The following is a 144,179-nucleotide window of genomic DNA, read 5'->3' as shown; positions in this document are numbered from 1 at the left end:
ACACAGTCTCTCATAGACTTACTGTAAAGTGAACATCAGCTCTCTCCATGGTTTATCCAATAGAGGTGATGGTTGTTGGTTGGTCTTTTCTTTTTGTCCTGTAAAATAATACATGAGAGTGAATTCACTAACATGCATGTCTTTGGACTGTAGGAGAAAACCGAAGCAAACCACACAGGGCGCACCCAGGGACGTGACCCTCAGACTGCTTACTGCAAGGCAGCAGTGCTACCAATGCATCACAGTGGGCTTAATTCAGTGATTATTAATATATTTACATTAACTGTGGCCTTTAAAAATAAGGAAAACATACTCTTTATATGAAGTTTATTTTATCAACACAGTGTGCCTGTAGACTTGGGGTTAGCCAACAGATCATAATATGTAATCTTTGGAGGCAGTTCAGGTCTCTTCTTCAGACAGCAATTGCCTGAAGAAGGGGGACCTGAGTTGCTTCGAAAGCTTGCATATTGCAATTGTAATAGAGTACAAATAAAGACATTTGCATGTATGTGTTTGTGTGTTTCATTTTCAAAATGTTATGTTTGGTAGACATGCAGGTGTTACTGCTGAAATTCTGCTGTCTCACAGATCCACACAGGTGGCACAGAAAACAGTCTGTGTAAATGTATGGTACTTGTAAAAGTTAGCGCTGAAGGGATAAAAACAGTCACATGAATGAGGGTGAACCATTGCTTCTTGGTATCTTGTCGAGCAAACAGACAACACTTTGAATGTCAATAAATCTGTCTCTGCCTTCTTAACTCTCACTCGTGTACGCAAACACACACATCCATGCATGAAAACTGGCTGGTGATGGCTTCGGCTGGCTGAATCGAGGATGGATGAGTAAATGCCATTTGACGCAAATTGACACATTAGCAAAACAAAAGTGTTTAATCAGCTGGACCTACGAGTTTCCTCGTGTATGTCAGGAAAATTAGGGTGGTCAGGTACAATGAAAATTTTTGTAGGCTTTAGGGATTCTAGTGTTAAGTACCCTGTGAACATTTCTTTCATATTTGGATACTTATCTGACTGATCTACTGTCTCCAACTGTCCTCTATTACCACACTTAAAATTCCTTTTCTGTCTTCTGCCCTAAACTAAAAAGAAATGCCCAGAAATGGGGCAAAGGCATATCATTCATTAAAATCAAAAATGTCCACAAAGGGGAAAGAGGAATACCATTAAAAATCTCAGCCCAAAACAAAACAAAGTTCCAATGAAAATTTAGCTTTTTAGTGAAATGATTTTAAAAGAATTGCACAAAAAAGCACAGAAGAAAGGGCAAAAAATAAGTTGGCCAAAAGGCACATCTAAAAGCAAACAAATACGAATTGAACAACCAAAACAGCATCTTAAAAATCAGGAATCAACAATTAAGAAATAAAACACAATTCAAAGAGACAGGAACCAAATTCCAATGCCAAAGCTGCTATGGAACAGCTTTCTTTGTAGCCTTTTAGGAACAATCATATGAATTATATTATTATTATATGTTTGCAAAATTGTGTCAAAAATATTAAGTCCTTCAAGCTAACTCAGCTTTCAGAAGAATCATTTCAAAGTGTACAAATTACTGAAGACACAATGGTAAAGCAGACAAGCAAAAAATGACAGAGCTGTTGGATGATCGTTTATTACCTGATCAATCATCTTTTACTAGTGTTAAGAGCTGATGATTTTGTCCCTTACAATTAAAAGGGGCCAAGATTAGTCAAAGTATATGAAGTATGACTTTTAGTAATTTTCAAAAACAAATCATAAAAAATGAAGACAAAAATTTCACAACACATAAGAAAAGGTTTTTCTCTTTGACATTTCAATTTTAGGGTTTTATATCTGTTATATTTTATTACAACGCTTACTTACTATGTGTTGCTACTGTATATATTATGTTCTGTGTTTGATACAGAACAAATCAGAAAACTGTATGCCCATATACTGTACCTTACCATGCTGAAACAAAGTAGACCTATTTCACTGTTAAGTGCAATTATAACAAGATGAGAGTCTGGAGTATTTCATCTATATAACAGTTAGAAGGTGAACTACACTGAGCTATCAATAATAAAAGTCATTTATGAATTTGACTGAATTATGAGGTAAGTGTAAATTAGACTTCAAGTACTCCTGTCAGACTGAGCTAGGGAGGCATTACGGGTCTGTATACTGCCAGACTAATTGATCTTGAAATGACAATGTTTTCAAGTTACATGCACATGTCGAACAGAATTTCAATCTCAGGCTTTTTCCTCAGCATTCTACACAGCATGCAGCCACCATAATTAACACCCATGCCTACCTTCTGTAATCAAGGAACCTTCCATGTCTGGATGCAATCACAGCTGTGGAGAAGACAAACAAAAAAGAGCTAACTTTTAAATATATTTTCAAGGTGAGTCATCTGAGAAACTGATTGCCACATTTATGAAATACATTCTGTTAGTGCTTGATGCTCAGCAGTTTAAACTTGATTTAGGATTTTGTTTGGTTTTCATTTTTTAGAACGGGTTATCCAAGGAAGTGTAAATACTGTATAACATAGGGGATCCCTTTGAAAAGTGATTAGTTTGGCAGAGAATATGCTTCAAAAAATGGGAAAATCAGATCAGTATTGAAAAATCAGAATCAAAGGAAAACAGTAACGTCTCTGAAAGTTTTATTGATTCAAATGTCCTTATAACCTTATCTGCATTAGGGAGGGTGACAAATGGAAGATGGCATTAAACATCGCTTCAGAGTATTATGGCCTTTTTTATTGCCCTATGACAGTGTTTGACAAACTCTTTTCATGGAAGCTCTCCAAGTTCTTCCATATTTGTTCTTGACACCCCAGTCACACAAGTATAACCTTTATGACACCCCCCCAAGCTATGTCCTGACACCTTGTTTGGAAAGCTGTGCCCACTGAATGAGCTGCTGGTTTATATTTTGACCTTCATTGATTATGATTCAGTTTTGTCCAAGGAATAAAAACCCATGTGGATGAAGCCCTGTCTTGTCTCAGGGAGAACCATTTATTTATTATAATAAAGACGTGTGAATGTGACTTGTTTATTTATACACATTTATAGAATTATCATCATTTCTGTCATTTCCCTGTCAACTCCTTAGAAACTCCTTAGAAAGGCACAGATGACTTTTGAGCAACTGTAACAAATATTTGTATCGGCTCCAGTGTTGTGTCACTAAGATTGCTGTAGGAAGTGGAGACATCTGATGTTGGTGTTGGTGCCAGACATTCCCAAACAATTTCTGTCCTTGTGCCTTCATTCCTAATCAACCTACTTCTTCTTCTTTTGGCTGCTCCTGTTAGGGGTTGCCACAGCGGATCATATTCTTCCATATCGTCCTGTCTTCTGCATCTGCTGTATTACACCTATCACCTGCATGTTTTCTCTCACCACATCCATAAACCTCCTGTTAGACCTTCATCTTTTCCTCTTCCCTGGCAGCTCTATCCTTAACATCCTTCTCCCAATATACTCATCATCTCTCCTCTGCACATGTCCAAACCAACGCAATCTCACCTCTCTGACTTTGTCTCCCAACCGTCCAACTTGAGCTGACCCTCTAATGTCCTCATTTCTAATCCTATCCATCCTAATCACACCCAATGCAAATCTTAACATCTTTAACTCTGCTACCTCCAGCTCTGTCTCCTGCTTTCTGGTCAGTGCCACCGCCTACAACCCATATAATTAAGCTAGTCTCACTATTTTCCTGTAGACCTTCCCTTTCACTCTTGCTTATACCTGTCTGTCACAAATTACTCCTGACACTCTTCTCCACCTATTCCACCCTGCCTGCACTCTCTTTTTCACCTGTCTTCCACAATCCCCATTACTCTGTACTGTTGATCCCAAGTATTTAAACTCATCCACTTTCACCAACTCTACTACCTGCATCCTCACCATTTCACTGACCTCCCTCTCATTTACATACATGTATTCTGTCGTGCTTCTACAGACCTTCATTCCTCTCCTCTCCAGAGCATATCTCCAACTCTCCAGGGTCTTCTCAACCTGCTCCCTACTCTTGTTTCAGATCACAATGTCATCAGCAAACATCATAGTCCACGGGGACTCCTGACTAATCTCATCTGTCAACCTGTCCATCACCATTGCAAATAAGAAAGGGCTCAGAGCCGATCCCTGATGTAATCCCACCTCCATCACTCCTACCGCAGATCTTACCACAATCACACTTACCTCTTACATATCCTGAACAACTCTTACATACTTCTCTGCCACTCCCAACATCCTCATACATACCACAGCTCATCTTGAGTCACCCTGTCATATGCTTTTTCCAGGTCCACAAGGACGCAATGCAACTCCTTCTGGCCTTCTCTATATTTCTCCATCAACACCCTCGAGCAAACATCACATCTGTGGTGCTATTTCTTGGCATGAAACCATCCTGCTGCTCAGCAATTGTCACTGCCCTTCTTAACTGAGCTTCCACTACTCTTTCCCAAAACTTCATGCTGTGGCTCATTAATTTTATCCCCCTGTAGTTACTACAGTCCTGCACATCCCCCTTATTCTTAAATATCGGCCCAGCAGTACACTTCTTCTCCACTGCTCAGGCATCCTCTCACTTTCCAAGATTCCATTAAACAATCTGCTTAAAAACTCCACTGCCATCTCTCCTAAACACCTCCATGCTTCCACAGGTATGTCATCTGGACTAACGGCCTTTCCATTTTCCATCCTCTTCATAGCTGTCCTTACTTCCTCCTTGCACTTCCTGATTCACTATCTCCACATCATCCAACCTTCTCTCTCTTGTTCTCTTCATTCATCAACCTCTCAAAATACTCTTTCCATTTGCTCAACACACTCTCCTCGCTTGTGAGTACGTTTCCATCTTTATCCTTTATCACCATTACCTGCTGCACATCTTTCCCAGCCCAGTCCCTCTGTCTAGCCAATCGGTACTGGTCCTTTTCTCCCTCCTCAGTGTCCAACCTCTCATACAACTCATCATACGCCTTTTCTTTAGCCTTCCCCACCTCTCTCTTCACCATGCGCCTTATCTCCTTGTACTCTTGTCTACTTTCTGCATCTCTCTGACTATCCCACTTCTTCTTTGCTATCCTCTTCCTCTGTATACTCCCTTGTACTTCCCCATTCCACCACCAGGTTTCCTTGTCCTCCTTACTCTGTCCAGATGTTACGCCAAGCACCTTTCTTGCTGTCACCCTTACTACATCTGCTGTAGTTGCCCAGCTGTCTGGTAACTCTTCACTGCCACCCAGTGCCTGTCTCACCTCCTCCCTAAACTCAACCTTGCAGTCTTCCTTTTCAACTTCCACCATTTGATCCTTGGCTCTGCCCTCACTCTCTTCCTCTTCTTAATCTCCAATGTCATCCTACAGACCACCATCCTATGGTGCTTAACTACACTTTCCCCTGCCACCACTTTGCAGTCTTCAGTCTCCTTCAGATTGACTCTTCTGCATAGTATGTCATCTACCTGTGTGCATCTTCTTCCACTCTTGTACATAACCCTATGTTCCTCCCTCTTCTTAAAATACGTATTCACCACAGCCATGTCCATCCTTTGGCAAAATCCACTATCCTCTGACCTTCTTCATTCCTCTCCTTGACTCCATACCTACCCATCACCTCCTCTTCTACTCTGCTCCCTTCACCAACATGTCCATTGAAATCCGCTCCAATCACCACTCTGTCTCTCTCACTTGGGTATTCTGTTCATCACTTCATCCAACTCACACCAGAAATCTTCTTTCTCATCCATCGAACACCCAACTTGTGGGGCATATGCACTAATAACGTTCATCATCACACCTCCAATTTCCAGCTTCATAATCATTACTCTTTTCACCTCCAAAACACTCTTGACATACTGTTCCTTCAGAATAACTCCTACTCCATTTCTCCTCCCATCCACACCATGATAGAACAATTTGAATCCACCTCCGATCCACCTGGCCTTACTCCCCTTCCATTTAGTCTTTTGAACGCACAATATATCAACCTTCCTTCTCTTCATCATATCGGCTCTCTCCCCTTACCAGTTATACTGCCAACATTCAAAGTTCCTACCCTTAGTTCCACTCTTTACCTTCCTCCTCTCCTCTTTCCTCTGGACACGTCTCCCCCCTCTTCTTTTCCTTCTTCGGCCAACAGTAGCCCAATTTCCGCCAGCACCCTTTTGGCTAACAGTACTGGTGGCGGCCGTTGTTAACCCGGAGCTCGACCGATTCAGTATGGAAATCTGCATAGTTTTCCACATATTGATCTGGCAAAATTTTATACCTGATGCCCTTCCTGCCTTAACCCTCCCCATTTATCTGGGCTTAGGACAGGCACGAAGAAACACACTGGTTTGGGCATCCCCTGTGGCTGGGTTTCTAATAAACCTAATTCTATGGAACAAAATTATAAATCCAGAATTAAGTTGCTAATTTATTTGCTGTTAAGATAGTTGCACCAGTGGCTTGAGAGGACAAAACATTTGTTTATAATATTTACAAACCAGTGTGAGGGATTGCCGGCCATATATTCCGTCCAACACCTCCCCTACCTGCAACATAGGGATGCCCCGAGTTCCAGCAGGGCATCATGGACTATGGAGTTTTAATACACAGCCCTGCTGGATAACATCGGGGCCGCCAGGAGTCGCTGCAGGGAGGCTCACAGAGTGATTGTATGAGTAGTGTGGAGTGGAGGGTGCTTTGTGCACGTTATTATAAAATAAATAATAATTGGATTTTTACCCAGTGTTTGAAGTGGTACCTGAGGGTTCAAGAGGTTGATAGGGGCCTCAACTGTGACACCAGATAAACTTAGCTAAAAGCCAAGATACAGGGGACTGCCACTATTTTTTACTGGTTTAATTTTGTAATTACACAATAGGCAGAAAAAAGTTGATACTCTATCTCACAAATAAATTGGGGGAATTAATTCTTTCAGAAACATTTGGAGTGGATCACACACACACACACGAGCGCGCACGCGCACACTGTCACAATGCTAATGCTGTAGTAAACTATACGCTCATACAGATGTTGACTATATGAGTGAGGCACGCCGAATCAGATGGAGAATAGAAGACGATTGCCCACAATCCCGCAGTGAGAGAGAGAGAGAAGAACCATCAGCTCAGTTGTGATCACATGACGCTCAGCAGACAAACTACTCGTACTGCAAGACCTCGCTCGTTTATCAAGTGAAAATTTATTAAAAAATTTTGCTCATCTTGCAAAACACTCATAAACCAAGTTACTTGCAAACCGAGGTTCCTCTGTATTCATTTTATGACCTGTATAGTACATTTCGGAAAACATTGTGGCACAGATGCAACATTATTCATTTTATTCATATTCATTCACATAACATCTTGTGCTTGTAATCAGTGACCGCACGTTTTGTTTTTTTCCTGATCTTGCCAGTCCCCACATGTTGCTGTTTCTTTTGTACTCCAGGACATGCAGAGGAAAGAATAGTACAGAGAGGTCAGTTCAGCGCTATATGCAATCATCACATTCAAGTGTTAACAGTTCACACACACCCAAGGACCGTCCTTCCTACATTTATGACGTGTGTACCTGTTGCAATGCGCACACTTCTCTCTATGCTGTGGTTCCTATTACATTGAAAGGGCGCCTGACGCTGACTCAGTTTACTTTCCTGGGGAAAGCGGTGGTCTTGGAACAGAAGCTTGTCGATGTTTCTTTTTTCATCGCCTTTTCTAGTAAGATGCAACAACGAAGTTCCTCTGCAAGGTGAGCCATGAACACTCTTCTTTTCTCAGTGGCCCCCATACATGCCCTGCACAGTACATGTGCGTTGATTGTACTGGCAGAGTGTCATGTAAAAAACGAGTATGGGGTCATGTGGAATTAAAGCGGACATGGATTCATGTAAAAAATGGGCAGAGTGTCATGTAAAATAGCTCCCGAAGACTCTTTTGGGGTGGGGGGAACTTATAAAATTTGACTGCGCTTTACTCGGGGGACTGCCAGAGATCCAGAGGGGCTGAGGCTGGGCTAGCCGTGCCTGGGGAGAACCGGGGAGCCCGGGTGAAATCCACCTTAGGCTGGCACCCCTCCTGAAGGCTCGTTTGGGGTCGGGACTTAGAAAATTTTTCAGTAGCCCCAGAAATGCTGGACCCTGTCTTGGAATAAAGCCCCCAGTGAAGGTGTGGAGGGAGTTGGACTGGAGGGGGGGGGGGGTCCATCGAGACAGGCCAATTTGCTGCTGGGGCCATCACCCTTCCTGAGCTCCCCACACCATGACTCTGCCCTTCGGGAACCCCTTCTGCCTGCATGGGCCCAAGGCACCCGGAGACACGATTTCTATGGCACCCAAAGATGAGAGCGCAGATCCCGCCCCCTCCCTGCTGGGCGCCTGGGTGCTGTCTTTCCTAGCAACAGGCCTGGTCTCGGAACCTCCTGCATGGGAGCTCCGACCACTACGGATGATGTCTGTTGGAGGTGCTTTCCTACTGCCTACAGGTCTACCTAGTTGATCCTGCCAGCAACACATGCTTGTCTCAGAGATTAAGCCATGCATGTCTAAGTGCACGCAGAAGTGACAGTGAAACTGCGAATGGCTCATTAAATCAGTTATGGTCCCTTTGATTGCTCCACATTACTTGGATAACTCTGGTAATTCTAGAGCTAATACATGCAAACAAGTGCTGACTCCCATCCTGGGAAGATGCGTGAATTTATGACACCAAAAACTCACCTGGGTCCACGCGCCCAGCCAGCTTTGGTGACTCTAGATAACCACGGACCGATTGCGTGCCCCCACAAGGCCGCGATGACTCATTCCAATGTCTGTCCTGTCAACTGTCGATGGTGCTTTCTGTGTCCACCGTGGTGAACACAGGTAACAGAGAATCAGGGTTCAATTCCGGAGAGGGAGCCTGAGAAACGGCTACCACATCCAAGGAAGGCAGCAGGCGCGCAAATTAACCACTCCCGGTTCGGGGAGGTAGTCACGAAAAATAATAATGCAGGCCTGTTCAGGCCCTGTAATTGGAATGAGCGTACTTTAAATTCTTGCACGAGGATCCATTGGAGAGCAAGTCTGGTTCCAGCAGCTGTGGTAATTCCAGCTCCAATAGCGTATATTAAATTTGCTGCAGTTAAAAAGCTTGTAGTTGAATCTTGGGATTGAGCTGACAGTCCATAGTGAGGCTGGCTACCACCTGTCCCAGCCCCTGCCTCTCGCCGACCCTCGATACTCTTGACTGAGTGTCCCACGGGATCTGAAGCGTTTACTTTGAAAAAATTAGAGTGTTCCAAGACTGCTCCCCTGCCCAAATATCGCAGCTAGTAATAATGGAATAGGACTCCGGTTACATTTTGTGGGTTTCCTGAACCGGGGCCATGATGAAGAAGGACTGCCAGGGGCAGAGGTGAAATTCTTGGACCGGTGCAAGATGAGCGAGAGCAAAAGCATTTGCCAAGAATGTTTTCATTAATTAAGAACGAAAGTTGGAGGTTCAAAGACATTGTAGTTCCAACCATAAACGATGCCAACTGTCGATCTGGCATTCTTCCCAGAGACCTGCTGGGCAGCAAACTGGGAAACCAAAGTCTTTGGCCTCAAAGCTGAAACTTAAAGGAATTGACGGAAGGGCAGCACCAGGAGTGGACTCAACAAGGGAAACCTCACCAGGCCCGGACACGGAGAGGATTGACAGATTGATAGCTCTTTCTCAATTCTGTGGGTGGTGGTGTATGACTGTTTCTAGTTGGTGGAGCGATTTGTCTGGTCAATTCCAATAACGAACGAGATTCCCTCCTGCTAAATAGTTGTGTGGCCCGGTCTGCATCAAACTTCTTAGAGGGATAAGTGGCTTTCAGCCACATGAAATTGAGCAATAAGAGGTCTGTGATACCCTTAGATTTCCGGGGTTGCACGCGTGCTACACCCTGCCCTTTGTACACACTGCCTGTCGCTACCACCGATGCATGGTTTAGTGAGGTCTTTGGATTGACCCTGCCGTGGTCGCTCGTGACCTCTGGTGGAGTGGCGATAAGACGATCAACTTGACTATCTAGAGGAAGTAAAAGTCATAACAAGGTTTCTGTAGTTGAACCTGCAGAAGGATCATTACCGATGCCTCTGTGATGGAACCCCAACCTTTTGGGCCCGCTCCCCTCTCTCACCGGAGCAGTGGGGGGGCTGGGGAGAACGCCCTTCCCCATCGACTCTCTGCACCTGACCTGATCCCCCGTCCCTCCGGTGAGAGGTGGGGGGGAGGGGGGTTAGTGGCCTTGAAGCACCTGGGTGGCAGGTGCTACCCTTCCAGGATGGTCACAAAGTTGCCTTAACCACCCGGCAGGGTTAAACCGGGCACCTACCTGTTCGCTTTGGCAACACGGTTCAATGACTCGGTATGCCTTCACTCCCAGCCCGGTGCGAGGGGAGACCAACTCCAGGCACCCAGGCTCTTGTGCCACCCCACCTCAGTCCCTCTTGTCCTTCCTTTACAAACAAGGTAGTAAAGTTTTATTTATTTTGTTTATTTTAGATTAAACAGTCCTCAGCAGTCCAGAGGTAGAACAGTAAGTGGTCGACAGCATAAGGGTTCATTAATACAAACAGTGCAAGTGGAGAGCTTATAAGAAAGAGGAATGCAAAGGTAGGAGAAGAGACAGAGAAAAGTAAAGTTAACCTCATAGTAAGACAAACAGCAGGCAGCTGAGAGGGAGAACAGCACAAGAACTTAAGGGGAAAAGGTGTAAAATATCTGTAGCAGATCTTAGTGTTACCATTTAAGTTAAGGAGCAGCCGAAAGAAGGAGAAATTGAATTTAAAAAAAAAAAAAAAACTTAAGGCAGTTTACTAATCCCAAATCAAATTTTAATAATGAGGCCTGTGCAATGCAAGTCCTGTTGGATGTTGGACTTTTTAGATGATGGTTTGGAAGAGCCAGTTGTCTATGAGGGCTACATCTGCAAGAGATGTCAGCTGATCCAGCACCTCGAGTTCAGGGTCGCTGAACTGGAGGAGGAGTTGGCTGACCTGCGTTGTAATAGAGAATTGGCGGAATTGGCCCAGGTGTCCTTTAGAGAGATAGTGTGCACCCCCAAGGTGGCGCGGGAGGAGATTCCAGACCAGACAGGTAGAAACAGGTGGGTCACGGTCACAAGGCGTAAGGCAAAGGGTGCACACTGTCCGGGGGCATCAACCCCAGAATTAGAAGTGGTAAACCATTATCATGTCCTTGCGGAGCTGGATGGTGTCTCTGATAATTCTGAGGTGGTAGGCAGGGATGAGGAGCCCCAAAAGGCCACCTCTAAACCAGTTCCCAAAAAGAGAGAGGTAGTGATAGTTGGGGACTCAATCATTAGGGGGATTGAAGAACAGGTGTGCTCCAGAGAGAGAGAGTCTCACACGGTGTGTTGCCTTCCGGGAGCACAGGTGGGGGACCTCCCTGGAAGGGTGGATAGGCTCTTGGCCAGAGCGGGGGTGGATCCAGTTGTCATTGTCCATGTTGGAACAAATGACATACATAAGGGTAGTCTGTCAGTTCTGCGATCCAAATTCAAAGAGTTAGGTGCTAAGCTGAGCAGCAGAACTGACAAGGTAGTCTTCTCCGAAGTTCTGCCTGTGCCACGCGCCAGTCCAGGTAAGATTGAGGAGATTAGAAGGCTTAATGCATGGCTCAAATATTGGTGCAGGGTAGAAGGGTACAGGTTTATGGGGCATTGGGACTCCTTTTGGAAAAGATGGGACCTGTTCCGCCATGACGGGTTACATCTGAACTGGAGGGGCACCAATGTATTGGGGAGGCGTATGTGTAGGCTAGTTCAGGATTGGGGGGGCAGTTAGTTTAGGACAGACCAGGTTTAGATCTATACATGGAAGAACAAACAATGGTGTAGAAACAAGAATGCATAGTAATGTAAATTCTAAGCAAACATTTAAATGTAGAAGGAGTAACACATTAAAAATAGCTTGACTTAATGCTAGAAGTATCAAAAATAAGGTAAGTGAGTTGGAGTTATATGTAGCAGAGCATAATTATGATATTATAGCAATAAGGGAAACCTGGCTAAATAACAAAGATGGGGATGAGTGTAAAATAGAGGGATACACATTTTTTAGGAAGGATAGGCAGAACAGAAAAGGAGGTGGGGTTGCTGTTTATGCCAAGCAGGATTTAAATGTAAGTCTTCTTCAGTTGGATGATGAGCCCCATCTTAGTGAGGACATGTGGCTTCGCCTGGAAAATATTAGGGAAAGGGGTCTTATTTTAGGAGTGTGTTACAGACCACCAAATGCAGACAGTAATTTCAACACACATCTGGTTAGTAATATCAAAAAGGCAAGTTTACAGGGAGATATTATAGTCATGGGGGACTTTAATTATCCAAATATTAACTGGGATAACCTTACAGATGGCGGAGTACAAGAGCAGGAGTTTTTAGAAGTAATCAATGACTGTTTGTTAACACAGCATGTTAAAGCACCAACACGGGGTGAAGCCTGTCTGGATTTAGTATTTTGTAATAATCAGGATAGAATTGAGAGTGTAGAGGTGATTGAACCACTAGGGTCACGTGACCATAATGTAATACAATTCTCAGTATTTTGTAAGAGTGCAGATGCAAAGACTAAAATTGTTAAGTTGAACTTTGTTAGGCTAATTTTGAGCAGATGCAACAAAGTCTAAGTAGGATACACTGGGATAAGATTTTAAGTGTAGAGACAGTCGAGGAGCAGTGGAACAGGTTTAAAAATGTGTTACATGTAATGCAGGACAGATACAGACCTAAATCTGGAATTAACAGGAAACTAAAAACAAACCACGGTGGATTAATAAAGATTTAACTCTTTTAGGGCTAATTTTTTTTTTGTTTCTTTTCTCCCAGGGCTGAATATTTTTCCAAAAACTAACATTTTTTAAAAAAGAACACAAAGCAATTGTTTAACATATCAAATCAACAAAAAATATTTACTTTTGACAAATGTTACTGTCTTGCATGTTGTATGAGCCTGAATTCTCTATGTGTTGTTTTGATGCCTATTTTTCAATTGTCTGTTGCTGCATTTTCTAACATATATTGTTAGTGTGTACTGTAGAGAGACAAGTCACCCATTTGCCATCGTGCCATGCCACTGCCACCAAGTTTTCTGCCTGCATGAAAACCGTATTGTCACCTCTTTTCATCTTCTGAAACTTTATGAACTTTATGTATGGCATTATAGCCTGGCTCACCCCATGGGATTTGCTTCTGTTTATTACAGAAGTGAATAAAACTTTGCAGCAGCACGTACCTAAGCCACCAGGGGACAAAACACGTTTGGACCAATGCTCCCTGAAGTTATATCACCAGTTCTGTCCCATCTCTATTTGTAATGCCACAGCACCCTTCATCTCGTCTTTCGTTGTGGGTTTCCACTTTGAATAACGAGAATGCGATGCAAACACAGCCCGCGATTCAAAAAAAATCTCTGCCTACCTGTTTGTCTCGTCTGACAGTAGCTGAAAAGCAGCATCAGGAGAGAGCAGCCTGAAGTACAGCAGCTGGTGATCTGTCGTGTCCAAAAGCAAGCCATGCCGTCTTGTAAACTCCGGTAGCCATATCGGCTCTCAACGGATCAATGTATGTGTATTTATCCCACGCGAACCTTGCCGTAGATGCATCGGCTGCGCAAAGGCACTCAACTGGCAGCAGATCCGCTCGCGCGGCATCGGCTGGTGTCTGATCAGCTGATGCCTGCTTCTAACTCTCTTGCTCGATCTCCTGATCACTGCCAATAAAGTCCGATTCTGAAAAATCAAGAGTCCGACTCCGCGGTAATGCGCAAAACAACGTCTGCCAAGTGTTTTCTTTTCTGCACTTGCTTCGCTGCCTTTTCACATGTCGGTGCCATCTTGCCTTTGTTTACATTTCGCAACTCACGCACACGCAATGTTTATTTGCCGAGTCAACGAGTCTAGCATTCCTCCAAGCACAGAGGGAATGCCTGTGACGTGACAGTGAGATTTGTCGCCATTAACAGCTGATTGTCGCCCTTTATCCCTGGATGTCGACTTTTGTCGACATTCGCCTTCAACCCCTCCTGTCGACAAAAGTCGACATCCGCCCTAAAAGAGTTAAAAAAGAAGTTGCAAAGGAAAAAACTGCTTTATCTATACTAATAAAAGGCAAAGCCCTCACTGACTCACTGACTGACTGACTGACTGACTGACTGACTGATTCACTCATCACTAATTCTCCAACTTCCCGTGTAAGTAGAAGGCTGAAATTTGTCAGGCTCATTCCTTACAGGTTACTTACAAAAGTTAGGCAGGTTTCATTTCGAAATTCTACGCGTAATGGTCATAACTGGAACCTGTTTTTTGTCCATATACTCTAATGGAGGAGGCGGAGTCACGTATCACGTCATCAAGGAAAACAAGGAAGAGATTTACAGCACGAGTCAAACGCGGGAACGAAGGTAAATGACGTTAATTGTTGAGTGTCTTTTAATACTGTGTAACCATACATATTAACACATGTGCAATTAAACGTGTGCATTTACAGGGTGATTTCTCAGGCTTAAAAGCTCGCCTTTTATTAAAAAGGTAAATGCTGTTTTCATTCTGAAGGGCACAAACCACGTTAGATTTCATGCTCAAGAGTAAGCTCAGCACACAGCTTGGTCATATTACAACCGGAAGGGTGAACTGACAATATGGTATACAAAGAGATCCTTAAGAAATAATTATTGATTCATTTTCCCTCAGTTTAAAAAGGTTTACTTTTCTTCTTAATAAAAATTTTAAAGTGGTACTTCGCCGCTGCAAAGCGCGGGTATTTTGATATATATCGAAATATATCGCGTCATCACGCCTCCCATGTAAGCACATGAACTGACCCGCTGCCGTTTGCAATGCCATATTCGCGAGATACAAGTTTAATGACAAGACACGAGGTATAAACGACAGTTTGGATCACTTTGGGACAGAGTTAAAATTGCTGTGGCCAGAAACTTTTAACTGCCGGGTCTTAGCTAACATTAAATAAACCCGTGGACATCGCAACATCACACAAGACAGCGGCTCACGTGAAGTGACTGAACACAGCAGGAGTGATCACGTCAATGAATCAAACCTATTCAAAAACACATTTCACAATTGATAAGGTACGAAAACAATAGATAGATAGATAGATAGATAGATAGATAGATAGATAGATAGATAGATAGATAGATAGATAGATAGATAGATAGATAGATACTTTATTAATCCCAATGGGAAGTTCACAATATGAAACCGATTGTGGATTTCCGTACAGCCACTGAAACTTTGTGACGGCACGAGACTTCAGGTCACGTGTCTGCAAAAGAACCTCATTCAGGCAACTATTTTTACTGGCGGTGGCTCAGGGGAGAGAGTTTTTATTCCTCGCATCCCCGTTATACCCTCTGATCTCCAATTTCAATTCAAACGCCTCCAATTTACACTAAGGCTCTGCTTAGCAATGACAATTAATAAGTCTCCGTTGTTGAGTGTCTTTTAATACTGTGTAAGCATAGATATTAACACATGTGCAATTAAACGTGTGCATTTACGGGGTGATTTCTCAGGCTTAAAAGCTCGCCTTTTATTAAAAAGGTGAATGCAAACTGTTTTCATTCTGAAGGGCACAAACCACGTTAGATTTCATGCTGAAGAGTAAGCTCAGCACACATCTTGGTCATATTAGAACCGGAAGGGCGAACTGACAACATGGTATACAAAGAGATCCTTAAGAAATAATTATTGATTCATTTTCCCTCAGTTTAAAATGGTTTACTTTTCTTCTTAATAAAAATTTTAAAGCAGTACTTCGCCGCTGCCAAGCGCGGGTATTTTGATATATATCAAAATATATCGCGTCATCACGCCTCTAATGTAAGCACGTGAACTGACCCGCTGCCGTTTGCAATGCCATATTCGCGAGATACAAGTTTAATGAGAAGACACCAGATATAAACGACAGTTTGGATCACTTTGTGACACAGTTAAAATTGCTGTAGCGAGAAACTTTTAACTGCCGGGTCTTAGCTAACATTAAATAAACCCCTGAACATCGCAACATCACACAAGAGATCGGCTCACGTGAAGTGACTGAACGCAGCAGGAGTGATCACTTCCATGAATCAAACCTGTTCAAAAAACACATTACACAATTGATAAGATACGAAAACAATATGAAACCGATTGTGGATTTCCGTACAGCCACTGAAACTTTGTGACGGCACGAGATTTCAGGTCACGTGTCTCCAAAAGAACCTCATTCAGGCAACTATTTTTACTGGTGGTGGCTCAGGGGAGAGAGTTTTTATTCCTCGCATCCCCGTTATACCCTCTGATCTCCCATTTCAATTCAAACACCTCCAATTTCCACTAAGGCTCTGCTTAGCAATGACAATTAATAAGTCTCAGGGACAGACCCTACAAAAGGTTGACATTCATTTGATATATATATATATATATATATATATATATATATATATATATGTCAATGTATGTATGTATATATGTATGTCTAGATATATGTAGATATGTATATATATGTGTAGATATGTATATATATATATTTGTATATATATGTAGATATGTATATATATATGTGTATATATATGTAGATATGTAAATATATATATATGTGTGTGTATGTATGTATGTGTGTATATATATATATATATATGTATGTGTATGTATGTATATATGTATATGTGTGTATATGTATGTGAATATATATATGTGTGATATATATATATATATATATATATATATATATATATATATATATATGTATATATGTGTATATGTTCATATATGTATATATATGTTTATGTGTGTGTGTATATTATATATATATATATATATGTCAACAACACTCATAACAGTGACAACACAATTACATATATATATATGTACATATGTATATATATATATATCTGTCAATGTATTTTTGTATGTATGTCTAGATATATATGTAGATATATATATATATGTAGATATGTAAATATATATGTATATATATGTGTCTGTGTGTATATATATATGTGTGTGTGTGTGTATCTATGTATGTATGTGTGTATATATATGTATGTGTGTGTATCTGTATCTATGTATGTGTATATGTATATATGTGTGTATGTATGTGTGTATATATATATATGTTGATATATATATATATATACGTGGATGTGTATATGTATATATATGTACATATGTCTATATGTAGATATGTATATATGTATATATATATATGTTTATGTGTGTGTGTGTGTGTATAGCAACACTCATAACAATGACAACACAATTACATTGACAATCACGTTACATTATTTTTAAAATGTTTCCTTTTCTTTTTCATAACCTCTTTAACACACTACTTCTCCGCTGCGAAGCGCGGGTATTTTGCTAGTAAGGCATATAAGACTAATGACTGCAAAGTGAATTGTAGAGCGTATGAGAACATGAGAGTAACCATTAAGAAGGATATCAGGAAGGCTAACAGACAGTTGGAGAGGAATAAAGCAGATAAGGTGAAACACGACCCTAAGAGATTCTTTCAGTATTTTAGTAGTAAAAGAACAGTCAAGGAAGAGGTCAAGTGCATCAGGAATAGTAAAGGGGAATTAAAAGATACAGACAGTGAAATAGCGGATACCTTAAACTTACATTTTTCTGAGGTGTTTACAAGTGAGCAAGTGGATAACCTCCCAGAGGTAACAGGGACTACTAAGGAGGTACTGAGGGATTTGGAGATTGTAGAGGGAGAAGTACTGCTCAGATTAAATAAGCTGAAATCGAACAAATCACCAAGACCAGATAATATTTATTCTCGTGTTCTTAAGGAGTCTAGTGAGTACATATATAAACCCTTGACGCATATTTTTAGGGAGTCACTGCGCACTGGAGAGATTCCGAAGGACTGGAAAATGGCAAATATCATCCCATTATATAAAAAGGGTGAGAGGGCAGATCAGAGCAACTATAGGTCAGTAAGCTTAACATGCATCACAGGAAAATTAATGGAAGGAATTATTAAGGATAAGATCGAGCAACACCTGGCAAGGACAGAAGTTATTCTAAGCAGTCAGCGTGGGCTCAGAAGAGGGAGGTTGTGTTTTACTAACATGCTGGAATTCTATGAGGAGGCAACAAAAGGATATGAACAAAGTGGAGCTTATGATATTATTTATCTGGACTTTCAGGAAGCATTTGATAAGGTGCCACATGAGAGGTTGGGCATCAAATTAAAAGAGGTGGGAGTTCACGGTGATGTTTGTAGATGGGTGCAGAATTGGCTCAAACAAAGGAAGCAGAGGGTGATGGTGCAGGAACCTCTGTTGATGTTAAGAGTGGTGTTCCACAGGGGTCAGTGCTAGGGCCGCTGCTATTTTTAATATATATAAATGATTTAGATAGGAATATAAGTAACAAGCTGGTTAAGTTTGCAGATGATACCAAGATAGGTGGATTAGCAGATAATTTGGAATCCGTTATATCATTACAGAAGGACCCCATAGAAAATCACTGCTCTAGAGGAGATCTGCATGGAGGAATGGACCAAAATACCAGCAACAGTGTGTGAAAACCTTGTGAAGACTTACAGAAAACATTTGACCTCTGTCATTGCCAACAAAGGGTATACAACAAAGTATTGAGATGAACTTTTCTTATTGACCAAATACTTTTTTTCCACCATAATTTGCAAATAAATTCTTTAAAAATCAGACAATGTGATTTTTCTGGATTTTTTTTCTCATTTTGTCTCTCATAGTTGAGGTATACCTATGATGAAAATTACAGGCCTCTCTCATCTTTTTAAGTGGGAGAACTTGCACAATTGGTGGCTGACTAAATAATTTTTTGCCCCACTGTAAGTGTGCCTCCCGTGTCTGTCTGTGTCGAGTTAAGCGCTGGTATAGCGCCATCTATTGTCACACCCTGTATTACAGTATATTGATATTAAACCTTGTAATTATATAAATATATTGCAAGATAGGAATTCATTTTTGAATCGATAAAAACAGCACATGTTTAGCTTTAATCATCTTTTGAAGTTCTCTCCAATAAAAATACAAGGGACATTCAAAAAGTTTCAGCACTTTTATATTTTCGTTGGAAACGGTGAAGGCGGGAGTGAGGAGTAGTAAAATTGGAACAACGCAGAGGAAGGTGACTACGAAGAAAAGTGATGTCATGTGTTTTTGAAATTCTTAATAATAATAACAGAGTTTAAAAAAAAGTGCGGAAACTGTTTGAACTTCCCTCGTATAAAATAATTGTAATGATAGCAACATGCAATAGTTGTACAGTTGCCTAATTTAAATGAAGTGTTTCACCAATTAAATAACAAAAAACATACTCTGGCACTGGCCAGATACAATACACTGTTTGTACTGTGTACAGTAAATCATCATTTTTTCAAAGGAACCTTTGATAATATTTTACATTTCTATAAAATTCTTTGATTTTACTTGTCAGAAGTGCCCAGATATGTTATTGTCAATAAAAAGTGTTGGATTCACTTAATTAAAAGAGCAAAAGAAAAACAACTGTTCATTATTCAAACATAACAGAATGACAACAGAATACGGTGTCAAAAAAAGACAACACTTAAATATATCAACGCTAATTTATTAACTAATAATAAATATGATATCTCATCTCTCTGTTATATAAAAAATCTTGGGATGAGATGAGACTTTCTTAGAGAGACGCTTTCACGTCCCGTGAGACAAACAGTAGATGACAAAGTAGAACGTCGTAAAGAATTAAAACACGTCGGCGCGATACATGTGCAGAGCGGGTCAAAGGTAATGGAAGTACGAAAATTTGAAAGTCTCCAAAAAATTATAGTAAAGATCACATTAGTGCAAACAAGCAGAAATTATTACTCGGTGAAATAACGGAACAGCAAAAAGATCAAATATATGGACAGAAGTGATAGGACAGAAGTATGTAGATATTGATCGGATTTAAACTTTAAGTCGGAGACTTGTAGATCGTCTAATTCGTGTTGCTGTCAGGGAAAAGTCGTGTTTCTACCCAATGAAGAGGCGTATCCACGAGAATTAAACGTTTTGTTGTTTGGTGAAAGTGAAATCCACTTACGCAAGCGGCAGAGACGCGAAGTAGCTGGCCGGGGGGGTTGGCAAGCAAAGCAAGCAGGGGGAGAAGCCCCCCAGTACAACTGATGAAAAACTCAAAAAAAACAATACTGTTGAGTCACAGAGTTGTGCAGATACAGGAGATTTTAAAGACAGAAAGGTTATCAGACACTTCAAACAAACATAAGTGTCTTTCAGGAGTGAATCGAGCTCCGTGTGAAGTCGGAGGGGACAGTTCCATCTCTCAATGGAAAGAATAGAAAATCTTCCTCTTCATAGGGGTGCGCCTTGGGAGCGGGACCCCCCAACAGGAGCAGAGGATATCTTGGGGAGAAGAGGAACAAGGTAGTGAGACTAAAGGACACATCTTGTGTCCTGGACATGACGTTAAACTGCACTTGGAGAGGTCCTCAAACCTGTAGGGAAATCAAGGGGGTTGGTGGAAGGATTTGGCTCTCCAGCCACCATAAAAAAAACTTCACGCAGCTCTGAGACAACAGACAGGACTCCATTCTGATCTCTGGGTGAGTAACTCCACTGCAGACAGCCATAGGAAGGCTGATCACTTTATGAACAGGATGGGGTTAGGGGTAGGGTTAGGGTTAGGGTCAGGCCTGTTGGGGATCAGAACTGGTGTGGTACTGAGGCGTCACCCACTGCACGGCAGCACTTGGGTCCCAATTTGAGGCGAGTGTATTATGAGACTCATATTACGGCACTCCCTGGGTGCCTTGTCTTTTGTCTCGGTGTTTGCTTCAACCGTGGTGAGTAATATCTCAGTGAAGGAGACATTTTATTCACAATTTTGCTCGGTGGTTGATGGGTGCCCCCGAGGTGACACTCCTTTAGTCATGAGTGATTTCAATGCAGCCACTGGCACTGACAGGGCTGGCTATGATGGTTGTGTTGGTCCCCGTGGGTCTGGTGACCGTGGTGACAGTGGCTCCATGTTCTTTGAATTTGTTAAGGGTGAGGGGCTGCGGATCACTGGATCCTGGTTAAAGTGCCCTGAGCTGGATTGTTGAACTTGATGTTTGTGAATTCTGACCACAGATTTATTGTTGCTACTCTGAAGATCCATGTTAGGTCCAGTAGACTGCCACCTACTAAGAAAATGAGCCTGAACTGACCATAAACCAAGATCAGGTTGTTTCTAATGAGTTTGCATGCAGTTTGTGTGAGGAACTTACAGACTTGCTTGCGACTACCGATCCTAATGTGGTGGGGGAGACCCTCCATGACAAAACCCTGAATGTTGCTGAGGGTTGTGTTGGTGTTACCGGTGTTCCCAGAAGGAGATGTTTGTGAGCAAGTGACACACCATCTGTGGTCTAGCAACCCATGTTCTGCTTACAGAGGAATCGAAGCATTACGCACATCCAAATCTGTTCCTCAGAGAGTCGCAGTCAGGGCAGCTGATGGAACGGTCCTTACAGATGACACTGCATTTGTGACCCACTGGGCTGGCTACTTTGAGCAGTTGTTCAAAGCTGATCCTCTGGCTAAGACGCTGGATATCTCGGGGTCCATGGTCCTTGAGGTTGATCCTCCAATTAGCTGTGAACCACCCAATCTCACTGAGATTGCACAGGTGGTGAGACAACTTATGGTAGGAAAGGCTGCCGGGGTCTGTGGTATCTGGGGTGAATTTCTCCAGGCTGGTGGTAACGCTGTCCTCCTGGCATGGCAAGCAATCTTTGCTTCCATTTGGGAGACTGGCATCATCCCAACTGACTGGAAAACGAGACTTGTCATCCTTATCTGGAAAGGGAAGGGGGATCGCCTGGATTGCAGCAACTATAGGGGGATAACACTGCTCTCAGTGTCGAGTAAGGTCCTTGTTAGGGTCGTTCTCAATGGGATCCGTGATCACTTGCTCACCTACCAGCGACTGGAACAGTCTGGTTTAACACCTAAGAAGTCGACCATCGACTGCATCCTGGCACTGAGGGTTCTCATGGAGCGTAAACATGAATATCGGCAGAGTTTCTTTGCAGCCTTCATAAAGCATTCAACTTAGTTGATCGAGCTGCCCTGTGGGACATTTTGAGGGTTCACGAGATCCCCTTGAGGTTGCTGGATATCATGGCCGGCCTGTACACTGGTACTGTGAATGCTGTGCAGAGTGGAGGCAGACCCTTTGTGTTTTTCCCAGTTGATTCTGGGGTCCATCAGGGGTCTGTTCTGCTCCTACTCTGATCGATGCTTGTATGGACTGGGTGTTGGGGGGGTCGTGGGGTCCAGCGGCTGTGAGGCATCTGTTGGTGAAGAAAAATTCACAGATCTCGACTTTACATTCCTTCAATTTTACTGCCCTCTGTGAATTTCTCAAGTTTGCTAACAACATCAGAAGAGTCAGAGTCAATTGTGTCATATGCTTTGTTTTTGTCAGCTATTCCAGTTTCCTGTTCAAATGTTCATAATATGTTCTTGAGTAAATGTCTACTGAGAAGAAACAATGAAACTCACTATATACATGTACTCATTCAAAAATGGTGTCTTTAGTTCTTGTGGCCAGTAGGAGGCATTGCAGCACCCCACACCTCAGACACCGCCACACAGACACAAGTCCTGGGTTCAAATGAGTGATTTGTTAACAATAAAACCTTAACAAGGCCTCTTCCAATACACACAATTCCTCTTTATTTCTCTCTTTCCTCTCCTTCACACCTCCAGGTGAGCTTTGTCCTCCTTCCACCTGACTCCAACTCACCCAGATGTAGTAAAGCAGCTCCTTTCATCTTGGACCCAGGTGTACAGTAATCCCTCCTCCATCGCGGGGGTTGCGTTCCAGAGCCACCCACGAAATAAGAAAATCCGCGAAGTAGAAACCATATGTTTATATGGTTATTTTTATATTGTCATGCTTGGGTCACAGATTTGCGCAGAAACACAGGAGGTTGTAGAGAGATAGGAACGTTATTCAAACACTGCAATCAAACATTTGTCTCTTTTTCAAAAGTTTAAACTGTGCTCCATGCCAAGACAGAGATGACAGTTCCGTCTCACAATTAAAAGAATGCAAACATATCTTCCTCTTCAAAGGAGTGCGCATCAGGAGCAGAGCATGTCAGAGAGATAGAGGAAAGCAAACAAATCAATAGGGCTGTTTGGCTTTTAAGTATGCGAAGCACCGCCGGCACAAAGCTGTTGAAGGCGGCAGCTCACACCCCCTCCGTCAGGAGCAGAGAGAGAGAGATAGATAGAGAGAGACAGAGAAAAACAAACAACTGAAAATCAATACGTGCCCTTCGTGCTTTTAAGTATGCGAAGCACCGTGCAGCATGTCGCTTCACGAAGCAGCTGCACAGAAGGTAGCAACGTGAAGATAATCTTTCAGCATTTTTAGACGAGCGTCCGTATTGTCTAAGTGTGCGAACAGCCCCCCTGCTCACACCCCCTACGTCAGGATCAGAGAAAGTCAGTGCAAGAGAGAACAGTAAGTTGGGTAGCTTCTCAGCCATCTGCCAATAGCGTCCCTTATATGAAATCAACTGGGCAAACCAACTGAGGAAGCATGTACCAGAAATTAAAAGACCCATTGTCCGCAGAAATCCGCGAACCAGCAAAAATCTGCGATATATATTTAAATATGCTTACATATAAAATCCGCGATAGAGTGAAGCCGCGAAAGGCGAAGCGCGATACAGCAAGGGATTACTGTACTTCCAGTGCCAGGCCACAGTCTGACAGAAGTATTTCCGGGTCAATCAGAACTTCTAAAAACCAAGGAGCACAGCTCCTAGCAGCACCCCCTGGTGGCACCCAAGGACCACAAAATGGCTGCTCTACACCACTACATGCCCCGAGGGTGTCCATTGGAGTACCGGGGTCCAGAGTTGCTGCCATCTAGCAGTTTGGGGGAGCACATAACGTGAAGCTCCCCCATGTCCTTACTTTAAGCAGGCCTCACAACGGCCATCCTGACGAGATGCCAGCGTACCCATTCATCAGATGGCATCTGATGTCCAGATCCTTGTGTAAGCAGGGAACCTCTTTGTCACCTGGGTCTCCCAGCCAGGCACGGGAAGGGAGTCTACTCTGAGGGGACGCCAGCCATCCATTACATTCCCTTATGACCATGTCCTCCACAAGAGCGACTGAGCATGGGCTATAACGTTTGCTAACTGGCATGTGCCACTTCAGTCTGTTTCTTTCTCTATCTCATAATCTGCCCTTTTCACTTGCCTGCTACTTTTTATCATGTACTCACACAACCACAGGAAGTCCGTAATCCTGAGAGTCCATTGGTGCTGTGCACTCAGGTGACCTTTGGCTCTTTGAAATGGCTAATTTGATAAAAATACAAAATCAGTGTAATCAGTTCAATTCAGATTTATTGTTATGCGTACAAAGTACAGTGAAACTCCACAAACACACAGCACGCTGTCACTGGATATAAATCTCACTCTGCATGCCTTGTAAGAAATAACAACGCAAGGTAGGAGGTGAAAAGGACCCCCTGGCACAAGCACCCCGGACCGCGTGTTCTGCAGCTGAGGACTTCAGTTTGGCAAAGCCACATATAAAACCACCGGGAATGGCATCACAATGGAGAAAATGGCAGAGAGTTGATGACGCAATCTGGTTATGCAAAATGCTTATGGCAGACTCAGCAATTTATGAAAATGAAACAAAAAACAGACAGTTTGATTTGTCGGGTGATTTGAGCGTGCAGCTGCCATTAATCCATTGCATATGTAAGTTCAACCATAGACACTTGGAATAAGCGACCAAGTAGTGTGGTAGACAGTAAGACTTTGGGGACTTTCAAAACTCACTTGATTTTATTTGGAAGAAATAAGTGGATAGGACTGGCGAGCTTTGGTGAGCCGAATGGCCTGTTCTCGTCCAAATTGTTTTAAAGTTCTAATTCAATTCAATTTAATTCTGTTTATTTTTGCACAGTGCTGTTCACTGAGCTCTGGCACAGACTGCTGAAGTGCCTTAGTGGATCAGAATGAATTGTGGTGATGTTATAGAAAGAAGAAAATTAGCCGACATGTTTTGTTCATACAAGTGTAGCCCGTCTACTCTAACTGTGTGTAGAAAGGGGCCCTGAGTTCTTTATTTTAATGTCTGATTTGTTAGGATTCTACTTACTTTAATATTTTACATCTCGGGTTACATTGAACAAAAATAGTTTATTTTACACCAACTTATAATAAACACCAGGAAACTGGGTTATAAAACAATAATGAACTCCCCATTTAATTATAAGTCAACAAACACAATTACTAAACTGAAAATAATCAGGAACTATATTACACTAAAATAAAACACATTCAGTCTTGTCACTCTATTTGAAACAAAACGTTGCAGGCCTGATTCGTGGCTTGGGAGCGTTGCGACTAAAAACTTATCGGTCCTTTCACTCCAACCGGAGCAACAAAATAAAATGAAAAAGGTACCTTACTTGGCAATGTTGTTATCAGTCCAACAGATCCTTCTGACCTCTCTGCCTCTGTCTATGCGCAGGTAGCCACTGTTTAGTGAATCCAAAAATGTCTCCGTCATCCAAATAAGCAAATGTCCATTAGCGTGTTGAGCTGAGTTAACTCCTGCCTCTGGTAGTTTGCTCCGTTACTCCCCTCGTTGAATTAACAAGTTGTTCCTCACCAGATAGACCCTGCGAATATCTAATCAAACTTCTTCGTCTATCTCAGCAGTTCGTATCCTGGTAAATTATCTGGTTGATAATTTATCTCTCAAACTTTCTGCTACACCACCTTGGTGTCACATTCTCTCTTTTTCTTTCTTCTCTTCTTTCCCCTCCTCTCCTACAGCCCTTCCGTTTTTACTACCACTTCCGGTTATCAACATAAAAGTCTTCATAACTACATAAATGAACTATTACACTAAAATTAACAGTTTACAACACAACATTTACATTTTTACATTAATTAGTGATTTAAACACATTTCTACCTGGGCTACACATGGATTATGCTAACTTACATTCTCTGCACTGCACTGTTTTTACACTTTATGCAAATGAAGGACACAGCAGCAGTGATTGACAGCACTACTAACCAATAAGGTGGACAGACGACTGAAGATGAGGCAGTGTCCAGGACAGACAAAAAGAGACAGGATGACGCTGTGAAATGGAAAGAGAAAGTGCAGCGACCCTCAAGGAAGATATAAAGCTCAATGGATAGCAAGTGCTGTTTTTTGCTGCTGGCTACCAGCACTCTTATCTGGGCTCTTGTCTGCTCTGTCGACCCCCAGTCCCAGTCCCAGTGCTGAAAATCAGTGAAAAAATCAACAAAGTCCAAGGAAGAAACACCAGTCTTAGATAGCGGCGCTCCTGGCTATTCACGTTAATATATCACATAACGGCACTTATAGAAATTCTCTTCAATAATTGTTTTGTGTATACGTTCACATCTGTTGGGGGGGGAGGGTTCACATCTCTCTATTATAATAAAAAATTCCTGCGATGAGATGAGACTTTTTCAGAGAGACACTTTCACGTCTTGTGAGATGAGACTTTGTGCCAAGAGATTTAATCACACCCAGGGCTGGAAATAAAAGACAAAGAGTAGATGACAAAGTAGAACGTCATAAAGAATTCAAAAACATTGGCGCGATACACATGCAGAGCAGGTTAGAGATAATGGAAGTATGAAAATTCGAAAGTCTCAAAAAAATGATAGTAAAGATCGCAGAAAATATTACTCGGTAAAATAATGGAACAGTGAAAAGAGATGGAATATATTGTTCGGATTTAAACTTTGAGTTGGAGACTTGTAGATCGTCTAATTCGTGTTGCCATCAGGAAAAAGTAGTGTTTCTTCCCAATGAAGAGGCGTATCCATGAAAATTAAAAGAGCTGTTGTTTGGTGAAAGTGAAATCCACATATGTGAAGTAGCTGGCCGGGGGGGTTGGTGAGCAAAGCAAGCAGGGGGAGAAGGCCCCCAGTACAACTGATGAAAAACACAAAAAAAACAACACTGCACTTGAATGAAGAGCAAACACAAATGAAAATCATAAACATCTAACGGTGATAACAATCTATACTGAACTTCCACATTATTCCTACTGATTACCCTTTTCAATTCAAACGTATGCACTTTCTTATACAATTGTGTTTTGCAAAGACTGTTGACAAAAGCCAAGTCACTAGGAAAAGCAGAAAAAAGTGGGAATCTAACGCAGGAATGTTTTCCCCCATGAACACTTGTGTAAAGAGTGTTCAAGAGTGAGCAGCTCTGGTGACCTTATAATATCATGATTATCTAACTGATACCAAGGCGACTTCCTTGGATCAAACAAGAAAGAAAGAATATGCAGGTAATTAAGCTGTAAACTGCCTTCTGGAACCCGCCTTCCAACATGGGATTTCTTCCAGGCGCTCCAAGCCCACACAAACTGACAGAATGCCTCCGTGATGTCCCACTCCGGTCTGCTCTCTGCCTCCCCATTACAGATGGTGCTCTTCTTATCTGATTTAGCTGGGTCATAAATGGGCCAACTGCGTACACAGTACAGCATCCTTCCCTTTAAAATTAAACATTAACTTTCCTGCCTGTTTAAAAAAATGTTAAAATATAAAAGCATCATTATCCTAAGTGCTATGCATCACTCTCCTTTGCAGTAGTGTAGTGGCGATGCTGTGCAGAAAAGGTGGGCACAGACAGAGAGATCAGCTGACGTCGACAGTGTGCGGCTGACTAAAGGAGCTCTGATGTTAGCTCAGGCTGACCGCTGGCAGCTCACCACAGTGCCTCCTGGTGCTCAATGCACCACACATTTGGCCTTATCATCTACAGTAATACGTTAAGGGAGTTAGAGGACTCCATGATACGCCACTGCAGCAGGCAGAGAGACGCTGATGTGACATCCTGCTTCTGGAATCTGTGCTGAAAAGTCGGTAGGGACTCACGTAACCCACCATACCCTTTGCTATCTGTTGTGATGTGAAATTTTGCATACAAGTTGATAAATATTTTGGATGCCTTTATTTGTAAATTAGACAAAGTAATGTAATATTAGTGTTTCATTATTGATAAGAACAGCTTATGGTTTGATAGTTTAAGAACCCCTTTTAGGAATGAGTCTCTTTGTAATTTTGCGACAGGGTTAGTGGAAGTGCCTAAAACCAGTTTGGCTAACATTTCTCTGCTAAAGTCTCTCAGTCAACCCCCTCAGGAAAGCCAGGCCGCCCAACTGCCATGCTTTACCTTAACACATTGTTTGGAGGGTGGCAGGTGTGAAGGTATTCTGTCCCCCCATTGATTTGAAGTATGGCTGTTTGGAACTGCCTTGGCTCAGAAACCTTTAAGTACCACGACACCCAATTGGCTGGAGGGGTTGGACAGAAGATCTATAAATTTTCTTGCTTAACCTCACTCTCTATCTCTTACCACACTGATGAAGGAGCATCTCACATACCATGAACTGAGAAGGACAACACAATGAAGAGCACAGCTTGGCAGCCATATTGAGACAGGCATGCGGCCTGTTCTGAAGAAAGCGGACCACAAATGAGGACTTAACTGGAGACATTTAAAGTAACTAACAAGTCTGTGTGCCACCTGAAACTACACATCAACATTTATCAGGTTGTATGGTTGCCGACATTCAAATGTATTTTGCATATTGTTATTATTTATGAATATTATCAGTAATGCATTATTTAAATTGTAACTTAACTCCTGCATGTCTTTTACTACACCTAATTGCCTGAGACTATAAATATAGAAGGGAAAGTGGGGAGAAGGGAATCCTGGACAATGGAGTTTCTATTCCCAACCCTGCTGGATACCGTGGGGCCCACCAGAGGGCGCTGCAGGGAGGCTCAAGGACTTGCATGTGCACTATAACCCGGAAGTACGTCTTAGTCACAACGACAGAGGAAATGATGTGCTTCCGGTATGAAGAAGGAGAGTTTAATCCGACCCGGAAGTGCTAAGAAGTCACTTGGAGAGGGGTTCAGGAGCACGTCCGGGTCATGGACTAGAAAAGACTATGAGAAACCCCAGACGAGTGAGCTGAGCTGGAAGGAAGGGTAGCAACGCATCTGGGAGTGGAGGATTGTGTATTGATTATTGATAGCGTTGGTTATTGTACGAGTAGTGTGGAGTGGAGGGTGCTTGGTGAACGTTATTATTATAATAAAAACAATAATATTGGACTTTTACCTGGTGTTTGGCGTGGTACCTGAGGGTTCAAGGGAGCGATAGCACCTCCTACTGTTACAGCTACATATTAATAATACAAAAGGGGAAAAGAGAGGAATATAATACTCTATCAAGACAAACACTATCCAAACCTAATCTTTTTCTAAAAATGTGTCTGATGGTAAAGATTAATGGAATTAACGGAAGTCTATATTCCAATATATGAGAAAATAATAATGCAACCCAGCTCATCCAAAGTCTGTTGAAGTGAACACCTTTAAACACTTGTGTTACAGTCCATCAAGGATTTCTGCATCATGTAAAGCATGAAGGACACCAATGACCTACTTCTACAATACTTCGATTTTAAACACAAGGTCAGTATAACACAAGTCCTGTTGGATGTTGGACTTTTCGGAGGGTGCCTTGGATGAGTCCATTCTCCCTGAAGGTTGCATCTGCAGGAGATGCCAGCTGATCCAGCATCAGGTTACTGAATTTGAGGAGGAGAAGTGGGTGGACCTACATTGTAGGCCCAGGTGTCCTTTATGCAGATGGTGTGCACCCCTCAGGTGACGCAGGACCAGACAGGTCAACACACTGTGGTTGGTGAAAGTCGAATGTAGGTGTAAGGCAAAGAGTACACACTCTTCGGGGGCAGAGAGTGAAGAAGCCTTTTCATTTTAAGCAGAGGGAGATGAAGAGGAGACCTGACTGAAGTGTTTGAAATTATGAAGGCAATTAGTCCAGTGGATCGAGACTGACACTTCAAAATGAATTCATCAAGAACACAGCAACACGATAGGAGACATGCTAAGGGTAAAATTTACACAAACATTAGCAATTAGTGTGGTGGACAGGAGGACTTTAGGGACGTTCAAAACTCGACTTGATGTTACTTTGGAGGAATCAGGTGGACAGAGCTGGTGAGCTCGGCTGGGCTCAATGGCCTGTTCTCAGTTTGTATGTTTAGTTGAAGTACAAAAGTCAACACAACAATACTGTCCAGTTTGGGATACCAATTACGTCTTCTTCTATACTGGAATGGGCTTGTAGTGAAATATGAAATAAAAAATTAAATCACGTAATGATTGGATATAACGCTTAGCAAAATAAAATAAGGCTAAAAGAAAACTGAAGAACTGAACTGCATGTGGGTGTCGAGAGGAGTGAATGGTGTCAGCGTAGTTATTGTATCCTCGCCTTGTCTTGTAAACACTTTCATTTCACAAAGCAGCAAACATAACAATGAAAAATCAAAGGCCGTAACACTTTTAAAGAACAGGAGCAGGTAAGACAGTCCTAGACAGAGCTGAGACATGCCTGCCTGTAGCGCCCCACACTGGTGGACAGTCCAAATGGGGAGTGGGATGAGCTTTTACATTTTTTTGGTTTCAGATTCAGAATGTGGGGCTTTTGATGTGGATAATAAACTTTGAATTCAAACATTCAACAGTTGTAACAGTGAATTTCTGGATGGAGAAATTACAAATAGCAAATGATTTGGTGTACAGTCACGTAGTAAACGCTGGTTGAAGTGTGATAAATCTGTAAATTTTGATCGATATTTTCCTTATATTTTGCTCAAGACAAAACTTAAATACTGGACATTTGCATGGACAGTTAACATCAAAAGGCAATCTGCTTTCCTGAATCACAGGACCACCTGTTGGATCTGAGCAGAAATCCAGGAGACCCTCAAGCTGTATTGATGGTTTTATCACCTGTGAAGGGCACCAGGACTACATTGGTGCACAGCTTGGGAGAGAAAGACTTGCTGTGGTCCAAGCTGTCCCTGAATACTTCACAACCTGTAAGCAGAAGGAGATGCCATGGGACTGGAAATTACAGCTTGAGACAGGAGATTGTTAAAACATTAGGCACTTCATTGCTTGAAAAAAACGGACGTAACTCAAACACGATGAGAGAGTCTGAGAGAATTCATCCGTCATATTGACAGCCAGCCAGTCAGGTGTATGTAGCAGTCAAGTCAAGTCAAGTCAAGGTGGGGAGCATGAAGTGGTACAGCATGTTGACGCACCCACTACCTGACGAAACAACTTGGGATCTCGCTTTGCACTCACATCTTGCAAAGCCCGCTGGTGGAATTTTATAATAAACTAGGGGGCTCCGCTCGCCCACCCCCGGGTTTGTTTAACCAGATATACAATTTAAAGAGATTATTATTTTCATGGGAATTGTTACATATGCATTATTTTCACTTTTACTTTAAAACTTTAGTTAACACAATATTTAGAATTAACTTTTCTTCAAGATCGCATTGAATTTTGATTCCATGTTTGGACTTACATCGTGACAACTCCACGTATAACTGCCTGTGAGTGAATATCGTTTCTTTCTCTCTAATAAATAAAACGACTTTCTCAAATGTTTGTCCCCGCACTTTCTTCATCTAGAACGTATAAAATTATTGTCCTGATAAAATTTATAAGAGCTGAGAGTCCATGGAAGTGTGTCTGACAAAAGTATTCACACGACTGAGTTTCGAGGACGGCGGTCTTGTTTGAAAATAGGGCGTGACTTGAAAGAATCTCACGTTAAAAGTCTCCATCTCACGGGACTTCATACTGTGCCAACATTTATGGAATTTATGGCAACACGAATTAGACGATCTACAAGTCTCTGACTTAAAGTTTAAATCTGAACAATACATTTGATCTTTTTTCGCTGTTCCGTTATTTCACCGAGTAATAATTTCCATTTCTTACCGCTAATGTGATCTTTACTATCCTTTGTTTGAGACTTTTGAATTTTCGTACTTCCATTATCTCTAACCTGCTCTGCATGTGTACCGCGCCAACATTTTTGAATTCTTGAATGTCTTTCTCTGTTCCCTACAGACCTTTCCCAGGAAATCCTGTAAGATTCCGGCGCCTCAGAAGACATCACTTCCGGTGCCAGACCCTTTGCTGACGTCACATCCGGTCCAGAAGACATCAATACCGATTCCGGGACTTTTGCTGATGTCACTTCCTGTATGGGCCCTTAAAGCCTCCAATTTTGTCTATGAGAATGAGTTCTGTTTTGGACTCTGTTCTATGCACATCATATGCTTTAAAATTCAAACTTTTGCAGCTGGAAAACAATATACGGGTGGCTGCCCCAATCCTTTATGATGTCTTGGTCTTATTATTATCACAGTGCCGTAGTCACCAACATTTTTTAATTCTTTACAATGTTCTGCTTTGTCATCTACTGTTTGTCCTTTATTTCCGGCCCTGGATGTCGACTCGTCTCATGAGACGTATAAGTGTCTCTCTGAGAAAATCACGTCTCGTCTCCTTCCAAGATTTTCTTTATTTTGTTTTTTATAATACAGTAATCCCTCGCTATATCGTGCTTCGACTTTTGCGGCTTCACTCTATCGCGGATTTTATATGTAAGCATATTTAAATATATATCACAGATTTTTTGCTGGTTCGCGCATTTCCGTGGACAATGGGTCTTTTAATTTCTGGTACACACTTCCTCAGTTGGTTTGCCCAGTTGATTTCATACAAGGGACGCTATTGGCAGATGGCTGAGAAGCTACCCAACCACAGCGCGTATTATGTATTAAATAAAACTCCTCAAATATATTGTGAGCACGGGGGCTGTTCGCACCCCTAGAGGACACGGCCGCTCCTCAAAAAACGCTGAAAGATTACCTTCACAGTGCTCCCTTCTTTGCTGGGCTTACATGTGGCTGCTTTGCAAGCGATATGCTTCCCGCATGGTGCTTCGCATACTTGAAAGATCAAACAGCATGTATTGATTTTTAATTGTTTGCTTTCCTCTCTCTCTCTCTCGATCTGACGGAGGGGGTGTGAGCAGAGGGGCTGTTCGCACACTGGCCTAGAGGATACGGACGCTCCTTTAAAAAATGCTGAAAAATGCTTGCTCCCTTCCTTGCAGCTACTTTGTCCGGCGGTGCTTCGCATACTTAAAAGCCAAACAGCCCTATTGATTTTTGACTGTTTGCTTTTCTCTCTCTCTCTGACATTCTCTGCTTCTGACGCGCACTCCTTTGAAGAGGAAGATATGTTTGCATTCTTTTAATTGTAAGACGGAACTGTCATCTCTGTCTTGTCATGGAGCACAGTTTAAACTTTTGAAAAAGAGACAAATGTTTGTTTGCAGTGTTTGAATAACATTCCTGTCTCTCTACAACCTCCTGTGTTTCTGTGCAAATCTGTGACCCAAGCATGACAATATAAAAATAACCATATAAACATATGGTTTCTACTTCGCGGATTTTCACCTTTCGCGGGGGGGGTCTGGAACGCAACCCCCGCGATGGAGGAGGGATTACCGTAGAGAGCTATGTCTCGTCTGAAGAGCGACAGAAGAGAAGAGAATGACGTCAGGAGAGCCTCAAGTGCCCGTTTCCATCTGATCCTTAGAAGACTGGCGTCTTTCAACATCTGCAATAAGATGCTGCAGATGTTCTATCAAACGGTTGTGGCGAGCGCCCTCTTCTACGCGGTGGTGTGCTGGGGAGGCAGTATAAAGAAGAGGGACGCCTCACACCTGGACAAACTGGTGAGGAAGGCAGACTCTATTGTAGGCATGGAGCTGAACAGTTTGACATCCGTGGCAGAGCGATGGGCGCTGAGCAGACTCCTGTCAGTTATGGAGAATCCACTGCATCCACTGAACAGGATCATCTCCAGACAGAGGAGCAGCTTCAGCGACAGACTGCTGTCACCGTCCTGCTCCACTGACAGACTGAGGAGATCGTTCCTCCACCACACTATGCGACTCTTCAATTCCACTGGGGGGGGGGGGGTAAACGTTAACATTATACAAAGTTATTGTCTGTCTGTATACCTGCATTGTTATCACTCTTTAATTTAATATTATTTTATATTAGTATGCTGCTGCTGCAGTATGGGAATTTCCCCTTGGGGATTAATAAAGTATCTATCTATCTATCTATCTATTATATAGCGCCTTTCTATCTGTCCATCTATCTATTATATAGTGATTTTATCTATCTATCTGATCATCAGGAAAGAATCTCATGAACAACTTTGAGAGCTAAATCAACGCCGCCCCTGGACATTCATCCTTGACACCTTTGACATTTTTTCTAAGACTATATGAATATCCAGACTTTGCTATCCACATTTTCGTTTATGCTTCTCTTTACTGGTATTATTATTTGTGTAATTAATGCCACACTGCTTTTAACTTTCTATACTTTGCCTTCATACTTAGAGGGATTGAGGTAATAAGGTCATTTTTTTAAGAGCACCTCACACAGTCAGAAGTGCCATATGATCCAAACTGCCAGGATTATCGAGCTGTGGACAAAGAGCTCAGTCCAGTGTGTTAAAATAAAACATTCACTGGTTGATAGATGGCAGCTAGCCAGGGATGTTGAGTCTTTGTATGTCTGACTGTTTTCTTGGGGACCAATGGTAACATTTAAGGTCTGAGGGTCATCACCATGCCCATGATAAGTGAGTACCAGGGAAAGCGCACTTTGTGTGTGTTATTCATACGGCACTCGTGTGGGTTAAAGTGTTGGGAATGACGTGCTGTGTATACGTCTTACATACGGGACTTGTGTGGTGAGTGTCTGTGTGTGTGTGTGTCTGTGTGTTAATCATAAAGTGTGACAAGAGACCAACCCGGTAATGAACTTGACGAGTACAATGACCCTTAAAGAAAAGAGGTAAAGGGTACAGAGAGGGAAATACCACAATAACACAACGCTCCCAGAGCAAAGTAACAGGTGAGAACAGTAAAATATGACTTGACTTTCTAGGGGGGCACAGACGGCAGATCAAACAGAAAGGCAGAAACAAAAGCAGGGCAGTCTGCAGACACAGCGAGCACAGGGGGATGTCACCTGAGAAAAAAATCAAAGTCCACCTGTGAAGACCGCTGTGGGCAGACAAGACAACAGGAAACAAATTCTAACCTCAAGAAAATGAGTCAGCGATAAGATTTATTGCCTTCAGTTGACTTTTACTGTCACAAGCAGGTCTCAGAAAATTGGAAAACTTATTTCCTGAAGTCAAACCTTTGGACGTTTTCAGTCAGTTTTCAGGCCTTTGCTTACACATTTGGACTCCGACCGCATTCACTGACACTTTAATGTGTAATGACAGGGCAGGTGTTTGTCAGAATGTATAAAAGATGGTTCACTTTAGAACGCATCTCCAGGTGGCAGATCAATCTACAGTATACCACGACTGTGAAGGAATCATCTTGAGGTGGAAATGACAGAACGTATCCTTAAAAGCGGAGACGGTGAGAGTCACAACCCCAGCTAGATGTCCTCGCTCGACTCCCAGGGGGCTCAGTGACCTCCGACCAGCTTTCTCATGTGCAGAATGTGTGTAAAGATTAACCTGCTGGAGCGACCAGTGGCGTAGCTAGGGGGGAGCAAGGGGGGACATCTGTCAATGGGCGCAGCATCCAGGGGGTGCCGAATTGATGTTCCCCATTGCACTTTTGGCAAACAGGAGGGGGCGCGAAATCTTCAGTTGTCCCCGGGCACTGAAAACCCTAGCTACGCCTCTGGGAGAGAATCTTCAGAGTGACTCCTTTCTGGTTTTGTTCACTTTGGTCTTTTTCCCAACCCCTTGTATGGCGCTGCTCATGACATTCAAGCTGACCTGACTGAGCTACGAAGCCACCACTGCTGTCACTCTGACATCGGCTCCTGTTCTGATTTCTGTGCCTCTCTTCCAGATATGGTGACACATTTTCCACCTTCATGTGGCTCGTGTCTTTGGTAAATGTGTGTTTATTCTGAGGATTTGCTATCACGGATTAAACTCAATAATTCAAAGCACACATCATGCGTCAGTGATGAACGTCTCCACGCTACACGTCGAGATCTGAAAGCAGATATCGATGAGCTGCCTTCATGAAGGCTTCTGCCCAAAAGAACAGATGGATACGTAATAAGATTACCGCAATACTGAACCCAATCCAGTACAACTATATCTAATATGTCAATTATTTGGTCCATTTTGGTGTTTTATTCCCACTCACTTTGACTTCCTAAAGGCTTATTTTTGCCCTTCAATAAAACTAAATTTGACACCCTGGACTAAACGATCCACAAGCTAAAATTAAAATAAAAAGCCAGAAGGGAAAGTGCTGCCCACAGCCAGCGTGTGACAGAGCAGAGGACGATGACAAGCTGGACAGCCAGAGCCCCCCCCCCCCACAAGACCCCCGGTCACTCACCTGCTGCAACGTCTCTCACTCCGAGGCTGAGCTGCTCTGCTCTCTCTTTATGTAGCCAGTGAGAGATATGTGGGTGGGACGAGGTGCGCCATGCCATGTGTGCCAGGGGAGCCGACTGAGGGTGAAAGTGAAAGTAAAAGGCACCACCGCTGTCTTCCTGGTAAGAAGAGCTGATTTGCGCTTTTCTGTGAAGGTCCTGCTTTCCCAGATCCCCTGAGGTGTTTCATTCACTTCTACTGTCTATAAAGTTTTCTCCCCCCACAGAGGTTTTCATTTTTTCTTGTTATACAACATTGGATCTCATTTGGCGTTTATGACCAAGATCAGCAGAAGACAAACCTCCGTGATGTCAAAGTGTAAGCAGATTAGAACACTCTAGACGAGAACAGGCCATTCAGCCCAACAAAGCTCGCCAGTACTATCCACTTATTTCTTCCAAGAAAACATCAAGTCGAGTTTTGAAAGACCCTAACGTCTTACTGTCTACCACACTACTTGGTCGCTTATTCCAAGTTTCTATTGTTCTTTGTGTAAAGAAAAACTTCCTAATGTTTGTGCGAAATTTACCCTTAACAAGTTTCCAACTGTGTCCCTGTGTTCTTGATGAACTCATTTTAAAGTCACCGTCTTGATCCACTGCACTAATTCCCTTCATAATTTTAAACACTTCAATCATGTCACCTCTTAGTCTTCTTTTGCTTAAACTGTAAAGGCTCAGCTCCTTTAATCTTCATAACTCAACCCCTGTAGCCCTGGAATCAGCCTAGTCGCTCTTCTCTGGACCTTTTCTAGTGCTGCTATGTCCTTTTTGTAGCCTGAAGACCAAAACTGCACACAGGACTCCAGATGAGGCCTCACCAGTGCATTATAAAGCTTGAGCAGAACCTCCTGTGACTTGTACTCCACACATCAAGGCGCTATATAACCTGACATTCTGTTAGCCTTCTTAATGGCTTCTGAACACTGTCGGGAAGTCGATAGCTTAGAGTAATCTACGACTCCTAAATCCTTCTCATAAGGTGTACTCTCAATTTTCTGACCGCCCATTGTGTATTCAAACCTCACATTTTTACTTCCAGTGTGTAAAACTTTACATTTACTAACATTAAATTTCATCTGCCACAAATCTGCCCAAGCCTGTATGCTATCCAAGTCCTTCTGTAATGATATAACGGATTCCAAATTATCTGCTAATCCACCTATCTTCTACCTACCTACCTAATTTTGTCATAATGTTCTTCATTATGACACAATTAAAACTGTCAAAATGAAATGCACCACATGTATAAACATTACATTGCAATATAGTTAGCATGTTGGATTGCATTTCATTTGGGCACAAATAATCTTCTGTATGGTACTTTTGGTCAACTGTTCATAGTGTGAACATGCAAAGCTATGAGGAGTTTGTAGCTGTTAGGAAACATTCCTCAATATCTTATGATCTGATATACGATTGTGAGGCACTCAGATTCTTATTGTCTTCAAATGGTGATTTAATTTATTGCATTTAGAGGATATGCACCCAACCTCTGTTTTCACACATTCACATTCAGCAACACATAACACAGTAGTTAAAGGATAGGTTCAGTATTTTTGAAGTCAATCTTATTTCTTCTCAAAAATTATATATTGTGATAATTACCCGGACACCATCAGTCGGAGACCACATATTCATCCAAATACCTTTTATTTTCTCTTCTTAACACACACAAGTCAGTCCCGCACAAGTCCCACAATGCTTCTAGCCTCAGTCTCCCTTCTCCTGGGCCTTCTCTCTCCTTGTCCCTGGGCCACCTGCACTCTCTCTCCAGGAGCTTCATCCTGCTCCTGCTCCTGACTCCAGCTCATTGATTGGAGGGAGGCGGCCCCTCTTATCCTCACCCGGATGAGCTCCAGCTGACGTCACGTCCTGGTGTGGCGGAAGCATCAGGAGAGTACCCGGAAGCACTCCGGGTGACCCTGGAAGGATCGTTCCCCATTGGTGTGGCGGAAGTAAATAAGTCCCGGGCTCCATGAGGCTCGGGGCGCCCCCTGGCGGTGACCAGAGGCCCCAACGGTCTTGAGCCTCCCTGCTCTCCTTCCGTGGGCCTCTTCTACTCCAGGGCAGTTGCCCCCTCGTGGCCTGGAGGACAAATATGCCACAGTCTCGTCCTTCCAGGCGTCCCAGCCAGGCATGAGCTCCATCCGTGTACGACAATATATATACTAGTTGATTACCCAGTGGCTTCGCTCACTGAGTGCAAGGGAAAAAAATAAAATGTAGTCTATAAGTTATTAAACAGTAAAACATTAACATTTAAGAAGTAAAGATACATTGAGCACTACTGGAGTGGTTTGGGGTAAACTACATTTTAAAGGCGCTATAACACAACAGGTAAGTAGTACTAACAGCAGGTAAAATGTATTTGGATCATCTCTCGGTAGTAGATCCCTTTTGAAAGGCGCTACACGATGGCTGTGGTATAGAAATTACATTATCTATGTGAACGTCCAAATTTCTGCCTGTGGTAATGTGCCTTACTGGCATTACCAGCAATTAAAGAAAATTAGTTTTGTGTCCTCTGCAGTGTTAAGAGAAAGGCTTTGGTTTGGGATAAAAGGAAAAAAGGTATAAAGAAAGGAAATTTGCCTTTTTCTTTTATATAGGGTAGAGAGACATCTTCACTGACGATATGAGCGCCTTTTGGGGAGTGTCGCCGCAGGTCTCGTGTAGACTGGAGAGACGGCCCTGCTATTAACCGGCCGGGATGGCACTGTTGGTCCTCCACCTCTGTGCATGCCTCCCGGGACCTCATAACCCTATACATGCAAAAGAAAATGCGAAGCGCCTTAAAATTAGTTTGCCACGGTCTAGAAAATTGATCCTGTGTTTGTAGTTGTCTGGGCTATAGCTCAGGGGAAGGAGGAAAAAAATTAAAAGTGCTTACTTTCACTTAAGGCAGAAGCGCAGTCACCGTCTCAAAGGCTGGCATGCGCTGGCTGATCGACTTTTATAGTATTTTTGCAGGGCAGGAGACTCCACTTTTTGCAGACACGATCGCGTGCCTACGGAGGGATGATGTGGAACAGGTCAATTGGTCAATACAAAAAGGAATTACAGCACCTGACAACCTTGCACTACGTGCCTGTGATTCAAGAGAAAAATAATTCTGATAAATGTGGATGCTGCCTTTCCGTGCTTAACGGGCAGAAGGCCCAAACAATTTCCAAGTCCAACACTTTACATGAAGAAGTCTGTACATCTTCTTAGATGTAAACTCTCCATCTTCTTAAAATAATTGATTACAAAAGGCAATTTACAAACAGAGTCCTGCTTCGATGGTGCCGATTACACTCATTCGCAAAGATTTCCACTCTCCCAGGAGCAGACGGGACACTTGAAGTGTTGCAAACAGTGCGAGAAGAGAGGACGCTGCCCGAAACTGTGAAGCTCTCGACCCAGCGGAGCAGCGTGACATTCCATGCCTCCCAGCATCCACTTTGTTCTCAACATAATTTCCATATCGCGTGGTCATACGTAATTTCCATTTCAAACGCGAAAAGAATTTTATATATATATATATAAATATGTATATATGAGGGGTGTTCAGATATAAACAGGAATTTATGAACTACACTTATACAATGAAATGACTTACACACTGTTTTTCTATGTAGTCTCCTGCCACTGCAATACACTTGTTCTAGTGCTCAAGAAGCTTTTTACTCCTAGAAGAGTGACTGCATGTTGACTCGTTCTTGCACAGCGTCAGTAACCTCCTCATTCGACTTGAATTTCTTCCCTCCTAAAAATTCCTTAAGTGGACAGAAGAGATGATACTAGCCCTCTCTGAATGACTTGCACCAATTATACACTCTAGACTGAGAGAGACACTCATCTCCAAACTGATTTTTAAGTCTCAGATAAATCTGAGATAGAATGACTCCTTCGTTTGTCAAAGATGTAATAATAATTCGCTGCCCAACACTACTGTGTACTTCCTACTCTGACAAGTTGATTGCAACTGACCAGAAGAGGAGAAAAGAGCAGCTAGCACTACTAACGACAAGTTCAAACATGCATATGTTTGTCCAATGAGTCATGTCTACCTTGTACTTTTTATAAGAACACAGCATGAAAATTCCTGTTTATAATTGAACGCCCCTCATATATGCATTTGCCACGTAAAATTGTGTTCTAAAGTTAATCGCTTTCTATAAGTTGAAAAAAAAATCACTGGAGCTTTACATTGCAGTTCAAGAGGCATGAAGGAAAATCTTAAAAACTTAGCAAATACATCCATTTCTCAAGCCCAGACAATCAATCAAGAAGAAAGTCCATGGCAGTGAAATGATTGTAAAGCCTGAGAAGGACGGTGAATTGTTTAAGTTGCAGCAAGAGAACAGTTCACTATGTCGCATTTCTTAGAAGAAATATTATGATTGGGTTAGAAGAAATATCGAGGAACACCAATTACAATAAATTTCTGGTAGGTTTGCATGTTTGTACTTTTTACAGCATAGCATAAGTAATATAATTTTCTAGAGATAAGATAATCAAGTGATTACTGATAATGAGCTTAGTTATATTTAGCCCACTGTAAAAACAGAGATTTGGTGAAATATCACATTACTCTTCAAATGACGAGAGTACAGAGGGTCTCGCCCAATGGTCTCTCCTCATGAGTGATGCCTTCCTCCAATTTGTACAAATATTTCAGTTCAAATTACATCATTAACTGTGAGCAAGCAGCTGAACATCTGATATCATAATTTCAGAGACAAGTGTAGTGTAGCCCACCCTTTGTGGAACCAAAGTTTTAACAGTTGTAACGGCCGACCCCTTTACCCAGCCGGCAGCTACACCTCCAAGACCTGTGGCCTGGATAATTTACTGAGAAATAATCTAACTATCAAGCCGTACTTCTAACCAATTAAACTTTTCCCCACAATCGACGGTGTAAATATAAGTACACAAAAGCAGTATGTAAAATTAAACGGATTAAATGTATTAAATGAAACAAGACATGCAAAAAATAGAAAACAGATATAAATATAAATATCCCTCCACCCCAGCAACAACAAGACACCACCAAATATAAATACAACAAAAACCCTCCCTTGCCCCTGTAACATATAAACACACAACACGAATAACAAAAATGACTGATAAACTGAATGATTGTAAACTTGAGTCCGGTTATAAAAACTGTCCTGAATACGGATGACTGAACTAGCGGTAAATGCGTTGTTTGATTTTCCCGGCGATTGGAGCAACCTCACCGTGATTCCTCGGCGTATGGTGGATGGCGAATCAACCCCGGGGTCTCAGCAGATGGAGGTTGAAAGACAGTCCGGCAAAATGAAAAGCAAACGGGTGAAAAGGCACGAAGTGAAAAAACAGCAAGTAAGTTGATACGTGGTTAAAAAAAATGGTCTTCTCCTTCTTCTCTTCTCTTCTCCTTCCTGATTACTTAAATAATTACTCAATCACAGCCGTCACATAGACTAAGAACAGGTGTTTTCCAGGTTTGCGGCTGTGGTCTCCTTCCATCATCTGTCCCCCTTTACAGGGACGGCATTAACCGATACACATACAAACAGCAAATGGGACAATGAAACGAGACGCACTCAGAACTGACATTTAACAACACTAACTATATGGCCCCGCTACACAGTAAATCCTGTAGTTTAATTAAAGAGACACCATAAACATCACAGTGCAGGAGATCTGAGTGACACCAGCACTCCTAATGGACGTCATGAAGGTAACGCCTGTCAAAGCAATGCTCTGGCAATGCCTACGTTATCGGTGACATAATTATTGTATTGAGACACATTGTGTATTGATATTTTTTCTTTTTTAAAGAACAAACAAGTCTCATCTCATATAAATCTGGAACATGTCCTTGAATGACACTAATGACATCGTCCACATGGATTCCCTCTTCCTTGTCACTGTTTCCATCCAGTCCCATGGTGTCACATAGAATGAAGGGCAGCTTCTTCCCACATCTTCCATCTTCAACTGGATATGTCCTGTACTGTGTACCATTCACCCTTTTAAATTTAAGAAGACCTTGATGTGTGTATTGATGAGCAGATTCAATCTCCAGAAAAAAATATCATAATAGAGTATGCAGGAATTATAATAACACTTTTAAGTTGACATTGACAATATCTGACTGGATGAGACACAAAGCTCACATGGGTGCGTTGCCAGTCAACCTTAGAAGAGATGTCAGCAGAATATTTGGCTAACAAGAACGTTCCATCTTCTGGATCACTGAGTATTTACTTAAATGGATATTTAGGATGGGCGGCACGGTGGCGCAGTGGAAGCACTGCAGTAAGGAGACCTGGGTTCTCTTCCTGGGTCCTCCCTGCATGGAGTTTGCATGTTCTCCCCGTGTCTGTGTGGGTTTCCTTCCACAGTCCACAGACATGCAGGTTAGGTGCATTCGCGATTCTAAATTGTCCCTAGTGGGTACTTGGTGTGTGTGTGCGTGTGTGTGCCCTGTAGTGGTCTGGCCTTCACATTCCTGCCTTGCACCCTGTGTTGGCTGGGATTGGCTCCAGCAGACCCCCGTGACCCTGTAGTTAGGATATAGCGTGTTGGATACTGGATGGATGGATGGATAATCGGTTGATCAATAAAATAGACAATAGATAAATCATTTACAAAATAATCATTTGTGGCAGTCCTAATCTGTGCAGTAGACATGCTGGTTTAGAGTGACCTCGACATCCTCGACAGCCCTTGATTTCTGTGGTCGTCAGGTTCAGTCTGTAAACAGTCAAGTCTGTGTGAAGGTGACGTTGTACTAAGTGACCTGTTTTCAATGGCACTTGTCATAACCTTTCAGTTGGTAAGTGCAGTTTGGATGCTAGTGTTGTCTCTCACTCTCTCCTACTCCGAGTCCATTCAGTCCCACCCGTGTCCATTCTCTGCCTTCTTTGCTCAAACATGTCCTGTACTAAGACGACGTCAGTCAATACAGTACAGTAATCCTGTGTTGAGACGGGGCAACCAGATGCATCATCATAACCGCTCTAATTTAGTAAAAGCATTGACACAATGAAGCTTTGTCCAGGTCTTAACTAAGTTTAAAGAGCCCAACCTGCTTCATGTGCTCATGGCTCACTTCCTAGAGGGCTACTTTTTTATGTACCTGTTTGCTCATGCTGACCAACCCATGTCCAGCCATGGCCTGGAATGTTGCACGTCCTTTGAAAACAGCGTTGACTGAATTGAAGAAGCTGCTTTTTCTGGCGCCAATCTGTCCAGTCAGTAGGATTCTTGGCTCTTCCACCATCTCTGTGAGGCTCTGGTAGTTTCTAATGAACTCCAGCAGATTATTTCTTGTGCTGCAAAATGAGACACAATTTTACTACTTTTAAGTAAGTAGGATGCATAGTCAGTAGGAGAAGAGTACAAAGCTGTCCTGGAAAAAAGTCAGCAAGAAAATCGACAGATGAATGTTATTGCTCTTTTACTTTTATTATTTTGTTGATATATGTTTTTAAATCCCAAGAGGAAATTGCTTTTCATATGACCTTTCTGGGTCAGTGCACAGGGTCACCCATTGCACAGCACCCCTGGAGCAACTTTCAGGTTAAGGGCCATACTCAAGGGCCCAAAGGAGTAGGATCCCTTCTGGTAGTAACAGGACTTAAACCAGCAAACTTCTAGATATCAGCTATTATGGAAAATAAAAATCTATGTTGTGACAGGTGGCCGGGTCCCATGCCCGGCCGGGACGCCCCTTCTGTATATGTTCCAGGGGAGCAGCTATGGACATCTCACTACCTCCCCCGGGACGCTTGGTGGCGGCCTCCCTGGCTGACGATGGTGCCTCAGTTTCCCGCAGGGTTTCCTGGGAGATGGAGTTCTCCACAACCCTGTGGGGAGCTGGGGTGGCAGCCAGGGGGTGCTGCATGGAGCCAGGAACCCGCCTGAACATCTTTGCAGCCCCACCCGGAAGTGCAATTAGCCGCAGGTGATCAAGTACCTGGAGCACTTCCGGGTGGGCTATAAAAAGGGCCAGCATCCACCACTCAGGAGCCAGAATCAGGAGGAAGAGGACGAAGTTGCCTGGGATGAGTGGTGGCGCCAAGGTGGAGGGAAAAGTGTAATTTGTGCTATAATAAGTGCATGTGGGACTGTGTTGTGGCTGGAGGGATTACAGGGAAGACATGCCCTCCAGCTGAAGAAAAATAAAGAAACTGTTTATTGTACACGTGCCTCTGCGTAAGTCTGTGCCGGGTCGGGCGCTATATAGCGCCTTATTACAATGTATTAGTATAAAAGTAATTAACAGCTTCTGAAGCATTAGATTTAGCATAAATTAGAATATCAAGCAAATAAGATATGTCAAGCAAATTGTTAAATAAAAAACATTAGTCATATTGCATTTCTAGTTAGGCTTGAAGCAAAATTACCAATATTGGGAAAGGAAGGACAGAAAACAAAGAGAATGATGCACAGAAACTATCGAGGACAAAAGAAGGGGGAATATGAACACAAGGAACGATACCATGAGAAATACAGAAAAATGGTCATGGTAGGCACGTGAGAAGCCAGCTGGAATAGTGAGTCAGCAGAAACAACAAAGGCATTGTTACGACGAGGTCAAGATGATGTAATGTATGGAAAATAAAATTAGTGTATTCATGTATTAGCATAAATAACTATAGAAAAATATATAAGCATTAACCTTAGTGCAGATATTAATGCAAGTCAGGCCTGCCAAGAAAATGGTTAAATAAAGGCACATGCCATATTTCTTTTTTAATTAAAGCTTAGCTTTAGCCATCTATCCATCCAGTTTCCAACCCGCTGAATCCAAACACAGGGTCACAGGGGCCTACTGGAGCCAATCCCAGCCAACATAGGGCACAAGGCAGGAACCAATCCCGGGCAGGGTGCCAACCCACCGCAGGACACACACAAACACAGCAAGCACACACTAGGGCCAATTGAGAATCGCCAATCCACCTAATCTGCATGTCTTTGGAAGGAAACCGGAGTGCCCGGAGGAAACCTACGCAGAGATGGGGAGAACATGCAAACTCCACACAGGGAGGACCCGGGAAGCGAACCCGGGTATCCTAACTGCGAGGCAGCAGTGCTACCACTGCGCCACCGCGCTGCCCGCCATCCATCCATCCATTATCCAACCCGCTATATCCTAACTATGCGTATTTGATAGCTTTAGGCACCAAATACAAAATAGCTTGAAGGCCAAGGAAGGGGAAATGATAAGAAAAAGCCCAAAAATGGAAGAGGGAACATCTGCTCGGCCGAGGCCAATCAAAAATAAGCAAAACAGAGAAAACAAAGATGAATAATAGACAGTAAAAATACCGGTGGCCAGCTGCAGAAGGAAGTCAGGAGATAATAATGGAAGAGAAGACAGCTAGCCAGGTGCAGGAGGGAGTCAGAAGGGAACAGCGAATGAGCTAATTTGAGCGAGGTCAGGATGATAAGAAATGGTTGTATAAACTTTGATTATTGAACTGTTTGGGGCTCAGTCCGATTTAGCTGAATTGGGTTGAGTCCGTGTTATTGTTTTATTGCAATAAAGCTACAAACTCTGTTTGCCTATCCTATGTCTCCTAATAGCCTTCATTTCAGGTGAAAACCTCTTGGTGCGTCTTTGCTCCGAAATTTTCGCCACGACATCTATCAGCACAGCCATCAGCAGTGTTCTTAAATTCCCTACATAATGTTTCAATGGAATGTAACCGAACCATTTAGAGCATCCAAACTCACACTTAAAAAGACAGATTGTGATGGACCCCAGGGTCTCTGCTGCATTTACTCACATGTTTTTGTTTATGGAAATGCACCACAATACAAGGATTGTGTATTTGTGTATTGGTTTGTCCGTCTGGGTGCTATATCTCTGTTTTTTGTAAGGGATTCGTAAAAGCAGTGCTAACATGTGTGATGTGTCATCTGTTGGAATGAAAATGAAATGCATTTTATTGCTACCAGCAGTACAAAATTCATTCCAATTAATGATGCACTGCAAACGTTAACACTGAATATGCTTAGATCTACATTGATTACTTTAATTTCAACTCATCTTAGATGGGTAGCACATCAAGTGTGTAGGGTTGTAAGAGCACAGAGCCAATCTACAGCAAGGCAGGGGCAAACACTGAGTGGGGTCACCAGTTTGTCACAAGGCCCTCTCTTGCACTCATCACACACTGAAGACCATTTTAGAGTCACTACTATAATTAACTATATACAGTCGACCCTTGATATACGACCGGCCTGACATGCGAACAACTTGATTTACGCCCAAAATTTTTGTTTTGAATTACGACCAACATCTTGCGTTATGACCTGAATGCGGTCACGTGTATCCGCTTCTGCGATTGTAAACAAACAGCCGAGAGCGTTTGTAAGCGTCAGTCAGAGCCCAGATACATGTGTTTGTGGACGTAATTTCGGTCAGTGCAGTGATTTATATCATTTATTTTGATAATTGCTAAAGAAGGAAGAGAGGTAACAAAGGTAAAGAAAGCAATCACAATCGAAACGAAGAAGGAAATTGTGCGGAAATATGAGAGTGGTGTTCGTGTGACCGATCTCGCTAATATGTACAGCATGTCGAAATCCACCATCTCGACAATTTTACAAAGAAAAGATTTGTATAAGGAGGCTCCTTCCAAACAATAACCACCTTCCATTTCATTCTCCTCCTCCTCCCTTCCTGCAGCCCAAAGATGTCAAATTAAATGGTGAGTACAGTATGACATTGTTGTTTCTGGTAGGCTAGGCACTTTTTATAACTTTTTGGTTAGTACATTAGAAAAATTATTGGTGTTTTGGTAAATTATGCACATTATACAACCCTTTTTTATTATGAAAAGGTTAAGCAAGTGTTGCAGTGGGAGGTTCAGAACACATTATGGGTATTTCCATTATTTCTTATGGGAAAAATAGTCTTGACTTACAGCCAACTGGAGTTACAACCAGCCCTCGCGAACGAATTGAGTTCATAAGTCAAGGGTCCACTGTAGTTGAATATAGTTGGACAAAATCATGGTTTTCCTAGAAAACACAAGAGGATCTGAGGCAAGTACACCAATTCAACATTGTAAGTAATGAGGCCATAAATTGAAAACTGGAGAACTTGCTACACTCATTAATGCACCACCATAATGCACGTATCTGTTCAGAAGTGGAATTATACAGACATACCACACCTCCAGGTCTGAGATACCAGAATGTCACCCAAGGTATCTCACATGGCAGCAGACTCACTTTGGGGTACTTTTATCTTTTGACAGGTTCATAGAAAACTGAACAAATGACATTTAAAAGAACAACTGTTTGGATCCCATTTCCTACATCAACTATGATGGGATGAGAATTACTGTATTTCAGCTTATTTGTCCCTAAGGACCTGGTATGAAATTAACAGTTTTACGGAGTCCAGCTCTGGACAAAGAGATAATGTGGTGAAACAGAGAAGTGCAGGATGTGATAAAGGCAAAGAAGGAGCCAAAGAAGACATGGTACCAATTGAGGGAAGGGGGAAGATTGAGACAGCGGATAGAGAAGCATTGAGAAAAAACAGAAAGGTTTGCATATGGTGTATATGGAATTGGAGAAGGCTAATGATCGAGTGCCACGTCAAGAGGACTCAGGTTTAATGATGATTAGGAGTCTGAAGTTAGGCTGCAGGGAGAGCTACTGAAAAGAGTGGATACATTCAAATGTCTAGAGTCAGTGGTGGACCAAGATGGAAAACTAGATGCAGAGATAACCCATAGAGTGCAGTGTAGATGGAATAATTGGAAGAAGTTGTCAGGAATGTGATTGAAGAATTAAAGCGAAGATTAAAGGTGAAGTTTTGAAGACACTGGTAAGACCAGCAGTGATGTATGGGGCTGAGACATGGACAGTAAAGCAAGTACAGGAGAAGAAGTTGGATGTGGCACAAATGAGAAGTCTGAGAGATGTGTGGAAATACAGTAAAGGACAGAATAAGAACTGAGGCAATCAGAGGTACAACAGAAGTAGGGGAGGTATCTAAGAAAGTTCAGGAAAGTAGATTGAAGTGCTATGGACATATGATGAGGAGAGACAAGGAATTTGTGGTCAAAAGAGTGATGGGAATGGAAGTCCAGAGGAAGAGAAAGAAAGGGAGGCCAAAGTGGAGATGGATGGATAAAGGAAAAGAAGATCTGAAGGAAAAGGGTCAGACTGTGGAGGAGGTGCAGGACTGGACTGTTTGGAGAAGATTGATCAAACACATTGACCCCACACAGAAGTGGAATAAGATGATGAAGAAGAAGATTTTTAGTGCAGTCAGCCAGTCAGTGTTTGGTGTTACCAAGTGAAACAAAAATGCAATTGAAATATAACAAAGACACAAAAATTAAAAAGGGAATCATTTTGGTCCGAACTGCTCTTGTGTTTCTCTTCTCTATATACACAAGTTGACAGTCTTACTCAAAAATACACAGACCTGCATTTGAGTTTCTTTCTACCAGCAGTAAGCATGGCTGCCATAACACTTCAGTACAAGTTCCTAGTTCTGATTGTTGAATCTCCATACCCTCTCTGTGAAGTACAGCCTTGCCCCTGACCATTGGGTTTGACCTTTTGCTTTCTCTTTACGTGTTTCCTCCTCCTCCTCTTCCTCTGTACAGGTGACCCATCACCCTCTAATCACAGTAAGATACTCACGATGTGTTAAATTCCTGTTTCCTCCAAGGCCGTTTGAGGAGAGGGCTGGGAGGAGGCTTGACCACCTCTGGTTCTGAAAAACAGTCAAATTATAGAGAGATTGTGAGATTGTGTTTGTGTAGTGACATGTCAAACAGACCTCTGGTTGGTCAGTCCCAAAGCATGTCATGTCACCTCAGGCTCAACTATGCTTGAGGTACCATCAGGAAATAGAGATGAAGAAAAGACACCATTGATGATGCTTGAGTCAGCCTACCAGAACGATGTTGTGAGGACGATGAATAGCACAAGAAAAATGGAGCTCCATATTTAGAGTTACACCCAAGGTATGGACAGTAGGGGTGACATTGGCCTCTTTGGATTCATTTGACGTTGCATTCTTATTTGATTTCTGCATCCCACCAGTCTGTTGAGCCCAGTGTTTAACAGTAGTTTGTGTCTCTTGCAGAATGTCACCGTTAAGATGACATTTTCTTGTGCCACTTCTTTTGCACTGAGTTGTCACTTGCACATTTCTTGTGTGATCTCAGGAGACCTTTCATCACATTGTTCTTATCATTTTATATCCTTACTAGTGGAACACGTGGACCTCTGGTTCTCAAATAAAATCGAATGGAAAACATAGTCAGAGGTGGTACAAGGATGAAATCCGAAACAAAAGAAACGTCTTATTGAAAAAGTAAAGAGCTTGGAAAACACAAACGTGAGCTAATGGTAGAATGTGATGAAACATTAAAGAAAAAGCCAGAAATGAAACATAGCAGGTGATGTGAAAACATGTAAGTCAAAGTATAAAGAAGAGAGAAAGATTTTCAAGACTTCTTTGTAGACCAGATTAGTAGTGTAATAATAGTTGTCCAGTTTCCCTTGAAGATAAGCCGTGTTACATCATGACTTTAATGTCTTCATATCATGGGCACTATGGGGCGCCACTGAGCCCCAAACCTCAGTCACAGCTATCACAGACATAGCGCTGGGTCAATAAAAGGCTTTTTATTTGCACAAACATTGGACCTTTTACAAACTTCCTTTTCCAATTGCCTGGCACATACAGAACCTTCCCATTTCCTATTCTTTGCATTCTCCTCCATTCCTCCCAGTCAAGTGTTGCCTATCCTCTCCCAGCTCTGACTTTCAAGGCCAAGTGGAGGTGTCTCTTTTTAAAGCCCAACCCAAGAGTACTTTCTATTTCCCCCAGAAAGCACTTCCATGTCAGGCAGAACCATAATGGTCCTTGTGTCATCAATATTTGACAGCAGCCCCTGACAGCCATCGCAGAACCCAACAGGCAGCCCCATGGGACCACAACTCCTTTTCTGCCCTGTGGGTGTCCATACAGGGCTCTGCAGACGAGATGCTGCCACCCAGACTATAGGGTGATGCTGTGCCCATAGCAGGCAGTCATTCACTGTCCTGTCCTTCCTGCATCCCAAGCCCATCAAATATGCTCTTTCCTGGACGTTGGGAGGCCAACCCGGGTGTAGCTACTGCAGCAGTGTCTTTCTGTAACCACGTTTTAGTGTGGAAAGGAAGTATCGCAGCTCCCTCACCGACCTTCTTTTATCAAGGTCTTTTAGCCAGGCCAAGGAGTAGGGTCCATCCCATCTGAGACTCCGATCTCTCCATGAAAATTTGTAGAGATTCTTGAAAATTCAATGCATACAATGTCCACGAGAAAAAAAAAAGAAAAAACAACAAAACGGGCAAATCCATTAAAAGACCAAATTTCTGGAATGTTTGTCTTTAATCCTAGTCACTCTGTCAAGTTTGTCACCACCCTCGTGAGTTAACGATATATGGGGAGTGTGTGATGGATACGATCAGATGACCTGTGCAACACAGGCCACCATCAGCATCTGTCATCGTGTTTCTTTTCCTGTCAGGTTTGTCATGTGACCACACATCAGATCAGGTGGTGCCTGCACCTCTCATGAAATACAGCACCCCCACAGTTCAATTGCCGAGACTGTTTTCATTCCAGACATGTGATGTGATCGCTCGGCCACTGTTTTCATGTAATCTGTGTGAGCAGCATGTGCATCCATGCATCTCCTGTCAGCCAAGGCACACAGCAGGGCCACATCTCTGATTGCCATGAGAAGGAGTCCAATCCCAATAGGACAACTATGACCCGCACGTCCTGTTCATGTGGCATGTTGCGTATGTCACAGCACAAGTTGTTGATTGAGACCAAGATGAAGCTTCAAGGGCTGGTGAGCAAGATTGTGTGTGACATACAGACCACCCTTAGCATTTTGTATATAGAGATTAACACCCTCACACAAGTCCCTAGTATTTTGTGTTTTATGCTCTCCATGTTTATTATGTGATCTTCATGAAAAAGAGAGTTTTCCAGTGATTTTAAGTCATAGCCTTCTTTTACATAATCTCAGTGAGTCATGACATGTTGTGTGATCTCTAGTCATGTAGTCTGAAATCAAAGGTGACTCGGTCACTCCTGTCTGTGACTCACCCCAACAAAATCAAACAAGTTAAATGGTAGGGATGGCATGATTGTGTCCAAGAGCTGACCACCAATGACTGCTCACTCAAAAGTACAATGAATACAGAAGGGACATGGGTGTGATGGAGCACGCAAACAGTAAAGAGGCTTGTCTGACTGATGCCTTGTGTTTGTTGTACCACAGCAGAACCAGAGAAGGAAAATATCTGGAAAGCTTTTGTACAGCACCGACTCTGCCAGACAGCACAATTATGGCCATCAGAATATGGAGATATTGGGATTGTGAAACTATGCTTCAGAGTCGTCATGGAGTCATGTAAGTTGTCATCTCGTGTCATTTCTACTTCTGTAATCTGACATCCTCAAGGAGAGAAGATCCAGCAATTGAATTCATTGTGTTTGACATCCCCTCGGACTAGAAGTCATGTCATTTGCTGCCTACAGATAGACTTTGCTGAAATTCAGTCATGTGAAAAGCATTTGCAGTTTAACATATATGAATATAAAATCTTATAACAGGAAATACAAATATTATACCATTAAAATAATCTCAAAAAGTCAGAAGAATACAAGAACAATAAGAAATGTGACACTTCAAAAAAGACATAACAGCACCAGGGGCCTCATGTATAACGCCGTGCGTAGAACTCACACTATAACATGGCGTAAGCACAAAAGCGGGATTGTGCGTACGCACAGAAAAATCCAGATGCAGGAATCTGTGCGCACGCATACTTTCACGTTCTTCTACTACATAAATCCCGATTTGCGTGAAAAGTAACGCACGTGCACGCGCCTTCTGTCCCGCCCCAACTCCTCCCAGAATTACGCCTCTTTGAATATGCAAATCAATATAAATAGCCTTCTGTGAAAAGACAATGGGAAAAGCACGGGAGAAAATATAAGAATTTCAGCGAATACCAAGTGGAGGCAAAGGAAAAACGTACTATTTGTTGGTTTAAACAGTGGTATAATCAACAAAAGAAAGCTGATCGAGTGACAGTGTGTCGGAGAAACTCGAAGGCTCAACTTCACAAAGTCGCACAGTGCCCGAAATAAAAAAGAAATCACATATCAAAGTCGCCGTGAAAAAGCGAGTCGTAGCCCACCGTCTGAGTGTCATATGAAAGCTTATTAGGGTACAGACAAAAAAAAAAGGCACACAGTGGGGAAAAAAGCACGAAATGTCAACTTTAATCTCGAAATTTCCACTTTAATCACGTAGTTTATTTTGCCATTAAAGTAGAACATCTTAAACTTCATCTTAAAATCGTTTAATTTACTAGTTTCTCAAATCCTATTGTAACTAAAGTGGCATGTTAAATGCTTTGTTCTGTATTTGATCTTCTATGTGCTCTGTGTGTATGAATCACTACCTGCTTTTTAAACGGGCTTTCTCTTTCTCCGACAGGACACATACTCCATTACATTCTTGATATTACAGCTCTCTGAATAATTAAAATACTGAGATGTATACGTGATATCTTTTTCATGATGATAGGAATGAAAGCATGTTATTAAACATGGGAACACGGTGGCGCAGTGCTTGTACATGTCTCACGCAAGAGGCTTGCTGCGCCATGCGCAACCTTCAATGAAATAATTTATCACAGCAGTACTGTCTCTTTCAAACATACTAACCTCCAATTCCTGTCCTTACTTATCTTTCTCCAAATACCCAATCGCCACACAATCAGCTCTGTAATAGACGTGAAGCCATCTGTCAGCTTAGAACTTCGATTCTTCAAAACTTTTAAGGAACATTGAAATATCTTAGTAGTACATGTTTAATTATTATATCCGTCTATCTTTCCAGTGTCGCGTCAGCACCAGCAATAATACAGCGCAAGGCAGGAACAATTACTGAACTAGCTAGCGCTGCGGCACCGTGTCCTCACATGTTTAATTATTAACAATACAGATTATTTAAATGAAGTTAAAGTTTTATCTGTATAATATAATCAACATGTTTTGCTGCATTTCGTCTTAGAAATGAATACCGTCATCACATGTAAATACGCGCTTTATAAAGTGGCGCAGGTTGTGCAATATTATAACTGTAGTGCAAGTTTACAGTGAGGTAATTGTACTTATAAGTAAACAATTATATAAGGAGCAGTTGATGGACTGATTTAGTGTGTTTAGAGTTCTTGGGATGAAACTGTTTTCTAAACCGCGAAGTCCGTACAGGGACTAAAGCGTTTGCTGTGGCTCAGGCAGCATCTGCTTCATGCTGTGTACCGATAATTCTCTTTCCAATCAGCTGCTGCTGTGATTTCCCACTCAGATACAGTGATATAAATACTCTGAGTGGTGCAGTGAGAGTAATATGGAAAAAGATGATCTGCTGTGGCAACCCTTAACGGGATCAGCTGAAAGAAGATGCAGTGAGAGTTACAACGCTAAAGCAGTTATGGTATTTGGAATACTATGGCTATTCCCTGGACCATTATATTGCTACAGGTTAATTACAATCAGATGCATTACACTAATAAACAATATGCAGTTAATTTCAGTGTATTTATAAAGCCACGCCAGGAATGTGGATTTAAGAAAGAAAGAGTGATCACACAGGAACAGTAGCACTGCTTTGACACTGGGGGCCGCCAGTCTGCAAAACCGGGCGGATAAATTGCGTACGCCAAGGAATGAGTTACCGTGGAAATGTGCGTGGCTTTACGCCAAGTTTAGGTTTTATACATCGCGATTTGAGTGTGGAAACGGGAGTACGCAACATTTCTGTGCGTACGCACCGTTTATACATGAGGCCCCAGAAGTGCAAGCAAGTAAATCCAGGACTTGTCCAGTTCTGAGAGACCCATGCAGTTTAATCTCTCAGCTGTAGACCTGAAAACAGAGGACAGCATGGGGACCTCATTCAGGTTGTTAAAATTCCTAAAGGCTTTGATAAGGTTAACCCAGCAGAATTCTTAGAATTAACTAGTAAAGTTGGACCCCAGAAAGTACAGAAAGGGTTTATTTGATTAAACTGTTGTGGGAATTCTTTTCAGACTACTGAGTCATAGAGTTGAAGTAGAAACCTGGTCAACTTTTTAAAGTTTCTTAATGAGGTTTTGAGACAGTTTGACTATTAGATTAGTAAATGTTTTGCTGACATTTTTCACTGAAATGTCTTTTCTTTTTCATGAATACTAACAGGACATTGCATTATACAGCCAAGCTTAAGATTGGAGGAGTTTAAGTCCAGGACAGCTATTCTTAGTCTGTACAATGTCATTCTCATCTGACATGTAGAATATTGTATGCAGTTTTAGAATCCATGATACTAAATAGAAATGTCAGCCAGGGAGAGACTGAAGAAGCTAAAACTTTCTAGTTTGAACAAACAGAAATTAAATAGTAACATGACTGAGTGGATAAAATGAAGGAAGGAGTTAGGTGTGGTGTCCATTTTAGGACATCTCCCTCAAAAACGCCATCTTTCTTCTGTACTTCTGGAAAAACTCCATCCTTCCTCCAAAGTCTATGAAAACAGCATCTGTCTTCTGACAAGTCTCTCGCCGGTCATCGACGTTCTGCTGTTCAGCCAAACAACATTCTCCCCCCTGCCTCCTGGCCCCAATCACAGTCTCTCCCTTCTCTCTCCTCCCTCCTACCCCAAACAAAAAAACACAACAGATGGACGCAAGTGCCTTTGAAAGAAGTGGAAACAGCAGCCATCAATCACTTTTATGATGAAGGCACTTACATCCATATTTTGTTATGTTACAGCCTTATTCCAAAATGGATTAAATTAATTTTTTTCCTCAGAATTCTACACACAACACCCCATAATGACAACGTGAAAAAAGTTTACTTGAGATTTTTACAAATTTATTAAAAATAAAAAAACTGAGAAATCCCATGTCCATAAGTATTCACAGCCTTTGCCATGAAGCTCAAAATTGAGCTCAGGTGCATCCTGTTTCCCCTGATCATCCTTCAGATGTTTCTGCAGCTTCATTGGAGTCCACCTGTGGTAAATTCAGCTGACTGGACATGATTTGGAAAGGCACACACCTGTCTATAGAAGGTCCCACAGTTGACAGTTCATGTCAGAGCACAAACCAAGCATGAAGTCAAAGGAATTGTCTGTAGACCTCCGAGACAGGATTGTCTTGAGGCACAAATCTGGGGAAGGTTACAGAAAAATTTCTGCTGCTTTGAAGGTCCCAATGAGCACAGTGGCCTCCATCATCCGTAAGTGGAAGAAGTTCGAAACCACCAGGACTCTTCCTAGAGCTGGCCGGCCATCTAAACTGAGCGATCGAGGGAGAAGGGCCTTAGTCAGGGAGGTGACCAAGAACCCGATGGTCACTCTGTCAGAGCTCCAGAGGTCCTCTGTGGAGAGAGGAGAACCTTCCAGAAGGACAACCATCTCTGCAGCAATCCACCAATCAGGCCTGTATGGTAGAGTGGCCAGACAGAAGCCACTCCTTAGTAAAAGACACATGGCAGCCCACCTGGAGTTTGCCAAAGGCACCTGAAGTACTCTCAGACCAAGAAAGAAAATTCTCTGGTCTGATGAGACAAAGATTGAACTCTTTGGTGTGAATGCCAGGCGTCACGTTTGGAGGAAACCTGGCACCGCTCATCACCAGGCCAATACCATCCCTACAGTGAAGCATGGTGGTGGTAGCATCATGCTGTGGGGAACTGGGAGACTAGTCAGGATAAAGGGAAAGATGACTGCAGCAATGTACAGAGACATCCTGGATGAAAACCTGCTCCAGAGCGCTCTTGACCTCAGACTGGGGCAACGGTTCATCTTTCAGCAGGACAACGACCCTAAGCACACAGCCAAGATATGAAAGGAGTGGCTTCAGGACAACTCTGTGAATGTCCTTGAGTGGCCCAGCCAGAGCCCAGACTTGAATCCGATTGAACATCTCTGGAGAGATCTTAAAATGGCTGTGCACCGACGCTTCCCATCCAACCTGATGGAGCTTGAGAGGCGATGCAAAGAGGAATGGGCCAAACTGGCCAAGGATAGGTGTGCCAAGCTTGTGGCATCATATTCAAAAAGACTTGAGGCTGGAATTGCTGCCAAAGGGGCATCGACAAAGTATTGAGCAAAGGCTGTGAATACTTCTGGACATGGGATTTCTCAGTTTTTTTATTTTTAATAAATTTGTAAAAATCTCAAGTAAACTTTTTTCACGTTGTCATTATGGGGTGTTGTGTGTAGAATTCTGAGGAAAAAAATGAATTTAATCCACTTTGGAATAAGGCTGTAACATAACAAAATGTGGAAAAAGTGATGAAGCGCTGGGAATACTTTCTGGATGCACTGTAACTCGACCAACCTGTTTCTACTGGCCAGTCGTTAGAATGGAGATATGAAGTTGCCAGTCTTTATTTTATTCTCCAACGCCTCTCTGCATTTACGTGGGCTGGATTAATTTTAATAATTATAATAATTCTGTACATTTATATTGTGCTTTTCTCACTACTCAAAGTGCTTTACATAGAGAGGACAGAGACACTTTAACCACCAGTAATGTGTAACATCCATGGCAGCCATTTTTGTGGCAGTACGCTCACTATACATTAGCTGTTAGGAGGTGAACGGGTGAGAGACACTTAGACAGTTAGAGACAGGGGATGATTAGGGGGCTAGAATAACTTTGCCATGGTGGGCAGTTTAGCCAGAACATCAGGATACACTCTACTCTTTACGATGGATGCCCAGGGATCTTTTATGACCACAGAGAGTCAGGACTGTGGTTTAACATCTCATCTGAAGGATTGTGCCATTCTGACAACACAGTGTCTCCATTACTGCACTGGAGCATTGGGATCCACATTCAGACCATAGGGTAAGCGCCCCCTGCTGGCCTCACCAACACTGCTCCCAGTAGCAACCCAAACGTTTCCTCATTGGCCTCCCATCCAAGTCCTAGCCAGGCCCAAACAGGCTTAGCTTCAGCTTCTGAAGTGCAGGTAGAATGGCTGCTGGTACGCTGCTTTTAGACAGCCAATCACATTCATCCCCTGAATGTCTCCTCTTTGATACAGAGGATGACAAGCTGGGTTTTTGTCAGAGATGGATGCCATTTTTGCAGAGGGAGGATGGAGATTTCCTAAACAGAGCAGAGGCCTTTGCCAGAGAGGCTAGCGTTTGGTCTGAGATTGACAGGTAGGATGGCGTTTTGTGGGATGGAGAGGAGAATTTTGCTAGATGAAGGAGGATGACCTGAAATGGAGAGGGTAGTCAGGAGATGGATGCTAACTGGCACTTTGAAATTAATTCAAGAATATGGGAATACAGCTGAGTTCTGGGTAATGGTAAATTTCATTCAAATATCATAAATAATTCTTCATACAGCAAACTGTACATACATTAAGTGTGTCACCACATACAGTACAACAACACCCCATGACTCTTCGAATGTCGACTTACAGATATTTGTGAAAAGTTGATTGGATTGGCAAGTTGTATTTAAGAGCAGTGAGACTCACCGGGCATTGAATTCCAGTTTCCCATTTTCAGAGCCTCAGGGACCTGTGGACGGCTGATTGTTGGCTCTTTTGCTTTTCTTCTTCTTGGTGTTCCTGCATGTGAAGGAAAAAGAAAAAGCATGTCTGCCAACTTAGATTAAGTGAAGGTCAATGAGATGAGGAGTGATGCACATAAGAGCAGAGTTTTGTTTCTTATTCACATTTGTGAATTTGCAGCAGAAATTTGTTTTGCATTAGATTTCATAATTTAAAAATGTAACACCCAGTAAAATGAGTTTTTTTGGTGGGGTGGAAGGAACATAATATTTTTCCCTATGGGCTTTCCTTGACCAAAATCACCGTCTCCTTCTTCAGCCATCCTCCAATACTCCTGCTGCCACCCCGATCTTCCATGGCTCCTTCCATGTTGCTCCTCATGGTCTTCTTTGCCTGGAGAGGTGCACATTCACACAAGACGATCTTCTCATTGCTTCTCCTGAGGCTCTATAATGAAGCTGGGGTGGTGTAACATAAGACAGTGATGATATGACTGAGCAACAGGTACAGTGCAGACAACGACAGAGAGACGGTGACTTTAAAATGAGTTCATCAAGAACACGGGGACACAGTTGGAAACTTGATAGGGGTAAATTTCACACAAACAATAGAAACAACAGCAGACACGTGGGATAAGTGACCAAGTAGTGTGGTAGACGGTAGGACTGTAGGGTTCATCAAAACTCAACTTGATGTTGTTTTAGAGGAATTAGTCAGATAGGAATGGCAAGCTTTGTTTGGCTGAATGGCCTGATTGCGTCACACTGTGACTGCCCCAGCCCACTGGCCTCGTGAAGACAGCATGGCCACCGCTGCCCACCTGCCGCCGCCCTGTCTTCACACAGCCATGCTGCCACTGCCACCAGAAACAGAGACACCCACCTGAAAGCACTTGCCCTACTTTGAGTGTCTTTGGCAGTTTGAAATTGTATTCATGGGGGCAGATTTATTTTCAAAGATGTGACTTAAATTTCCTAAACTTTAATTTTACAGGAAAGCTATTGCTAATTATAAAGATAGATAGATAGATAGATAGATAGATAGATAGATAGATAGATAGATAGATAGATAGATAGATAGATAGATAGATAGATAGATAGATAGATAGATAGATAGATAGATAGATAGATAGATAGATAGATAGATAGATAGATAGATAGATAGATAGATACTTTATTAATCCCAAGGGGAAAATTAAAATTAGGGAACACTAATTAACATAGAATTAAAGTAAGGTCCGATGGCCAGGTAGGACAGAAAAAACAAAAAAACTCCAGACGGCTGGAAAAAAAAAAAAAATCTGCAGGGGGTCCAGGCCACGAGACCACCCAGCCCCCTCTAGGCATTCTACCTCAAATAAAAGACCTCACAATCAGTCCTCATTATACTTGATGATGAATTTCAAAAGATATCTGGTCTCAGAATTAATCTGAATAAAAGTATACTCTTTCCAGTGAATTCACAAGCATACAATATTAGATTAGACACCCTACCTTTTACCATAGCAGATCAGTTTAAATACCTAGGGGTAAATATCACAAGTAAACATAAAGCTCTTTATCAACAAAACTTTGCCGTCTGTATGGAAAAAATTAAGCAAGACTTGCATAGATGGTCAACCCTTCATCTCACTCTAGCCGGACAAATTAACATTGTTAAGATGAATATCCTTCCTAAACTTCTCTTTTTATTTCAAAACATTCCAATATATATCAATAAATCATTTTTTAAACAGTTAGATTCAACAATAACCTCATTCATTTGGAACTCAAAACACCCACGTATCTGAAGAGCGACCCTACAAAGACCTCAGGCAGAAGGTGGCATGGCTTTACCTAATTTTCAGTTTTATTATTGGGCAGCAAACATACAAGCCATAAAAACCTGGACACAAATAAACGAACATACACAGGCTTGGTCCGCAATAGAAGTAAAATCCTGTAGTACTTCTTTATATTCCCTGCTCTGCTCTCCAATAAATGAAAGTTATCGCAAATATACTAATAACCCAATTGTGCTTTACTCACTCAGAATATGGAACCAAATTAGAAAGCATTTTAAGATGGAAAATCTTTTATCAGTGGCACCTCTGCAAAAGAATCACCTCTTTCAACCCTCGCAAACATATCCAGTTTTTAATACATGGAAAAGTTTTGGGATTAAAATGCTCAGAGATCTTTATATAGACAACATATTTACATCTTTTGAACAATTACGTTCAAAATTCAAACTCCCAGCTACACATTTCTTTCACTATCTTCAAATTAGAAATTTTGTTAAACAGAAATTGCCAGATTTCCCCCACCTTGCACCCTCCACAATGCTGGAAAAAATACTGCTCAATTCCGAGGAACTAAACACCATTTCCGCATTATATAAATTCCTATTAGAGTCCCTACCTTTCAAAGATCCAAGAGGACATTGGGAAGAAGATCTCTTAATCAATATATCAGAAAAGGAGTGGAAGGTAGCAATGCAGAGAATTCACTCAAGTTCTATATGCGCAAAGCATAGAATTATTCAACTAAAAATTATATATCAAGCTCATCTGTCTCGCTTAAAACTGTCCAAAATGTTTCCAGGGCAGAATCCAACCTGCGAACGCTACAACCAAGCTCCTGCCTCACTGGGTCACATGTTCTGGGCCTGCACCAAACTAACATCATTTTGGACAAAAATTTTTAAGTGCCTCTCAGACAGCCTTAGTATCACAATCCCTCCTAACCCATTAACAGCTGTGTTCGGTGTTCTTCCAGATGGACTGGAATTGGAGAAGGACAAGCAAACGGTGATTGCATTCACTACACTTTTGGCACGCAGACTTATTCTGTTAAATTGGAAGAATCCTAACTCTCCTCTGATAAGTCAGTGGGAAACCGATGTTTTATATTATTTGAAATTGGAAAAAATCAAATTCTCAGTTAGAGGACCTGTACAAAATTTTTTCAAAACCTGGCAGGATCTGATCAATATTATTTTAGAATAAGAGAAATAACTATTATTGCATTTAACTCCCTTCTCCATCTCTTATTTACATAGATATTTATTTCTTCCTTTCTTTTATTTATTGTTGCCTTATTAAAAAGCCTTAAGCAATTCTCCTTTAGCTAAGCTCTCCTTCTCAGCGGTGGGGTTTGATTTGTCTTCAATTTTGTTTGGTTATAAATTGATCTGTTTGTATGGAATGATTACAATGAAAATTAATAAAATAAAAAAAAATTAAAAAAATAAAGAGTGATAACAATGCAGGTATACAGACAGACAATAACTTTGTATAATGTTAACGTTTACTCCCCTGGGTGGAATTGAAGAATCACATAGTTTTGGGGAGGAACAATCTCCTCAGTGTGTCAGTTGAGCAGGACGGTGACAGCAGTCTGTCGCTGAAGCTGCTCCTCTGTCTGGAGATGATACTATTAAGTGGATGCAGTGGATTCTCCATAATTGACAGGAGTCTGCTCAGCGTCCGTCGCTCTGCCAACAATAGAGCCTGCCTTCCTCACCAGTATGTCCAGGCATGAGGCGTCCTTCTTCTTTTTGCTGCCTCCCCAGCACACCACCGCGTAGAAGAGGGCGCTCGCCACAACCGTCTGATAGGACATCTGCAGCATCTTATTGCAGATGTTGAAGGACGCCAGCCTTCTAAGGAAGTATAGTCGGCTCTGTCCTTTCTTGCACAGATCATCAGTATTGGCAGTCCAGTCCAGTTTATCATCCAGCTGCACTCCCAGGTATTTATAGGTCTGCACCCTCTGCACACAGTCACCTCTGATGATCACGGGGTCCATGAGGGGCCTGGGTCTCCTAAAATCCACCACCAGCTCCTTGGTTTTGCTGGTGTTCAGTTGTAGGTGGTTTGAGTCGCACCATTTAACAAAGTCCTTGATTAGGTTCCTATACTCCTCCTCCTGCCCACTCCTGATGCAGCCCACGATAGCAGTGTCGTCAGCGAACTTTTGCACATGGCAGGACTCGGAGTTGTATTGGAAGTCCGATGGCTGAACAGGACCGGAGAAAGTACAGTCCCCTGCGGCGCTCTTGTGTTGCTGTCCACAATGTCAGACCTGCAGTTCCCGAGGCACACATACTGGGGTCTGTCTTTAAGATAGTCCATGATCCATGCTACCAGGTATGAATCTACTCCCATCTCTGTCAGCTTGTCCCTAAGGAGCAGAGGTTGGATGGTGTTGAAGGCGCTAGAGAAGTCTAGAAACATAATTCTTACTACACCACTGCCTTTGTCCAAGTGGGAGAGGGATCAGTGTAGCATGTAGATGATGGCATGATGATGAACACATCATGCACAGTACAGTATGTGATAAAACTAATCCAAAGAGTGAGTCACCTCCTGGGAGGAGACCCCCCTGTAATGTTCCACCATTTTCCTTTATTTTCCGGGCACACATTGCATTTTTTTTTTGAAAATGTGCTATAGAAATAAATGGTGCTGTTGTTCATTGTGTTAACCCCAAATAATTCTCTGGATGGTATTCTGCTGCCATCTAGTGGATGAAATAACATCATGCTACAAAAAAAAAATTCAATGCGTTTTGACACTCAAAGGTGACTCTAAGGTAACTTATCAATATTCATGAAGGGGCAGAGACTGCAATGGAAAACACAACAGCAAATGAAAAGCCATAAAGGCAATTTTAGAACAAACTGAAACTGAACCATTACTCGATTCAATGATGTGAATTGGTCATTGGACGTTTGCATGGAAAGTGATAGAGCACGGTACGACCGAACCACAGTGATATATGGCTGGTGAATTTGGTGATGTGAAGCTTCACCATGGTGTGACAGTAGCTGTGTGACAAACAGGCAAAATAATGGCAAACAAGTGCAAGAACAAGAAAGATGTTAGCCTCCTAAGTACTGTGCACAAGGCAGCAACTCTCAATGTTCATTTCAGAGGAAATGTAGAAGTCGCTAAGCCTTGCTTTGGGGTATCCTACAATAACATAAGGGGTCCATTGATCGAGCCTATCAGGTGCTGACATTCTCCCCTCTCAAGTGCAAGCAACAGAAAAATATAAGAAAAGTACGCAAAGAAACACTCGACTGTGACATCAGGCTGTGCGTTGGGGACTGTCACACAAAGGACGTGTGCTAAATCTGCATCAGTGCAGCACTGGACACTGGACTGACCTTTTCGATTGTATTTATGTTGAGATGTCGATTTTCACCTGTTTCTGTTACTCTCATTTTTCCTGCTAAGGACGTTCAAAAAACAATCAAAGAAAAAAAGCTGCCATTTCAGTGAACGTTTAAACCGCGGGCCTACTTCTCAGAAGTGCTAATATGGTGTGTCTTCTTCACATTGTGAAATATCAGCGTGGATTTGGAAATAAACCAACCTCATCTGCAGCAAAGAATCAATAATGAGAAATGAAAGGGCAAGTCTACACACTCACACCGGGAAGTTAACAACGGGCAACTGAGCAGCAATGTACAAAATCCACAACTTTAATTTAATATCTGAAAGAGATTTATGTAAAATGTACTAAAAGATATGTCACTGTTTCAATCAAGAATGCTGAGTTGCTTTGAAGGGAAATAACTTGAGAAAATGGAATTGTTGGCAGCCCACTGACTGACTAAAGACGTGACGAGGAGAGAACAAGCAGTGAAGAGGGATATATAATTAAGGGATGAAAAGTCCTTAAATATAGAATTTTTTCTTTGAGTTTCTAAACTGCAGTCCGTTGATAAAGTCAGATGGCTTAAGTGGACAGAAAAAAATTTAAAAAAAGCAAATCTGCAGCATTTCAACAGGAGAGGGCCAGGCGAGCGCCAAGCCCGAACTGGGCATTCAGTCTAACATAAACGTTCTTACGTCATTCTTTATTGTTTTTTTTCTTAGAGAATTCAACGCTGCGGGTCTTAAACCATATCATTACACGTCACGTCACGGTTCAAATGTAATTGCATAACATTCTGAGCCTGAGTCCCATTTGGGATTAATGCCAAGGAGGACAGTGCATTGATTTCTACCAGCATAGTTTCTGGTCTTCTTTTTGTGACCACTAAGAGGTGTTTCAGTCCCCCGAACCCCCAGACACAACTTCACCGACTCAAGTCCTGAGTACAAATAAGAGGTTTTATTGTGTGAAATACCTTACAGAAGGATTCTTTGTAGTCAAAACTCAACCCAATTCTTCTTCTCTCTGTTTCTTCTCCTCCACACCTCTCAGGTGAGCTTTGTCCATTCTCCAACTCCAAATTTCCTGACTGAGGTTGAGCGGCTTCTTTTATCTTGAACCCGGGAGTAGAGAGGTACAGCCCTGTGGAAGCCCCACAAAGTAGGGATCAAAGGTTCTTGTAGCACCCCCTGGTGGCACCCATGGAACCTGACAAGGCTGCCTCATGGGACTACAGTTCCCAGCATGCTTTGTGGTCACCCAGGGATGCTGCCACTTAGTGTATCGGTGGAGCGTGTATTCCTGATCGGTTGTCTTGCAACCATCTGTCTTCCCAGCCAGGATGCTCACCCATGTGTGTCATGTGTAAGTAAATTAAATAATTCTTTTTTATATTGTCTTTGAGACTGTTCTATTACTTTAAGTTAAAGTTATTATTGGACATTTTCACCCAAATGTAAAGTCACCCAGTCAGTTGTTGACTTGCTTTGGTGAGTACACAGTTAATAATAAATAAAGTAGTGAAGCTGTATTTGTATCCAGTGGGCTCGGGTGTACTTACGGGGTTTTAACTAGCGATGCTCTGATTGATTTTAACTGACTGACTTTCACTCCAAACGACTTGACTGGTGATCACTAAACTGGCCAAACTCAAAACACGACTTTTCAGTCCCTGCTTTTCTAAGCTTTATGGTAATTAGTTAACTTTCTGCTTTGTTCAAAGTATTACGGTACTTGAGGAGCCGTATGTTGATGTGGCCAGAACTTATAAACAGAGAGCAGGGTGGCAGACTTTAGAAAAGGGAGAGAAGTTCACAACATTATTAAAAAGGGAGATTATCTTCAAGGTTGCTGGTTCAAATCCCTTTACTTCCAGAAGGGATCCTACCCTGTTGGACCTTTCAGAAAGGCCCTTAACCTGAAAATTGCTCCAGGGTTGCTGTTTAATGACTGACCCTATGCTCTAACCTCCAAAGTTTATATGAAAAAACAATTTCTCACATGGGGAGGGAGGTTAACAAAGTACATCAAATAAAAAAATTAATTAATTAATTTGATTAAATGAAAATAAATAAATTGTGAAGTCTGTACAATTAGAATGTAAAGTCTGTTATGCATTTAAAGTGCCAACAACTGGTAGCAGCAGGTCACCAGGAAATGACCAGAATGCCAAAATGATTGCAGAGTCATCACACCTGCTCTGGCACGGAGCTTTTATTAACGCTAGAGGACACATTTTTATTTTATTTCGGCTTTGCCAGCAATGATCTCAGACAGCCAAATCAAATTATTATGAAATTATTATTAATGAAATAAATTATTATTTTTATTATAGTCAGTCATTGTCTAACCCTCTTAATACAGACCAGGGTCATGGATGAGGCTGGAGCTTATTCCAGCTAGAATAGGGTGAAAGACAGGAGCAAACATTGCAATGGGCGCCAGTCCACACACACACACACACACACACACGGGCTAATTTAGGATCACCAGTTCACCTGACCTGCTTGTCTTTGGACTGTGGGAGGAAATCTATGCACACATGGGAAGAACATACAAACTCCATACAGGTAGGACTGGGACATGAACCGTGGTCTCTTTACTGCGAGGCAGCAATACTATTACTGCGCCACCTTTATTGTTACTATTACTATAATTAAGATAATTACTAAGTAATTACATTTATTTGAACTTCAGATAAAATATGACATGTAACATCCTCAAGTCAATGTGGAGGAGTCTGTGTTCAAGGCAGAGCCAATGCTGTACACGGTGCCAGTCTCTAGTGCCCTCTGACAATATGACATTAGCTGTAATCAAACAAACATGTCTGTCTTTGAGTTATGGATAAAAACAGTTTACAGACTCATGTTGGTTTAGTGTGGAATTTTTACTTGCGTGTGCCAGTCAACTCACACCACATCACACCTGTCCAGTGCCATAATTAATAAACAGAGCTGCCATACCGGGAAGCTTCTGTCTTTCCATCCATCCATTATCCAACCCGCTATATCCTAACTATATGGAGCAAATCCCAGCCAACACAGGGTGCAAGGCAGGAAACAAACCCCGGGCAGGGCGCCAGCCCACCGCAGGGCCCACACACACACAATTTAGAATCACCAGTTCACCTAACATGCATGACTTTGGACTGTGGGAGGAAACCCATGCAGACACGGGAAGAACATGCAACCTCCACGAACGAAGCGAACCCGGGTCTCCTAACTGCGAGGCAGCAGCGCTACCCACTGCGCCACCGTGCCGCCACTTCTGTCTTTCTTACCTGAAAAATCACACAACACATCATTGCCTAGCAGTGAAGTGAAGAGAAAAGACGCTTTGAGAAACTCAATAAAAGGTGTTTGGTTTTGCTTATCCATTGGTAAAGACGCGCCACTGACAAGCTTATTCCACTTCTCCACTCCTTACAGTGCCAGAGAACCGATGACGAATGAAAAATAAGGATAACGGTACAGAGGAATCGCAGAAAAGTGACAATGACAGTCTCCTTATCAGATCAAGCTCATCATTTCAAAAAAGATGACAAGTCAACGGGCCACCCCGCTTCTCCCGAGAGGTGGTGACTCGTTTAAAGACGGCTGAATATGTCGCGTGTGCGGAAGTATGGCGACCGTGAAGTGACAACGCCAGTCGGTCGGCCGCTCTCGTTTACAGCGTCCTCACCTGCTGCCACTCGGAAGGATCATAAAGCTCGAGGAGAATCCACTGTCACTTCTCACAATGTCAGAAATCCTGGGAATCCCGACTCGCTGTGCCAGCCGCTCCTGTCTGCTTGTCATCCGCTGAGTCTCCGACTGTCCCGCTTCAGGCACCTTTCACTTTCATTTCAGTGATTTGTTTTTCATTTCTGTACAAAGTACAAAGTATATAATAATAATAATAATAATAGCATTTGTCTACTGTTAAAACGAACACGGGGCACTGGAGTCGCTTCTTCGGGCGCTTTGTGCCTCACACCTCATTGCTGCCAGCATAATCGCCTGTACAGGCTGAGTTAGAAAATGGATGAAAGGATAAAAAAAACTACTTCTGTTTTCTTATTTGTTGTCAGTTCGTGCTTGTAAGCTGATATACTCGACAGCTCACGTCTTTTGGGGGTTTTCAGATTTGTGTTATGCTGCTGAATTGTGACCGATGTATTCCTGAGATTTTCAGGTAAAAAAGACAGATGTTTCCAGGTGTGTTACTTCTCCTCTCTTTAATGATGATGCCGGAGAGTGTTGCATGTTTATTATAATATGAGTCAGTACGAATTTCAATCTTATATTCGACTTGCTCGCTGAGCCACTCGTTAAACTTGCTGTTGTGGTGGCAGCCAGTGGTCGACAGACAGAGCACATTAAATTCACGTCATGACAGCACTCTGAACATTTATAATCCTAAGATTAACACTTTAGATGATATAATTGTGATGATGAAATGCATTAAAGCAATGGAGGGCCACAGTAGCTGCAGGTTTTTGTTCCAATCCAGTTGTTTAATTAGAAAACAATGACAGGTCTTATTTACTTTAGTGGCTTGTAGTGTTTCAGCCGTGTCCTGTCAGGTCATCCTTATGTTGTACATTTTTTTCCTTTCCAAAAATATCATTACATCTTGCCTGAAGAAGGGGCCTGAGTTGCCTCGAAAGCTTGCATATTGTAATCTTTCTAGTTAGCCAATAAAAGGTGTCATTTTGCTTGGCTTTTCTCTACATTCATAATGGCTAACACGGTACAACACCCTAGTACTACAAAAATATCATTTAAATGATTTGAAGGCTAAAATGAACTGAATATAATTCTCAGTCCTTCATTTTCCTCTCTTCAGTTTCCTTCCAGTTTGAATCCATATTTGAAGTTGCACAAACTGTTCCTCTTTCTTTTAGACAGATGGGTTCACAACTCAGCAGAGCTTTTCATGAGGAGACTTTGAAATATAACAAATGTGTACAGTGCACTCTATTTGAGATAGCTCAACAAACATTGAACCCCTAAAAAAGAATCAAGCCATATAATATTTTGTCTGTAGAAGTGAGGAGACCTCCTGCCTTCAAGATCAGCCTCCTATGCACAGGTAATTCACGACATGGCTATCAGCAGTCATTATGGTCTCTTGTTGAGTCTCAAATTATCTTTTCTGCCCTTGCTTGGGAGAGTCGTCCAGCATGGGAAATCAGTCAGGACCCCTGGCATGCTGACATGGCACACTGAGCCACTTTGACCTGGCATGTCATTGTCATACATACAAAGAATGCTTTTGCCAGTCCATCCACATTTTAAATGACATTTAATGTTTATATATCTAGGCTCATCAATACCTTAGGTCATCAAGTTTTAGAAAAATCCATTATGTTAGCTAGTTTGAGTTACAGTATATACAGTAGGAATTTAAGAGTTGATTATTAAAGGCGGATGTCTGTGAGCCTAAGGCCACTTGCTTCCATTCCCAGCAGAGATACTGTGTGTGTGTCTGTGTGACACTGTCTAATGGCGCAGCTGACTGCCGGTGTTCACAGGCATTCACATTAGCACACATACATAGATTTTAGATAGCATTTAAGTTTATATGTCAATGCTTCTTTATGAAGCATTATAATAATAAATCAAGTTACAGCAGAATGTATTAAACTGGTTAGATTTAAGCTATGTATGAATTAATCGTTTCAGGCTTGTGTTTTTTTCCTTTCTTCCAAGCAGTTAGGAAGCACCAAGCTTGTCTACTTAAGGCTGTCCACAGCTTAGCCCTGATCAGTGAATCTGTACACTGCCACTTACTGGCACAGATGCCCTATGATTTTATCCTTGAAATAAGTAATCATTAATTGAATTATTAATTGAGCAGTCCAGCTTTCACATGTGGCTCCTCCTGATTCCCACTTAATGGTGAGAACTGATTAACCAAAAGGCCATCAATCTTTAACAGGCCAGCATGAGGGACATGAGAATTAAAATACTGCCGATGGTTTACAAAGCCTTAAATAATCTGCTCCATCCTATATTTCAGAATGCTTCTCACCTTACACTCCAAATTGTAACCTTACATCTTCAAATGAGGGTCTGCTTAGAATTCCAAGAGCTAAATTACAATTAAAACAGCCTAATGCTGTTATGCAACTAAAATCTGGAATAGCTTACCAATAGCAACTTGCCAGGCTAATACGGTGGAGCACTTTAAAAACTGCTGAAAACTCATCATTGTAACATGGCTTCCTCAAAGCTTCATTTTAATGTAACCCTGATATTCTGTATATGCATTTAATTATCATTTCTGTCATGGCTCTGCAATCCATACTAACCACTACTTTCTCTGCTGTTCTTTTCTGTTCAATCTGTGCCACCACCACCTGATCAGGGCACCAGGCCAGAGGTCCACATGATCATCATTAGAACACCCGAGACGAGAACAGGCCATTCAGCCCAACAAAGCTCGCCAGTCCTATCCACTTGTTTCTTCTAAAATAACATCAAGTTGAGTTTTGAAAGTCCCTAAAGTCTTATTGTCTCCCACACTACTTGGCCTCTTATTCCAAGTGTCTATCATTTTTTGTGTAAAGAAAAACTTATTAATGTTTGTGTGAAATTTACTCTTAACAAGTTTCCAACTGTGTCCCTGTGTTCTTGATGAACTCAATTTAAAGTCACCATCTCGATCCACTGGACTAATTCCCTTCATCATTTTGAATACTTCAATCAGGTCTCCTCTTAGTCTTCTTTTGCTTAAACTGTAAAGGCTCAGCTCTTTTAATCTTTCCTCATCACTCATCCCCTGTAGCCCTGGAATCAGCCTAGTCGCTCTTCTCTGGACCTTTTATTGTGCTGCTATTTCCTTTTTGTAGCCTGGAGACCAAAACTACACACAAGACTCCAGATGAGGCCTCACCAGTGTGTTATAAAGGTTGAGCAGAACCTCCTTGGACTTGTACTCCACACATCAAGGCGCTATATAACCTGACATTCTGTTACCCTTCTTAATGACTTCTGAACACTGTCTGGAAGTCGATCGCTTAGAGTCCACTATGACTCCTAAATTCTTCTCATAAGGTGGACTCTTGATTTTCCGAACACCCATTGTGTATTCAAACCTCACATTTTTACTTCCTTTGTGTAATTCTTTACATTTACTGACATTTCATTTCATTGTCCACAAATCTGCTCAAGCCTGTCTGCTATCCAGGTCCTTCTGTGATGATATAACGGATTCCAAATTATCTGCTAATCCACCTATCTTGGTATCATCTGCAAACTTATATTCCTATCTAAATCATTTATAGATATTAAAAATAGCAGCGGCCCCCGCACTACCCCCTGCTGGTCACCACTCTTAACATTTGCCAGTTCTGATGAGGTTCCTCACACCATCACCCTCTGCTTCTTGTGTCTGAGCCAATTCTGCACCCATCTAAAAACATCACCCTGAACTCCCACTTCTTTTAATTTGATTCCCACCCTCTCATGTGACACCTTATGAAATGTTTTCTGAAAGTCCACATCAATAATATCATCTGCTCCACTTTGATCGTCTCCTTTTGTTGCCTCCTCATAGAATTCCAGCAAGTTAGTAAAACGCTCATGTTCTCACACGCTCTACGATTCACTTTGCAGTCATTAGTCTTATATGTCTTATAAAGCAGATTTTTTCTTTGCAACTTCTTTTTTAAATTTTTATTAATCCACCACGGAGTTTTTTTTTTTATTTCCTATTAATTCCAAATTTAGCTATGTATCTGTCCTGCATTACATTTTTAAACCCGTTCCACTGCTCCTCGACTGTCTCCACACTTAAAAGCTTATCCCAGTGTATCCTACTTAGACTTTGTCGCATCTGCTCAAAATTAGCCTAACAAACTTCCACTTAACAATTTTAGTCTTTGCATCTGCACTCTTACAAAATACTGAGAATTGTATTACATTATGGTCACGTGACCCTAGTGGTTCAATCGCCTCTACACTCTCAATTCTATCCTGATTATTACAAAATACTAAATCCAGACAGGCTTCACCCCGTGTTGGTACTTTAACATGCTGTGTTAGAAAACAGTCATTGATTACTTCGACAAACTCCTGCTCTTGTACTCCGCCATCTGTAAGGTTATCCCAGTTAATATCTGGATAATTAAAGTCCCCCATGACTATAATATCTCCCTGTAAAGTTGCCTTTCTTTACTAAATTTACTAATATTACTAAAAAGATGTGTGTTGTAATTACTGTCTGAATTGGGTGGTCTGTAACACACTCCTAAAATAAGACCTCTTTCCCTAATATTTTCCAGGTGAAGCCACGTGTCCTCACTAAGATGGGGCTCATCATCCAACTGAAGAAGACTTCCATTTAAATCCTGCTTGGCATAAACAGCAACCTCACCTCCTTTTCTGTTCTGTCTATCCTTCCTAATAATGTGTCTCCCTCTATGTTACACTCATCCCCATCTTTGTTATTTAGCCAGGTTTCCGTTATTGCTATAATATCATAATGATGCTCTGCTACATACAACTCCAACTCACTTACCTTATTTTTGATACTTCTAACGTTAAGTCAAGCTATTTTTAATGTGTTACTCCTTCTATGTTTAAATGTTTGCTTAGAATTTACATTACTATGCATTTTTATTTCTACACCGCTGTTTGTATCTCCATGTATAGATCTAAACCTGGCCTGTCCTAAACTCCCTGTCCCCCCCAATCCTCAACTAGCCTACACATACGCCTCCCCAATACATTGGTGCCCCTCCAGTTCAGATGTAACCCGTCACGGTGGAACAGGTCCCATCTGTTCCAAAAGGAGACCCAATGCCCCATAAACCTATACCCTTCTACCCTGCACCAAGATCTGAGCCACACGTTAAGCCTTCTAATCTCTTCAGTCTTATATGGACTGGCGTGTGGCACAGGCAGAACTTCGGAGAAGACCACCTTGTCAGATCTGCTCCTCAGCTTGGCACCTAACTCTTTGAATTTGGATCGCAGAACTGACAGACTACCCTTATGTATGTCATTTGCTCCAACATGGACAATGACATCCACCCCCGCTCTGGCCAAGAGCCTATCCACCCTTCCAGGGAGGTCCCCCACCTGTGCTCCCGGAAGGCAACACACCGTGTGAGACTCTCTCTCTCTGGAGCACACCTGCGCTTCAATCCCCCTAATGATTGAGTCCCCAACTATCACTACCTCTCTCTTTTTGGGAACTGGTTTTGAGGTGGTCCATTGGGGCTCCTCATCTCTGCCTACCACTTCAGAATTATCAGAGACACCGTCCAGCTCCGCAAGGACATGATAACAGTTTGACACTTCTAATTCTGGGGTTGATTGCCCTCAGACAGTATGCATCCTTTATCTTATGCCTTGTGACCGTGACCCACCTATTCCTACCTGTCTGGTCTGGTGTCTCCTCCCACGCCACCTTGGGGGTGCACACCATCTCTCTAAAGGACACCTGGGCCAAGTCCGCCAATTCTCTATTACAACGCAGGTCAGCCACCTCCTCCTCCAGTTCAGCGACCCTGAGCTCAAGGTGCTGGATCAGCTGTTATCTCCTGCAGATGTAGCCCTCATAGACAACTGGCTCTTCCAAACCATCATCTAAAAAGTCCAACATCCAACAGGACTTGCATTGCACTGGCCTCATTATTAAAATTTGATTTGGGATTAGTAAACTGCCTTAACTTTTTTCTGTTTTTTCTTAAAATTAAATTTCTCCTTCTTTCGGCTGCTCCTTAACTTAAATGGTAACACTAAGATCTGCTACAGATATTTGACACCTTCTGTCCCCTTAAGCTCCTGTGCTGTTCTCCCTTTCAGCTGCCTGCTGTTTGTCCTTCTATGAGGTTAACTTTACTTTTCTCTGTCTCTTCTCCTAACTTTGCACTCCTCTTACTTATAAGCTCTCCTACACTCGTGCTGTTTGTATTAATGAACCCTTACGCTGTCACCCACTTAACTGTTCTACCTCTGGACTGCTAAGGACTGTTTAATCTAAAATAAACAAATAAATAAACTTTACTACCTTATTTGCTCCTGCAGCCCCTTGTGCCTGATTGGCGTCTTAACGATGGCCGCTGACCTGCGCACTGCTGAGCCTTCACCTTTTACTGCTGTGAAGTCAGCCGCGGCCTTTTTTTCTTTTCCTTTAAACTTAGGAATTGCTGTTACGAGGCAATTATTTGCTTACAAATGCTGAAATCAGTTACTGCTCTACTTTAATGACAAAATAAACTACGTGATTAAAGTGGAAAGTTTGAGATTAAAGTTGGCACTTCGTGCTTTTTTTCCCACTGCACCCCTATTTTTTTTTTTCTCTGTACCCTAATAAGCTTTCATTTGACACTCAGACGGCGGGCTATGACTCGCGTTTTCACAGTGACATTGATATGTGACAACTTCTTTTTTATTTCGGCACTGTGCGACTTTGTGAACTTGAGCTTTTGAGTTTCTCCGACACTCTATATCACTTGATCAACTTCCTTTTCTTGTTCACACCACAGTTTAAACAACAAATAGTATGTTTTTCTTTGCCTCCACTTGGTATTCGCTGAAATTCTTCTATTTCCCCCAGTGCTTTTGCCATTGCCTTTTCACAGAATGCTGCACTTAAGGGCTATTTATATTGATTTACATATTCAAAGAGGCATAATTTGGGGAGGAGTTAGGGGAGTGGCAGCAGATGTGTGCATGTGTGTTACTTTTCACACTGACCGGGACTTATGGAGCGGAAGAACGTGGAAGTTGGCGAACGCACAGATTTATGCATCTGGATTTTTTTGTGCATACGCAAATTTCCACTTTTGTGCTTACGCCATGTTTTAGTGTGAATTCTACGCACTGTGTTATGCATGAGGCCCCAGGTGATTTCCAGATCTGCTGTGGGACTGAGAAGCAAATGACAATAAGGAATGCTTAGGTGACATGCTAAGGTGACAAGGCTTGGTGCCCTCTACTGATTCCCAACTGCAGCAAATGAATAAACTGGTGGACTTTAAAATTCTGCTTATGGTTTATAAAGCCTTAAATAATCTCGCCCCATCTTATATATCGGAATGTCTGACACCCTATATTCCAAATCGCAACCTTAGATCCTCAACTGAGTGTCTCCTTAGAGCAAAACTTAAAAGAAGTGGTGAGGCGGGCGGCATTCTGCTGTTATGCACCTAAAATCTGGAATAGCCTGCCAGTAGGAATTCGCCAGGCTAATACAGTGGAGCACTTTAAAAAACTGGTGAAAACACATTATTTTAACATGGCCTTCTCATAACTTCACTGTAATTTAATCCTGATACTCTGTATATACAATTCATTATAATAACTATTCATGGTGGCTCTAAAATCTGTACTAACCCCTACTCTCTCTTCTGTTTCCTTTTCCGGTGTCCTTTTGGTGGTGGCTTGCACCACCACCATCTACTCTAAGGACCATGATGTTCCAAAAATGATGGATGGATTAAAAGCCAGAAGTCTGTATGACCATCAGCATCAAGTGACTCCATGAGAACCCTAACTACAAAGAGGACTATTTCATTTATGTTAGGTAGAATGCCCAGAGGGGACTGGGCGGTCTCATGGCCTGGAACCCCTACAGATTTTATTTTTTTTCTCTAGCTCTCTGGAGTTCTTTTTTGTTTTTTCTGTCCACCCTGGCCATCGGACCTTACTCCTCTTCTATATGAACTAATGTTAATATAGGATAACAGGATACGGTTTGAAACTGTGTGCCCACCATGCCTTACCGACCGACTCTAAGGGAGATCATAAACTGGGACTAATCTGTGGTCAGAGGGACAAGAAATAATTAGCTTGTGGGGCTATTAAAGAACCTCCATACATTTTGCATTAATATATAGGCTAACATTTTAACATAAATAAGAAAATGCTTGTATCAGCTTAACCTAGCCTAAATAACTAACAAATGGCTCTTATAATATATGTGCAATATTTTAAACAGCAGTTCTCTAATTCTATTAATTATAAAAACTTACAAGAAAAAGTTCACATAGAATGACAGAGAGATAAATTACAGGAGGTTTGGTTTCATGAACTAATAAGTGCTTTATAAAATTAATATTACAGCTCTTGTCCAATATGTTAACTCCATTTAAAGATAATGAGAAAGTGTCTACAATGGTGTGACTGCTTTTAATTAAGAAAATAAAACCATCTGAGACAGAAATATTACCAAATTTTAAACAAAAATCAGAATAAGCACGCATATAATGATTATGATGAAATAACTGTTGAATCAATAAAATATTGTTATTAAACTATCTAAGAAAAGTGTATTTCTTTTGTGAGTAATGTCTTAGATTTTTTCTCTGGAACAATCATGTGGAGAACAATGATTGTCTGTAAACGTCTCCAGACCTTCCCTTCTGCGTCTATAACCTCAGGTAATTACAGGTGCTGGTCATAAAATTAGAATATCATGACAAAGTTGATTTATTTCAGTAATTCCATTCAAAAAGTGAAACTTGTATATTAGATTCATTCATTACACACAGACTGATGTATTTCAAATGTTTATTTCTTTTAATGTTGATGATTATAACTGACAACTAATGAAAGTCCCAAATTCAGTATCTCGGAAAATTAGAATATCAATTAAGACCAATGCAAAAAAAGGATTTTTAGAAATGTTGGCCAACTGAAAGGTATGAACATGTAAAGTATGAGCATGTACAGCACTCAATATTTAGTTGGGGCTCCTTTGGCCTGGATTACTGCAGCAATGCGGCGTGGCATGGAGTCGATCAGTCTGTGGCACTGCTCAGGTGTTATGAGAGCCCATGTTGCTCTGATAGTGGCCTTCAGCTCTTCTGAATTGTTGGGTCTGACGTATTGCATCTTCCTCTTCACAATACCCCATAGATTTTCTATGGGGTTAAGGTCAGGCGAGTTTGCTGGCCAATCAAGAACAGGGACACCATGGTCCTTAAACCAGGCACTGGTAGCTTTGGTACTGTGTGCAGGTGCCAGGTCCTGTTGGAAAATTAAATCTGCATCTCCATAAAGTTCATCAGCAGCAGGAAGCATGAAGTGCTCTAAAACTTCCTGGTAGACGGCTGCATTGACCTTGGACCTCAGAAAACACAATGGACCAACACCAGCAGATGACATGGCACCCCAAACCATCACTGACTGTGGAAACTTTACACTGGACCTCACGCAACGTGGATTCTGTGCCTCTCCTCTCTTCCTCCAGACTCTGAAACCTTGATTTCCAAAGGAAATGAAAAACTTACTTTCATCAGAAAACATAACTTTGGACCACTCAGCAGCAGTCCAAAGGCGAGACGCTTCTGACGCTGTCTCTTGTTCAAGAGTGGCTTGACACAAGGAATGTGACAGCTGAAACCCATGTCTTGCATACGTCTGTGAGTGGTGGTTCTTGAAGCACTGACTCCAGCTGCAGTCCATTCTTTGTGAATCTCCCCCACATTTTTGTTTCACAATCCTCTCCAGGGTGCGGTTATCCCTATTGCTTGTCCACTTTTTTCTACCACATCTTGTCCTTCCCTTCGCCTCTCTATTAATGTGCTTGGACACAGAGCTCTGTGAACAGCCAGCCTCTTTAGCAATGACCTTTTGTGTCTCGCCTTCCTTGTGCAAGGTGTCAATGGTCGTCTTTTGGACAACTGTCACGTCAGCAGTCTTCCCCATGATTGTGTGGCCTACAGAACTCGACTGAGAGACCATTTAAAGGCTTTTGAGTTAATTAGCTGATTAGAGTGTGGCACCAGGTGTCTTCAATATTGAACCTTTTCACAATATTCGAATTTTCCGAGATACTGAATTTGGGACTTTCATTAGTTGTCAGTTATAATCATCAACATTAAAAGAAATAAACACTTGAAATACATCAGTCTGTGTGTAATGCATGATTCTAATATACAAGTTTCACTTTTTGAATGGAATTACTGAAATAAATCAACTTTGTCATGATATTCTAATTTTATGACCAGCACCTGTACATAGAGTAAAAGACGGGCAGGACTTAAGTTACAACTTTAAAGAATCTATTATTGGTAATATTCATAAAATAATAACAATAAGCAAAGTACAAGTGAATATTGGCAACCATACAACCTGATAAATGCTGATGTGGAGTTTCAGGTGGCACACAGATACTTTAATTGTCTCTAGTTAAGATATCATTTCTAGCTTTCTTCAGGACAGGCTGCACGCCTGTCTCAATATGGCTGCCGAGCTGAGCTACTCAGGGTGGTCTTCTTTTCAGTCCATGATGTGTGAGACGCTCCTTCATCATGATGGTGTGGGAGAGAGAGAGGGAGGGGTAAAGCAAGCAAATTTCAACATTCTTCAAATCCTTACACCAATAGGGCATTGTGCTACAGAATGGCCTCTGATTCAAACCAATCACAAACAGTCATACTTCAGACCAGTGGGGGGCACACAGTACCTTTCACACCTGCCCCCATTTGTTGAGCTGAAGCTTGCCAGCCAGGTAGTTTGGCTTTCTTCTGGGGGTTGATTGAGAGGGTTCTGCAGAGAATCACTTGCCAAGCTGGTTTTAGACCCCGTGCTGCACAACATCTGCTATTCTGGCTTTGTCATAAATCTCTAACTGTCATCTTGCTATAATTTATTTTGACTTTTGCATTATTTAATTTTCTGAACCTTGGAAACAACTTTTTTGACTAATATATATATATTTTTTTGCCTGCTTGATCATTAATGAACCGTCTGTTTTTGACTACTCCTTTACTTTCTTTTTTACCATTCTTCTCAAGACAAGCCTGCTTTTTACTTGGAAGGCAGACTACAAAGATGGAAGGTAATAAAAAAGAAAAGAACAGAATGAGGCAGAAATACCAAAAGCTCTAAATAAAGAAAGGCAAATGAGGGAGGACGTGAGCTGGAGGAGCAGACGGTGAGGTGCGGCCGAGTCTTTAAAGCAAGTGCTGTTTCTGCCAAGGTTTGTTCCCTGGCCTCTGTTTTAGCTCCTCTTTTGTGTCTTCTTGGTTTATTTTTAATTATAATAATAATACTTCTTTGCCTTTATATGGCACTTTTCCCACTACTCAAGGCGCTCAGCAATTGCAGGTTTAGAGCCCAACAGAGCAGAGTCCCTATTGGCATTTATGGGATTTGAACCAGCAACTTTCCGATTGCCAGCGCAGATTCCCTAAGCCTTAGAGCCACCACTCCACCTTATTTTCTATATTTATGTATTTTCTGTTAATATTGTTCCATTTACATATTGTTCATTCTATACATGTAAGCTCTTACGTCCCGTGTGCTCTGTGGGTGGTCACTGCAGCTGAGACCTTCCCTAGGCTGTTTAAGTCCTGGAGAAGAGGATCTTGGGCGTTAAACTAATGTGACTAGCAAGGAAAATGTGGAGTAGGACTGGGAGATACGATGTAGTCAAAAATTCAGGAAAGGGGTAAAAAAACCTGAACCGAGAGTCAAAGGTAATGGTCACATATATCAAAGCAAGGGGTCAACACCAAGAAGACTTTAAATAGATAATATTTTGAAAATGAATATGATTGGCCAAAAGTACTTTGTATCCACAAACTCAGATGAGGAAGCCCACTATAACTGATTACCAAATGTCTACGTTAAGCAATGTGAAATAACGAAGAGAGCTGAGTGAGGCAACGAATGTCTCAAAAACAGAAGAACAAACATCAGACAATTCCCTGCCCCTCCACATTAGTACGTCACACCACTGACATGTGGGCACATTGGGGGGTCGATTTGCCTCATGGCTGCAGAGCACAAGCTGGATTTTCAAGGTCTCTGTGAGGTTTCTTCAGGTCCCCCCCCCCACACCCTTAGACTAATCGGTGTGTGTCTGAAATGGCTGGTGTGGTGTGAGTCAGTGTGTGTGTTATTTTAATATGGATTTCTCACAGCTACATTTTAACTTCACATGTATTAAATTTTTGTTTTCATCGTGGTCCACAATCCCTACTAATCTCTGCTGTTCTCTGCTGTTCTTTTTCCATTTTTTCTGTTCGGGCCACCAGCTGATCAGGCCACCATGCTATCCCTAAATTGATAGATTGAAGGCCAGATGTCCACATGACCACCATCCTCATCTAATTCTTCCATGTGAAGCCTGAAGACCCTGAGGACTGATTGACATCATTGATGTGAGTTAGAATGCTCAGTGGGGGCTGGCCAAATGGTCTCGTGGCCTTGGAACCCCTGCAGATTTTGTTTTTGTTTTTTTCTCCTGTCCTGTAGAGGTTTTTTTGTATTGTTTTTTCTGCCCTCCCGACCATATGACCTTACTTTATTCTTTGTTATTTAGCATTGCCTAATCTTATTTTTGTTTTTATAAACTTTATTTGTTCATTTTGTAAAGCACTATGAGCTGCACCATTTGTATAAAAATGTGGTGCAGAAATAAATGTTGTTGTTGTTTGTGGAATGGAGTTCCCTTTAACCACTCCTGTCATGGGTCAAGTTATTTTATAAAATTAAAAGGACAAATGAAATCAAAATATTAAACCATTGAGGAATAAAAGCATCAGGATCTTCTTTTTTGTTCAAAACCAGGTGAAGCGCCTCATGTTCATTTCATCAAAGTAGGCATCAGTGGCTCTCAGCATCTGCTGCAGGGCCTTCAGGATCAAAATGTCCATATTGAGATTGAGCTCCGTCTCTGTTGCATAGTTCTTAACCAGGGAGATGGAGGAGACAGGAATGTTCAGCATCTGTCCAAGCTGAATCACCTGGAAGCAAAACAGAGGAACAGATGAGGTGATAGGGACGTCAAGATGAAGAGGACTAGAGACAAACCCAGGTGAACCTTGCGTTACGAGAGATGGAGCTGCTGGCTGAGTTTCCTAACATCTTCAAATATTTAAACCTAAACAGACACTGGTAAAGTTTTACAATGATCCCACCGCTTACACTTTAACAGCACAGGTTGGTTGAGTGACTTACTCATGAAGACACAATTGTCAACACTGAATGAACAAGCCACACATTGACTTGGGTTACCACCTTAAACGTCCATGAGTCAAATGTAACTGAATTAATACTCGTTTGGCCTGGATGCCTTTTACCATTGGAGGGAAGAAAATCGGTCTGAACTGTGAAAAGTGAAAGTGTTAGGGCCGCAACTGTAAAGGTTCAGGGAACAGGCAGAACTAGCGAGAGACTTGCTGAACCCTGTGACGGTGACACTAATTCAGGATGATCTGTACAAATTTCATTGGGTGGCGGACAGAGTGGGTGTTTCTCAGTGAACCTCAGATTAAGTGACTCCCTGGGTGTTTTTGTGAAGACATGCAGACAGACTGTCAGTGAAGGCCGTGGTTGGGCCCGTTATAGGGACACATTTTTGACTGATAAAACAGAGATGGGCAGGCCCAATAAATCCCCCCAATGCTGACTCTCCTCTGTCTCTGTGTTGTGGGTGGGTTTCTTTATTGAACTTATCTAGCACCTCCTTGAAATCCATCCATCCATTTTCCAACCCGTTGAATCCGAACACAGGGTCACGGGGGTCTGCTGGAGCCAATCCCAGCCAACACAGGGCACAAAGCAGGAAACAATCCTGGGCAGGGTGCCAACCCACCGCAGACCTCCTTGAAATGTTTGCTTCAAATTATTTACGTTGTTTATGGGGTTTTAATACTCAAGGAATTCATTTTGATATTTATTTTGTGATCCAAATCTTACCAAGAAAGTTACTTATTTTAACCTTTATGCCATTGACGCCATTTTGTTTTTCCAGGTGACATTGCCACATTAAAGACAACGGTCATGGCAGTGGGTCCTAGAATTCTCCGGGGTTACAATATGTGAGACATGAATATAAATTTTGGAGTACCTTTACATCAGCATTTCTCAGCCTTTAAGTATTTGCAGCCCGAGTTTTCATAACAGTTTTAATTGCGCCCCCCCCCCTAACGTTTTTTGAAAGGAGCCCACTAATACCTATTTGTTCTTTTTTAATTAATGATATATCATAGATGCATAATTTATTATACCTACTTAACTTTTATCACCATTTGTCTAACTCTATATTTATTTAGTATCAGAATGTAGTTTAAGTTAATTTATTTTGGTTTCAATAGAAGGATTTTTCATATTTTCGATTCTTGTTTTCTTTTTTCACATCTTCGCACCCCCCTTTTTGTTACTTCATGCCCCCCTAGGGGGGCCCGCCCCACAGTTTGAGAACCACTGCTTTACATTGTATGATGAATTAAACCTTGCTAAAGTACTTGTGAAGCTTTTCTTTGGTGCTTTACTGGTTTCAGACTTATTTTACTCTGAACTCTCAACTGTGATTCTAATTTTGCGCTTCTTCTGAGGAAACATCTGTTTAATTCCAGGTTTTCAATCCTTCCGTATCTCCAGTTTATGGCTTTCTTCTGGACCCCTAGCCGTCTTCTGCACAGACCACTCTGGGGAACTATCATATGTTTGTCATATGGTGTTATTTCTGGGATCCAAGCGGGTACTTGAGTAAGGATAGACTTTATCACTTAAGACTTTAATTTAATAATATCAAGCAACAAAGAGACGCTGATAATTAACATTGAACACTGAAAATTTCTAAAGAGTCCATTGCCACATTCTTGCTTGTTGGGCTGCCATTACACTTCTTATTACTCTACTTCTTATGACCACATCCCCATTATCTTCATTCAGGTTCATGCCAGCCTGCCTCCCATTTGCCCCTTTAGACTCACCTTCTCATGCAGGTAGCGGCTCCTGTACACTTTAGTGAGGTCCTTTTGAACTTCTATGCAGGCTTCATCTATCTTAGTCACCAGCACAAGCAGAGGAATCCCTGCAGGAGAAGAGAAGAACGTCTGTGTGAATTTCTTAATCTGCCTGCCATTTGTCTCACTGAATGAAGACGACGCAATTGAAATGTTAAAGGGCTCTCAAGAACACATGATTTTTAGAAGATTATTCATTATAATTACATACGATTATTAGATTGGTGCCATTTTTTAAACAGTCTGATTTGTCTCCAGGGCCGTGACAGACCTCAGACAGACATCCTTCACTTGATTCCTCACCTGTGTTTGCTCTGCAGAACCTCACAACAGATCTCACCCCAGATTATGGGAAGGGTAACCGGGGCACTTCACAAAAAAGCAGACAGTGCCACTAATTGTGCCAAAGAAGCAGCAGTGCCTGGACAACAATGTCCTTTGTGCCACTGGGCCAAGTAAACCGAGCTCAGTGGTCGATTCTCAGTGATCTGGTGAGACTTGCAGATTTTTTAGAGATTTTGCAACTCCATTTGTGTCATTATAATTACCAACATTCGAGTTTTCATTATGCAGAATTGAAGTGTTTCATGTTATAAGCACTGAGGACTGCGGATGTTGTTTGAGTTTCTGGGTCGTTAGTTGTTCGGGTATTGGATTTGCTGCTAGTATTTGCTGTTTATTTCTGCTTTGCGTTTCTTTTCAATTCACTGTAATGTTTGCCTGTTTTACCCCTCAGCAGAAGAAGCAGAGGCATGGTAAGAGGAGGGTTTCTTTTTAAAATAAATGCAATTTCTTGGTTAATGTACCACAAAGAATGTAAGTAGTGTGGTAGGTTGCAAATTATGACAGGTGATTGGGCAGAGGTGTGCACTGCAGAATGTCAGGCAAATGCAATCAGACGCCCCCTCAGACGTGCATGTTGTGCAGCCCCTGGTACCTGCTGCTGTCCGCAGCACCAACTCAACCTGCACCAAACAGTTCAGTCTTGGAGAGACGCCACAGTGAATGTGAAGTACATTTTATATATTTACATCTCATAAGAGGCAGATCAAAACACAAGAAGGCAGGAACCAGAATGAGGCAAAAGCATCTAAGGCACCAAATAAAGCAAAAGTAGACATCGGCAGACTAAGCTGGTGCAAGACATGAGGTGAAACAGAGCCATAAAGGCACCGTGAGATGAATGGCCACAGGAGATCCTGAAGATTATCGCCTTAGCTTAGCAACTTTACAGCTGTGCACTTTCATTTCTCTGATGGCCCAGTAATTATACAATCAGTCCAACAAAGACACAAACTGTTAAATATATTTAATTACAGCATTCTTACATTCTAGCAGTTTTGATAAGAACAGGCCTTCAAATCCAACAAAACTTGCCAATCCTGTCCATCCAATTCCTCCAAAATAACATCAAGTTGAGTTTTGAAGGTCCCTAAAGTCTTACTGTCCACCACTCTACTTGGTCACTTGTTCTATGTGTCTGTGGTTCTCTGGGTCAAGAAAGGCTTCCTAATGTTTGTGTGAAATTTACCCTTAACTGTGTCCTTGTGTATCCATGTCACCTCTTAATCTTCTTTTGTTTAAACTGTAAAGGCTCAGCTCTTTTAATCTTTCCTCATAATTCAATTCCTGTAGCCCTGGAATCAGCCTGGTCGCTCTTCTCTGGACCTTTTCTAGGACTGCTATGTCCATTTTGTAGACTCAAACTGGACTCAGTACTCCAGATGAGGCCTCGCCAGTGTGTTATAAAGCTTGAGCTGAACCTCCTGTGACTTGTACTCCACACATCAAGGCGCTATATAACCTGACAGTCTGTTAGCCTTCTTAATGACTTCTGAACACTGTCGGGATGTCGATAGCTTAGAGTTCACTGTGACTCCTAAATCCTTCTCATAAGGTGGACTCTTGATTTTCTCACCTCCCATTGTGTATTCAAACCTCACATTTTTACTTCCTATGTGTAATTCTTTACATTTACTGACATTAAATTTCATCTGCCACAAATCTGCCCAAGCCTGTCTGCTGTCCAAGTCCCTCCATGATGATTCAATTGATTCTCCTTCTAGCTTGGCATCATCTGCAAACTTAACCAGCTTGTTATTTATATTCCTATCCAAATCATTTATATATATTAGGGCTGGGCAAGTTGATGCATTATTATCGTGTTAACACAGACAATTGTTTTATCGCATGTTAATGCAGTTTTTGTTATTATTATTATTTTGAAAGCCTCAGTCTCGCTTGCGATCGATAGAGATCAATGATCTTCTTGTTACAGTGCTTTTTGAAACACTTTTGCTAGAAGGAAAGTTAACTTTGTTGATTTGACCGCGATTCCCTGCACGTGCGTGAGTAGCAAAGATCAAACAGCTTGTAAAATGGCATGTGGAGAGATACCAAAGTGAATTGACCCCCTTCTTTTGACACCCACTGCACGCCCAATCTACCTGGAAAGGGGTCTCTCTCTGAACTGCCTTTCCCAAGGTTTCTTCCATTTTTCCCTACTAGTTTTTTTTGGGAGTTTTTCCTTGTCTTCTTAGGGAGTCAGTGCTGGGGGGCTGTCAAGAGGCAGGGCCTGTTAAAGCCCATTGCGGCACTTCCTGTGTGATTTTGGGCTATACAAAAATAAACTGTATTGTATTGTAATGCTCAAAGCAAAACTTTTTTCGTATTTTCACTCAAACAGACGCTGATTTGTCAGACTCTGATTTTGATGCAAGTGATCTGGAGATGGAGATCAAAAATGAAAGTGAAGTACCGGCATCGGCTGATCGGTCCCCAGCTGATAGTGGTGCTGAACATGTTTATGTAGCTGATGCACTGATGGCAACATTTGCCTGGGAGGACACACACTTATGATGACAGGAGATACAAACTGCATTGCGTCTCACTGCAACTGCCACCCCCATGCAGCTCTCTCACAAAGACAGCCAGGCAGCCAGCTCACCGTGAATTCCTGCTGGCCATCAAACCACTCCCCGCAAAGCTGCTGCTGCCGCAAACTGCAAACAGGCGCCAACAGTGGGCACAACAGGCAGCAACAGAACTTTGATGTTGATTTATGTGTCAAACCATTGCTTTGTGCGCTTTTCAGAAAACTGAGTTTTTTGGAAAAAATATTAGCCCTTGAAGAGTTGCTACTGAACATATGACTGTTTATGCTGCCCCCTGATAAAAGAAAATGCTTCTGCTGGTAACTGTTCAGATAAAAAAGAACACAGATTTAGAAATGTTAACTTGCTGTTGTTCGGAAGGTGCCAGTTATAATGCTGTGATCGTGACTCTGGACTCTGAGGGTGACTTGTTTTTCTATAACAAACCAGATAAAATGTTAATGCCCTGGCAGTGGCAAATAGCTTTGGTTTTATATTTGATTTGATTGCATTAATGTTTAATTTGAGATTTACAAGAAATATTTTAACTGCAACTATGTAAAGGGAATACTGCTGTTAAAAAGCACTTTATTTGTTTAAAGTGTTTGCAAACCAAATACACACAATTAACTACTTTTGAGTTAATTATTGAATTTTGCAGATAACAATGTGATTGTTGTGATTGTCTGTGACAATGGCAAAACCACAGGGTAAAAACAAGAATTTGAGCAGGAAAAACATACTCTTTGTTGGCATAAGCAGTGGTGTAAACAGCAAAATGAAGTTGATCGAGTGATACAGAGTGGTGGAGAAACTCGATAGTTCAAGTTAAGAAAGTCGCACAGTGCCCAAAATAAATAAGAAGTGGTCAGATATCAAATTCGCCATGAAAAGGTGAGTTGTAGCCCACCTGAGTGTCATATGGAAGCTTATAAGGGTACAGAAAGAAATAAAATAGGGACACAGTGAAGAAAAAAAGGTCTAAATGTCAACTTTCATCTCATAGTTTATTTTCTCATTAAAGTAGAACATCATAAACTTCATCTTAAAATTGATCCTCAATTTACTAGAACTTCTCAAATCCCATCGTAACTGAAGTAGCACGATAGGCTTTGTACAAGGGGGGCTCCGCCCCCTGCTCACTTTGCTCTGCGCCTGCGTTCATTGATCTTATCCAGGTGGGCTCGTGTTTGTATCATTGAGCTGTATTGTGTTTGAATTCCGTGTAAAGCGTTCAGCGGTTTGTACAATCCCAAGCAGCACATTATTCCTAACTTCACTCCGCAGTAGTGCCACTCACAATATGGCGGTGACGCCTGCGCTCTCCGCTCTATCTTTGTGGACCTGTGGGGCCGCCGTAGCCTCTTCCGTTTGAATCTGGGCTGCAGCGCAGAATCCTCTTTTTTGTGTGGCTGTGTCGTTAGTCGTTAGCTATGGGCGCGTTGTTGCTTCATTTCTCATTCACGTCAGTTGAGCTCTTTTGTTTTTGGGCCATGACTCCTTCATGCGCGGTGCATACGACTTCGCTTGCGGTGTATGAGACGTGCGCTGTACGCGCCTGCGCAGTACATCTCATGGTCCCATCGCCGTGTACCTGCGTCCATGCCATCCGTTTTACCATTCTCGGTTAGTAATATGGATTCTATGTGTTCTAATGTGTGAATCACTACATGCTTCTTTCTCTAAGGCCACAAGAGCACACAGACAGTGATCTCCACAGAGAATACACTACATTACATTCATGATATTACAGCTTTGTGAACATTTTAGAAAACTAAGATGTATGAACATTGTTCCTGCCTCCTGCAAGATGCTTACTGGGATGTGCGCGACCCTCTTTAATAAATGTCAGACTAGCTGTAAGCTTAGAACGCTGATTCTACAAAACATTTAAGGAACATTGAAACTCTTTGTTATACATGTTTTATTATTCCATCCATATATCCATCCAGGGTTACTCCAGTTCCAGCTGGCATACAGCGTGAAGCAGGAACAGTCCCTGAACCGGGCGCCAGCTCATCACTACTGCTGTGCCATAATGCCCACACGTTTAATTATTTATTTAAAAGTATAATGTGATATACATACTTTAATGCATTTCATCTTAAAAATTATATCAAGTATACATCCTAGTATTTCAACAATACACAGCTCCAAGAGGATAGCGCTCGGAAATCTAAATCTATTTAGAAGCCAGTCAATCTCCCTGCCTCCCTTGACACTCTTCAATTTGCATGCCGCTCAAACAGGTCAACTGAGGATACCATATGCTCTGCCCTTCACCTCTCCCTGACACATCTGGATAAAAAAGATACATATGTCAGGATGCTATTCATAGACTTTAGCTCTGCCTTCAACACAATCATCCCTAAAAAGCTGGTTGTAAAACTGAGCAGGTTGGGCCTAAGCACCACCCTCTACAATTGGATCCTGGACTTCTTGACAGAGAGGCCTCAGTCAGTTCGGATAGGCTGCAACACTTCCAGCATCATCACACTGAGCACTGGAGCACCGCAGGGCTGCGTGCTTAGTCCACTGCTGTTCACCCTGCTGACTCACGACTGCACAACCACGCACAACACCAACCACATCATCAAGTTTGCAGATGATAGGCCAGTGCTGGGACTGATAAGCAGAGATGATGAAAGAACATACAGAGATGAGGTGGAACGGCTGTCTGCATGGTGTGAAAACAACAATTTATCTCTCAATGTCGACAAGACAAAAGAGATAATCGTGGACTTCAGGAAATCACGTCCTGCCCACATCCCACTCAGCAGCAACAGTTTAGATGTGGAGACTGTTAGGAGTACCAAGTTCCTCGGTGTGCACATAACTGAGGAACTTATGTGGACACATAACACCTCATCACTAATCAAGAAAGCCCAGCAGAGACTACACTTCCTGAGGCAGCTGAAGCGAGCGAGTCTTCCCCCTTCCATCCTCACCATGTTCTACTGAGGCACCATTGAGAGTGTTCTGAGCAGCCGCATCACTGTCTGGTATGGCAACTGCAACATATCCGACAGCAAGCACCTGCAAAGGATAGTGAAGACAGCAGAGAACATTATTGGGGTGCCTCTCCCTTCACTACAGGACATATTTTACAAACGCAGTGTCCGCAAGGCCTGCAGCATTGAGCAGGACCCCTTACACCCCTCACATGGACTTTTCACACTTCTGCCATCCAAGAGAAGATACTGCAGCATCAAAGCCAGATCTGCCAGGCTGCAGGAGAGTTTTTACCCCCAAACTGTCAGACTCCTTAACACCAGGCTGCCCCCTGCCCTTCCACACGGCCTCAACCACCTCTGAAAACAGAACTTTTATACATGCGAGCCCCTGTCCTGTAAAGACGAGTGTACAGGTAGAGAAGAACTGAAAATCTCATACTGACCTTTAAGTAATTTGACACTCTTGATATCCTTCTGACCTGTCATTGTTTACACATGTCTTAAACAACTATTATCATACACTGATCATTTCTGTATTATCTATATCTATTATTTATTATATTATATATCTTACACATCGATATTGCTGCTACTTCTTTGTCTTGTCTTTACACAATGTCTTGTCTTGTTTATGTTTTAATTTTAATTTTAATTCTATTTTTAAATTATTATTTGCACATCATGTTGTTACACTTTGGACCCTGAGCCTCGCAATTTTGTCTATCTGTATACTTGTATATGGTTGAGATGACAATAAAGTTCACTTTGACTTGACTTTGACTTGATCATCTGTAAATATGCACTCTCTTCTATTGAATTGAATTCCTTTATTGTTATTGTATGGTACAATGAGATTCGATATGCAAAATCCTCCATTAACTTATTTTCCTATAAAATCATATAATAACAATAATAGTACGATAAAAAAAAACAATGAAAAATATACAAAATGAAAGGATAAGTACAATTAATGGACTGATTGAGTAAGTTTAGAGCTCTTGGGATGATACTGTTTCTGAGCCTCGAGGTACATGCAGGTAAAGCTCTGAAGTGTTTGCCAGAAGGGAAGTTCAAATAGACTGTGTGCATGGCTGAGTGGATTCCATGCAGATGCTAGCAGCTTTCCTGAGGCAGAGTATGCTATAAATGTCCTCTAGGACTTTCCAATCAGCTGCTGTAGAGATGTGATTCCACACTCAGATACATGGGATTAAAATACTCTGAGTGGTGCACTGAGAGTAACAACACTAAAGCAACTATGGTATTTGGAATAGCTTGGCCATTGCATGGACCATTATATGGTTACAGGTTGATTGCAATTAGATGCCTTAAATTTATAAACAATATGTGGTTAATTTCAATGTATTTGATAAAGCCGCGTCAGGAATGTGAATCTAAAAAAGAAAGGGAAACATCACTGGAACAAAAGCACTGCTTTGACGCTGGGTGCCGCCAGTTTGAAAAACCGACCGGGTAACTTGCGTATGCCAGCGTTTGAGCTACCGTGGAAATGTGCGTGGATTTACGCCAAGTTTAGTTTTTATACATCGCAATGTGAGTGTGGAAATGGGTGTACGCAACATTTGTAAATGAAGCCCCTGGAGTTTAGGTTTGCACGAATACCTGAGGCCTCCAGAGAAGGTTCCATACTGGGATGTTAAGCTGCTTCTGTGTCAATGTGTGTGGCACATTCTGAGGACATGCATGTCTGACCAGACTTTCTGCATATGTCAGCACACTCCTTTGCACCAGTCCCACTTTGGATGTCTTGACATCTTCCTCACATATCTTTATTTTTCTTGTAGATTTCATGCGGCTAAGTACTGAATGCATTCAATTAAGCAGATGCTATACGGCACACATTTTGTTTGTTGCATGGGGCTAGGACTGTGCCTCAGTGCACCACATTTGATCACAATCAATGAAATGAAATATGAAATACGCTGCAGTCACACAGTCACATCACATCATTTACTGGATGAGGTGTGAAGTGAGTAAATCCGACATTGTACTTACACCAAATGGAACGAACGGCGTGACTGAAGGATTACTCGAGCAGCCCAGGTAGCGCGTGTCAGTAGAGGTTGCTGCAGAATGGCCAATCTCATTCAACGTGCTGAGAGGCTGCATTGCTGATTAACATCCCATCATTCTATGCCAGGCTACATGTACTCACCCAAGCTGTTCACTTCAGATTTGACTTCTTTAAACTTCTTCAACAGTGAAATTTCCTGGAAGTTAACGATTTTGTTTGCGTCAACTACAAAGACAACGCAGTGCACCTTGTCTTTCAGAGAGGGACTCCTTTGGTACTGCCGGTCTTGACAGTTTATGGCTGCCCTGGAATTAAACTGGAGAGACATGGTCAGTTTAACAAGAGATGGTTATACCGCCCCCCCCCCCCCCCCACACCATACACACACTTCTACAGTACTTCATGGGTGCCCACCTCTTAGTTATTTCCAAATCTGCATTGTGTAACACAAACCAGGCACTCAATAGCTTTCACACTGATCCTGTGGTGGTCACCTGTTGTCCACACTTGTTCTATGCCAGTCAGTCCCCTTACACACACAGTTGTAATATTGTTTCTACCTACAAGGTGGAGTGGAAAACAAACTGAACAATTTGGAGCATACCTGTGTGGTCACAAGAGCTGGCTGTAGTGGTCACCAGTATGACACAATTCTTATTTTCTTACAACAGGGGTTCACCTAACTAAGCCTAAAGACACTGGATATTCTGAACTGTGGTCAGTGCCCCCATTGGAGGTGCCTCCTTCTGATTTTGCCATCATGAGACACGTGCCAATGCATTTCCCAAAGGGTTATTTTTATTCTGCCTGTGGCCACAGCACTAAGTGAAATTCTCCAGCTAAAGGGAGAAAAAGTGGACAGAGGACGCCTGATCAGCGCTGTAAAGCTCCATTTTAGTGCTCTCTCAGTCTCCCTTCAAGTCCATGATCTTCCTTACCTTAGTGATGCACTTTGTGCCAAAGGGCACAGACACCATCTTGTGGTGACCATCTTCACTCCACTCTAAGGATGTCACACACGTGCACATTGGGGGCAGCTTAAAGGCTCATATAAGTGATACTGTTTCTATTCCTCTCTCTGCAAACCAGAAGACTGCCTGGACCAGCCTCTTCCTGCCAGGAGATGTTATTTCCAGAAGCTCAGCCATCTTGAGGCAGTCTATTTGGAGTCTCATATCTGCATGACTTTTTACACCAGTGTTTTGTTTCGATTATACTGGGTTTACCTTTGACTGCCCCAAACACTTCATAGTTGTATGTGTAGTGGTGCAGTTTACATCTACTAAAACATATTTGTGACCAAGTGCAGAGAGCTGTAGGGGTCCTATAGTATTGACCACTATCCGTTCATTCACATGGTCCTCTGGAGGAATCTGCTGCAGCTGACACACCGACAAGAAGAGCAAAAGTGGCAGACCTCCTTGTTTATTCCCGGCCAATAAAATCAAAAAATAATCCTCTCTAATGTCTTTTCTTTTCCCCTGTCTGCAGACCTGAAAACTGATGATGTCTTCTGAGAAATTAATTCATGCATTTATCTTTAGTAGGATTGACTACTGTAATGCGGTTTTCACCGGATGTTCAAACTGTTCTTTATACAGCCTCCAGTTAATCCAAAATGCGGCTGCAAGAATTATTACAAGAACAAGAAAATACAAACACATAACTCCAGTTCTTAAATCCTATCATATTATTTTATATGGCGCCGCCGAGAGTGGTAGCCTTTCTAGCAGCTCCGTGTACAACTTTATTTTTCTACTTTTTTCTCTATTTTTCTCTTTTTTATTGATCACTCCTATCACTTTCTTTTATGTGGACTCGTTCCCCTGACACTTTTACTATTTGGACATGGATTTTTACACGCCGAGACTCGTCTATTCAGGTAGTCATCTTCAAACGCTGAGAACAAACGCCTGTGTCGGTGTGGTTCCCTATTTACCCGACGAGGTAAGAAGGCGGTATCGTGGCAGCAGAGCCAGAGCTAAGCTAAAGGTTAAGCATCTTTCGAGAAAGTGGCGATACAAGCCTTTGGTGCCTTCTGTGATCCTGGGAAATGTGAACTCACTACCAAATAAGATCGACGAACTGGCTGCACTGGTGAAAAATGTCAGGACCTACAGAGAATGCAGTTTGTTGTGTTTTACTGAAACGTGGCTAACTACCACCATCCCAGATGCTAACATGGAGCTACCCGGGTTTAGCACAGTTAGAGCGGACAGAGACGCAAGTACCTGCAGGAAGCAGAAAGGAGGAGGACTCGCTCTCTATGTTAATACAAGATGGTGCAACTCTGGACATGTAAACGTCAAAATCTCCACTTGCTGCAGGGACATCAAACTGTTGGCCTTAAGTCTGCGTCCCTATTACATGCCCAGAGAGTTTGGACACGTCATTGTTGTTACTGTTTACATCCCTCCTCGGGTGGACGTGGAGATAGCGGGTGACATTATCTACACCGCTGTTACTAAACTACAAACACAACACCCTGAGGCACTTGTGCTAATCACTGGAGATCCCAGTATGTGGATTGTATCACCCGGGGAAATAGGACTATTGACCTACTGTATGCAAACATTAAAGACGCATACAGCGCCACCCCTCTGCCTGCGCTTGGGAAAGCAGATCATAACCTGGTTCTGCTTCAGCCTCACTACAAACCCAGAGTGAGGGTCCTACCTACAACCACATGCTCATTCAGGAAGTGGTCCACTGAGGCAGAGCAGGCTCTGAGAGACAAGAACTACAGACTGGGATATCCTGCAGGGATCACATAGTGAGAACATTGAGGAGGTTGTTGACTGCACTACTGATTACATCAACTTCTGTATGGACATTGTAGTTCCAGTAAGAACTGTAAGCTGCTATGCTAACAACAAGCCATGGATTACAAGTGACATCAAGGGCCTTTTGAATCAGAAGAAAAGGGCTTTTAAAGGTGGTGATCAGCATGAGCTCAGGCACGTGCAGAAGGAACTCCGAGTCCAGCTCAGGGCAGCGAAGGAGCAGTATAGGAGAAAGCTGGAGCAGAAGTTACAGAATAACAGCATAAAAAAAGTGTGGGGTGGGATGAAGATCATCACTGGCTGCAGCTCGAAGCGGGGTGCCACCATCGAGAGAGACATGGAGAGACCAAACCTGATGAGCAACTTCTTTAACAGGTTTGACCACCCAAACCTACTCTCACCTCGGAGTACTGCACCCTCCACCCATCCTTCTGCTGATACCAGCATAGGAGAGAGTTTCCCCCCATCCACAATTACAGCAGCCCAGGTGAGCAGAGAGCTGAGGAGACTTCGTGCCAGCAAAGCAGTGGGTCCAGATGCTGAAGGCCTGTGCGCTGGAGCTGGGGAGTCATCTACAGCATATCTTCAACCTGAGCCTGGAACAGGGGAGAGTCGCGAGGCTTTGGAAAACATCTTGTATCACCCCAGTCCCAAAGGTATCACATCCTAGTGAGCTGAATGACTTCCAGCCTGTCGCTCTGACGTCACATGTGATGAAGACCATGGAGTGGCTGCAGCTTCACCACCTGAGGCCACAGGTCCGTCATGCCCTCGACCCTCTGCAGTTCGCATACCAGGAGAAGGTGGAAGTGGAGGATGCCATCATCTGCATGCTACACCGATCCCTCTCCCACTTGGAGAGAGGCAGTGGTGCAGTAAGAATTATGTTTCTGGACTTCTCTAGTGCCTTCAACACCATCCAACCTCTGCTCCTTAGGGTCAAGCTGGCAGAGATGGGAGTAGATTCATACCTGGTGGCATGGATCGTGGACTATCTTACAAACAGACCTCAGTATGTGTGTCTCAGGAACTGCAGGTCTGACATTGTGGTCAGCAACACAGGAGTGCTGCAGGGGACTGTATTTTCTCTGGTCCTGTTCAGCCAACATACATCGGACTTCCAATACAACTGGGAGTCCTGCCATGTGCAAAAGTACTCTGATGACACTGCTATTGTGGGCTGCATCAGGAGTGGGCAGGAGGAGGGGTACAGGAACCTCATCAAGGACTTTGTTAAATGGTGCGACTCAAACCACCTACACCTGAACTCCAGCAAAACCAAGGAGCTGGTGGTGGATTTTAGGAGACCCAGGCCCCTCCTGGACCCCGTAATCATCATAAGTGACTGTGTGCAGATGGTGCAGACCTATAAATACCTGGGAATGCAGCTGGATGATAAATTGGACTGGACTGCCAATACTGATACTCTGTGTAAGAATGGACAGAGCCGACTATACTTCCATAGAAGACTGGTATCCTTCAATATCTGCAATAAGATGCTGCAGATGTTCTATCAGACGGTTGTGGCGAGTGCCCTCTTCTACGCAGTGGTGTGCTGGGGAGGCAACATAAAGAAGAGGGACGCCTCACGCCTGGACAAACCGGTGAGGAAGGCAGGCTCTATTGTATGCACAGAGCTGGAGAGTTTAACATCTGTGGCAGAGCGACGGGCGCTGAGCAGACTTCTGTCAATCATGGAGACTCCACTGCATCCACTGAACAGGATCATCTCCAGACAGAGGAGCAGCTCCACTGACAGACTGAGGAGATCGTTCCTCCCCCACACTGTGCAACTCTTCAGTTCCTCCTGGGGGGTGGGGGTAAACATTAACATTATACAAAGTTATTGTCTGTTTTTACCTGCACTTTTATTACTCTTTAATTTAATATTGTTTTTGTATCAGTATGCTGCTGCTGGAGTATGTGAATTTCCCCCTGGGATTAATAAAGTATCTATCTATCTATCTTACACTGGCTCCCGTTTAAGTTTAGGGCAGATTTCAAAATCCTCCTTTTAACATATAAAGCATTAAATGGTCGAGGTCTGGCTTACTTGTCTGAACTTATCATGACTTACAAACCTGAGAGCACATTAAGATCTCAAGATGCCGGTCTGCTTAGGATTCCAAGGATTAATAAAATAACAATGGGAGGTCGAGCTTTTAGTTACAGGGCCCCTAAATTGTGGAGTGGTCTGCCTGCTACTATAAGAGATGCCCCTTCGGTCTCAGGTCTCAAATCCCAGCTGAAGACTCACGACTTCAGTTTAGCATATCCTGACTAGAGCTGCTGATTAACTGTACAGACTGCATCTCTGTTGTTAGTCATTAGCACTTAAACATAAGTAACATGATAGTTATAAATTGTTACTAACCCTCACCTATTCTGTTTCTCTTCTCGGTACTCAAATGTGGCACTTGGTGCCACGGCCCACCTGTCAAGTTGTTTTGCCTGCCTAAAGTAAAGTCATCCCAGATGGAGGATCGCAGGAATCGTGAGAAAGAGGGGTCCTTTCATCGGATTGGCTGGCCCAGCACTGTTTCAGCCGTGGAATGGCTAATAGGGGGAGGCAGTTCGATGGCTGAGGTCTCCAGGAGTCTAAAATTATCCAAATCTTATTATGTGATATCATCTACTGTTAAATTCTGCTACGTACTTCTAAAATTTTTATTTTATACTGTATTAAGGATTTGTTCTGTTCTGTGTATTGTATTGTATTGTATTGACCCCTTTCTTTTGACACCCACTGCACTCCCACCCTACATGGAAAAGGGTCTCTCTTTGAACTGCCTTTCCTAAGGTTTCTTCCATTTTTTTCCCTACAAGGTTTTTTTTTGGGAGTTTTTCCTTGTCTTCTTAGAGAGTCGAGGCTGGGGGGCTGTCAAGAGGCAGGGCCTGTTAATGCCCATTGCGGCACTTCCTGTGTGATTTTGGGCTAAACAAAAATAAATTGTATTGTATTTAACGTCCATAACATCACCTCTGGTGTTCACATGCTTGGACCACCTCTTCCTGCCAGGAGTCCTTATTTCTCCACCATCTTGAGGCAGTCTATTTGGAAACTCGCATCTGCATGACGTTTATACCCGCGTTTTGTTTCTGTGATATGGGGTTTGCCTTCAGGTGCACCAACACTTCATAGTTGCCTGTGTTTTGTCTTTATAAGGCATAGTCTATGTTTACTAAAATATATTTGTCACCATGTGCAGAGGGCTCTAGGGATCCTACAATACTGACTCCTATTCGCTCAAATGGAATGTCAATGAGTGGAATAGGAACAAGAGCAGCATAGTCTTTCCAAGGAATCTGCTGCAGGTGACACTCATTTATCGTCTACTTGTTTATTCCCAGCCAATAAAATTGGAATTTAATCCGTTCTAATGTCTTCTCGGTCCCCAGATGGGCTCTTTAGAAATGAGAGTGAACAAGTTTACAAACCTGACACCAGTCGGCTCGGAGGTCTGAAGAGAGAGGAAGAGAAAAGGTATCAGCTGAGAGCACCCCCTTGTGTTCTGACAGGAGATAACTATTATCTGAGCCTGTAAACTGTCCCCAATGTGTATGTGTGTAAAAAAAGGAGATCCCTAAGCCCCCACTGCTACCACTTCCAAGATTTCACTTTTTTTTCCCTCCAAAGTAACACATGGGCACATCCACTGCCTAGAATTATTTGTTTAACTGGACAATGCCTCCGACTCTTTAAGTTTGATCTCATGGGCTTGCAGTGACATCAGTAAGATGACAGGCGAGTCTCACCTCATACATGTCTGAGATGTGTCCTTTAATGACACTGATGATGTCTTCTACCTTGATCCCGTCCTCACTGCCTGTCCTTTCCATGCCCATGGTGTCACACAGGATGTATGGCAGTCTTCCACCTTCTCCATCGGAAAATGAATATTCTCTGAACTGCATGGGAGAATGATGACAATGTTTATTCCTATTGCACAGTTTCATACAAATGAGTGGCTCAAAGAGCTTTGCAATTATAATAGAAACATCAAAAAGTTCATCAGAAAATACTCTAAGTAAAAAAAAATAAACTTTTCTATAAATTACTCAATTTATACAGCCTCAATTACTCCAATTCTGAAACAACCTGATTTAGACCCAAATATCCTGAACAATTATTGGCCTGTCTCAAATGGTCCATTCATATCTAAATTTCTTGAAAAGACAGTTGCCTCCCAACTTCAGTCCCATTTTTCTAAAAATACCCTTTCTGAAAACTTTCAATCTGGGCTTCGTCCTAAACACAGCACAGCAACTGCCCTGGTCATCACAAATCACAAATGATCTTCTCCGGGCAGCTGACATGAGACTTTATCAATTCGTGTACTTCTTGACTTCAGCTCTGCATTTCGCATCATATCCCATCAGATATTTTTGAAACAACTCGCTATTTTTGGAGTCTCTGGTGGTTTTCTTCCTACCTCACTGACAGGAGGCAATTTGTTTAAGTAAAAGGCTTTAAATCTGACAGTGCAGTCGTCACTCAGGGAGTTCTGTTTTTCTCATTTATATCTTCCCAATAGGTAATCTCTTTCGACATCATGGTATTAAATTTCATTGTTACGCTGATGACACACAGCTATATCTATCCACTAAATCCACTTCTGTTTTCCCACCAAATACTCTTATGGCATGTCTGCAAGACATAAAGTCATGGATGACTGACAATTTTCTACAATTAAATAGCAATAAAACTGAAGTGCTCCTCATTGGTTCTAAATCTACACTTGCTAAGGTTTACCGTTCTTCCATTTTAATTAACAACATTAACACAAACATCTCTTCTCAGGTTAAGAGCCTGGTCATCTTTCTAGACAATAATCTCTCTTTTTCTTAACTATATAAGTAACATTTCTCGGACTGCCTTCTTCCATCTCCGAAACGTTCCTAGATGTCGCCCTGTTCTTACACAACACAGTACTGAAAAATTGTTTAATGCCCGAGTCACCTCACATATAGATTACTGTAACACTATTCTATCTGGCATCCCACAAAAACGTATCCAGCACTTACAACTTATTCAGAATTCTGCTGCCAGGATAATAACCTGCTGTTCTAAATCAACTGAACACATTACATCTTGAATATGCCACATGGGCTGGACGGACATCCCGGCCAGGAATGGAAGCAGACTCGGAAGGAAGTAATGGATGGACAATCCCTATGGAAGCAGAGAGATCATTAAGGAACTGTTATTCCCCAGCACGCTAGATAGCAGCAGTCCCGGATATCCCCACCCATTGGGAAGCCAGCAGGGCATGCCGGGAAATGTAGTCTGGCAGGGCAGCCCTGCTGGAGTCACGGGGTGCTGCAAGAGGGCGTTCCAGGGAAACACACTTCCTACTCAAATAATGGACTTCTGTATGATCCGGAAGTACTTCCATCGGGCAATTGTCCTGGCACCGGAAGTACTCCTGGGTCTGCAATAAAACGGACCGCACTCCCTTATTCAGGCGTGTTGGAGCTGGGTGGTAGAGAGGCAACACTTGACTGGAGGAGGAGGGCAGTGCGGTGGTGAGAGAACATATTGTGGAGAGAAATAGACCAGTGTTTTGTGCGTATTGATAATACTTTTGGAGGTATTTAAGTAAAACCTTTGTTTATTTTTGATAAAGGAATGTGTTTTGTGATCGCATTGGGGTTTGGGGCTCACTGATGCCCGGGGTTTATCATAACTTATTCTCTCTCAACTTCACTGTCTCCCTGTTTATTACGGAAAACAATACAAAATACCGCTCTTAACATTTAAAGCTCCCACCAACCTCATTGATCTCCTACAGTCTTGCAATCCTCTCACTCACTCAGATCCTCATCTGCTGCTCGACTTTCTGTACCACACATCAGACTCAGTGCTATGGGAGCTCGAGCGTCTCTTTTTCAACAGAGCACAAACAAGCAAACCTCGTGACCTCTTCTAAGTCACATGTCCCATAACCTCCATACCCCAAATGACTGGCCTGAGAACACAAGTGACCCACAGTAATACATAAATGAGGTGACTGCAGGGCCTGTAGGAGATGAGCAAAAGGCTGGCAGGGTCTTCACAGTTCAACTTTTCTTTCTGTCCCTCACTTACCTTTTTGCTTACACTGGTCTCTCCATACCCAGTTATGGCCTGCATAACCACATGACCTCTGAAGACGCTGTTCAACGAGTTGAAGAAGCTGCTTTTACCGGCTCCAATCTGCCCGACCAGGAGGATTCTGGGCTTTGCTACTGACTGAGTCTCGTAATTTCGGAGTTCTGTGAGAAGTTCATCCTTTACCCTGCTCATGATAAAAGACGACAGAGCAGTTGGGAGTTCAGTGGAAAACGTCAGGATCAGATACTTCATTTCAAAGATACCCACTCATGTTTGTCACTTTAGCACCCACAGGCCAGAGCCGGCCATGCTGCCCTCCCATCGTTCTGTCAATTCTCAAAATTAAAATTTCAGTGTCAGTTATTCAACACTTACAACAGTGGTTCTCAAACTGTGGGGCGGGCCCCCCTAAGAGGGCGTGAAGTAACAAAAAGGGGGGCGCGACAATGTGAAAAAAAGAAAACAAGAATCAAAAATATGAAAAATACATCTATTGAAACCAAAACAAATTAACTTAAACTACATTCTGATACTAGAAAAATAAATATAGAGTTAGATAAATGTCGATAAAAGTTAAGTAGGTATAATAAAATATGCATGTATGATATATCATGAATTAAAAATGAACAAATTGGTATTAGTGGGCTCCTTTCAAAAAAACGTTAGGGAGGCGCGATTAAAACTGCTATGAAAACTCAGGTCGCAAATACTTAAAGGTTGAGAAACGCTGACTTACAATGTACCTTCAGATACTCGGCCTCATCAGAGTTACAGAAAGATGTGACAAGTTACAGACACAAGTGACAACTGGCTGAAGGAACAAAGAAGAGGAGCCAATGGTGCTAGGCGAGAAAAGTCAACTATTACATGGAGCGCTCGGGCCTGCCTTTGATACGTTTGATCGTTCAGAGTGCAGTCGGCTCACTGAACTTCACATTTTATCTGTTCATCCTGGTGAGAGTCACAGTGGGAAGAAAATAATGATAAATAGACCAGGCCTGTAAGTGCCCCCAAGTATGGAATACCATTTGTGTCAACATAAATAAAATGAAATAGGAATTTAAAAATGAATAATCACATGAAAAAGTACAGCAATACAGTCATGTGAGGAAAAACACTCAATTAAAGGACATCTAATTATTCTGAAACATAAAGTCATCATTGGAGTCCCGAATGAGGCACATTACCTGCATTGTGAGGGAGCGACAGTTATGGCACTACAGCCATGTGGCACGATTCCCTGACGGTGATCCGGCTCGCAGGACCCTCATTGTTGAGGACTCGAGTGGCTGGACCAGGCCAACGTGACACCAGATAGAGGCACGGGCAAGCAGGCTAAAGCTAAGAAATGGAAACCTGTAGTGCAGGTAGAGAAAGCAGAAGCTGAGCTAAGCATGACACAAAATGGAAGGGGGCTGGAAGGATTAAAAGCAGGAAAACAGAGATCAGGTTTAAAGAAGACAGCTGCTGTTACAAGAGGTTTACTATTTTGTATTATTGGTAATAAGGAAGATCAGTATGAAAAAGAAAATAACAAAGTGGATGAAAATGGAATGTTGTGTGAAAGTTTTGAGAGATGTAACAGATGGTGTGAAGAATGTGAAGTGTTAGCATGTAGGACACCCACTGCTAAAGTAGAAAGCAGTGAAAGCAGGAGAAGAAAGTATAAACCACCCATGGTGAAAGTTAGGGCAGTAGTAATGGGATCTGACTAGAAACCTAAATCATGGGTGGGTGACTTACTTGAGACAGATGAGTGCTCAGATAAAGAGTGGGAATGTGAGTGTGAGGAAAAGGAGAGAGATGAAAGGAAGGGAAAACAGAAAGGGTGTTACCTTCCATTATTCTCCACTGCACCACAATCTCCAGGTGATTCTGAGGTCTGTCCAGTATTTAAAGAACATGCTACACCCATATATATTTCACCACTGTTAGGAAAGGTAACCAGTTCTGCATTGAAATTTGATTTAGGACAAAGAAATCAGATGGAAGGCAGAGAAGCTGGCAATTATTGACTGAAGGGCATGAAGTGGATAATGGAATAAGGATACTGAGTGAAGAAAGCATGGAATTAAAGCAAGGAGCAGTGGAAATAAAAGAAATTTCAGTGCGTGTGTGTGAAAGGTCTGAAAGTGGTAGTGCAAGAATGACTGAGTTGGAAAGAAAGTGCACCAGTTTAGAAGTTGTTTTGAATGAAACAGGACAAGCCAAAGAACAAAGGATGGTAGACGGTGCAGCAGGAAGGTTTACAAACTCAGGAAGCAAGTCAAGAATGCACAGGGGTGTGAAGGTCCTAACAACTCTGTTAGGCCCTTCAGTAATTAAAAAGCACACACACTTAGGTTCAGTAATTCAAAACCTGACTGACAAGTTGTTTAAAAAGACAGTCTATGAAACTCCATGTAATAAAATGGAGAAAAGTGAGCTGGTCTTGAGTAAAGAACAAAGGTCAGTTTTAGGAGAGATGCTGGATCTGGCACTTGGATTCTGGAGAGGTTTTAGCCCACACTTTCAGGTAGCAGTTACATAAAATAAAAAAGGACACACAGGCAATGACAAAAAAAAATAGAAGGGTAGCACAGGAAGACAGATAAGGAAAATAGTTATTTCTGTTTCAATTTCCTGACCTTTTGCTCTAGTGCCACTTCTACTGTGAGGTTTTATGGACTTTGGGTTGGTGCAGGTAATAAATAGTGAAGGCAATTAGCAGAGTAAAATCCATGCAGGAGATCGGGTTACAACTAGAGCATTGGAGTGGAGTGGCACCAGTGGCCATGCTGTTCCAATGAATGCTCAGAAGCAAAGTTTGAGTGTTGGCACCAAGTCGACAACCAAGAAAATGAGATGGACAGAAACTGCTTTGTCACCTTCCATTTAGCAGACCTGCTTTAACAGCGGTAAAGAAGCTAGGAAAAGACGGCAAAGACATCAAAAAGAAGACTAAAGACATAGACATGAAGAAGAACTGAAGAGACAGCAAGGAAAAGTCACTTACTGGGGTTTAAGTGAGTAACAAGTCCACAAGTCACATAACAATAAGGCTAGTTACAATAGCTATAGTTTAAAAGGAAAGGTTTGTTCATTACTGCAGCAAGTTTATATTCCAAGGGGTGGAAACTGAACAAACCAGCTAGAAATGCCAAAAATAAGGACATTCATTTTGGGCTCATAAAGTATACATTCTGGGTATTAATTAAGTAGGATAATTAATATAATTAACACTATTATTAAAGAAAAGATATACTAAGAAAATTGGTGAACTTTTCAGAAAAGTAGGTGCAGCTGGTACATTTGCTAGTCATATGGGCTCCGATGTTTAGGTATAATATAATTGGGAAAATATGGAAGCCCTGCTGTAATTGTCAGATGTGGTACAAGCAGAGGACCAGTCGGCCAATTCTGAACCAAGGTGTTTAGCACAGCAAGTATGCATATGGTGAGCAAACAACTCGTCAAACAAGAGTTGCATAGCTATGATGTCTCATGGTGGTGATGCCAGCCTAAACTGGTAAAGGCTGATGGCAGTCAAGGGTTGCGCCATGGGTAGAAAAGCACAAGGGGCAAATAAATTAACCCCAAAATGCATGAAGAGGGGCCAGAAATGTTGGTTTGTGAACAGTTTATGCAGTGGCACATGTGCTCTCACTTGGGCAGTAGTGGTTGTATTGGCACCTGTGGTATGTTACCTTTCAAATTTTGATATTAATTGTACAGCTGCGTATGCTTAAACAGATATTTTGGGACAGGTGTCTAATTAGCAGTTAGACACAAAACCAGCACAGATTAAGAAAAGAATTCACACAATAGACTTAAATTACAGTGAGCTAGTTTAGTGGAAGGTGTGGACTTGTCTCATTTTGAACCACCAGATCTGATGACATATGAAGACTGCAGAAAGCTAAACAAACAGTTGAAGCAAGCAGATACAAGTCATCAGGAGCACATACAAGTTCTTCAGATTGTCTTTGAAATAAAGAAGATATGTAATGGACAAATGTTCACGCACAACTTTTAACACTGGGAGAGCAAATACTGCAAATCAAAGTACAAGTTGTGCAACAGACTCTTCGAATTAAGACTGTTTAATTCTAAAGACATTGTAGAAAAGATTTATCGGGGTGGAGTGTTGTGATGTGAGATTTTGTAAACTACTTGATCAATATTTTCTACATCTTTATTTGTAACTTAGGCAAAGCAATGTAATTTAGTGTTACATTAGTGAGAAGCATTCATGTTTACAACCACCCCACCAGGACTGAGTCTCTTTGAAGTTTATGACAGGATTTGGGGGAAGTGCCTCAAACCAGTTTTTCAAGAATTTCTCTGCTAAAGTCTCTCTCTCAACCCCTCGCAGGAAAGCCAGGCTACCTAACTGCCAAGCTTTACCTTGAGCTATGGTTTTGGGGGCAGGTATGGAGGTGTTCTATTTCCCCCATTAGTCTGAGGTATGGCTGTTTGGAACTGGCTTGTATCAGAAGCCTTTAAGTACCATGACATCCTATTGGCTCTAGGGGTTGGACAGAAAACCTATACATTTGCTCACTCCCTCACTCTCTCTCTCTTATCAAACTGATGCATGAACTGAAAAGGACAACACAATGAAGAGCACAGCTCGGCAGCCATATTGAGACAGGCATGCGGCCTATTCTGAAGAAAGCTGACCACAAATGAGGACTTAACTCGAGACATTTACAGTAACTAACAAGTCTGTGTGCTGCCTGAAATTGGTTGCCAATATTCAAATATATTTTGCATATTGTTATTATTTTTTAATATTATCAATAACTAGCAAAATACCCGCGCTTCGCAGCGGAGAAGTAATGTGTTAAAGAGGTTATGAAAAAAAAAGGAAACATTTTAAAAATAACGTAACATGATTGTCAATGTAATTGTGTTGTCATTGTTATGAGTGTTGCTGTCTTTTATATATATAATATGCACACACACACACATAAACATATATATACATAAACATATATATATACATATCTACATATACACATATCTACATATACATACGTATATACACATCCACATAAACATATATATACATATACAAATTTACATATCTACATATATATATATATATAGACATAGATATATACATACATACATTCACATTTATATACTATATATATACATATCTACTTATTGGCTCCTGTATTTAGGATATAGCGGGTTGGATAATGGATGGATGGACATTTGTATGCATAGCCCCATTTGCCTGTTTTCGTTTTTTTTCTTTCTTCAGTAATATTTCAGCAAACCCGGAGCTTGTCAGTTCAAATCCTGGTACTGACACCACTGTGTGACCCTGAGGAAGTCACTTCACCTGCCTGTGCTGCAAAAAACAAAAGTAATGTAACAAATTGTACCTCAGATGTTGTAAGTTGGTGGAATAAAGGCATAAGTCAAATAGATAAATATGTATTATACACATAGGAACTATTCATTTATTTTCAGTTAAGTCATCTGCAGCAAACTTTTATAAATGAGGGTTTCTGATTTTTAGATAGTGCAAACTGTTTCTTCTTCATTGACGTTTTCTCTTGGAGAGCTTTTTTCATTTCATTGAAAATGAAAGCAGCAGCTGCCAAAATATGTAACTTTCTTATTAATTTTTCAACATTGTGTAAAATAAATGTATAAAGTAACATAAAAGGTTTAAATACTGGTTATTCTTTTACACTAAAATATTACTACACAGATACAAAAAAAGTAAAATGGATATGTTGTTTTTCTTTAAGGAGATTAAATATTAGTGAAGAAAGAAAAAAAAAATTAAACAGCCAAATGGGGCTATGCATACGAACTTAAAAGGTTTAAATAAAACAGAAATATATATTTTATTTTTACTTGGTTAACTTGTGGAGGGTGTATCCTGTAGCAAAGCCCTAACTTTTTTTGTGAAAGCCCGTTTCAGTCAATAAGTCTTATGTGTGTGTTTATGTATGTGTGTATATATATGTAGATATGTGTATATGTAGATATGTATATATATGTATATGTATATAAATGTTTATGTGTGTGTGTGTATATTATATATATAATATATATATATATATATATATATAAAAGACAGCAACACTTATAACAATGACAACACAATTAAATTGACAATCATGTTACGTTATTTTTAAAATGTTTCCTTTTTTTTTCATAACCTCTTTAACACACTACTTCTCCGCTGCGAAGCGCGGGTATTTTGCTAGTATATATATATACATACATATACACACATACATGCAGTTTCAATAACATAGAAATCAATATAAACATTAACATCATTATCATATGAGAATATGAAGTAATATATAAGAAGCACATTTCATATAAATATAAATTATTAAACAGTAAAATCTTCTTCTATAATTTGCTACCGTGGCTTTTCGTTGGTCTGTCCAGGATTTTAAATCACCTGTAGCTCGCAAACCGTTTCACCTATTGACTTGAAATCTGGTACACATATAGTACGTCACGTCTACTATCCGCTTTATGGGTGATGATTGTATTACTCTTTTTATGTTTATTTTATTTTATTGTACAATCAACTCCTATCTGCGCACACCAGGGCGGCCGTGGGCGGATGCGTATGGTGTATTCACTCCATGTTATCGTGCATTGCGCTGTCACTGGTATTTTGATAAAAGAATTTGAACAACATATAAGAAGCGTATAAATTATTAAACAGTAAAACATTAACATTTAAGAAGTAAAGTTAGATTAAGTACTACTGCAGTGCCCTCGGGTATACCTCATTTTTTGTTTGTCCATTACATGCTTAAATGTATACATTTTTTGGTGTACCTACCCGAGAACACGCGACATATAACCGAGCGTGGGAGAAGCATGGATTTTAAACACGCGTTGAGTTCATCTGCTGGTCTCCCTCGTGGAATAACTGGTAATGTTTGACTAAAATCTACAGCGAGTAAAACGACATTACCTCCTATTTTTTTTTTTACGATCTCTGAGATCTTGCTTTTTTCGGTTGAAGGCTTCATAAGCTCTTTTATGTTGTATGGTGTACTTATCCCAAACCATCATCTTTGAATGTTGCAAGACTTTCGCCTTGTATGTAGATCGGGGTAATTACATTCATTCCATTCCTAGTCTGAATCACATCTGATTGTATGGGTGGTTACCTGGCACTGTAGGGTTGCCACCCGTCCTTTAAAATACGGAATCATCCCGCATTTGAGAATGAAATTGCGCGTCCTGTTTTGAATCAATACTGGACGGGATTTCTCCCGTATTTTTTTTATCATTTTTTTTAAAGCAGCGTCTCATGCAAATCATCCCACACGCATTTTATGAAGATGCCTCCTTTCCTACTTTTGATTGGGTAATACTTGATGTCATCGTTACCTTGATTGGTCTTTTTAACTGTCCAGTGAGGAGGGCGTGTGTTTTAAGTAGAGTCTGGAAAGTGTTGGCACTGAGATGTGGCGTCAGCGCCAGAGTTGAAGCCCCTAATGTTGCGGTCAGCAAGTCGGCTAACATCCGCCATGTGCCGTCTTTCAGTTGCGAGAAGCAGATCATAGAATGGTTGAAACTGTTGCCCCTAACGTTGCGCCACGGCGTGTGGTTCGTTTATACCTCGCGTCTTCTCATTAAACTTTTATCTCGCGAATATGTTATTGCAATCCGCAGCGGGAGCGTTTCTATAAACTTAATTTAAACTTACGTTTAACACCGTGCTTTGTTTCCCTTATGAACATGCTTGTATGCTTAACTCGCTCCGTTCTCAATTGTTTAATTAATTTTTTGCTCTTCGCTGTTTGCGGCTCTTCCGTCATTTCCCCCTACTTCGTTCTTTTATCTCGCGAATATGTTATTGCAATCCTTAACGGGAGCGTTTCATTAAACTGATTGAAAATAGTTTTGCATTTACCTTTGTAGCGGTCAGGAGCCGCTAAGATTCACACCGCCAACGAAGACGGTGATTTATTTATTTTAAAAGCAGAGATCCCAGGAACGTCCCCAGCCTTGGATCGACCCACACACTCTCACCACAGAGACAAATAAACACACTGGGAATGACAAACAATTATAAATATAATGACATGAATTGAGAAATGAAAACAGTAATACCACCCCTGACCCCTTCGGCGATTATTACACATACACAAAATAAACACAAACACCACACAGCCAAGTCCATATATAAGAAACAGGTTGAAAGATGAATAGTGACCAAGTTATGTCCAGCGAATCTGTAAGTTGCAATGGAGAAGGGAAAATACAGTCCTACCGGTATTTACTGATGAGGTTGATGGTTGATGGTTGATTCGGGAGCGCTCCACTGTTCCGAAAAATCCAATAATCCAATACAGCTCTCAGTGAACAAGTAGACAGACAATCCAGTCCCCAACAAACGAATACAGTCCAAGACAAAAATGATCACAGTTCAAATAACAGCAGGAGAGACGACAAATAATAGCAACAATACAAACCAAAAACAAACTTTTTTTTCTTCTCTTTGCCCTCTGCCCTCCTTTTATCTGCCTGTGGCTACCTTTGACCCCAGCAGCCCCAGCAGGGCCTGCTGGGAGATGCAGTTTTTAAGTAGCACTGCTACAATCCCCACCCCCAGGCCGTGGTGTACGGCCGAACCAAGGCTTGAGATTGGAGATGTTTACCGTGTCTATTTTTTTAGTCCCTGGCAATCCCCACTCTATTGCGTAGGTCACAGGTCCCTTCTTTTGGACAACCGGCAAGGGAGGGCAAAGAGAAGAAAAAAAAGTTTGTTTTTGGTTTGTATTGTTGCGGTTATTTGTCGTCTCTCCTGCTGTTATTTGAACTGTGATCATTTTTGTCTTGGACTGTATTCGTTTGTTGGGGTCTGGATTGTCTGTCTACTTGTTCACTGAGAGCTGTATTGGATTATTGGATTTTTCGGAACAGTGGAGCGCTCCCGAATCAACCATCAACCATCAACCTCATCAGTAAATACCGGTAGGACTGTATTTTCCCTTCTCCATTGCAACTTACAGATTCGCTGGACATAACTTGGTCACTATTCATCTTTCAACCTGTTTCTTATATATGGACTTGGCTGTGTGGTGTTTGTGTTTATTTTGTGTATGTGTAATAATCGCCGAAGGGGTCAGGGGTGGTATTACTGTTTTCATTTCTCAATTCATGTCATTATATTTATAATTGTTTGTCATTCCCAGTGTGTTTATTTGTCTCTGTGGTGAGAGTGTGTGGGTCGATCCAAGGCTGGGGACGTTCCTGGGATCTCTGCTTTTAAAATAAATAAATCACCGTCTTCGTTGGCGGTGTGAATCTTAGCGGCTCCTGACCGCTACAGATTTTGGCGAGCCGGGTAGGAGCCAGGTTAATTACGTTCCCTTCTGACCGACTTTACATACACATCCGACAGAAGCATGTCTGTTGTAAGCGCAGTGCAGGGCGAGGAGCTTGAGCTAAGTGGACCGCTGGTGGACGTGCGTCCGCAGCCTAGGCCACGTCACGTTACGGTCAGAGCCCCGGAGGAAGAATTGAGCCTGCTGGATTCCCTGTGTGTCTCCAGTCCGGAGCAGCCCGAGACGGATGAGGGACGGCTTCTGCATGACCTGACGTTGCGCTTTGAACAGCTAGAGACACGGGTGGATCACATCGCCGGCAGTTTTCTCAACCGAGATGAAACCATCCATGAGCTCATCGATGCCACGGCCGCCCGAGTTTCCGGTGAGGCGGTTGTGAGGGTGCAGCGTCTGGAGCAGTCCTTCGCGAAGTGTGTGCAGCGCCTGGAAGCCAATATGAGGGAGGATATCAGGAGGCAGGTGCAGGATAGCTGGCGTGCCGTCACGCAGCCACTGGGGCAGTCGACGCCTTTAGCGGGAGTGGGGATCAACTGGGGACAGTCGTCCTTGTCCGTTGCGATGCCGCGGATGGAGTTCCCTAAGCTGGCCCCTCAGTGTACACCCACGGGCATTGTCGACTTTGTGGAGGAGGTCGACTTGTTTGTGGAACTGCATCCTCTGAGTGGAGCCGAGCTGCGGGGATTCCTGAACACGGCACTCAGCGGGCCGGCGCGCTCTTGGTGGTTTGCTGAGCGGCACAAGTGTAACACCTGGGCGGAGTTTCGCGCTGCCTTCCTGAAAGCATTCCTCTCAGATGAATACCAGGTGCTGTTGGAAGAAAAGCTCCGGACCTTTGTACAGAGGCCATCGCAGAGTCTCAGGGACTTTGTCTTTGAGTTCCGTGCGTTGTGCCTTAAGTGGCGATCTGACATGCGTGAGGAAGAGATATTGCGACGTGTCCTTGACGCTTGTGACCCTCGGGTGGCCGCTACTTTGAGGGGGGTCGTGAAGTCGGTAGATGAGTTGGTGAAGGTGGGGTCCCGAGTGGAAAAGGACTGGGCGGCTATCGGGATTAGTGGGTCTCGAAAGGGTCCCACGTCTCGGGATGTCCCCTGTCCCAAACCACGAGGGAAAGCCTCAGTGGATCCCCGTGCCGATCTCACCCTGGTGCAAGCCACCTTGCCCCTCTTAGTGCTGCCCGTACAAGTGCGAGGTGTCACTGGAGAGGCGGTCGTAGATACAGGGAGCACTTATACCCTTATGAAATACAGCTTGTGGGAAAAGCTTAAAGTGCCTCATGAGCAATTAAGGGGAAGTGCAAAAGTAAAATTCTTTCTTGCGGATGGAAGGGCGCACGGGGCCAGGGGCAGGGTTCCTATGAGGCTCTGCTTACATGAGACACACTGGGAGACAGAGGTTTACATCCTGGAAGATGACCACCTGTCGATGCCCTTATTACTGGGAATGGACTCTCTTGTGTCGGTAGGTCTGACTATCCATCTGTCGCGGCTGGAGTATGAGTTGCCGGGGGGTGAAGTCCATCGGTTTGGGACGAAGGCTCAAAGCAATCTGGTTTGGCCTAACTTGTGTTATTATCTCGCGCAGTTGGTGGATGAGCCCAGCCCAGTAGAGAAGGCTATTCTTGAACAGCCGGAGCTCGTTCAGCCACTGCTTAGGAGGTGGCACTCGGTGTGGACGGACAAATTGGGTCGGACTGAGGTGGTGTGTCATCACATTCACACAGTCGACCCTGTCCCTGTTCGGCACAGAGCCTACAGAGTGTCGCCTCTGAAAAGAGGAATAATCAAGGAGTGGGTTGACCAGATGTTGGCAGAGGGGGTCATCGAGCCTTCCACCTCGCCATGGGCTAGCCCCACGGTACTCGTTCAGAAGGCCGACGGGACCTACCGATTCTGTGTGGACTATCGGGAGCTGAACAAGAGGACCTTGGATGATGCTTACCCCATGCCACTCATTCATGACATCTTGGAGTCTTTGCATGGGGCAGCAGTGTTCAGCTCCCTTGATTTGAAGTCAGGGTATTGGCAGGTGAGGATGGGGAAGAGTAGCATGGAAAAGACAGCCGTCATCACCCCGGAGGGGTTGTTCCAGTTTCGGGTGATGCCCTTTGGACTGAAAAACGCTGGGGCATCATTCCAACGGCTGATGGAGCAGGTACTCCGGGGACTCATTGGGAAGACCTGTTTTGTTTATATTGATGACATCATTGTATTCTCCCCATCTGTCCAACAACATCTTAAGGACCTCGACCACATCTTCCAGAAACTGCATAAGGCTCATCTCACCCTTAACATCAAGAAGTGTAGATTTCAGCAAGACCATCTGAACTTCCTCGGCCATGTGGTGTCAGCAGACGGAGTCCGAGTGGACCCGAAGAAAATTAAGTCCATCTTGGACTACCCAGCGCCCCAGGAGGTAAAAAGTCTCCAGCACTTCCTGGGGATGGCTGGGTGGTTCCACAAATTTGTGCATGGGTTTGCCGACATCGCTGCCCCTTTGTTCCAGTTGCTGAGGAAGGGATCCCCCTGGGAGTGGTCACCAACGTGCCAGGACTCTTTTGAAAGACTCAAACAGGCCCTGATATCGCCACCAGTCCTGGCACAGCCTGATCCGTCATTAACCTTTCAGGTCCACACTGACGCAAGTGACCTCGGGCTCGGCGCCGTTCTATGCCAAACTAGCCAAGGAGAGGAAAGAGTGGTGGCCTATGCTTCTCGGTCACTAAAGGGCGCCGAGTATAATTATTCCACCACCGAGAAGGAATGCCTCGCTGTCGTGTGGGCCGTGGAAAAGTGGCGGCACTTCCTGGAGGGAACATCGTTTGAAGTCTACACTGACCATAGGGCTCTGACCTGGGCATTCAATTGCCCGAAGACCACGTCTAGGCTAACAAGGTGGGTATTGCGCCTCCAACAGTTCACGTTCAGGGTGTGCTATCGGAAGGGTTGTGCTAACGTTGTGCCCGATGCCTTATCACGGGTTCACGAGCCCGCGCCAGTGGTATGTGCGGTATCGGTCTCTAACCCTTGGCCTGATCTTCCCCTGAACATGCAGGAAATCGTTCAATCTCAAGCAGCCAGTCCTGTATGTCAGGGGTTGAGAGAGGGCTCGGGGGGGAGGCCTGACCGCATACATTATAGGGAACTTCAAGGGGCACTCTATCGCTGCGTTCCAACAAAAGATCGGGGTTACCATTATCAGTTGGTAGTGCCCGAGACATATGTGCCCAAGTTCCTACAGTATTATCATGATAGCCCGATCGGTGGTCACCTTGGACGTACTAAAACACTGTTTAAAATCTTGGAGGTGGCATGGTGGCCGACTGTACGCAAAGACGTCTGGTCCCATGTCCAGACTTGTACCACCTGTCAGCAATACAAAACCCCACCTGGTCTCCCCTCGGGACAGCTTCAGCCAGTAACCGTCACCACCCCGGGGGAAAGCCTAGGCGTGGACCTAATGGGACCATTTCCTTCTAGCAAGGACCGGAAGACCTACCTGATGGTGGTTGTGGACTATTTTACTCGCTGGGTGGAGCTATTCCCTTTGGCTAATGCCACAGCCAAGAAGATATGTTCCACCCTGAAGGATGAGATATTTACCCGATGGGGGGTGCCGAAGAACATCATCACAGATCGGGGCCCGCAATTTACCGGCTCAGAGGCCGAAGAGTTGTGGAAACAATGGGGGGTGGTTCACCTGAAAACTACAGCATACCATCCCCAATCAAATCGCACTGAGCGGGTGAATCGGACCCTGAAGACCATGATAGCATCCTTCGTCGGAGACCATCATCAGGATTGGACAAAGTGGCTGCCTGAGCTGCGGTTCGCATTGAACACGGCGGTGCACGAGGTTACAGGTGAAACCCCTGCATTGTTAGCTTTAGGCAGACAGATAAACGGTCCTCTGGAAAGGATTATTGAACTCAACCCACCTAAACCAGACACATCACTACACAATCACCTGCAAAGTATCCAACACATCACACAACAGGTAAAGGAGAGGATGGTGAGGTTCCAGTCCAGACAATCTCAATCGTACAACCAGAGACATAAGCTTTTTTTTCTTCTCTTTGCCCTCTGCCCTCCTTTTATCTGCCTGTGGCTACCTTTGACCCCAGCAGCCCCAGCAGGGCCTGCTGGGAGATGCAGTTTTTAAGTAGCACTGCTACACCTTTTTAGTAAAAGGCGAGCTTTTAAGCCTGAGAAATCACCCCGTAAATGCACACGTTTAATTGCACATGTGTTAATATGCATGGTTACACAGTATTAAAAGACAGTGAACAACGTCAGTTACCTTTGTTCCCGCGTTTGATAAAAGGCGAGCTTTTAAGCCTGAGAAATCACCCCGTAAATGCACACGTTTAATTGCACATGTGTTAATATGTATGCTTACACAGTATTAAAAGACAGTCAAAAATTAACGTCATTTACCTTCGTTCCTGCATTTGACTCGTGCTGTAAATCTCTTCCTTGTTTTTAGTTCACGTGATTACGTAGGAGGCGTGATGACGCGATACGTGACTCCGCCTCCTCCATTACAGTGTATGGACAAAAAATATGTTCCAGTTATGACCATTACGCGTAGAATTTCGAAATGAAACCTGCCTAACTTTTGTAAGTAAGCTGTAAGGAATGAGCCTGCCAAATTTCAGCCTTCCACCTACACGGGAAGTTGGAGAATTAGTGATGAGTGAGTCAGTCAGTCAGTGAGTGAGTGAGTGAGTCAGTCAGTCAGTCAGTGAGGGCTTTGCCTTTTATTATTATAGATACATTATTTTATGTGTAATTTATCTCTTGCTTGTCTTTTACTACACCTAATTGCCTGAGGTTATAGATGTAGAAGGGAAGGTGGGGAGAAGTTATATGGTACAATACCTTATAAACAGCGATAAGTCTGTGAGACCTGAGGCATTCTGACAAAGGCTACATATTAATAATACAAAAGGGAAAAGTAGAGCAAAATATTACTCTAACAAGTAAGAACAGTGCAGTACAAGTCCAAGGAGGTTCTGCTCAGTCTTTATAACACACTGGTGAGGCCTCATCTGGAGTCCTGTGTGCAGTTTTGGTCTCCAGGCTACAAAAAGGACATAGCAGCACTAGACAAGCTCCAGAGAAGAGCAACTAGGCTGATTCCAGGGCTACAGGGGATGAGTTATGAAGATTAAAAGAGCTGAGCCTTTACAGTTTAAGCAAAAGAAGATTAAGAGGTGTCATGATTGAAGTTTTTAAAATTCTGAAAGGAATTAGTCCAGTGCATCGAGGCTATTATTTTAAAATGAGTTCATCAAGAACACAGGGACACTTGTTAAGGGTAAATTTCACACAAACATTAGGAAGTTTTTCTTTACACAAAGAACGATAGACACTTTGAATAAGCGACCAAATAGTGTGGTAGACAGTAAGACTTTAGGGACTTTCAAAACTCGACTTGATGTTTTTTTGGAAGAAATAAGTGGTTAGGACTGGTGAGCTTTGTTGGGCTGAATGGCCTCATCTAGATTGTTCAAATGTTCTAATTTGGACTCCCAAGTACTTGTAGGAGTGGACAACCTCTACATCTGTAATAAGAATATAAGTTTAATGGCACTGTGCTCTGTACAATAATTATTTTAAAAATCCACTCACATTAATAACATCACCCGGTCTGCTTACTTCCACCTAATTAATATAAATCGCATAATCACTCCTCATACCACTGCCATTCTTGTTCATAGTCTTGTTACTTCTCGGCTGGACTACTGCAATTCACTCCTCTTTGGTCTCCCTAATAAATCTCTTCATAAGCTTCAGTTAGTCCAGAATTCTGCAGCACGTATCATCACTAGAACCCCATCTATTCACCATATTACTCCGGTCTTGCAGCAGCTTCATTGGCTCCCGATCAAGTTTCATATTGATTTTAAGATTCTGCTATTAACATTTAAGGCCATTCATAACCTCGCCCCTCCATACCTTAGATCGTCTTCCTCCACCCATCTGATCATTCCTCCCGCCCGTCTAACCGCCATGGGGATCGGAGCATTCAGTCGTTCTGCTCCCAAGCTCTGGAATTCATTACCTGCGGAGCTCCGAAACATCAAATCATATTCATTTTTCAAATGTAAACTTAAAACACATCTATTTAAAATGGCTTTTTCTTTTTTCTTCTGATTACAGTGGTTTTGTTTGGTTTTAATTTTTAGATTTTCTGATGTTTTAAGTTGTTTATAATTGTGTCTTTTATTTATTTATTTATTTATTTATTGTTTGTTCGGTGTCCTTGAGTTCTCTGAAAGGCGCCTTGTATAAATAAAATGTATTATTATTATTATTATTATTATTATTAACAAAGAGCAGGTGTGAAACTTCAAGTAAAGAAACATCATATTCAGCACACAAATAACAAAATGGTTTGGTAACAGCCTTAAAACTAAAAGTAGCAGGACAGAACAGTAAACTTATACATGTTTAAACTTACCAGCTATGCTACCATAGGCTGAAACAAGAGGGATGAACTTTGCTGCATGTGTTTGTGGCAGACACACTACTTACTTTGGGAACAGCCACTGTAAGGTGCTCAGGAAGGACAAATATCACGAAGTAAGCATATTTGAACATAACAACAGTTTACAAAAATCAAAATAATGAATACTTAAGCATTTTCCCATCTTACCAAACGTCACAATGTCAGTGCTTCCTCATGAATCAATATCTTAATTAATCAGCTTAAAGCAAAACAAATTATATCAGCTGGCTTTGAGCCATATAAGAATCTAAAAGTTAATAAGTAAAAGCTTGTATGTTTTTCTTCTTCCAAGCTGTCAGGAAGAACTGTTCTTGCCTGCTTATGCCCACCTGCCTGTTTCCAGCTCCAGCAGCTTTGCCCTCATCAGTGAAGATGCACACTGCGCTTACCAGCACAGCTGCCTATGATTTTAGCCTTACAGGATGCTGGTGCAACAAGCAATTATTAAAGGAGATGTTTCTTAGGTGGGCCATCCTGGTTCCAATTTTATAAAGAGGATTGATCAATGTTTTATTAGCTCAAGAAATAGGAATGTGAAGAATGTAAATGATGATCAGGTGATGGTCATCTCTGGGCCAGGTGGTAAGCATGACCTTCGAGTCCTAATGATTGTCATGAAAAGATTGATGATTATGAGAGGAAAGGAGTTTACAAGGTGAGATAATTGTTATGAAAACAGGTACAGCATGAGGAGGTCACTGTTATGAGATAACCTGTAAAGTGGGTGATCAAAAAATATACGAAATGGAGATGTTTTGTGATTAGAACTGAAATAAAAATGAGCCGCACCCAATCCACTGGGCTCACTTCATGAACTGAGATGGCTTTATGTGCTCTGCAATGGGTTCCTTTGTTCTGCAATAAAGTCAAAATTCTGAATTCCTATCTAAAGTAGTTGCTTGTTTTTTCTGAAGATTTCTCCATGACATGAGCAGCTGACAAATCAAAAAAAACCAAAAAAAACCTGTGTGATACAATCATGTCACCATGGGCCAGAATCTCAAAAGAATGTTGCCAGAGTCTTGTGAAACCCCACAGACTTACTCGGTATTAGCCTAGTCCTCCTGTGAATTTGCTCAGTGATTGAGTATCACTGTACTGTTTGATGTGATTATTCACCTCATTAATTCTATTTTATTTACTTCAGTTTACTCAAACTGACTAGCAGATAGAATCCCAGCAGAGAGTCCTGACCCTGCCCTTGGGTGCCAGGCGGACATCTTGACGTGGTGCGGAGTGTAGCAGTGGGCAGAGGCCGCAGGCTTCTGGCTCAGCTACTTTCTCAGTTGGAATTTCTCAAAACTGCCATGTAAATTGGACATTGCACTCCTTGTACCCAAAATCCATCACTGCATCAGAATTTCTTTAAGTCAGTATTCTTTACTTTTATGGCAAACAATCAGGAAATATCAGGTAAAAATGTCCTTTTCTATTTATTTTTTGTCAGTTTATTTTTTTAATGGTACCATTTAACAATAAACACACAAGAAGATGGATGGATCCCCAGTATAGTTGACTAACTGTTGTTTATTATTTGTATCTCCTTATTAATTGCTTTCTGATTAATTAAAAGAAGCTAAAAATAATTGAAAATTCTTGAGAAGCATGTGAATTAAAACTAGGCAAACAAAACTCCTGGTGGCAGCAGTAAACATCTCTGAATAGCAAAGAGAAGTCCAAGTCAGCTTATTATAAATACAGATAATGAAAGGCGCTATATAAGAGTCAGGCAGATCGTGAAAAGATGAACAAAAGGAATAATGAGGGGGCAGAGTATGCAGGCAGATACTCACTTTCTGCTGAACCCCTGTTCCCTCCAAGGCTGATCCATCAATTGGGAAGTAAGAGTCATCCATGACTGCACATAAGCTACAATAGAGAATGAAATAAAAGTTTACCTGTTAATCTTGATGCTCATGAAAAGTCACAACTTAACAGGACAGCCACATGCTACTCATCCCAAAACATTGACAATTTTTAGAAAGGTGACCAGAGTTAGCAGACTTGTGGTCAAATGTGCACACGCCCTCATGGTGGCAGCAGGGTGACATTTCTGACACACACACACACACACACAGGCTTGTTCTGATCTCCACACTCCTTTAATTAGCCCATGTGCCTTACTTAGATTAGAGATGGCATCCATGTGTTTCTATGAAATAGTTAGAATAACCAACTGACTGAAAGGGTGACAACAACTTGAGATGATGACAGAGAAGTAGGGATGGTGAGTCTGGGAAGTCTGTGGACAATGGAGGCCACCGGAGTCTGTCAGGGTGCAACTTTAATGCCGAATTATGATGCAAAGGTGAAGCCAATGGAGCAGCTCTGGTGTCCATTCAAATGTGCGAAGCAGCCCTAGGAACTTTAGTCTGCATTCCCCTGACTAGAGCTGCTGATTAGCTCTACATATTGCACAATGACTATATACTTTCAATATATATTTCATCCGCTGGGTGCTCAAGGGGGGGGGCAAGCTGTTTGCTTGTTACATGCAAGCGTGATTGGTTCTCCATTGACATTCTGTGGGCCATTAGGCGGGGAACCTGCACCCACAAAGGATAAAAGGAGCCTGGAGGATAAGATGCCAAGCAATGAGGAAGAAAAGTAAATTTTTTTTTTTTGTTCTTTATTTCGTCTTATACGATTTCTTGTATTAGAAATGTGTTAATTTTCACATACCCCTTGGGGTTAGAGCGCAGGGTCAGCCATTGTACAGCACCCCTGGAGCAATTACAGGTTAAGGGTCTTGCTCAAGGACCCAGTAGAGTAGGATCTCTTTTGGCAGTGACGGGGATTCGAACCGGCAACCTTCTGCATACCAGCGCAGATCCTTAGCCTCAGAGCCACCACTCCGCCCCTAAATTTAACATCATAGCAGAGCCAGCATAATAGAGAGGAGGCATGGTGGTCGGAGAAGACGGCCATGCAAAGCAGTCGTGCCCCACTGCTGCTGAGCTACAAAGTGGAGCGGGGGGGGATCAAACGTCCTTAGAGGACCCATAGATGCCCAGGGATGGCAGTAAGAGAAGGGAGCAGGGCTCATGGGATGGTGGTGGGGCACAAGCTTGGCGGAGGGCATCCTCTGCAGTTGAGCAGACATCTTCAGGTGAGCTGCTGATGTGGAGAATTGGAATGACGTGCTGAGGTGTGTTTTTTAAAAAAGGCTGAGGAATTCCTGACTGATTTTTAATCACACAATTTTGCTTATTTATTGGATTTTAATCTCCGCTTTTATCACTATTTTTACTACTTTTATTAATTTAGCAGATCACTATTTACTTGGACTGCTTGCTGTAATAAAAGCACTGAGCACATTTACACCACCTTGTTCTATTTTGGGTCTTCACTGCCCAGTCCATCTTGGCTTCATGACTATAGATGACTCAGGTCCAAGGAGGAGTATGTCAGCTTCAGGCAACCTGGGCATCACAGAAATCAAAAGATGCAAAGATACTACTAGCTTATTGTTGTGCCCAGCACAGAGTTATACTGGAGAATGCCCAGGAGAGGTGAATGTGCCCAGCTTTCTCTGTTTTGACTGACTGTGGTCCCCCAGAGGTTTATGTTTCCCATTGATGCTGTTGATGCTATGGAGTTTTTCTTTTCCTCTCCTCCATAGTTCAACAGTTAATTAATGGGCAGATTATGCTGGGCACCATTTATGTTAAGCAGGTAAATAAATCTGTGTTGCCATGTGTATTTATTAGGTAATTTGTCCCACCAGAGGTTACTACCTTATTGTGGTGGTGGGTTTTGCATGCCCCAATGACCCTGAGAGCTGTGCTGACAGGAGCTTTGGCTCCTGGTAGGGCCTCCTAAGCCAGACAGGTTGATGGATAGAGGCCTGACTAAAAGTAACCTGTCGTCCCTGTGCTCCCGAGCCCCCGAGGTCAGGACAAGGACAGTCTGATATAAAACCTACAACTCGAGGACCTAGATGTCACCGTCGCAGCTTGCTAGGTCATGACAGATGAACCCTGAGTATAAACTGCACTCCACCTAAAAAAAGTCCAGGCTGAAGGATTTGCCCACATCTACAGCCAACTCCAATCCCCTCCAAGTTCTGCAGCGATGGGAAAGGGGCAAAAATGGCAGGTGGAAGGTGCCACTGGGACTATAAGGTAGAAGATGGCAGGGATTGTAAGGGCAGGGAGCGGGGAAACAACAGAAGACACACAAACGTATTCCGTTAATGGAAGGACCTGCAATAGAAGTAGTGTTACACACTGTCAGCAGAGGGCACTCTGCCTTGTACATGTGAGGGTGCCCAGCTAGATCAGTACACAGTGGGCACCAGCACAGAAAATAATAATAATAATTCTTTGCATTTATATAGCGTTCTTCTCACTACTCAAAGCACTCAGCAATTGCAGGTTAAAGGCCTTGGGGCCCAACAGAGCAGAGTCTCTATTGGCATTTATGGGATTCAAACCAGCAACCTTCTGATTTCCAGTGCAGATCCCTCGCCTCAGAGCCACCACTCCACCTAGGCACAGTTGTGTTCTAACTTTAACCATGCAATGCTTCCTGGATGGCATAGAAGAGGTACACCAGTCGACAACCGATACGTCTATCACTCTGACTGAAACCAAGGGTGGACCATTGGATGGACACAACACTGTACCCTCTTACCTGGAACAGGAAAGGCTGGTGGTCACAGAAGTGCAGAGGTTTAGGTGTGGATGTAGCACAGCTGACTGATTGGTGGACCAGTGGATGTGCCACCCAACCTACTAGAAAGAGACTGGAAACCTGCTCAGGTAGGCCTTGTGTGGTAAGTGAAGTTTTCTTTCTGTTTATCCGTTTCTTTCCTTTCTTTCATTTTTATTCCTACCTTGAACTTATTTCAAGTAAGTCCATTATTTTAATAAATAATAATAATAATAATTCATTACATTTATATAGCGCTTTTCTCAGTACTCAAAGCGCTATCCACACAGGGAGGAACCGGGAAGCGAACCCACAATCTTCCATTTTGATAAAGATCTTGTTTTGGCCCATTTGTTTAGGACAACAGTAACATACAGAGGTGTCCTGTCATTGTGAAATTTAAAGATGAATTCATACACATACAGAGTCTTCATGTGCTCCACTGAAGGTACTGAAGTACATGACCACTAAACATTAAAAAGTCCTGCAGAAACCCAGAAGTGTTGAGCTTAGCCAGAGAACCTGACACCGAATTTCTTTGAAGAGAAAGACGATGGCCACCTCTTCTCTTCTCTCTAAATTTAGCTGCTGCTGACACAGAAATGTGACTTGGCAAGTCCAAAATGAAGGCGCCTGGAGTGACGGAACTCACCTTGTTTTGGAGGTGAAGGGGATCTTCTACCTCTCATGAGGTTTTCAACTGATTCCTAGTGAAAAGAGACAGGCAAGAACTAAGGGTCATGGTGACAGGTGACACTGTGTGAACTCCTCAGAATCACACACCTCATTAATTACCATATCACTCATTCTGAAGAGGAAAAACAAATAGAGAAACAAACAAGGGGAGAAACAAATGGACATTCATTACAGTGCTGTTCTTATACAAATGTTAGCAATGAATTTGAAAATAGGAAAAGCGTTAACATATAAATCATTAAAAACAACCCAACCCATTTTCCAATCTGTCCTTTCTTGCTCCCCACAGAATCTTAAATTAACAACTAAACTATGAACAAAACAAAGTAAAGAGCTCTGTACCCTAACCCTAAGCCTAACCCTAACACTAATGGTTTTAGCTCCACTCCAACCATTTTTGAATATTTTCATCCTGTATCTACACTGAGCCAACCTCAGCTCCACATCTCAAAGTCATTTGAGACGTCCAATGGACTCCTGCCACTGCTGCTATTTTTTTGTTTTCTATCAATTAAAATGAAGTTATATATTTGAATAAGTTCTTGTTTATTGTGGCTCTTAAGTCTGGTGTCACTCTTCTATACACTATTAATAATTTTTACTTTGTTATTCACAACTTATGTGGAAAGCGTGAGGTGCTCTGAACCCATGCAATGGCAAGTCCTGCTGTCTTCAAACAAAGAGATATTTGAAATCACAGCCTTGTCTGCATACAAAGTGATGAGATTGAGTGAGAGATGGAGGAATGGGCATAACACTCTGCACCAGACTGGTGGTCAGTATATGCAGGTGGGAGCGCATGAAGCTGTACAAGACCTGTGAGGTGAGAGGAGCAACTGATGAAGGAGGCAGCAGGTCCGGCCACCGAAGAAACCAACAGTCCTTCAAAGGGCCAACTTTGCACAGACTGCTAAGTGTCTCGCACCATCGGGGGCCTCATGTATAAATGGTGTGTATGCCCATTTCCACGCTCGCATCGCGATAAATAAAAACTAAACTTGGCATAAAACCGCACACATTATCATGCCAGCAACCCCTCATCTATGTATGTTTTCTGCTCGGTTTTGCAAACTGGTGGCACCCAGCATCAAAGTATTGCTACTCTTCCTGTGTGGTTTCCCCTGTCTTTTTCAGATTCACCTCCATGTTGAAGGCTTTATTAAATACGCTGAAATTAACTGCATATCATTTATTAATTTAAGGTGCCTGATTGTGACAATATAATGGTGCACGGAATAGCCAAACAATTCCAAATATCATAACTGCTTTAGCGTTCTTACACTCATATTTTAACCCATTGTATCTGAGTATGTATACATAGCTATAGATCAGTTGATTGTAAAGCTCTACAGCATGTTGTATCGAGAGTGCAGAGGATTATCGGGATACCGCTTCCCTCTCTGAAGGAAATTTATAGCATACACTGACTCCAGCATAAAAGCCACCAGCATTTGCATGGATTCCAGTCATCCATGTCTATTTGAACTTCTCCCATCCGGCAAACGCCTTAGAGCTGTTCCTCACTGGACCTCGATTTTCAGAAACAGTTTCATCCCAAGAGCTACAAATGCACTCAGTCAGTGCATCCTTTAAGTGCTCCCAGTAAAACTGTTTGTACTTCTAAGTAAATTCACCTCACTGTAAACTTGAACTGCAGCTGTAATATTGCACAACCTGAGCCATTTTATGAGCCATTTGCACTATCTGTACGATATGTACAGGGTGGTCCAGATCTAATTATGCAGATCCACATCTCCTGGATGACTTTGATTCATGCGGGGACGATTCCAGTTCGGCACGAAGACGATTCTTCATGTCATCAGTTCGCACACTTCTCGATGGTCTGGGATTTTTTGGGTGATTTTCTATGTAATAAACTTAATAAGTTATAGCATAATGAAAATTGCATAATTAGATCTGGACCACCCTATATATTGTACTTATGCTTTCATATTGTATATTTTTCATTGTTTTTTATTGTATTATTAATATTAGTATTGTTATTTTATCATTTTATAGGAAGATAATTTTATGGAGGATTTTCATCTCATTGTACCATACAATAACAATAAAGGAATTCTATTCAATTCAATAGAAGAGAGCGCGTATTTACAGATGATGACGACTGGCTTCTAAATAGATTTAGATTTCCAAAAGCTATCCTCTTGGAACTGTGTGCTGTTAGAATACTAGGTTGTATGCTTGATGTAATTTTATGATGAAATGAATGTATATGGGGTGGTACGTGGCACGGTGGGAACGCTGCTGCCTCGCAGTAAGGAGCCCCGAGTTCGCTTCCCGGGTCCTCCCTGCGTGGAATTTGCATGTTCTCCCCATGACTGCGTGGGTTTCCTCCCACAGTCCAAAGACATGCAGGTTAGGTGCATTGCCGATCATAAATTGTCCCTAGTGTGTGTGCTTGGTGTGTGGGTGGGTATGTGTGTGTGCCCTGCGGTGGGCTGGCGCCCTCCCCGGGGTTTGTTTCCTGCCTTGCGCCCTGTGTTGGCTGGGATTGGCTCCAGCAGACCCCTGTGACCCTGTGTTAGGATATAGCGGGTTGGATAATGGATGGTTCCTGCCTGGTTGCACAAGGCAGGAAACAAACCCCGGGCAGGGTGCCAGCCCACCGCTGACAGATAAATTAACTTCATGTAAATAATGTATACTGTTAATAATTAAACATGTAGAGGCACTGTGGTGCAGCGTTGCGATGAGCTTGTGCCCCATCCAGGGATTGGTCCTGCCTCATGCTGTTTGCTTTCAGGGACTGGCAAAACCCTGGAAGGATAGATGGATGGAATAATTAAACATGTACTACAAAGATATTTCAATATTCCTTAAAGGTTTGGAGAATTAGGGTTCTATGCTTACAGCTGGTTTGACATTTATTATTGAGCTTATTGTATGGAGATTGGTTACATGGAGAATGAAAACTGAAGGACAGGAATTGGGGGTTCATGCATTTGACAGACATAGTACTGCTGCAATAAATTATTTCATTGAGGGTTCGCATATATCCCAGCAAGCATCTTGGGGGAGGCAGGAGCAATCCCTGGACGAGGCGCCAGCTCATTGCTACCACTGCACCACCGTGTTCCCATGTTTAATACATGCTTTAATGTATTTCAGCATGCAAATGATATCAAGTATACATCTTAGTATTCTAGAATATTCAGAGAGCTGTAATATCATGAATGTAATGTATTCTGTTTGGAGATCAGTGCCCGTGTGCTCCTGTCTGCAAAAGGGGGAGTCTGTTTTAAAAAGCACGTAGTGATTCACACACATAGAACACACAGAATACGAAGCATTTAAAAGCCAGAAGTCTACATGGCCGTCATCATCAAGTCCTTCCATGAGAACCCTAAATACAAAGAGAACTGTTTCATTTATATTAGGTAGAATGCCCAGAGGGGACTGGGTGGTCTCGTGGCCTGGAACCCCTGCAGATTTTATTTTTTCTCTCCAGTTAATTAGTGTTATTTTAATTCTTACTTTGTCTTTTCTTCATCATATAAAGCACTTTGATCTGCATTATTTGTATAAAAATGTGCTATAGAAATAAATGTTGTTGTTGTTGTTATTTATTGTGCTACTTTAGTGTGATGTGATTTGATGTGATTTGAGAAACTCTGATGAAGTTTATGACATTCTACTTTAATGACAACATAAACTACAAGACTGAAGTGGAAATCTCGAGATTAAAGTCAACATTTCAACCTTTTTTTCTTCACCATGTCCCCATTTTTATTCTTTTCTCTGTATCCTAATATGCTTCCATGCAACACTCAAATGGTGGGCTACGACTTGCCTTTTCACAGCGACTTTGATATCTGACCACTTCTTTTTTATTTCAGGCACTGTGCGACTTTCTGGACTTGAACTTTCTAGTATCTCCGCCTTGCTGTATTATTCCATCAACTTCCTTTTGTTGTTTGTACCACTGCTTAAGCCAACAAATAGTACGTTTTTTCTTGCCTCTACTTCACATTTGCTGAAATTCTTCTTTTATCCTGGTGCTTTTGCCATTGTCTTTTCACAAAATGCTGAACTTAAGGGACCATTCATGTTGATTTGCATATTCAAAGAGGTGTAACTTTGGGAGGAGTTGGGGTGGGGCGACAGGTGCATATACGTGCGTTACATTTCATGCTGATCAGGATTTATGGAGCAGAAGTGCGTGGAAGTTGACTTACGCACAGTTTTGTCCACCTGAATTTTTTGTGCGTAAGCACATTTCCACTTTTGTCCGTACGCCATGTTATAGTGTGAATTCTATGTACAGCGTTATACATGAGGCCCCAGGTTACTACAGTAAGTTGAACCGGACACATTTAGTTGGCTTGTAACAAACGTATTAAGCCCAGATATAATCGCCCATGATTGCTTAAAGACTCTAAGTGCACTCGTTAATTTATTTGTCCCCAACTTTTTGGTCCATGAGACTATAAGATGTAAGGTTCACCCTCCATCTCTCTTTTAGACAAACTGATGCACTGTGAGTTTGTTCTTCTTCTAAAAGCTTTTCCCACCTTTGTGTGAGACCACTCTAGCGATCCAGCCTCCTCTGCCCTTGTCTGTTGTATCTTCCTCGTCTGATACCCTTTCTTCCTCAAACTTTCTCATTCTCTTCTCCCTCATCCCAACACCTCCATATCCAAAACTCTTCTTCTCACTTCTCACTTTGTGCCCATACCACTTTAACCTTCTTTCCTATGTTTTCTTAGAGATTTCCCCAACTTTAACTCTACCTCTGATTCTGTCATTCCTGATTTTATTACCCTTCATTACTCCACTCCTCCATCTCACCATCCTAATTTCTGTAATGTCCATATTCCTTTCATGCACATTTTTTTGTATTGCTCAGCTGTCTCATTCCACACACCAGGGCTGCTCTGACCTCATTGTTTTATACACGTTACCCTTCACTCTTTCATCGATCTTTTGGTCACATAACACTCCTGATTCTTTTTTCCAATTTTTCCAACCTGATTGGATTATTGTGTAGATTTGGTTCTCCATCCTCTGTTATTGTTGATTTGATATATCTGAGTATTTCCATCCTTTTAAGCCTTTCTCCATAGAGGTTAATTTCTCTATCTTGTTTTTGTTTCTTACATCTCAGATTTACTTTCCTTTTTGCCACTAATCTTTAGGCTTCTGTCCTCCATAGCTCTTCTACACTGCTCCAATTTGCTTTCTATAATATTATCAGAGCACACAATGCACAATGGCAGTTATTTCTACACTATTTTTCCCTTACCTATCCCTAACTATTCTTGCATTTTTCTCTGGTCCTCCATTTTTTGTCATATATCCCCACATTTCTTGCTGGGAACTTCTATCATATGTCATCTCTAAATCTGCAAATTCCACAAGCTATCCTTTCTGTTTCTCTTTACACTTTTCCATAAGCTGTCTGAAGATAAAAATCAAATCTGTTATACCTTTTTCTGACATAAACCCAAACTGTGCATCCCCTACCCTTTTATCTGTTATCCTTTCCCATCTTTTTATTGAATGTGACACCCCTAGAACTTCACAACAGAATTCTGGATGTCTCCCTATCTGTGTATGTAGGCACAATCCCACTGTCTCGCTGCTGATGTGACATTTTCTCTTCACATAGATCTTTGACATCTGCTCTCATAACAAATATGTTCCTTCCTCCCTCAGACTATTCCCCTCCAGTCCAGTTGTCTTCCCATTCTTCATTCTTTCCAATGCCTGTTTGACTTATTCTCTACTTGTCCCTGTTGTTACACCTTCCTTTAGTATTCCCTATTCAGTATGCCTTACACATTTCATTAATTGCATCCATATTAATTATCACAAATCTCCATTTGCTCTTTATATGTTTGATTTGGGTAAGCTCGTTTGTTGCTTTGCCTCCTGCCTTCATTATTCAGAATATCCTTTCTCCCCTTATGGAGTATCCAGTTCCCTGATCACTTCTACAGTGTAAAATTTCAAAACAAATCTTAAAGAGGGTTAAAACACACAGCTGGCGGACAGCAGATCTGGGGAGTAGATCCAATACAGGTGGTCACCTGTCAAGGAACAATGTAACTGGATTAAGCTAACTGGGGTAATTTTTCTCTTTTACAAATGTAGCAAACATGTAATAATAGGCATCTGAATAGTTTGAATTACATCTCATTGTTTAAGGCAGTGTGGATCAAACCAGCTGTGAAATGGCTGAGGAAGCTAAATGTGCATTACTGGCACTGAACGGTCTCTTTAAAGTGAGGATTTAAGGATTATAATAATAAAAGGAAAATCAGAATTAGGGCAGTTATTTACCATTTGCATTACTGAGAACATCTTAGTGTAAAACAGTCAAAGATTTTAGGACTAAGAGTGAATCACAACAAGATCAGGTGCAGAACGGTACTTTTAGCGTCCCACCACTTAAGAACTGTTTATGATTGAGGCCTGCACAGCCTGTCACTCCTCAACACTCCATACAGGGTACAAACAACACACGCATGCCCCCCAGATATAACCCTGACCTAAAGGCTGACACCCCTTAATCTCTGAGAATAACCTGCACACATTGAGGCTGACACGTCTTGGTTAATGCTACTTACATTGAACCGAAACATGTCTTCTTCTGAGCTGTTCTCTTTCAGGACGTCACTTCTTAGCCTGCTAGCCCTGTGGGAAAAAAAAGTGGACAACATTGGAATGGAGACAGTAGTGGCCTGTGCCATCCAGGATGTAACTGCATCTGAACAGAAATGGTGAACATACAAGAGGGACGTGTGGGCAACTGTGCAGACTGCGTGTCAGGTCAGGTCATATTTATTCACCATTTTTACTGACCACAAGACTGTGGTACATTTCAGAGATACGAAGAGTAGTAAAAATTAGACTTGGGTAGAAGTGTTGTTTCTTAGGCAAAAATGGACTTAAGCAAAATTAAATGTATATGACATGGAAAGTCTTCTTCTTTCAGGTGCTTCTGTTAGATGTACAAGTAAAAAAGTAGGCTCTGAAAAAATTACCCAAGTAAAAGTAAAATTTAGTTACTTTAGAATTAACTTAAATTATTAAATATCCTCAGATATCAATGCTGTGCTTTGGAAAGGATAAACAGAATGGACGAAAAATAGGAATACAAATGATTTGATATATATGAATATATAGTGTGCACAGGGCAGGGGTACAGCTGAAGGCCTCTGATGACTGTAATTCTACTGCCGCACCAGGAGTTGGTGCTGTGTCCTCATGCATTCTCTATTCCTCCCTCTGCAAACCTGGGTGGCTGACAGCCATAACACCTGTGACATCACTTCCAGTGTCAGTCCACCCGGACCCGACCCTCCTCTTAATCCCAGAAGGACTGAAAACTGGAAGCTCCGCTATCTTTGTTAGTTCAATCTGGAACTCAGGTCTGAAAAGACATCTCTGCAATTATTGCATATTTTTCATTTTTTGCTTATAATTCAATTATTCTCAACTCTATATCTTTGTCATCTCTTATCTCCCTCTCTCTCTCTCTCTCCACATATATATATATATATATATATATATATATATATATATATATATATATATATATATAATCCTAAGCCTAAAAGTGCAATGATTTTGTGCAACACTTTTAAGTGACGTTTCTATGTCACATTTTTTGTCACACTTTTATCAGGCTTATTTTAAAACCTACATATATATGTTTGGTATCATTCTTTTCAGAATTTATCGAACTTTAATGTTATGTTGTCAGATTATCAGATACTTATTCTGTTTTTAAATTATGAACTAAAAAATATCAAGAACTCATGTCCCACGAGACAAGACTTAACCAAGAGTGCCAAGAGATTTTTACCACACCTGGGGCCGGAAATAAAAGACAAAGAGTAGGACAGCTGCTGTACAGGCTTTTAAAAGTTCGAAGTGCAGCGAGATGAAGATCACGTGGCATGACAGCAGCAGCAGCCGATCGAGCAAAGAGCAGGTAAAAAAAAACTGTGTTTGTTTCCCATTGTATCACCATTTAAGAGGGGGTTTCGGAGGAGCAACTGTGTCATCTTGGGGTGCGTTCAGCCCCCCTCTTCACAACGTGAGGGGCAGAGACGCGAAGTAGCTGGCGCATAGCACAGGCCAGGGGGGTTGGCAAGTGAAGCGAGCACAGGGTGAACCTCCTAGTGTATAAATATATATATATATATATATATATATATATTTACAGTACTGTGCAAAGGTTTTAGGCAGGTGTGAAAAAATACTGTAAACAAAGAATGCTTTCAACAATGGAGGTGTTAATCATTTATTTTCATCAATCAACAAAATGCAGTGAATGAACAAAAGAGAAATGTAAATCAAATCAATATTTGGTGTGACCACCCTTTGCCTTCAAAACAGCATCAATTCTTCTAGGTACCCTTGCACACAGTTTTTGAAGGAACTCAGCTGGTAGGTTGTTCCAAACTTCTTGGAGAACTAACCCCAGATCTTCTGTAGATGTAGGCTTCCTCACATCCTTCTGTCTCTTCATGTAATCCCAGACACACTCGATGATGTTGAGATCAGGGCTCTGTGGGGGCCATACCATCACTTCCAGGACTTCTTGTTCTTCTTTACGCTGAAGATAGTTCTTAATGACTTTGGCTGTATGTTTGGGGTCGTTGTCCTGCTGCAGAATAAATTTGGGGCCAATCATATGCCTCCCTGATGGTATTGCATGATGGATAAGTATCTGCCTATATTTCTCAGTATTGAGAACACCATTAATCCTGACCAAATCTCCAACTCCATTTGCAGAAATGCAGCCCCAAACGTTCAAGGAACCTCCACCATGCTTCACTGTTGCCTACAGACCCTCATTAGTGTACCGCTGTCCAGCCCTTTGACAAACAAACTGCCTTCTGCTACAGCCAAATATTTCAAATTTTGACTACTCATCAGACCAGAGCACCTGCTGCCATTTTTCTGCACCCCAGTTTCTATGTTTTCATGCATACTTGAGTCGCTTGGCCTTGTTTCCACGTCAGAGGTATGGCTTTTTGGCTGCAACTCTCCCATGAAGACCACTTCTGGCCAGACTTCTCCGGACAGTAGATGGGTGTACCTGGGTCCCACTGGTTTCTGCCAGTTCTGAGCTGATGGCACTACTGGACATCTTCCGATTTCGAAGGGTAATAAGCTTGATGTGTCTTTCATCTGCTGCACTAAGTTTCCTTGGCCGACCACTGCGTCTATGATCCTCAACGTTGCCCATTTCTTTGTGCTTCTTCAAAAGAGCTTGAACAGCACATCTTGAAACCCCAGTCTGCTTTGAGATCTTTGTCTGGAAGAGACCTTGCTGATGCAGTAGAACTACCTTGTGTCTTGTTGCTGTGCTCAGTCTTGCCATGACATGAAACTGTCTTCACAACCTCGCCTTGGTAGCAGAGTTTGGCTGTTCCTCACCCAGTTTTAAGCCTCCTACACAGCTGTTTCTGTTTCAGTTAATGACTGTGTTTCAACCTACGTGTGAATTTGATGATCATTAGCACCTGATTGGTAGAATTGGCTGATCAGACACCTGACTAGAATCCTACAAAATCCCTGACTTTGTGCAAGTGGACCTATAAGAATTGATGCTGGTTTGAAGGCAAAAGGTAGTAATACCAAATATTGATTTGATTTAGATTTGTCTTTTGATCGCTCACTTTGCATTTTGTAAATTGATAACAATAAACAATCATTATTTATATTTCTGAAAACATTCTTTGTTTACAGCATTTTTTCACACCTGCCTAAAACTTTTGCACAGTACTGTATATATATATATATATATATATATATATATATATATATTTATATATATATATATATATATATATATATATATATATATATATATATATATTTATATTAACGTATATACAAATACAAACTGTTCCTCACATGCACCTTGGGGACAGCTTAAAGATTCTGGAGAGTCCTTGCCAGCCCAAAGGGGGGCACTATATTCTAATGCGTCTTCTCTTCCTCCCTCTGCAGACCGGATGATTGACAGCCTCGCCACCCTGATATGCCTGTCTACCTGGACCCGCCTCTTTCTGCCTGGCTGACATCTTCGATAGTCTAATCTGAGACTTGCATTTTTTGCTGAAAAGCTGCATTTATTTTCTTGCCTTAACAATATACGGAGTAGCAGTGTCTCCCCATATCTTTATTTTTGCCTTGCCCTCTTTTACTGTATATATATATATATATATATATATATATATATATATATATATATACTACTATATACTGCTAAAACACATTATTTTAATATGACTTTCTCACAGCTTAATTTATATTCTGTATATACATTGAATTATTATTTTGATCATGACTCCACACTCTGTACTAACCCCTACTCTCTCTTCTGTTATCTTTCCGGTTTTCTGTGGCCTGATCAAAGCACCGTGAAGTCCCTACATTGATGGACTGAAGGCCAGAGGTCCACATGACCATCATCATCTAATTCTTCCACGTGAAGCCTGAAAACCACAAGGACTGATTAAGATCGTTTGTTTTTGGCTGGGTGGTCTCTTGGCCTTGGAACGTCTGCAGATTTTGTTTTTTTCTACAGCCTTCTGGAGTTCTTTTTGTTTTTTCTGTCCTCTCGGCCATCAAATCTTACTTTATTCTTTGTTACTTGGTGTTGCCTAATCTTATTTGTAGATTTTAATTTTTTATAAACTTTACTTTCTTCATCTTGTAAAGCACTTTGACTGACATCATTTGTATGGAAACATGCTCTAGAAATAAATGTTGGAGTTTTGGAATGTTATTTGCCTGAAATGAAATCAATAAATTCATAAAAAAGAAAATGGATGGATAATTCAGTTGTACAGGAGTATAACTTGCCCTGCCATTATCAAACAAAGCCTGAGGCTCAAGTCAGAGAATTGAGTCGCAAGTAGAAGTGAGCTGGAGTTTGAGAAATGAAGAAGGCCCTTCCTGCTTCACAGGCAACTTTCAGGGTGTCCGCGTGAAATTGTGTTCTAAAGTGAATAATTTTCAATACATTTTTTAAAACGTACCTGGCACCTTCTTGTGTTTTTAAATGGAGCTGAAGGGATGAAAACAAAAACCATCAAAATGACCAATGTCATTTTGGGAGTCAGCTGAAGTCATCTCAAATCGCGATGTATAAAACCTAAAGTTGGCATAAAGCCACGCACATTTTCACGGTAGCTCAAACCCTGGCATACGCAAGTTCTCTGCTCACTTTTGCAAACTGGCAGCACCCAGTGTCAAAGCAGTGCTACTATTCCAGTGTGGTTTCCCTTTCTTTTTTAGATCCACATCCCTGAAGCGGCTTTATCATATACACTGAAACTAACTGCATATTGTTTATCAGTTTAAGGCATCTGACTGTAATTAACCTGTAACAATATAAAGGTGCACAGAATGGTCAAACTATTCTAAATACCATAACTGCTTTAGCGTTGTTCCTCTCAATGCACCACTCAGACTATTTATCCCACTGTATCTGAGTGTGCAATCTGATCGGAAAGAGAATTATCAGTATACAGCATCAAGCACACACTGCCTTAGCCATGCTGTCTATTTGAACTGCTCTCATACGACAAACACAGAGACTTCCCAGTACGGACCTCATGGTTCACAAACAGTTTCATCCCAAGAACTCTAAATGCACTCAATCAGCCATCAAGTGCTCCTTGTAGAACTGTTTGTACTTAGAAGTACAATCACCTCACTGTAAACGTGCGACTTTGGTTTTCTTTATGTCGCTACAGGCACGTCTCAGAAGTGGAGACTTCATGTTTTCTTAAATTGAAACTTTCACCACTTCAAAGCGGATGTGCAGTATCCTGTACATTTGAAGGCTTTTGAACTCCGGCCCCCCATTTGCCTCCATTTTAAAATGCAAGAACAGGCAGAATGTTTTTTTTTTTTTAATTTAAAAACCAAAAAAAAAAAAGCTTCACTATAGAACACAATTTCCTATGGAAAATTAATGCATGCTGTGATTATGTAGAAATTGTTCCAACTTGAAAATGACAGAACTTGTCCTTTAAAGCCTTCTTACTAAAACGGAGACTGTGGGAGTCACAACCCCAGCCAGATATCCTCGTCCGTCTGCCAGCGGACTCAGCACTCTCTGAATATTTGCAAAGGCTAACCTGCTGCACACAAGATGTTGCGACTCCTCTTTTCTGATTTTGAAGTAGAGCCCATTACTTCTCTGCTCACAGTCGGCGCTGCTCACGACATCCAAACTGAGCGGACTGACTGAGCTACGATGCCAGCGCTGTCTCCGAGGTCGGCTCCTGTTTGGATTTCTATTCCTCCCTTCCAGACACAATGACACATTTCCACCTTGGTGCGGATCCTGTCGTCTTGATGTTTGTAAGTACATACAAAGCAGTTGCTTTTCTTGAATAAACTCAATGATTCAAAACACACATCATGCATAAGTGGTGAACTTCTTCACGCTGTACTTCAAGTGGCTGTAACATTTATTCTATTATTTTTAGTGCCTTATTTCTGCCCACACTGAGTGCATTAAGTGTTATTTTTGCCCCTTCACTAAAACTGAATGTGACACCTCGGGACTCCAAGCCTCGACAAGCTACAAAAGGAAAGTGCTGACTACTCACCTCTGCTGGATGTCCTGCTTCAGCCAGCATGTGATAAAGGAAAGCTGGGAAGAGACTGCTCTACTAAGGCTCAGACCCCCGGTCACAAAGCTGGTGTGACATCCCAGGATGCTGTCACTCTGAGACTGAGCTGCTCTCTCTTTATGTCATCTGCAAGAGATTTGGGTGTGACGAGCTCTGTTCCACTCAGAAAACTGTCCCCTCCCCCCGCACCCCTTGTGCCCCAGCAGAGCTGACAGTGTGAAAGTGAAGGGGAAATCCACAACCGCTGCCTTCCTGCGCTTCATTTTAGGTTTTCATTTCCTGTGAATGTGCTGCTTTGCCAGGTGCACACAAGTGTTTAAACAATAAGGCCTTAAAACGTCTACACCCCACCTGGTAAGATTTCACATTTTATTATCACACAACCCAGTGGATTTCATTTGGCTTTAAGACATCGAGCAGAAGAACAGACTCTTCGTTGTCAAAGTGTCAGCAAATCTCTGCAATGTGCTGTAAGCTATTTACAAATATAAAACACACAATAATGGGTCCCACAAGGATTCACCCCCTTTAATGTGACACATCACTGGTGCAGCCCACTGATTTTAGAGGTCCCCTCAATAGTTAGCCATCCAGGGCTCAGGTGCTAGCAGGGGATGTCGACAAAGCTGATGCCCTGAACCCATTTTTAATAGATGTTCCCTCCCACTGCCACCTTCTTCTGATGACCAGTCCCCCAACACTACTACCACGTCAATTGGAAAGGTCAATGATGAGTCTATCTCTCACCATCAGTGTGGACTGTCTATAACTGAAGACCAAGTGAGGAGACAATTTGAGGAAGCTACAGAGCAGATAAGCTGCAGAACCAGATGGAGTTCCTAAGGCCTGTGATGAGCAACTTTGTGGTGTCTACTGTCACCTGTTCAGTCTGTCACCTGTGCCACTGCTGTGTGAAATATCCTGTTACTGTTCCAAAGAAGGTAGGCACCCCTTCACCTCATGACTACAGACCAGTGGCACTTACATGTCACATCATGAAGGCCTTTCAGAGACTGGCATTGGACTATATGACTCCTCTTGTGGCAGACCACCCTGACCAGCTGTAGCTTTCCTGTAAGACAAAGATTGGAGTGGAGGATGCAATTATCTATCTGCTCCACAAGGCTGGATGAAGCTGGCAGCACTGTGAGGATGATGTTTTTTTATTTCTCCAGTGCCTTCAGTACCACCCAGCCACCTCTGCTAAGGGGTCACCTCAGAGATATGCAGGTGGATGAGCCTCAGGTGTCCTGGATGATGGACTATCTGTCAGGCAGACCGCAGTTTGTGAGACTCAAGGACTGTGTGAGCCACACTGCAGCACCACATGGAGCAGGCCTGTCTGCTTTTCTCTTCACTCGATACACCTCAACCAAAAATATAAGAGCAGCTCAGGTCACTTGCAGAAATTTTCAGATGATTCTGCACTTATGAGGGGCTATTGATAAGGGGGATCAGACAGAGGAGAGGAGTCAGGTGGAGAACATTCAGACACATTGGCTCTGTATCCGGTCGCAGTTCAAGGAGTGGAAATAGAGGTGGTCTGCTCCTACAAGTACTTGGGCGTCCACCTCAATCACAGGTTGGAGTGGTCTCATAACAGAGAGAAAATATATAAGACCTGGCACAGCAGATTCTTCTTCCATTTCCTTAATGGGGAAAGTGTCAGCCTTCATGTAACTCTGTGATGATGGCCATTGTGGTGTGCTGTGCTGCTGGTAACATCACTTCAGGAGAGGACCACTCAGTCAGCAAACTAATTAAATGGGTAGGCTCAAGGGGTGGCCTATGGACCCATTGGAGATAGTGGTGGAGGAGAGAATGAAGACAAAACAATGCTTCACATCCTCTCTCTGATACACCAACACTGAAGACTTTCAGACAACAAATTATTCAGCAGAAGTCTGTCAAGAACAGGTGACTGGGGGTCCTTTATACCAACAGCAATACGTCTGAATAGTGCCTTACCGGGGTTGGTACTGCCAAGTTACAAGTTTTCTTTCCTTTTTAGTCAATCTGATGTGTGTTCAGATCATAATACATATACAGTATATATATATATTGTCAAACACGTGCGCATGGGAGGCAGCTAAAGGGCTTGAGTGAAGTCAGTTCCGAGGCATGCCGGGATGTGGCAGAGTGCACTGACTCTTGTTCTCCCTTTCCTGTAGACCATTCACGGGAGATTTCACCTGGCTCTCTTGACGTCACTTCCGGGACCGAGCCAATGGAAGGAGACCTTGCCGGCTCCGGCCCCTGTGATGTCACGTCTGGGCTCGAACCAATGGTTGAAGAACATGGGCCCGATCCTTATGACCTCACTTCCTGTCTTCCCCTTTAAAAGCCTGCACCTTTTCCCTATTCCCTCAGTCTTGTTTTGGACTCTGTTGTGAGCACATCAGTGCTGTATTTCAAAAGAAAGCAACTTTGAAGCCAGGAGAACAAATTATACGGGTGGCTGCCCCAAACCTTTATGTGACTATGTCTCATTTTTGTGACTATATATATATATATATATATTCATTGAATTCATAGTCTGAATCCCAACCTGAGTTGTGTGGGTGGTTACCTACCAGGTAACACCTGTGGTTGGTCTGCCATTCCGCAAACATTCGCCACGGTGCCATCTTCAGTTGCAAGAACGTGTCGCATACTCTTTGCGTTATTTGACAGTAAAACTATGCAATATATATATATATATATATATATATATATATATATATACATACATATTGTTGCATGCGGCCAGGGCCCTTGCCCAGCTGGGATGCCTCCACGCTGTGTTGCCAGGGCATTACCTCTACCAGAATGCTAGATGGCAGCCCCCTGGGTTGCAGCGGTGCCTTGGATTCCCACAGGGCTCCATGGGAGTTGGAGTTTGGTGTATCCCTGTTGGGATCCGCGGGTGCTGCCAGGGGGTGCTGCTGCAGGAACTGCTGAGCCCTTTTAGGCAGCTCTTACCCCCATACACAGAGGTGCTGCAGACAACTAAGTCATCGAGCACCTAAAGCACTTGCGGGTTCAGTATAAAAAGAGCCAGCAGCCACTACTCAGGGTGTCAGGGTTGGGAGGAGGAAGACAAAGCTTGGCCGGAGGATTGGAGGAGAAAAGAAAGAGACAAGGAAGAGAAGGGAGAGTTGTGTATTGTGCTTGTGAGACTGTGCTGGGACTTGTGGAAAACAGGGGAAGGCATTTCCCACAAGGAAAAAATAAAAAAATAAATCGTGTGTGTCTTGAACTTGTGTCTCACGCTTGTTTGTCTGTGTTGGGTTGAGGTGGCAGTGCCAGCCTGGTGGTCCACAATATGTATATGTATATGTATGTATATATATATATATATATATATATATATATATATATATATATATATATATATATATATATATATATATATATATATATATATATATAGTGAAAACCCAGGGTGCGTACCATACAGCCACCCTATCCCCGACACAAGCAGGCAGGATGCCAATTGCCACGCAGCACACAGTTTATTTACTGTTCTTCACAGTGCACAAGTCACCTCAGCCCAACACGGCCCCTTTTGCCACCAGTCTTTCTGCCTCCACTCTTCCTCAGGATTTTTAAAGTATGGCATTGTATTTGTTGTCTTTTTTTGTATTGTACATGAATCACATGGTGTAGGCATGTAGCTCCTGCTACACAAGTGGTTTACCGTTTATACTTGCATGCCTATTTTATGTAAATCCGGAGGATTCCACCAGGTGGCACTGTGAGATATCATCATGGTAAAGAAAGCAACATTAGGCTTTGCTGTGTGGTGAAGTTCCTGAAACAGACACTAAGTTACCAGGACACCTTAGCCACAACATCTCTGATAAGGATGGATGTTTAATGATAAAACCCATCAATCCAGGGATGTGCCCATTCCAGCAAGCATCGGGCACGAAGCAGAAACAACCCTAGGACGGGGCATCAGCTCATCACCAGATGAATACAAGCACACTCACACACACTGGCGTCATGTTAGCGTCACCAAATCCCCAAAACTGCATGTCCTTTTGAGGAAACCGGAGTACATTGTGGAAACCCACAGGGAACACCAGGCAGGGAACACCAGGGATGGGACTCCCTGCAAGACAGCAGCGCCACCATTCTGCCATGACGCTTGTGCGTATGCGTTCTGAGCGTGAAGTATTTACCGGCCCTCAGACTGGAGCAGTGTTATGGTGTTGATAGATAGATAGATAGATAGATAGATAGATAGATAGATAGATAGATAGATAGATAGATAGATAGATAGATAGATAGATAGATAGATAGATAGATAGATAGATAGATAGATAGATAGATAGATACTTTATTAATCCCAAGGGGTAATTCCCATACTCCAGCAGCAGTATACTGATATAAACAATATTAAATTAAAGAGTAATAACAATGCAGGTATAACAGACAATAACTTTGTATAATGTTAACGTTTACGCCTCCAGGTGGAACTGAAGAGTTGCATAGTGTGGTGGAGGAACGATCTCCTCAGTCTGTCAGTGGAGCAGGATGGTGACAGCAGTCTGTCGCTGAAGCTGCTCCTCTGTCTGGAGATGATCCTGTTCAGTGGATGCAGTGGATTCTCCATGATTGACAGGAGTCTGCTCAGCGCCCGTCGCTCTGCCACGGATGTTAAACTGTCCAGCTCCATGCCAACAATAGAGCCTGCCTTCCTCACCAGTTTGTCCAGGCGTGAGGCGTCTTTCTTCTTAATGCTGCCTCCCCAGCACACCACCGCGTAGAAGAGGGCGCTCACCACAACCTTCTGATAGAACATCTGCAGCATCTTATTACAGATGTTGAAGGACACCAGCCTTCTAAGGAAGTATAGTCGGCTCTGTCCTTTCTTACACAGATCATCAGTATTGGCAGTCCAGTCCAGTTTATCATCCAGCTGCACTCCCAGGTATTTATAGGTCTGCACCATCTGCACACAGTCACCTCTGATGATCATGGGGTCCATGAGGGGCCTGGTCCTCCTAAAATCCACCACCAGCTCCTTGGTTTTGCTGGTGTTCAGTTGTAGGTGGTTTGAGTCGCACCATTTAACAAAGTCCTTGATTAGGTCCCTATACTCCTCCTCCTGCCCACTCCTGATGCAGCCCACCATAGCAGTGTCATCAGCGAACTTTTGCACGTGGCATGTCTCACTGCAGTGACGAGGATTAGCTTGTGGACAAAATGGAGAGAAGTCAGCACTGTCATGGCTTTCTGCTCCTGGCTCAACTCAAGAGTTCCTTTGTATTTCTCAGCCTCCAGCGTCTCCATTTTTAATGGCTACCCAATAACTTTCCTTTAAATGATGATTAAAACACAGCAGACAGCAGTGACAATGATGGCATATCCTACACACAATATGCCAATTTCGTGCTATTCATTTTAATGAGCTCATTGACAATGTGCATTAATAAATGACATAGTCAAGAAAAGAAATCTCAACAAAACGTACAGATACTTTAAATTAAAAGAAAGAACATACAAGAGATGCTTTGAAGTGTCTTGATGAATGGACATATTATAAGTAGAAATAAAAGAGGAGAAAATGATGAGAGGAGACCCTCACAGACAGAAAGAGCTCATCTAGAAGGAAGAAAAACCAGCAGCCAGTAGGGGGCACCAAACCTGAGTCTAGACCCTGAAATTCTGAAGCCACCCATCTGTTTTCAAACCAGTTTAAACCAGCAAAAGCCCACCGGGGCTACAAGTCTTTCTTGGACTCGGCCTGAACAGAAGACCACCATTGGGTCCACTCTGTCACCCTGAGCCAGTTTAGAGCTGGAGGTTTACTGGGCACACACTGCGCATCATTGTGATGTGGAAGGAGAATGGAAAGCAAGTCACAGAGACACGGGAAGAAGAAGAACATTTAATTCTAAGGCACATTGTCATACAAATGTCACTCAAAGTACTTCACAAAATGACAAACAAAACAAAACCCATTAGAACTAAATAATAATAATAATTATGAATAAATTAAATACCAAAAATAGAAGATAAGAATAAATCAATAGACATTTACATAACACAGATATACGTACAGTACAGGTAATACAGTCAATAAAGTGCAGTTCTTATACATAAAGATTCATTGTTTAATCTCTAATGATAAGATATATTATATAATGACATATGGCGTCGGGGTCCCGTGTCATGCAGCAGCTTTTACAGAAGCTCACTCTGTTTTTTACAATTCTTTTTTTAGAATTATTACTGTTTTAATGTTATTAATGTTATGAATGTTAAGATTGTTACTGTTCTTTTTAAAAATAATATTGGAAATGAAACTGAAGAGAAGCTGCTGCCAATGCAGACCCATCAGCTGGCCCATCACAAATGCATCTTTGAAACTTGAGAGATGTCACAGGGTGAGTGTAAAAGAACAAAAAGGATCCGAAGGTGGCCCACGTCTATAATGTCTGAGAATATAAGAGACGCTGAGGAATATAAAGTGGGATGTGGTCAGTATTCTCATATTCACCTGGCAGCACCGCGATCACTGCCACCTAAAGAGCCCCATGACACCCCATCAGAGGAGCTGCTTGTCTGAAGATGATAAGGGAAGAAAAGGGTAAAAATCTGCAGTGAGCACAGAAGTTACACACCATATCTGAGGAGGGAAGAGTATGGGGATCAAGTGGAGAGCTTTGGTTCTTGGTGCAAAGAGAATCGTAGGCACGTGAACATCAGCAAAACCAAATAACCGCTTACTGACTTGCACCCCGGCAGAGAGCGCCAGTGTCCAAGAACTAGTCAAGGAGTGGATGTAGAGGTGGTCCACTTATAAGAGTACTTGGGGGTCCTCATCAGTGACAGGTTGGACTGGTCTTGTAAAAAAGAGGAACTGGAGAAGGAAATGAAGAGCAGGATCTCCTTCATTAAGAGACTGCAGTCCTTTAATGTGGGAATTGACATCCTCCACATCTTCTACAACTCTGTCATGCCCAGTATGGCGTGCTGGGCTGGTAACATCACGTCAAGAGAGGACCACCGCATGAACAGGCTAATTAAAAGGGCAGGCTCAGTTTGGAACGCAGTGTGGACCCCCGTGAGGTCGTAGCAAAGGAGAGAATTAAAACAAAACCGAGTGCCGTTATGAACAACGCTACACATCCTCTCTCTGACACAACAGCACGGAGAACTTTCAGCCAATGAATTATTCAGCAGAAGTGGGTCAAGAAAGGTGACTGGGGGTCCGCCATACCAAAAGAAATTACGTCAGTATAGCCCGTCACTGGGACTGGCACTGTCAAGCCTGAAATTTTGTTTCTTTTTAAATTTGCATTCTGATGTGTGTTCAGATCATAGTAGGCGTGTATAGGTTTATTTATGTATCTGTTTATGTATTTATTTAAACAGCTTCTGTAAAACGGCAGATTTACCCCCGGTACAAAAAAGTTCTATCTATCTATCTATCTATCTATCTATCTATCTATCTATCTATCTATCTATCTATCTATCTATCTATCTATCTATCTATCTATCTAAGAGGTGAAGATAGGGAGTGAGGATCAAAGTACTGTAAAGAGGACTCAATTGAGCCCTGGCCAGACTCCATATAATGAGATATGTCTGACTGACTGTCACATCTCATATCAAGTCACGGTGAGTTCAGGTGCGGTGGGTGACATTTTGCGTAGTGCTGAGTGCGGACTTCAGCCTCTTTTTTTCAGACATTCCTTTAATGCTGGACAGGTTTCATCATATCAAGTGGATAAATCGGGATGATGACTGGAGATTTATTTGAATGTGCAATGGTGAATAAGTGAGCTCAGTACAATTAAACTAAACATGTCATCCTGACACTGAATGTGTCTAAATCATCGCCCAGGGAGATACGTTACTGCACTTCATCCTGGTTGACTCAGTGATGGATGATTCTCAATGCTGGTGACTTCAAACAAGGAGACACACATCAATCATCAGGTTCCATTTCTAGAGACCCCAAGCTGGACCTTCTCTATTGAAATGTTAATAAGTTTAAATATAAAGTTGTGGTCTGACCTCATCTTACTGCCACCTACTGTACAAGCCTCTCATTGACAGTCCAGTATTGTCCAAGCTAGAAGTTCATAAGTGTGTTTGGAGGGTTGTTGTGAGGTTTTATTATAATATTTATTTATTTATTTTTGGAGCTCCTGTAAAGTATCTAATCAATAACTCTAATGCTATGGTCAGATGGCTAAGGAATAAAAACTTGAAGGGAAAGAACATGCAAACTCTAGAAACATCACTTTAAGCCCAATGTTTATCTAATAAAATATAATTGACAGTGAGAACTAATAATTTGTAATCAATTATCAAGAATCTCCTAATGCTGAATGTCCACGTTAAACAATGTGAAATGACGAGGACAGCCGAGCGAGGCAAAAGATGTGTCAAAACTGAAGAACAAACATCAGACAATTCCCAGCAGCTCCACATGACTACGTCACGCCATTGACATGGCTGGCACATTGGGGGGTCGGTTATCCAGGTGGACTTTCTGCGTTTTCCTCAGGTCCCCCCGCACACCCTTGGATTAATCCATGCTGGTGTGAGTCAGTGTGTTTGTTTGTGGACTGGAGTTCCCAGTATCCAAACCTGTCTTGAAATAAGTGGATTTATAAAGATTAAAACGGACACATGGTGTCACGTTATTGAAATAAAGGATAAAAGCCTTCAGAGCTGGTTGTCTCAGTGCGGCATTTCAGCTTTACATCATCTAAGCAGGCATCAGTGGCTCTCAGCATCTGCTGCAGGGCCTTCAGGATCAAAATGTCCACATTAAGACTGAGCTCCGTCTCCGAGGAGTAGCTCTTAACCAGGGAGATGGAGGAGATAGGGGCTCCTAAAGTCTTTCCAAGCTGAATCACCTGGAAGCAAAACAGAAAAATGGATGAGGTGATAAGGAGGTCATGATGAAGAGGGCCAAAGACAAACCCACGTGAGACTTGTGTTAGAAGGCTGGAAGCCTCTGAGCTGCTGGCCGAATTCCCTGACCACATTATTGTGATCTTTAAGTGTTTGAATGTTTGAAAACCTTGATGATGATCCCACCGCTGACACTCCGATAGCACCGGTTGGTTGAGTGACTTCCTCATGAAGACACAATGTGCAAATACTGAACTTTCACTTGGGTTTCCACTTTAAAAGTTCATGAATTTGACCCTAATGTCAATTTATTTGGCCTGGACGCATATTGGACTGAACTGTGAAAAGTGAAAGCATTAGGACACAAACGTGGAAGACGTTAGAACCATAACTGCTAATCACAAGCTGATATTATGAATGGGGAAAAAGGGAGATATTTATCACTAAAAGTGTTACAGGCTTGCTACTTTAATTTGCTTTTTCACTTCACTTGCTGTCACCCAGATACGTTGACACACACATGTGCGCATGGGGGGACAGCTAAAGAGAGCAATTCCATGCCAGACCAGGAGGTCTTTCTCTCACTTCTCTGCAGACCTGTTACAGGAAATTCCACCTGGCCCCGATGATGTCACTTCCAGTTCCGGCCATATTGATGACACCACTTCTGGTCCCAGCCCCCAATGACTCTACTTCTAGTTCCAGCCCTATTGATGATGTCACTTCCATTCCCGCCCCCCAATGACACTACTTCCAGCTCCGGCCCTATTGACAACATCACTTCCTCTCCTCCACTCTCCTTTAAAGCTGCCATCTTTTTACAAATCAAATCAGCTCTCTTACGGACTCCAATCTTTATACTTCAACATACTTCAATCCATTTAATTTTGCAGCCAGGAAACAATATACGGGTGGCTGCCCCAAACCTTTTTTGTAGTTTTTGTCTAAGTTTGTGACAACATCTTATATTCAACTTGTGTGAATTGGATGTCCTTGATGTCGCTGGAACTGTGGGTCGCCACTGAAATTAGTGTGTAAGAGCCAATTTTAGAAAGTTAAAGTTTTGAGTTAAACTCATATTAATGTTTGCTTTATTTGAATAGAATATAATATCTTCTATAGTCATAGACAATGGTATAGTCTTTTCCCCCCATAAGTTAGCAAGATATAGAATCTTCTTACTGTAACTGAGAAACTGTGAGTTAATAAGCTCAGTCGTGTTTAGAACATCCATCCATCCATCCATTGTCTCCCGCTTATCCGAGGTCGGGTCGCGGGGGCAGCAGCTTGAGCAGAGATGCCCAGACTTTCCTCTCCCCGGCCACTTCTTCTAGCTCTTCCGGGAGAATTCCAAGGCGTTCCCAGGCCAGTCGAGAGACATAGTCCCTCCAGCGTGTCCTGGGTCTTCCCCGGGGCCTCCTCCCAGTTAGACGTGCCCGGAACACCTCACCAGGGAGGCGTCCAGGAGGCATCCTGATCAGATGCCCGAGCCACCTCATCTGACTCCTCTCGATGCGGAGGAGCAGCGGCCCTACTCTGAGCCCCTCCCGGATGACTGAGCTTCTCACCCTATCTTTAAGGGAAAGCCCAGACACCCTGCGGAGGAAACTCATTTCAGCCGCTTGTATTCGCGATCTCCACGACGTGTTTAGAACAGGTCCCAGTAAACAGGGACTTGAAAGACCCATTTTCTACTCAGAGATGGGATAAGCATACAGTTTTCTGACCGCTTTGAAATGGTTCAGAAATTATAAGTGACTAGTAACGATTTAAGATGTAACAAGAATAAGCTTAGAACTAAATTTTTTCTTATTATAATTTTTCCTTTTTTTTGCTATTTTAATTTTCTCTTTTGTGTGAACTGTTTTACTTTGAAACTTAACTAAACTTTTAAAAACGAAGATATTTTGTCTGTGGAATCATTTCTGCGCGTCAGGCTTTTGTTGAATCCCATTTTTTGAGTTGGAGCTGCTGAATTTTGGAAACTTTGGGAAAACGCAGTTACATATTGTCAGAAAACTAGCCATCTTGAAAGCTTCAAACTTGAACTGGAATCTACCATCTGAGGACAGAGGACGCTTCTACTTCAGAACTCGTCAACGAAAGAAAAAGAACTGAGTCACCCTGAGGTACTGTGCTCTTACCTTCTATCTCTGCGCTGCCGTAATAAAAGCAAGGTCGCTGTACCTGAACTTGAAGATTTCAAGAGACTGTGATATTGTAAAAGATTTTGTGGATGATCGCTTTTGCCTTTGCCTGAGTTTTTGAAGCCTCGCTATAAGGAAGTATCTGCTTTGTTGGAACGTTCCTATTGTGACGTTTGTTGCTGACAAGAGAACCAGCTGTCAATCATTTGAGCTGTTATCATGGCAATGTCTAAGCATAACTCAAGTGAAGTTAGTAGTGAATTGAGTACTGACTCTAAGCCAGAGAATGTAATCGGAGATCTTAAAGGTCATATAATTCAGAGGAAAGATAAACTTTCTGTGCTTATAGCTGAAATAGAAAGTCTTAAAGATACTCCAGAAAATCATTCAGAAGTAGCTGAAAGACTTGAACATTTTTGCGAGACGTACAGTGAGATAGAAGAGTTGAATCAAAGGCTAATATCAGCGCTAAATAAAGAAAGCGCGATTAAGAAACAGAAAACGACATTCGCCGAAAGTTCTAAGAATTGGAACGAATTTATTAATGTTACAAAGCTATGGCTGAAAGATACAAATAGACTGTTGACACATAAATCAGACAAGCATCTAGTTAACAAATTCGAAGGGATGCAATTGCAAGAACGGGATCGCTCAAAGTCAAAG

The 144,179-nt window shown here is 42.3% G+C and overlaps 4 protein-coding genes across 4 annotated transcripts in view; all 4 read right to left on the bottom strand.

The window, feature by feature from the left end:
• The window catches only part of LOC114658632 (interferon-induced protein 44-like), a 17,038-nt gene extending 14,678 nt beyond the window's left edge, over positions 1-2,360 (bottom strand). The window contains exons 1-2 of the mRNA XM_051932940.1: positions 2,309-2,360; positions 23-98 (exon numbers count right to left, since the gene is read on the bottom strand). Of these exons, the coding sequence (XP_051788900.1) occupies positions 23-98; positions 2,309-2,333 (101 nt within the window). The 5' untranslated portion in view covers positions 2,334-2,360. The remainder of the gene's footprint in view (positions 1-22; positions 99-2,308) is intronic.
• A 39,841-nt stretch (positions 2,361-42,201) lies between these two features.
• LOC114658631 (interferon-induced protein 44-like) lies at positions 42,202-58,228 on the bottom strand. Its single transcript, XM_028810658.2, has 4 exons — positions 58,060-58,228; positions 49,134-49,206; positions 43,594-43,789; positions 42,202-42,465 (listed from the first exon to the last, which is right to left on the bottom strand). Exons 1-4 carry the CDS (start codon positions 58,178-58,180, stop codon positions 42,223-42,225), a joined length of 633 nt encoding a protein of 210 aa, XP_028666491.2. The 5' UTR covers positions 58,181-58,228; the 3' UTR covers positions 42,202-42,222.
• A 20,928-nt stretch (positions 58,229-79,156) lies between these two features.
• On the bottom strand, positions 79,157-132,628 carry LOC114658697 (interferon-induced protein 44-like). The gene is made up of 9 exons (XM_028810731.2): positions 132,484-132,628; positions 126,466-126,532; positions 119,832-119,886; positions 116,320-116,395; positions 98,676-98,865; positions 96,344-96,496; positions 89,946-90,120; positions 81,910-82,010; positions 79,157-79,935 (listed from the first exon to the last, which is right to left on the bottom strand). The coding sequence occupies exons 2-9, from the start codon at positions 126,478-126,480 to the stop codon at positions 79,750-79,752; spliced, it is 951 nt and encodes a 316-aa protein (XP_028666564.1). The 5' UTR covers positions 126,481-126,532; positions 132,484-132,628; the 3' UTR covers positions 79,157-79,749.
• Positions 132,629-140,207: 7,579 nt separating this feature from the next.
• The window catches only part of LOC114658629 (interferon-induced protein 44-like), a 23,321-nt gene continuing 19,349 nt past the window's right edge, over positions 140,208-144,179 (bottom strand). The window contains exon 6 of the mRNA XM_051932753.1: positions 140,208-141,371. Within this exon, the coding sequence (XP_051788713.1) occupies positions 141,153-141,371 (219 nt within the window). The 3' untranslated portion in view covers positions 140,208-141,152. The remainder of the gene's footprint in view (positions 141,372-144,179) is intronic.

The sequence above is a fragment of the Erpetoichthys calabaricus genome, chromosome 10, assembly GCF_900747795.2.
Source record: "Erpetoichthys calabaricus chromosome 10, fErpCal1.3, whole genome shotgun sequence".
In the NCBI taxonomy this organism is placed as follows: Eukaryota; Metazoa; Chordata; class Cladistia; order Polypteriformes; family Polypteridae; genus Erpetoichthys; species Erpetoichthys calabaricus.
The sequence above is the reverse complement of the archived record's forward strand: the minus strand, read 5'-3'. Positions and strand labels throughout refer to the sequence as shown.

Bases quoted from the DNA above. Each gene is read 5' to 3' on its own strand.
- LOC114658631 (XM_028810658.2), bottom strand. From the start codon at position 58,180: ATGCTTTTTCTTTTTCCTTCACATGCAGGAACACCAAGAAGAAGAAAA. The intron at 49,207-58,059 runs GTGAGTCTCACT...ACTGTTTTTCAG, and splicing joins AAACTGGAATTCAATGCCCG to AACCAGAGGTGGTCAAGCCT. The intron at 43,790-49,133 runs GTGAGTATCTTA...CTCATTTTGCAG, and splicing joins AAACAGGAATTTAACACATC to CACAAGAAATAATCTGCTGG.
- LOC114658697 (XM_028810731.2), bottom strand. The intron at 96,497-98,675 runs GTAAGTGAGGGA...TCTCCCATGCAG, and splicing joins AGACCAGTGTAAGCAAAAAG to TTCAGAGAATATTCATTTTC. The intron at 79,936-81,909 runs GTGAGTCTAAAG...TTTTGCTTCCAG, and splicing joins GCCGCTACCTGCATGAGAAG to GTGATTCAGCTTGGACAGAT.